We start from the raw sequence: 144,179 nt of genomic DNA, 5'->3' as shown, positions 1-144,179 counted from the left end.
GACAATGTAAACCCCCTCCTTCCCCCCAAACTATTATAATTTTGAAATTAAGGAGCTCTGAGGCTAAGATATGAGGATAGGAATAACCGTTGTTTACTAGTATGTAGAAGAAGGTAAACAAACAACAACAACTGTGGAATTAATAACAAATAGAAACAGGGGCCCCGTGACAGCCTTCTGGGCCGAGATGGGAAAGGATGGAGGAGAGGCTTTGCTCCACAATCCCCTCTGGGGCAGTTGATCCTGGTGCCCCAGCAGGACTCCACGGAGCACCAAGCTGAAACATCAGGAATGAGGAGAAATCCCAGAGCAGTGTACACGATGTATCAGAAGCTCCTTAGTGGTAGCTGGAACTGCAGGAAGTCCCAGCAGGGCAGGGGGTGCAGGGCCCAGCAGCAGAAGAAAGGCAGCTCCTGCCTGGATTCCTGCAGTGGTAGCAGAATTCCTTTTGCCAAGCTGTAGCTTGACGGTCTTCCTCCAAAGCCCTGGGAGAGTGAGAGAGGCAGCAGCTGCCCCCAGTCCTGTCCTTTCCCTGCAACCCACCATCCCCCCAAAATTTCCCAGCATCTCCTCCCTCGGAGAGAAACTCCCAGAGAAAAAAGATGGGAAATCAGATGGTACAATTGTCTCTCTCACCTTGGCCACTCTTTTGTTTTCCTTAAGTACCAGTAGTTAGTTTGCTAGCAACATGTGGGAAGAAATTCTGTAAGTAAGGGGAAAAAAAGCCAGCCCCCACAAACCATATTCTGGGATGGGCAAGAAGGGGAAATGTGCTCCAGTTGCAGCAGGTGAGATTTAGTCCACCTAGAGGGTAGTTGAGTGGTCAGAGCAGGAAGATCCAGCTCCAGTCCCCAAGTTCCTTTCAGTGATGGTCTATGGCTGTCTGCAGCCTGGATCCGGAGTGCCCTGGCTGGGCGGCTCCTGTGGCTGGCTTTGCACTCAGGGTGAGGATGCCCAGGAGCTGCTGAGGCCAGCAGTGGGGATGAAGGCTAGGCCTTGTGGGCTGGGAGGTGGCTCTGGGGACTGTGACACGCCAGGTCATGTGTCACAGTAGGAGCTGTGAGCAGGGGCACAGACAGCTCGGCAGCTGAGTGACACGATTCTGCTGGCTGTGACATCACAGAGAACAGTTCACGCTGGCACCTGTGTGCAGGGCAGTAGTGGGCAGTTGGGTTCCAGCAGCCAGTGAGTGCAATCAACCAGGGAATGCTAGACTGGATGGGACCTGGGAAAGATGTGTTGAAAGGCAGAGTGAGAGCTGGGACCCTCAGGACAGGGCGCTTGTCCCCAGGGCTGGGGGAGGAGAGGCCTGAGGCTGTCATTGTGGCAGATGCCCAAAGAGGCTCTGGGGACATTCCAGGTGCCTCCAGCCCCCTGCTCTTTTCCAGCCAGATGTGCTGAGCCCCCTTTCTCCCTCCAGGCCATGTCTCCAATGCTGACCTTCATCCTTTCCCTGTTAGCCACCCACGCTGGGCTGAAAGTGAATCTAAATATTGAGAAGGATGAAGTAAAACGGATGCTGGAACGTGAGGAATATCTCCATCAGGAGATGACTCGGCTCCTGAAGGAGATGCAGGGCAGCAGTGGCACCATGGAAGCTCTGCTCTCATTGGCACTGCAACAGCAGTGGCTGCTTTGGGCCAGTGCAGCAACCCTGCTTCTGGGCCTGCTGGGTATGGGCTGCTGTCTGGTCAGGAGGAAGAAGCGTGGTTCTGCCAGCTGCAGGGAGCAGAGGGGAGCCAAGAGAAGGAAGGCTGTCAGCAGCGAGGAGAAGGTGAGCAGTGAGAAGTTTGGCTTATGAGAAGGTCAAAAACAAGTAGAAGGAGAAGGTTAGTAGCCAGGTGAAGGCTGGCAGCAAGGAGAAGCGTGGCAGCAGTGAGAACACTGGCAGTGAGGAGAAAGTTGGGAGTAGGGAGAAAGTCGGTGAGCTCGAGAAACTCAAGGGTGCAGACTAGTCGTGGCAGCACTTTGGCTGTGCCCACCCCATCACCAATGGGCATATCCAGGATAAGGCTGCAGTGGGCTGTTAGCAACCTGGTCTAGTTGAGAATGTCCCTGCTCATTGCTGCAGGCTGACACTGGATGGCCTTTCAAGGTCACTGCCAAGCCCAACTGTTCCATGTTCCAGCAGGGCCTGCCCAGCACAAAGGTACTGAAGGAGTTGGTGGACGAGCTCCTTGGTGTCTGCCGAGTGCTTTCCCGCAGGAGCTTCATGCCGGAGTTGCACCCAGGCCCTGGGTGCAGCTGTGACACCTGCTCTGAATGCTGCAGCATCCAGGAGAGCAACAGCACCTACCGCCCGCTGGTCATCCTGCGGCCACCCCCTGGCCACTCCTTCAGCCTGGAGAGCACAGAGCGGCCACCAGCCAGGCGCATCCGTGTGGCGCTGGAGTGCCTGTGCACCGGGGAGCAGCTGCTGGGGCAGACGTGCTTCCTGCATGCCTCTGGTGGCCTGCTGCCCCAGGATCAGGACTGGTACCTGCTGGACACCCTCTGCACGGGCTCATGCTTAGATCCAAAGAAAGTCACCCAGTGGGTCCAGATGTTGGTGGCATCAGCCTGGCGCTGTTTACCACAGTCGCGTTACTACCATCTCACAGCACTGCCCTCCAGCAAGTCCTGCATCTGGCAGCTGAGCAGCACCTGTGGGCTGCACTGCAGGATTGAGCTGGCTTTGGCTGTGCAGCAAGACGGCTCAGGTGCTTTCCTGAGCCTTGAGTAGGCAGCAACCAGCAAACAGCAGCACCATGTAGGCCAGAGAGCTGCCACCTCTCAGACTCACTGCCAAGTGACCACCACTGCGGAGGTGACATCATTGTTTCCAAAGGAGGCTGTTCAGGTCTTGACAGGTTAAAATTTCAAGAAATCTTTACAAACCACCACAGGACCATAATAGACCCTTGCTCTGTAAGCCCACCAGCCTGCACAACTCCCTCTTATTAATTTAATAAAAAACCATCCTCTAAAGATTGTAAAATGAACTTTTTAAAATAACTTAATAAACACAAAACAATAAAACAATCAAACAAACTTCACTCCTGGAACCAGTCTTAAAGATGCAGAATTCAGTATTCAACACCAACAGACAATTTCGGGATACAAGCATCATTAAGTCATCCCAAGACAGTAATTTTCTGGCCATCCACTGAAGGTGTCAACTAATACCAGTATCTACGGGTATCCCTTTTTGTGTGGTACCTCTGCGAAATCTAATTTCCAGGACACCTGAAACACCATGCATGACAGCAAGGGCTGGTGGCCTTTCCTTGTCACCCATGTGGACAGAGCCCACGGACATCATAAATCCAGCAAGTTCCATTTTTCCAAAGGCTGCCTGACCTTATTTCCCAACATATTTTCCAAAGAGAACTGGTGTTCACCAGTCTCCCTCTTGCTCCCATGTATTTCACTTCACATACCTATGGGTTAATACGATGAAGATTCTAATGAAAGATGGGAATTTCTTTGATATATGTTTACTTTGTTTTTCATTTGCCTACGGAGTATCTTGAAAGCTGAAAAATGAGGTTGAGAAAAAACAATTCTGGTTTGATTGTGAGGTGCTTGGATTGTGTCAGGTGGAAGGTGTGAGTGTGCAGTGGAGCAAAAGGAAGAGAAAAGGAAGGCAAAGGGAATAATGAATTTGATGGAAAAGGGGAAGTTGTTCTGCCAGGTTCACATATTCCAGGCATCTGTCCATGGCAGTAGCTAGGTAATTACTGGCTTTCGTCTTCCATTTGTGCTTGGACAGAATGGTTAGATTCTTTCCAGTCTTGCGTTGCTGGGATTTTTCATATCTCATCATTGCTACCCAAGGGTTTTCTCTGCCCTGCTCAGGCCCAAGCATTTCCTCTGTTCCACATGGAATCTCTGCTCAACATGGACCCTCCACTCCACAGAGATCCTCCGGCTCCACGCGGACCCTCCGCCTACCAAGGCTCGCTGCCATGGCCCAAAGCCATGCAGCCGCTCGCTCCAGGCCATGCCCCAAGCGATGCGACTGAAGGCAGATGCAGGGTTTGAAGCCGTGGCCTCGGGGCTGCTGCAGCACCCCTAACTCACTGAGCCAAACATTCCATCTGCCTGACCTTCCTGCACTGGGGTGGTGATTCCTGCCGACCTGCGTCTCTCTGGGTCCTGCCTTGGTGGGGTGTTTCCTGGCGTCCCCAGCCATTCCCCACAGCTCTGCTGTAAGTCTGACTTTGGTGGGATGTTCCCCAGTGTCCTGTCTGTGCTGTGATTCCCACTATGGTGGGATGTTCCCCAGTGTCCTGTCTGTGCTGTGATTCCCACTTTGGTGGGATGTTCCCCCGTGTCCCAGCTCTCCAGGTGGAACAGCCATGCCAGGCTGGCTGTGCTCCAGCTGCGGGACCCCCATTCCCTTCTCCTAGTAGCACTGGGGGAGGAGGCAGAGGGATGGGGGAGGGGTGGGAGGACAGGCTTTTAAGGTCTGCTTTTATTTCTCGTTTTCCTGCTCTGATTTTGTAGGCAATAAATTAAATTACTATCCCCAAGCTGAGCCTGTTTCACCCATGATTCTGTTTAGTGAGTGGTCTCTCTCTGCCCATCACTCATGGGCACCGTATTTCCTTTCCCATGAGCGGAAAGCGACGGAGTGGCTTTGGTGGGTGCCTGGCATCCAGATGATGAAAGGCTGACCTGGAACAAAGACCAGACAGAGTTAAATGGACAAAATGGGTATTTATTTAAAGGCCTTAAAAGGATCCACCTTGGGCAGCACAAGACTCTGGCCAGGGTTACATGCAGGACGAATCCAAGATGGATCCCAGACACAAATTTCTACACTTTTATAAGTTTTGACATACCAGGTTAATTGTCCAATTACAGCTTCAGGTTATAAAGTCTGAACTCCCTGGCTTGCCCCCTTCCCTTGGCCATTATTTCTGCTTTTTCGGCACCTGGTGTCTTTGATTCTCCAGCTGGGAAGGGATTGTTTTGTCTAACTCCCCTGTGAAGAGAACTTGCTAACACCTAATATGAAGTTTCAGAGTTACATACCAGGCAGCAGAGAATATGAACAATAGAAAAGCTAAACCCCAAGGCTCAACCTAGAAGATGCCAAAACACAAGTGAAGTACCCTGATGAAGAAAAGTCATGTAGAACAAGGTGATTTGGTTAACCATGAGGAAATCTTCTGCAGGTCAGAGCAGAGGTTTGTGCTTTGAGCAAGATTTCCAGGGATGAAGTCTGTGGTTATAAACACAAAAGATTTCCTGATTGCCACAAGTGAGAGAAGAAAGACACAAAACCTGAAAAGGGTAGAAATTAAAGAACTCTGGAAGCAAATTCAGTAACCACTGTGAGCCATTTTAATTTTGCCAAAGAGACATGAAACAAACCAGCCAGCCAAATAAACAAATGAACAAGCTCACAGATTTGTTTAACAAGTGTAATATTCAATGGACTGAATTTAATTTATGCCAGGTTTTCAGCTGAGAATCTGGCAGCAACAGCAGGAGTGACTGCATTGGCTACAGCAGTACTTGGGTGCTGCAATGGGAAATGTAAACTCTGGAGAAGAGTTTTGTAAGCTTCTGCCTTCTGGCTTATGTTTCTGTTATCATCCTTTGTCAGTACTAGATTAAAGGCCCTGATTTTTTGGATTTTGTATTTTTTAATTTCTATTATTTAATATTCATTTAATTCACACTGTTCAGATGCTTAGCCTGAACTAAAGTTATGGCTTTATTCAGAAGATAATTATGACATGAGAGTGAGCAAATGATCCTGAAGGTCACTGTCTTGTCAAACTGCCTGAATGCTTGGACTGACCTGTTCATTTTGGATTTACTTCATTCTGGCAATAACAACTTGCAATGTTAAAAATTCCATTGCTATGGACTAGGAATGATGCTGTGTGGGTTGGAAAAACAACTCAAATTTTCTCCTGATTTCCCCTGTCTCTGACCTGGAGGGGGAAGGAGAATGTTTTTTCCCATGAACACTTTCTCAGGCTTCTGAAAAAATAGTGTAGAGAAAAATCTTAGGGCTAAGATAGGAGAGGAGATTAACTAAATATATTATATATATATATATATATATATATATATATATATATATATATATATAAAATATATAATGAAAACTTCTTTTTCTTTCCAAATACCCTTTGTCTTGGGCTACAAGGAATTGCACAACATTATGCTACTTACCTTTCACTTGATGGCTGGACTTCACTGGTATAAGGAGGACTACTCAAATGTTAAATATTGCTTTTCTAGGGGTATCTAAGATGCCCTTGCAAAGCCTCTCAGGTGTCTTGCTGCACTGCAGAAAGGTGTTTATACCTATCCATTCCGTCTGATCCTCAGGCCATTAGAGCTGGGTGAAGAGAGATTAAACCACTGGATTAGACAGCATCACAACTTCCATTTGGCTGAGGTGTCATTTCTATTCTGCAGAGGGACCAAGACAAATACAGCTTTTGGCTGAATGCACAGCACCTCAAGTTTAGTATTGAATGTGTAGTTTTCCAAATCAGTTTTCCAGTTATAACACATTGGTGGCTTTTTTTCGTTCTCTGGCTCCTTTCCTCGAACTTTGCAGTGCAGTGTGGGATTCAAGGCTTGCACTATGAAAACAGCAGGTTCTCCATCTGAGGACACACACACTGATCATCCACAAGTTCAAGACAGCCTGGGACAGAGACAAGGCTGTCCATGCTGGCACTGATGAGGTTGAAAAGAGGAGAACCAGGGTAACTAAAAAGGACTTCAAGGCTGCGGTTGATGGGTTGATGGGGCAGGAGCTCTGGTGCTGTTCTGCTCAGTTCCTTCAGTATGAGGGATGAGTGATGAAATTAGAGAGGCAAAAGCCCAGGTAGAACTTACTGGTGTCTACTGTGAAGGATAATAAAAAATAGTTATATAAATACCTTAATGGGAAAAGGATGGGAAAGGACAATCTCCATTCTATAATGTATGTGGGAGGGAATTAGGTGACCAAACTTGGAGAAAAGGCAAAGGTGCTTTAAAACCTTGTTTGTGTCAGTTTTCAGGACTAAGACTGGTCATGCTCTTCACACGCTCTTCCCCCTGGGCTGGGAGATGGGGACAGGGAGCAGAACAGTCCACTGTAATCCAGGATGAATCAGCTGGTGACCTCCTGAGCCACTCAGATGCTCACAGGTGTCTCTTGGAGCAGATGGGATCCATCCTAGGGGGAGGTGGGAGCTGCTGGATGAACTCCCCAAGCTGCTCTCCATCATTTATCATCAATCCTGGCTTACCAGGGAGGTCCCAGAGGACTGGGGGTGCCAATGTGAGCCCATCCCCAAGAAGGGCTGGAAGGAGGATCTAGGGAACTCCAGGCCCATCGGCCTGACTTCGGTGCCTGGCAAGGTGATGGAACAGACCACCTTGAGTGGCATCACAGGCCACCTAGGGGATGGCCGAGGGAGCAGAGCCAGCCAGCGTGGATTTCGGAGTGGCAGGTTCTGTTTGACCAATCTGATCTCCTTGTATGACCAGGTGACCAGCCTGGTGGATTTTGGAGAGGCTGTGGAAGCCCATGGCTTAGAAAGGTGCACTCTTCTCTGGATCAAGAACTGGCTGGAGGTTGGGCCAAGAGAGTGGTAGGGAGTAAGTAGTGCCACATCCAGCTAGGAGCCAGTCACCAGTGGTGTCTCCAGGGGTCAGTGCTGGGACCAGTCCTGTTTAGTATCTTTATTGACGTTTCCTGTTTAACATCTTGAGTGATATTTCCTGTTTAGTATCTTTACTGATGATCCAGATGAGGGGATTGGGTCTTCCATCAGCAAATTTGTAGATGACACCAAGCTGGGTGTGAGTGTAGATCTGCTGGAGGGTAGGAGAGCTCAGCAGAGGGATGGATCCAGGGCACAAATCCAACAAGGTGAGGTTTAACAAGACTAAGTGCTGGGTCCTGCACTTTGGCCACAACAACCCCTGCAGCACTCCAGATTAGGGACAGAGTGGCTGGACAGTGGCCAAACAGAAAAGGACCTGAAATCACTGATGGACATCAGGCTGGACATGAGCCAGTCTGTGCCCAGGTGGTCAAGAAGGCCAACGGCTCCTGGCCTGTATCAGGAATGGTGTGGCCAGCAGGAGCAGGGCAGGGATTCTTCCCCTGTACTCAGCACTGGTGAAGCCACAGCTCAAGTGCTTTGTCCAGTTCTGAGCCCCCCAGTTGAGGATAAGGATAATTTAGTTGCTAAGGTGGTGTTAGATCACAGCTGGGACTTGAGGATCTCCATGGTCTTTCCCAACCTGATTCTATGATTCTGGGAAATCTCTAAGCTTTTTTTAATTTTTTTTTTTTTTTTTTTTTTTTTTTTTTTTTTAAGTGGAAACAAGACTGTGGAGATATTGGGGTTGGTTCCTTCTTCCCTTTCTCTCTGTGGAATTTTTCTCATTGTAATGCTAAGGACTTGTTGACTACACCCTAGCACGGATGGGGGCAGGCAGGTAAAGCAAGTGGGGGGAGCGGCATTCCCTTTTGTGCTCACTCACTCGCCTGGCTCAGAGGAGAAAGGTCGCTGGAAAAAACCCGCTCTGCCACACCGACCCCGGGAGCTGCTTTCCTTGGCTGGGGAACAACCCCCCTGCCCCGACACCCTCCCACCTCCACCTCCACACATCCTGTTGGAGCACCGGGACCGACACTGCCCCAAGATCCGTGAGCAGCGTCTCTCCTCCACCCTTCCCATCCGGGACACAGCTGCCATCACCCCAGCGCCCCTCCAGCCACAGGGGATCACCGGGAGCTGGCCAGTGCTGCCTGCCAGCTGTGATGGTAACTGCACCGCAGGGAAAAGGTGCCCACAGCTGGAAGAACTGTTACTGGGTTCCTGTTCTGTTTGTTAATTTCCTAGCTGTTGTTATTTTGTTTGCCTTGATATATATATATATATATGCGCCAGTAAAGAACTGTGATTCTTACCCCCATATCTATGCCTGAGAGTCCCTGATTTCAAAATTATAATAATTTGAGGGAAAGGAGTCTGCACTCTCCATCTCAGGGATGTTGTAAATAAAATCGCAGGGCCAAGGCCTTTATTAAGAAGCAGCTCTTTTATTGGAATGGGGGTCACAGGGATGCTGACACCTGCTGCTGCTGCTCAGCCAGTTCAACGTGGAGAGGAGGTCCCAAGTGCAGTCCCGTCTGAAAGCAGGAATGGGAGTTCCAACCTCACGAGCATGTCAAGAACTCTCCAGGTGTGTCAAGTTAGGGGGGGGTCATTTTGTTACACCGCTTATCAGGTGATGGCAAGTTGAATGAGGGCTTCGTCTGGTAGCTGAGGGTTTGCCTGCTGGACCGTATCAGTTGCGTTCCTATAGCTGGTGTTGTTCTGTTGCTTTTAGGGATTTTTGGTCTGGATGGAACTTCTGCTGCGGAGGTGTCTCTTGGGAGTTTTGCATATTGGGCAGAGTTCTCAGTTTGATGGACTGGCACGGGGGTGCAGCAGCAGGGCCAGAAGTGAGATGATGGGACAGGGCGGAAGGAGGAAGTAATTGGGAACTCAACAAACTCGGAACTGAGATTAAACTGGGAAGTATATACTATGAGAACAACTTTTTTAACTGGGGATACAACTTATTGTAACAAATTAACATAGTTGTTTTTGTACAACTCTAATAAGGATTAACAGTAACTGTTTGTAACTCTTGGTTCATTGCCACTGAATTCCTCTGTTTACTTCAATCCCCACTCTTTCTCTTTGATCGGGTCTCTGACCCGCATCAGTTAGCGGTTTCGGGTTCTTCAGGATATAACTTTCAAATTTTTTGGAATTGTCTGTAGATATTTCGGGCTGTGATCACTTCCTTTTTTTCTACTTCTTTTTGAGATTTTAACTTTAATATAGTTGACTGCCTTTGACTTATAATTGGGGAAACTTGCTAATTTGCTTGTACTGTGGATGTAATTAGCCGAATTAAACAGGGGAGCAAGCACGGGAGGATTAGAAAGCCAGCAAGGGAACTTAGGACTATGAAAGCTACCTTCTTCCACCACTCTCCTTTAAATGACCAGAAACTGTCCCACCAGTCGTGTTAGTAAGGGGTTTCCACTCTTGTGTACCTATGTAAGCGATTTTACGGATTTCTTTAGAGATATTTCGGATGACATGGCTTTTGTCATCGATCTCGAGGCAGCACTCAGAAGTGTTGAATTTTCCGCATATACCTCCTTCATTTGCTAATAAGTAGTCTACCGCTAGCCTGATTTGGTATACTACTGTTCCTTGTTTGAGCTAGCTGTTCACTTATGTAATCTAATGCCAAAGCTGTTTTATTGGAGATGATTTCAAGGACTGCTTGTAAGCGTATGATCCTATTTAGCATGTATATTGGGGTTCTATATCCCCACAAACCATCTTGCGCCCAAGTGGAAGGCCCATACGTTTTTACAATTTCCTCTGGGGTCCAAATCTTTCCTTTCCACTTCTGAGTACTGCCGAGATCGATGAGGGTTCTGCGTCTCCTGGTGTTTCTTTGTAACTGGTCATATAAAGGTATTCCTAGGTGTTTCCCTGAGTCTTTCTGGAGTAAAAAGAATGCTGGCTTTATGATCCCCACCGTGCAAATCCCAGTCCAATCCCCGGGTAACTGGGTGTAAGCCTTATTTCTGCATATCCAGAACAGGTATGGCGGGGCCCTCCAAGTAGTGGCTTGTGTATTGTGTGGGTGTTCCCAGTACTTTGAGATCGATTTTATTCCCCAGAAGGGATTCTTTCCTCTATTTGCACACTCATACAAATTATAGATTTCGTGATGGATACAATCTGTTTCTTTTTTTTCTATGGCCCAATAGGTTTTTGATTCGTTGGGGATCCACTCTTTTTCTCCCTTTTTGAGTATTAATGTTCTTTTGCATGGCATTGTCCCTACATAGGTTTTATATCTTCTTCCCTTTCTTTGTATACATTCTTCCCCTATTATCTTTGATTTTAATTCCCACTGTTCTACTCTTCGTTCCCCTTCCTCTGAAAGTTTCTGATTCATCTGCTTCCACCTTAATATTTCTAAAGGAGTAAGACTCATTCCTTCCCAGGGCCACACATCAGCCATTTGGGTGCTTCCACATACATAGCAATTAGTTATATTCAATTCATGACTGATTTTTTCTATTAATTCAATAAAAAGATTTCTATTGGGGGGTTCACTGGTTTCCATTCTTGTCCGTGTTAAAGGTTTTTCTTTTACTAAGTCAGCAGCTCCTTCAAGATTTTCTATGTGTTCTATACAAAACCATTCCCTGATAGGACATTCTCCGGTCAGGCGTTGCCTAAAGGTGGCAGTATTTTTTGCTAGCCAATATGTTTTTCCACCTTCCTGACAGGTGGTTAGCTGTTCTTTGTTAAAACAAGTAGGATTTATGTGAGTATGAATCTGGAGGAGGGCTTGCAGATCTTCTCCTTCATATACTGGGTTATAGCATCTAGGGCATGCCCCTTTTACAACCTTGCTGGTTACCAGGACTATTAATAGTCCTTCCAAGAGTCCAGTGCGAATCATGTCTCTTTCTTTGATCTCGCCTGGCCTTGCCTCTTGGATCTCGGGCTCTGCTCAGTTGATGGAGTGCCTGCTTTCACCTTTTTCTCACGCTTGTATATTTTTTTTTTTTTTTTTTTTTTATGCCTTACTGGGAGTATGTCCTATAAGCGAATTTATCTTTTTAACCTTTGGTGTTCTGGATCCAGGTTTTTAAGCTCTTACTGACTACTTTAATGTAATTCCTTAAGGTGTAACTTTAACAATAACTTTCAATAAACACTGTAACTTGTAACAACCACTTCAATACCTTTGCGTGAGTGATTAATGTGCAACTTTACATGAACTTTTTGTAGCAACTTACTGTAACCTGTAACAATTACTTATGACAACTTTTAACAATTTTATCTATTAACTTCTTAACAACTTCGACACCACAGTCAGCCTTTTCTGGTCTTATGCAACCTTTGATGACTTCTTTAAGGTGACTTTAAGGGTTCCGGGGTCTCGGGTGGCAGTCCACTTCGGAGATGTTGCTGCGGAGTCTGGCGAGGAATGAGGGGGTGGCAGGGGTCCTTTTACTCTGGATATGTGTGTCTATCCTTTTTCGAGAGTCTTTATGGCAGCGTGTGAGGTAAGCAGGACTTGGAAGGGACCTTCAAATTTAGGGGTTAAAGGAGCGTTATTCCAGGACTTTATGTGGACCCAATCTCCAGGTGTTATGCTATGCATGTTAGTATCCAAGGGAGAGGCTTGAGGAAGATACCCCTTTTTTCGTAAATTTTCTAATGTAGTTCCAATTGTTTCTAAATATTTTTGGGCGGCTGCCTCCCCTTCCAAATATTGCCCCGTGCTATAGGGGGATAAAAGGAAGGGGAGTCCAAACATTATCTCATAAGGGGAGGCCCCTATATCTGATCTTGGTCTTGTTCTGATTCTAAGTAGGGCCAATGGAAGACATTTCAGCCAATTCATTCCAGTCTCCATGATTAATTTAGTTAAAATATTTTTGAGGGATTTATTCATCCTTTTGACTCTCCCAGAACTTTGGGGATGCCACGGGGTATGCAAACGCCACTTTATACCTAATGCCTTTGTTATATCTTATAGAATTTTTGCAGTGAAATGAGAGCCTCTATCCGAATCAATGTTGTTTATAATTCCATACCGGGGAATAATTTGCTCTAATAATATTTTCGTTACTACTTCAGCAGTTTCTTTCTTGGTAGGGAACGCTTCTACCCAGTGGGTAAGATGATCGACTATCACCAGCAAGTACTTACACCCCTGAACTGAGGGCATCTCAGTAAAGTCTACTTGCACATTTTGGAAGGGTCTTAGGGCTAATTCTCTTCCTCCAGGTGTTGACTTACGCATTTGTTTCTGATTTGCTTTTTGACAAATCAAGCACCCATCGGTAACGGTTTTTGCTAAACTATGTACCCCAATACATAGATAATCTTTCAAGAAATGATCGCATATTGCTTGGGTTCCCCAATGGGTCAAATTGTGTATTTTGGCCAACATTTCTCGAGCCAAGGGCTTATTTAGGTATTTTCTCCCATCCGGTGTTAACCATTCACCTTGCTTCCCTTGATGTAACCCTAATTTCTTCATCTCTTCTATTTCCTGCTTACTATATACTGGCTTTTGCCTTCTCTCCTCACCTGGTGATACACTACCCATGTTAAAGATCTTTATTGACCCTCCTGTCATCTTGGCAGCTAATTTTGCTGCTTGGTCTACTGCTCGATTCCCTCGCTGTTCTAACGTGCTCCCTTTCTGATGTCCTCTGACGTGTACAACTGCGATTTCCCTCGGTTTCATGAGAGACTCCAGCACAGATTTAATCAAGTCCTTATGAATCAGTTCTTTCCCTTTTGAATTTAAGTAGTCTCTTTCTTCCCAAATTTTCCCTAACATGTGTACTATTCCGAAGGCATATTTGGAATCTGTATATATAGTTCCTTCCTCCCGCTCTAATAGGTCTAACCCCCTCTTTAGGGCATGCATTTCACAACACTGTGCTGACCGATGTGAAGGTAATTTTCCTTGTTCTACGACTTCTAGCTTGGTCCCTTCCACTTTTTCCACTATCGCATATCCTGACATTCTTCTTCCATCTACTACTCTAGATGACCCATCTGTAAACAATACTCTTCCATACAATAATGGTTGGTCCTCTAAATCCTCTCTTATTTTTGTTTGCAGTTCTATGATCTCTATACAATTATGTTCGAGATTTTCTAACGGTTCTCCCATGAGAAACTGTGCAGGATTAAGACTTCTTGAGATTATCAATTCTAAATCCCTGGTAGATATTAGCATGGCTTCGGAATACTTCAGATTCGGATACTTCAGTATCCTCGAATCTGTTAACCATTGTTGTGCTTTATGACTCAATATTGTTCTGAGATCATAGGGTGTACGAACTATGATTTTTCCTTGGAGCGTTAACTTTTGAGCCTCTTCTATTAAGATAGCCACAGCGGCTATAGTCTGGAGGCACGTAGGCCACCCCCTGGCTACTGGATCTAAAAGCTTTGAGAGGTATGCAATGGGTTTCCGGTGCCCCCCCCCACTTTTGTGTTAGCACTCCATAAGCTACTTCTCTGTTGGCATTGATGAATAGTTCAAACTCCTTCTTTAGGTCCGTAAGGCTTAAAACTGGGGCAGACAATAATTTTGTTTTTAGATTTTTTAATTGTTTTTCATCTTCTTCTGTCCAATCTACGGGTTCTGATTGCACTAATTTCTCATATAAAAATTTAACGTGTTGGGAATACTGGTCTATCCATAACTTACAATATCCAAACAATCATAGCAATTTCCTGATATCTCTCTTTGCTTTTGGTGATGGGATGGCTAATATTCCAGATATTCTCTCAGGACTTAGTTTTTTTGATCCTTCTTCTATCATATGTCCTAAGTATGTAACTTTAGGCTCTACAAATTGTAATTTAGTCTTTGAAACTTTTAAGCCTTCTTTACCTAAAAAGTTGAGGAGTTTGATACTCGTCTCTTTTACTTGGTCTCGCTCCTTCCCAGATATCAGTAAGTCATCTACATATTGCAAGATTTGTACATCCTCTTCTGGTGTAAATTGCTCCAATAACTTCTCTAGTGCTTGCCCAAATAGATTGGGGGATTCTGTAAACCCCTGAGGTAGCCTAGTCCACCTTAACTGTTGCTTCCTTCTACTCTCTGGATCTTCCCATTCAAAGGCGAACCAATTCCTGCTTTCTTCAGCAAGTGGACAGGTCCAGAAGGCATCTTTTAAATCAACTGCTGTGAACCATACATGTTCCCTTGGTACTTGGCTTAGTAACGTATAGGGATTTGTCACTACTGAGTGTCTTGGCTTTGTTCTTTTGTTTACTTCTCTTAAATCTTGCACTAACCTATATTTATTTTCTGCTTTCTTTACGGCCAATATGGGTGTGTTATGAGGGGACATGCATGGTTCCAGTATTCCTTCTGCCAATAGGTGAGTTATAATTGGAGCTAACCCTTGTTTGCTTTCTATCGACATAGAATATTGCTGTATTCTTATGGAGGGGCCCTCTTCTTGCATCTCTATTTTTATTGGTATTATATCTTGACAACCGTACTTTCCTTCTTCCGCCCAGACTTCTGGTTCTATCATACCCAAATCTCCAGTGGTTAGAACTATCATTTGGGCTACCATTTTCCCTTCTTTAGGAACCACTCCTATTCCAAACTGGATTTGCAGATCTCTTCCCAGCAAATTGCCTTCTAACCAGGGTAGATATATAAAATTGGCAACACTTTGGCAAAAATTTCCTCTCACTTCCACTTTGTCAATCAAGCTAGCCTTAAAAGGTTTTCCCCCCGCCCCCAAGACTTCACAGGTCCTATTTCCTATGGTGGTACCTAAAGGAAGTTGACTAAGGCTAGATCAGTCAGCCCCGGTGTCTACTACAAATTTTATTTCCTCATGATAGGGACCAACTTCTGGGTTTACAATGGGCTCCTCTTGATGTTTTATTGGGTCCCCTATTAAATAGAGCCCATGACCCCCCTGTTCTTCACTCCCTTCTCCTCTTAACAACTTTTCCAAAGCTTCCTGCTCTTTAACAATGGCTTCATCAAACGTTATTTTCTTGCAAAACCGCCTTATGTGTCCCTCCTCCCCACAGTAGTAACACTTCAATGGCCCTCCAGATGTCCGTGGAGGATTTCCGGCTGGTGTGGTTCTCCTTTCCCCTTCCCCAGGGACAGGCCCAGATCTTTCTCCTCTTGGTGTTTTTGGCGGGTCTAGATTGTCCTTACCCTTGACACTTTCTCTGGCCACTGCCACCATAATTCGTGCCTTCGACCTATTCTCCTCTTCCCTTCTTAGATAAACCCTCAAGGCTTCTCTTAAAAGTTCATTGGTACTCCTATTCTGCCAATCTTCTAATTTTTCCAGTTTCCTCCTTATATCGGGCCAGGATTTTGTTACAAACTGCATCTTAAGGAATATCTGCCCCTCTGGACTATCAGGATCTAAACTGGAGTATTGTTGGAAATTTTTCCTGAGCCTGTTCAACCAGGACGCTGAGGTCTCGTCTCTTTCTTGGGCCGCATCAAACGCTAACTTAGCATTACTACTACGGGGGACTGACCCCTTTATTCCTTTAATTATTAAGCTTCAATAATCCTCCATACTACGCCTGTCCCCCTCTTGATTTGGCTGCCAACCAGGATCTGTTATGGGTAATTTGTAGTCTCCCGGGGGACCACCTCGATTTTCTCTTTCCCATATCTTTATTCCCGCCGTTCGACCCATGCGGACTTCTTCTGGAGTAAACAGTATGTTCAAAATGGAGTTTAGTTCTTTCCAAGTATAAATGCTTGGCCCCAGGAATTGATTGATGTGATTGGCAATGCCAATTGGGTCTTCTACTAAATTTCCTAATTCTTTCTTATAACCTTGGACCTCCGAAGCCGTGAGTGGCGCATCCAAGAATCCTACTCCCCCATCCATGCCTCCCATGGGAACCTCCCATAAGGGAAAAAGCTTGGCCTTCGACCTGGTATTATACGGGTGTCCCTCAGAGGCTCCTATAACTTGGGATTTACTAAAGGAGTGGTTTGAACATTTTTTTGTGAAGAATCGATGTTGAGGGTTGCAAGACCTGTCCCCAGCGGTGCTGGTACTGCTGATGGCAAGGAGGAAGGTAACAACTCTGGAGTGTGTGTTAGAGGAGATGTATTCTGGGAGTAGAAAGGGTTGGTTTTTGAAAAGGGAAGTTGTGAAGATGGGGAAGGAGTCACCGGTGTAGAGGAAACTACAAGAGTTGGAAGAGTACTTAGGGAGATTGAAGGTGGGGCCTGGGGTGTAAGAGAACTAATGACTGGTGAGCCTGGAAGAGTCGGAGTGGTAATTTTTGGAGTGGGTGTAGGGATGGAAGGTGTTACTGGGAGAGCTGGAGAGGGAATTTGCGGAACTGGGGGAGGGGTGACAGGTGGGACTGGAAGAGTTGGAGGGGGATTCTGTGGGGTAGGTGAAGGGGTAGCAGGTGAAACTGGAAGAGTTGAAAGAGGAGTTTGTGGCGTAGGTGTAGGGATTACAGGTATTGTAGGGATTACAGGGGGATCCGGGGAAATCGGAAGGGGAGTTGGTGATGTAGGGGAAGGGGTGGCTAGTGGGTATGCAGGAGGGGGAGGAGGCAGATGGTCTAGGGGGTCCCAGCCACGTCTATTATTCTGTTCCCTTTCTCTCTCCCCATCCTTATCTCTCTTTTCCCGAAGGTTATGGATCATAACTTTCTCACCCCCTAGTCCCTGCCTCTCCCAGCACACTGCATATTGGAGTTGTTCTATACCAGGATCCCCTCGGGCTCTCAGATACTGGGTTAGTTGAGCGCACATCTAGGGATCCCTGGTTCCCCATCTCAGCCATATTTCTGGAAGATCTAGAGTGGGCCAGATCTCTACACAGAAGTGTATCATTTGTATTTTGTCTAATTCCTTGGTGCCATCATCACGTTCCCACTTCTGCAATAACTGCCCTAACGGGCTATCAAGGGGAATGTTGTTATGTCTCTCCTTAGCTCTTCCTCTCTTACTTAGACACTTTCCCATGGTTGCTCTCGTTACTAGGCCTCTAACTAACTTTAACTTGCCTCTACCCAAACGGAAAAAAAACCACGGACAGGCAACACAACCTTTGAACTAACGGAAGCTACCTTCGGCCTCTCTTAAATTATAATTACAATTTCTCAAATTAACACTAGAAGATACTTCGAACAAAATACCGCTAGACAACTGAACTCCTTTAAAATATGCGCTATCTTTGGGTTAGGTCCCAGCAGGGCTCCCCACCCCGGCCTACCCCAGTGTTACGGGTTAGGTCTCAGCAGGGCACGCTGCCCTGGCCTACCCTTAATTTGGTTTTGAAGTAAGAGGGGGGGCCCACTTCACCCTCTCCCGGAGGCACTTCTTCCACTCTTTAGGCCTTAGTAGGTCTCACTCGCTTCCCCCTTTTCCCGGCCAGCTCCCTTGCGGGAGTCCAGAACCGCGGTACTCAGGGGCCCACTCTTGCTTCGGCGGTCCGAGCTGCCAGCCCCTGTCTCATTCACTCCCACACTCGCTCGCCTCCCGTGCCCACTGCCAGTCTTCTTACCGGCTCTCTCCGCATTGTTCTGGTCCCGCGATGTCCGGGTCCGGGGGCAGCCAGCTGTCCTAGAGGCCCTCTTCTGGGTGGTGCTGAGGTCCTCTTGTGGGCATGGCCTATCCCAGACGAGCCCCCAGTTTGTTGTAAATAAAATCGCAGGGCCAAGGCCTTTATTAAGAAGCAGCTCTTTTATTGGAATGGGGGTCACAGGGATGCCGACACCTGCTGCTGCTGCTCAGCCAGTTCAACGTGGAGAGGAGGTCCCAAGTGCAGTCCCGTCCGAAGGCAGGAATGGGAGTTCCAACCTCACAAGCACGTCAAGAACTCTCCAGGTGTGTCAAGTTGGGGGGGGTCATTTTGTTACACCGCTTATCAGGTGATGGCAAGTTGAACGAGGGCTTCCTCTGGTAGCTGAGGGTTTGCCTGCTGGACCGTATCAGTTGCGTTCCTATAGCTGGTGTTGTTCTGTTGCTTTTAGGGATTTTTGGTCTGGATGGAACTTCTGCTGCGGAGGTGTCTCTTGGGAGTTTTGCATATTGGGCAGAGTTCTCAGTTTGATGGACTGGCACGGGGGTGCAGCAGCAGGGCCGGAAGTGAGATGATGGGACAGGGCAGAAGGAGGAAGTAATTGGGAACTCAACAAACTCGGAACTGAGATTAAACTGGGAAGTATATACTATGAGAACAACTTTTTTAACTGGGGATACAACTTATTGTAACAAATTAACATAGTTGTTTTTGTACAACTCTAATAAGGATTAACAGTAACTGTAATTCTTGGTTCATTGCTGCTGAATTCCTCTGTTTACTTCAGGGAGGAGCTCCTGCCTTTATTGGCAGGTACCTGTCCTCCAAACCTGGACAGATTTTGACACCCAGATGGTGGGGTCTGAGGGCATTGAGAGAAGGGTGAAAAAAGGAGTAACATTTCTTGAGTTACCTAAGGTTTTTTGTCAGGTGGCACCATATTGTCCAGCTTAACTTGGTTTGGGCTCCACGTGATCACAGATATCTCTCTCCCATTTGCAAGCCTGTATTTGACCATGGGTCCCATCACTAAGATTACTGTGGCTATTACCCAGTTCATTTTGTGGGTTGATCAGGTGGAGAACTCATGGATTTTTAACTTCCTGTGACAGGTGGCCAGTGAGTCCAGAGTTATTGCACTCTAACTGGGTGTTTTTGGGGTTACTTCAATAATGGTACTTACTGTGAGGAAGCAGGGGAAATTTTCTCCCAACCCATCACCGAGTTTTTTAAGTCCACCCCACAGTTTTCAAGGAGTTCAGATTCGCTCTGAATGCTAATGATATACAGTGGCTGGTGTTGCTGATATACTTGTTCTATTTAGCATTCAGAGATAAGGGGGGATTGACATGGATAACCACCCTGATACCTACCCAAGGAAATAGGGATGCTGCCCCAGAGCCTGACCCTTCTCCACAGCCCACTGCAGAAAGAAACCATCTGGAGTGGGTGAGGGTTCTACTGAGGGACATGCGTGAAATGCTAAAAGAATACTTTTCCCCAGCTAGTAAAAAATCCTCCCCCTGCCTTAAAAAGGGGAAGTCTGATAGTGCTGCAGTGGAACCCATAGATGTTACATCTGTCCAGGTTCCAGCTGAATCACAAAGGCAGCCATAGCCAGCAGCAGTCGCCCCTGTAAAAACCAGAAAGTCTAAAAAAAAACCAAGGCACCTAGATAACAAGGATCAAAAAGGAGAACCCTCCCAACTAGCAAGAGAACCAGAGGTTAAAATCATCACCAAGTCCCTCTTGCACGAAAGTCTCCGTAATCTGCGAGCAGACATTGTACAACGGGGCCATAAGGCTTTTACAACTTGGTTACTCTGGGTCTGGGACCTTATGGGTACGGGTGTGCAACTGAATGGTACTGAGGCAAGGAATTTGGGATCCTTGACCCAATACTCAGGTGTGGACCAAGCATTCATAAGGAAGCCAGGCATCCTTTCCCTCTGGGAGCGGCTTTTAATGAGTATAAGAGAACAGTTTGTCTACAGAGAGCGAATGCAGAAGCACCACCATAAAATGGGCTAGAAGACCCTTGAGAAAAGGATCCATCAGCTGTGAGAAGTATTTGAGGTATTCTTTGGGAGGGATGGACAGCATGACAATGACCCTAACAAGGTCAGGTGCCCAGGCAAACCTAGGGCCATCTCAATATACTCAATATACTCAATATACTCAATATACTACCTTTATTGCAACAATTAATCCTGATGACAACTGAGAAATAATGGAGGCTCTGTTGCTAACAAGCCTAAAATTTTTGACAGTATGATGAATGGCCTGATGCAGGTCCATATCTCTGCTGCAATTAAGAGCCTCCAAGAAAAGGTGAGAAAAGTTTTGAGAAAGATCGATGCAGCACCAGTTTGAGTCCCAGGCCCCAGATTTAGAACCCAACACTCCCCAGCTAGGGAGAGAGGGTACACCCCATGAGCTGACCTGTGATTCTTCCTGCATGGAAAAGATGTGGGAAAATGAGATAGGAAACCCACTTCTGTCCTAGCAGCACAAGTATGTCAACTCAGGAAAAAAACACTAAACAAAAAAGCTACACTAAAAAGAAGGTAGCCTCAACCTCCCATGACCAAGGTACTCGGTATTACAGAAGGGAGGATGATCTGTCGCATCCCTTAAAGGAACCTCCCATATGTAGGCCCAGGAAAAAAATAATAACCACGGCTAGAGGGCCCCTGCCTCTAGCCAGGGAAAGGCATGGGAAAACCAGGTATTTTAGACAGTGTGGGTCTGATGGGCTGGCAAATCAGAGCCACAGAAATATGAGACATTAGTTGATACTGGTTCACAGTGTACCCTAATACTATCATGTAATGGAAAATGTGTTTCCATTGCTGGGGTGAGAGAAGGATCACAGGAATTGACTTTGCTGGAGGCTGAGATTAACCTGACAGAGAAGGGGTGGCAAAAACATCCTATTGTAACTGGCCCAGGGGCACCACGTATTCTAGGCATAGACTTCCTCAGGAATGGCTACTACAAAGACCCAAAGGGGTTCAGGTGGGCTTTTGGAATAGCTGCTATAGCGGCAGAGAGCATTAAGCAATTGAACACCTTGCCTGGACTATCAGAAAACCCATCTGCAGTGGGGCTCCTGAAAGTGACAGAGCAACAGGTACCAATTGCCACCATGACAGTGCACCGCCGGCAGTACTGGACTAATCAAGATGCTGTGATCCCCATCCACAAGATGATCCGTGAGCTGGAGAGCCAAGGGGTGGTCAGCAAAGCCCACTCACCCTTCAACAGCCCCATCTGGCCTGTGTGCAAATCTGATGGAGAATGGAGACTGACTGTGGACTATCGTGCCTTGAATGAAGTGACTCCACCGCTGAGCGCTGCCGTGCCGGACATGCTGGAGCTGCAGTACGAGCTGGAGTCCAAGGCAGCAAGGTGGTATGTCACCATTGACATCGCCAATGCGTTTTTCTCCATTCCTTTGGCAGCAGAGTGCAGACCTCAGTTTGCTTTCACCTGGAGGGGCGTGCAGTACACCTGGAACCGACTGCCCCAGGGGTGGAAACACAGCCCCACCATCTGCCATGGACTGATCCAGGCTGCACTGGAAAAGGGTAAAGCTCCAGAACATGTACAGTACATCAATGACATCATTGTGTGTGGGAAAACAGCAATGGAAGTATCTGAGAAAAGAGAAATGATTATCCAAATTCTGCTGGGAATTTCACCCTCAAGAAAATCAAAATCAAAGAACCTGCCCAAGAGATCCAGTTCCTAAGGACAAAAAAGCAAAACAGATGGCGTCAAATCCCCAATGAGGTCATCAATAAGATCACTGCAATGTCTCCACCAACAAGCAAGAAGGAGACACAAGCTTTCCTAGGTGCCATAGGCTTTTGGAGAATGCACATCCCTGAGTACAGCCAGATTGTGAGCCCTCTCTACCTGGTCACCCGCAAGAAGAATGATTTCCACTGGGGCCCTGAGCAGCAGCAAGCCTTCGCCCAGATCAAGCAGGAGATCGCTCATGCAGTGGCCCTTGGCCCAGTCAGGATGGGACCAGAGGTAAAGAATGTGCTCTACTCTGCAGCTGGGAACCATGGTCTGTCCTGGAGCCTTTGGCAGAAGGTGCCTGGTGAGACCCGAGGCCGACCCCTGGGATTCTGGAGCCGAAGTTACAAAGGGTTTAAAGCCAATTACACTCCCACAGAGAAGGAAATCCTGGCTGCCTATGAAGGAGTTCAAGCTGCCTCAGAGGTGATTGGCACAGAAGCACAGCTTCTCCTGGCACCCTGACTGCCAGTGCTGGGGTGGGTGTTCAAAGGAAAGATTCCCTCTACCCACCACGCCACCAACGCCACATGGAGCAAGTGGATTGCCCTCATCACGCAGCGCGCCCGTATTGGCAACCCGAATCGCCCTGGGATTTTGGAGATAATTACAAACTGGCCAGAAAGTAAAAATTTTTATCTTGCTGACAAAAAAGAGCAAGAACAAGTGACCTGAGCTGACAAAGCCCCACCATACAACCAACTGCCAGCAGATGAAAAATGCTACGCCCTTTTCACCGACGGTTCCTGTCGCATTGTGGGGATGAACCGGAAGTGGAAAGCAGCCGTATGGAGCCCCACACGACAGGTTGCAAAAGCTACTGAAGGAGAAGGTGGATCAAATCAACTTGCTGAGCTCAAAGCTGTTCAGCTGGCCTTGGACATTGCTGAGAGAGAGAGAAATGGCCAAAGCTCTACCTTTACACTGACTCCTGGATGGTAGCCAATGCTCTGTGGGACTGGCTGGAGAGGTGGAAAAAGGCTGACTGGCAACGTAGAGGAAAACCAATCTGGGCTGCTGATGAGTGGAAAGACATTGCCACTCGGGTAGAGAAGCTACCCGTGAAAGTCCGTCATGTGGATGCCCATGTTCCCAAGAGTCGGGCTAATGAAGAACACGGCATAACGAGCAGGTAGATCAGGCTGCACAGATAGAGGTCTCAAAGACAGACTTAGATTGGGAACACAAGGGAGAATTGTTCCTAGCTCGATGGGCCCACGATGCCTCAGGTCATCAGGGCAGAGATGCCACCTACAAGTGGGCACGAGACCAAGGGGTGGATCTAACCATGGACAGCATCTCCTAGGTTATCCACGACTGCGACACGTGCGCTGCCATCAAACAGGCCAAGCGGGTGAAGCCCCTCTGGTATGGGGGGCGGTGGTCCAAGTACAAGTACGGAGAGGCCTGGCAGATTGACTATATCACACTGCCTCAGACCCGCCAAGGCAAGTGCTACATCCTGACCATGGTGGAAGCCACCACCGGGTGGTTGGAGACCCACCCTGTGCCTCATGCCACGGCTGAAAACACCATCCTGGGCCTTGAGAAATAAGTCCTTTGGAGGCATGGTACCCCTGAGAGAACTGAGTCAGACAATGGGACTTGTTTCAAGAAAAGCCTTATAAGCACCTGGGCTAGAGAACATGTCATTGAGTGGGTGCATCATATTCCCTACCATGCACCAGCAGCTGGGAAAGTCGAATGGTGCAATGGCCTGCTTAAAACCTTTCGAGTGGAGGAGTTTCAAGAACTGGGAGATTAATCTACCAAAAGCCACATGGTTAGTGAACACCTGAGGTTCCACTAACCGAGCAGGCCCTGCCCAATCTGAGCCCTTTGGAACACCAGCTGGAGATAAAGTTCCAATAGTACACATGAAAAGTATGCTTGAAAAAACTGTTTGGGTGAACTCTGCCTCCAGCAAAGACAATCCTATCCTTGGAGTTTGTCTCGTTCAAGGACCAGGTTGCACCTGGTGGGTGATGCAAAAGGATGGAGAGACCCAATGCATACCCCAAGGAGACCTTGTTCTAGGGTGATCTATCATACTGTGCCTGTACCTGTAACTGCGTGTATGTATATAATTTAAAGGTTTTAATTTGATGTAGCATGTTGGTATGGGAAAAACTCAGAGTGAATAATATTGAGGGTTGCTTACTTTTTCCTTTTCTCTCTGTGGAATTTTTCTCATTGTAATGCTAAGGACTTGTTGACTACACCCTAGCACGGATGGGGGCAGGCAGGTAAAGCAAGTGAGGGGAGCGGCATTCCCTTTTGTGCTCACTCACTCGCCTGGCTCAGAGGAGAAGGGTCGCTGGAAAAAACCTGCTCTGCCACACCGATACCCGGGAGCTGCTTTCCTTGGCTGGGGGACCCGGAACCCCCCTGCCCCGACACCCTCCCACCTCCACCTCCACACATCCTGTTGGAGCACCGGGACCGACACTGCCCCAAGATCCGTGAGCAGCGTCTCTCCTCCACCCTTCCCATCCGGGACACAGCTGCCATCACCCCAGCGCCCCTCCAGCCACAGGGGATCACCGGGAGCTGGCCAGTGCTGCCTGCCAGCTGTGATGGTAACTGCACCGCAGGGAAAAGGTGCCCACAGCTGGAAGAACTGTTATACATATATACATATATACATATATACATATATACATATATACATATATACATATATACATATATACATATATATATATATACATATATACATATACACATATATACATATATACATATATACATATATACATATATATACACATATATACATATATACCAGTAAAGAACTGTTATTCCTACCTCCATATCTCTGCCTGAGAGCCCCCGATTCCAAAATTATAGCAATTTGGAGGGAAAGGAGTCTGCACTCTCCATCTCAGGGAGAAGCTCCTGCATTTCTTAGCAAATACCTGTCTTTCAAACCAAAACAGGAAAATATTAATTTTTAGCCAATGCTTACTTACCCTATGCAGTTAACCAGGATCACTCTTTGTTACTTTTCTGTTAATAACATGGTTGTTAGAATATAAAACAAGTCAATTCCTTGGGATTATGCCCCTGTTTCAACAGGATTGAAGGAATACTGAGTTTCTCAGCTTCGCACAGAAAAGCCTGGAAAGTAGAACTATACCTTTACAATACTGGATTGTAGCTTTTAAAATCTGAAACATTAGATCTTTATGATGGATTTTTCTGTTTTAGTATTACAATTAGTAGTAGTAATTTATTTTATCTTTTCCTATTATTTAACTGTTCTTATTTGAATCCATTGAGTTTCCTTTCCTCTTCTCCCTGAAGGAGTAACTGCCTGCATGGCATCAGTTGCTAGCTGGGGTTAAACCATGAGAGCAAAAATGACATTTTGTACATTTCCCATGCTATTTCAAGATCCTCCGTAGGCAAATGAAAAGCCAATTAAATAAAAAAAAAGTCAAATCACTTCCCATCTTTCATTAGAAACTTTATTGTATTAACCTACAGGTATGTGAAGTGAAGTAAAATATATGGTAGTGAGAGGGAGAATGATGAACATCAGTCATCTTTGGAAAATATATATATGTTCTCACAACTAAGCACTTTTCTTGTTACATCTAAGAAAAAAAAGCCAGGCATACTTGATAGGTTCTCTTTAAAAATATAATACAGTTCAATCATATCAAAGGGAAGTCTTGTGGGCAAAAGAACTGAAAAGTTATGTTCAGTGTTCTAGCACTAGTATGAGTGTATCAAAAGACAAGGTTTTCTCTACAGTAATTAATGAATATACACTCATTTGTTTTCAGTAATTTCAGATACTGTATATACAATCTTTATTATAAAGCATTTTTTGTCAAAACTAGCTCTGTGTTCTTCAGTCTGGGCTTTGGAGCTTCAGTGCAAGAATTATTATTTGGACAAATACTGGATAAAAAGTTGTTGTGTGTACATGAAAATCCAATCTCCTTAGAGTAACACATTCCTCACTTTTGATTTTATCCTAACTTCATTTCAATATGAACTTGAAGATTGTCTCAGCAGAATGTGTGAGCACAATGAAATCTTCCTTCCCATAACCTGTATGTGCATCTCCAACTAAAGTTAATGGAAGTTCTCTGGGTAAATCAAGGTAAGGAGAGCGTTGATGTGTAACAGCATGTTGTGATTAAAATCTTGCATATAGTAGAAATCTGTGAGGTTTGTTATGCTTCTAAGTGGCCTGAATTAATAATGCCTACAGTATTTAAAGCCTAAAGTTTATACTGACTACTTTGAATCCAGCTACTTGGTGCACCCTTTTATTGAATTGGCGACACATTGCTAGGCAAGAGCTACCGCCATTTTCAAGGCTGTATTTTGTCACTATTGTATTGTGAATATATAGAGGCAAGGCATCCCTTTCCCTTCCTGTCTGTGGCGAGGCCAACTCTCTGAGTGCTTGCTAAAATTGTTCCATCAACTGAGGCATTCAGCCTCCTCCACCCTACAGAATGCACCTGCAGAAGTATTTAAATTATGTGAAGGCCACAGTGGGATCTACAAGAAAAGTTGTCTGGCAGCCACAAGGATTGAGCTAGGGATCTGTGAAGCTGAGAGCAGAATGCACTCCAGGAAATAAATGTTCTGAGCGCCTCACCAGGAATCATTCTCTCAAGTTAATTCACAGGCCATTTGCTTGCCCTGCATATACTCAACATTGTTGTAGCTGACTACACAACAGGAGTTTTACCCTCATGCAGGGAAGGCAGACCTCACTCATGTGTACATTTAGAACACATAAAATAAGCAAATATTTTACAAATAAAGAAACTAATCTATTTTCATGAATATTTGTCTGAATATATCACTCGAGGATATGTGACATCCTGGAAATTTAAAAAAAACCCCAACATTTATTCAGCTCTTTTTTCCATGTTCAAAGAATTGTTTATATAATGAAATAATTTACTTAGTGGTCTTCAAAAAGACCAAGAAGTTTTTGTGAGCTCCCTATTGTTAAATGCAGCATTTTCTATTCATGGCTTTAGAGATTAAAGGTTTTATTTTAAAGTCTGTTTCACACAATACAAAAAAAGTACAGTACCAGTAGCTCTACATTTTATCTAGATGCATAGAAACTCAATCAGTACTTCATCTTAGACAGGGATTAAATGGCAACCAGCCTCAGAAATCTTCTAGCTAATATTGGTATTTTCCAAATCCAAAGATAATGGAATTCTTTATGCCAAGGATGTTACAGAAATGCCCAGGGAACTGCAAAACAGCCAATGTCCTTTTCCCCATCCATCAGTGACACACCAACCCTCAGGACAAGGTGCTACAGAGCACTGCCAGGACATGTTAAATGCTGGCACCTCACTCTTAGGTTCCTAAAAATATATTTTCACTGAAAGAGATGTCTAGTCTATAACAACAATGCTATTTTTAGATTTTGGACATGTTTGGGGAAAATTCTGTCCAGGATAGATACCTTGGTGAATTTAATTTCCACTGAATGGTGCAGCTCAAAATAGACCTTTTGGAAGGACTGAAAACCTCTTTTGGGAAAAAGGGGCTGTTTTGGGAAGATGGTCTCCATCCCCATGGTCAACAGAATAAATTAAACTTTAAGGAGAAATTTTTTTTTACTTTTCTTCTGTGTTCTTGTTGTCAACATTCTCAACAAAAAACACCTTGATTTTCTTCCCCTGAATGAATGAATTAATTAATTAATCTGAACTGTTACATATTTTGTAATCACCTCTGATAAACATCACTGTGAATTCTTACTTTGATCCTCTTGCTCTGCCTAGAGGTCCCTTGAACCAGACAAAATAAAGGCCAGTTGGCAAAAATGCAAAAAAAATGGATGCACATACTAGAATATTTTTGCAGTTACAACCTAGTTCACTAAAAACACAGACACACAGCATAAGAATGGAGACAGAAGTTCATGAAGGTAGGGGGTACATGTGTCACATTATTAGCAATGCAAAAGACCAGCTTAAGCATGTGTTTCCCTACATCAACTATAAAAAAGAAAAGGTGCCTTTTTAGCAAGTATGCACAGAGTTTTCTTAGTTACTTCAAAGAAAACAAAAGTCAGAACACTTTACTATCTTTATCCTATATTACAGTCATTATTACTACCTTTTTTATAAAATGTAAACCCTTCCTTGCAGTTAAGATTTACAGAAGTCATCACCTTTGTCCACTCCTTACATAATCAGTCCCTGGTGACAAAAATAAACTGATACAATTGACATATTAATTGAAGTAATAACTGATATGTTGTGGACCATTAGTTTGTGTGTGGCTGAAAAAGTGGTCAGAACTGCAACAAATGAAGCTGAACTGTAGCAAAATACTTGTTGAAGACTGGTGCTGGGTCTGCAGTACTGAGAGATCTTGAAGCATCCTGTAAATATTGATGTATGCAATTATTTTATCTCCAGAACTATTTAAGCCAAGTACATCCATCACCTGCAATGGACGGCAATGCCTGATGATGGATTTCCCGAACAACTGCAACACTATGCTTCCTTATCCCCATCACATCTTGTTTCTTATAATACGTCTTGACTAAAGATAAGAATGGAAGGTAAAATTTGGCAAGGCAGATTTCCTTATCCCAGTGGGTAAGTGGTGAATCAGATCACCTGTACAAAGTGGTATTTGGTAAATTGCACTGTCCTGGGAGTATTATTACTCTGGAACATGACAGACATGAAGCCTATACTTGAAGTCACTAAAATGTGATGTTATCAAGACTTATCTGCAAACTACTCTTTCTTAAGCCAGTATATTACAGTATAAATGTGTTGCATACCTGTTTCTAGAAAATGTACTGCTGTGAAAAAAAAAAAAAAAGAAGAATCAGGATCCCCAGAGTGTGGCATTTGTCCATCTGTCACTTGTAGGTGCAATACAGACCTCTTGGTGAGATTCTGCTGAAGGTACAGCAATTATCTCCCAGACAGATGAGGAGCCAAGAGAGATGGTAAACTAGAGAGGAAGGAGCACGACCATGCCGCTCTGCCCCTTGAGTGTCCCAGGGTTGTAGGCATCAGCTTCTTGCGGGGTCATTTGCTGCTGACCCCCTTTGTGGAGGGCGTGGGGCTCCCTCGGACAGGAAGCAGGTCATAGTGGCACGGAATGTGGCTATTTTTTGGGAGGTCGTAGGGATCCTGGCCAAAGCGCCCACTGCCACTTCCGAACGCACCCTGGACAATGCTCACCGTAGGCTCTGTGAGGAGAAAGAGCATATACTCAGCTTCAGGGAAAACACTGATACTTTATTTCAGTTTCTGCTGCACGAGGAAGATTCCTCATCATGCTGAGTCCTCAAATGTAGCTGTAGAAACTGTAGCTGTTTTTGCTTAGTGCTTGCAGCACGGTCCTGCCATGAATATCTTTACTGACAGAAATGAGACAGCATCTCTTCTTTCTGTGTCTTTAATTTCAGCAAATTAAATAAAACAAAACAACAACTTGAATTTGAGGGTTTTAATCAAGACTTGATAACAGTTCTTAAAAGAAGAATGGGTATGTTGATGGATTTCAGTGATCTCTGCTTGCACACAGGAAAGGAAAATATATCCTGTGACAGTGGACAGAATTTATTACAGCCCAGAGATGACCTGGATAGTTACCACTCCACAGGACCCAGAAGTTTTCTGTAACCACAGAAATACGGTAACTAGGTGGGACCCATATTAGTGGAATACTATGTCTGAGGGTGAAGATGTCATTTTTTTTCTGATCAACAGAAGGAAACAGAACTTTAACTCTGCCCTACATAACTCCAGCTGCATTTAGTCTCACCTAGTGCAGAACTCCACTGCAATCAAATGCTAAGCTTATCTCACACTATTGATTAAAGGAAAGCTTTCACACCAGGGAAATTCAGAGGTACCTGAACAGAGCTGAAGGTACTTCAAAACCCTGTTTGTGTGCATTACAGCAGAAGTGTAAATAATGCTGTTGTAACAGCTTTTGAGCAGAACACAGAATCTGAACATGTAATTCTGTTTTTCCAGTAATTTTCAGGTGTTTTGATGAAACTGAATCAAAGAATAAAAACCCCGGTACTCTTTGTTCTTAACCCCCAGCATGCAGAGGTAGATTTTGTACCTACCAACTTCATACACGTTCTTGCTGGCTGTGGCAGAGCCAGCGATCTCAGCATAGGGGGAGTCGCGACGTGCTGGGGACTTCATTTCCACGTAGCCACATTCTGAACTCTTTGGCACCAGAGCTGGTGGGTCTTTGATAGTAGCATAGGGGTTCTCAGAGCTGCTCAGCGAGCAATTACTTAAATTGTACTCTGAGTTCTTCACCAGATCTATAGAAAGAAAAACATGTTACTGTCTTGAGCACGCTGCATATTATGGACATTGCTATTAAAAAAAAGAAAAGGGTTTTCTTTCATGAGCTCTAAAAAGTCATTCAGAAGTGAATATTTAAATGGAAACCAGTCATAACACTTCAAAATTATTTACAGCAATCAATGAAAGCATCTCAACTCCTACTCTCCTTAATGGGCTTGATCTTGCCACCAGCAAATTACTGTGGCAAAATCCAAGCATCTTCAATTCTGGTTAAAAGTAGTTCCTAGCATTATATAGAGATAAGCTGTAGAATCAGTTTTTAACAAGCACTTCAGAACACTTTCTGCCCCTCTAGGTGCTGAACTCAGGACACTTGAAATAACTGATCTGCGACTGTTCCAAGAGCAATGTCTGGAAAAATGGCAGCATGATTTCTAGGGATGGCTTGGGTAGTGCAAAGTTTGAGTATTTGAGAACACTAAAAGCATAACGAGCAGCTTCTAAGTTTCTGTAAGGCAGGAGAAGTGGAAAGGAAACATCAGGTGGCTTGTGATGTCAGGATTTAACTGATGGATGAATAACTGATTTCAGACATGTAGCTGCTCATGCTGGGAAGCGATTTTGTGGTCTTTGTGGTACTTTGTTCTCTGTGTTTCTGTGTGACATATTGTGTTATTTAGCATGAGACTTCCTTAGCTCATTCCTGACTCCATATCCAACATGAGACTGACCTGGTGGACCTGTCAATGGATAGGTGCTCATGATTTTATGACTCATTTGAACTGGGTTTTCTTACATTTATGTAAGACTGCCAAATCCATCACTTAACCATGTTCCGAAGTGCCAAATATTCACATCTTTTAAATCCCCTCGGGGATGGTGACTCCCCCACTTCCCTGGGGAAACCTGGGCCATTGCTTGACAACCCTTTCAGGAAGGAATTCTTCCTGATATGCAACATCTAAATGTCTGTCTTGTTCTGAAGGGCCCAGAGCTGCCCCCAGGATTCGAAGTGTGGCCTCAGCAGTGCCAGCACAGTCCCTGCCCTGCTCCTGCTGCCACACCACAGCTGGGACAGCCCAGGGGCCACTGGCCTCTGGGCAACCTGGGTACCCCTGGGCTCGTGTCCAGCTGCTGTCACAGCACCTCCAGGGCCTGTCCCAGCTTTCCAGCCACTTCTCCCCTAGCCTGGAACTGCAGGAGTTTGCTGTGACCCGAGGGCAGGAAAACAACAGGTGCAAGAAATCACTCTGTCAGTTTAACTGTGCCCTATTATACACAAGGGTACAAACCAGCTGTCTTCTGTCTGTGTGTTTAACTCAACAGTCATATGGACTTTGCTACACCTTTTCCACTGTTTGGCTACCCAGGCTCCCTTGGCATGCCCTGATCAGGTACCACAAACAGTGACACACATCGGGGGGGTCTTATATAAATATACAAAGTCTTGTGAGACTTATATAAATATATAAATATAAAGTCTTGTGAGACTTCTGCATAATTCAGAAGATCAAAGTATCAGACCACTAGCCTGAATTTTGGAAGCTTTTCCTTTTTGTCTGTGTCTCTGTATTTTGATACTTTTTCCAAGGGCCTGCAGTGCATGTGGTGAAGGTTTGTGGTCATGCAGTTGGAACTGTCTCTGTTTTAAAGCCTTTCAGCAGAGGCAACATGTGTTCTGCAATCTAGAACTGAGCTGTGCTGTGACTCAAGCATGACAGAAAACATTTGATTCCCGTGACACACAGGGGACTTGGCTTGGTTTGTGGTTTTGTTTTTCAGTAAAAAAAAAAAAAAAAAACCAACAACTTCCCTTCAAAAAAGATAAAAAACCCACACCAGCAAACAAACCAACCATGCATTGATTTAGTGTCTCTGAAAAATTAAATCTAGAATTATTTTTATATTCTCTTCACCTAGAAACCATGAGTAATTCAGAAAAATAAAAGGCATGTTTATGTAATTTCATCTAAATATGTGGGGGTTAAATTGTTGGTTGGATGGTCACTGGACAGACTCAGAAGCTTTCTGTTCTTCAGGTTTGTCGTTTATTATAAGAGCGTGGGTGTAAGAGAAAGTGTAGAACATGGAGAGTAAGAAATAAGAGCAAAGGGGTAAGAGAGAGAGGTTATAGCAAAAAGGGTAAGAGCGTAATTTCCCGTTTACAATACAATAAGTATTCTTCTATGATGAAATTCTAATTTCCAATAACCAATCTAATACAATATACTAATTTCCTAATATTTGCATACAACCTATAGGAACTACTAAATTACCATGTTTTATGGCTTTCTCATCTGTAACCCTTATCTTCAGACCTTTCCTGCCTGGCTTGGGACAGGATGTCTGTTGGTTCTTTGGTATTTGTGGCATTTGGTATCATCTAAAGAATGGAAGAGGCCTCAAACCTTCAAATGACTGTTTTCAGTCTCTATGTCAAAATATGCTAACATCTCTATTTCATCTATTGTTTCAGAACTACTTGCTAGGCACTCATAAGGTTTCTTTATTTCCTTCCCAACATAAATACATCAGGAAAAACCTCACCTTTCAGGGACTTCCCCACATATCCCCTATCAAGTCCAAAAGCACCTGAGGAGAAAATGATACAAAAACCAGAGTAGCTTTAAAATCAAAGAAAACAAAAGTAATTAGACATCAGCTTGTAAATGTTTAGGAATTGCCTTGGTACTCATTTCTTCCCTTGCTGAATAATTCTTTCATAAGGAATGCGGAACTGCCTAGGATGGGGGTATAGAAGCACTTGTAATCTTGGCTTGCACATTTTCCAACAGGAACAGGGGAGGTGGGTTATAGGGGACAACTAAATTATAAGGTTTGACCTCGCATAACACCAGTTACTCACCCTTGAATAATCCTAGTAAGTGTTGTTGGCCTACAGCTTTTTGTTTTTTGTTTTTGTTTTTTTTTCCTGGATAAACCCTCCCTACCAGAATGGCATCCCACCTTGACCTGAAAATCTCAAGGTGTGCAGAGTTCACCCTAATTCCCAATGCTCTGCTTCCAAATTTAATTCCTCCCAAATCAGTGTCACCCTGTTCCAGCCCCAGTGGCCTGAACACCTTGCACCTGAATTTACAATTCTGCAATTACCTGTTACACAGATTTCTCTCAATAAATGTAAACAGCAGTGTGTAACAGCTGTCCTCAGAGACCTTGCACTTTCCTGATTACTGAGCTATTCAAATAGCTTTGATTGATATTGTGGAGAGCTAATTTTTAAATTAGACTTATTGTGGTACTATGCTAGAAGCATTATAAAAGCCAAAAATTATTTTATCTATGCACTATCTAAACCAATTTAGTACTTTTCAAGAGGGAAGTGATATTATTTAAGGAGAATTAAACGTAATTAATTTTATTCCTATCCCATCTTTATTTATTAGATCCCATGTCACCTGTCCTTTTGTTTTCACAAGTTTGATGCTCAAGTCTCCAAGTAACTCTATTTGATTTTCTAGGAAACAGACACAGTATCATCATTCATCCAAGTCCTCTGGAATTTCCCTGTTGCTCAAGATGTCCTGCCTTGGGCTAACCACAGCACATGTCTCTGAGGAGCATTTAGTATGAGTTCAAATACTCTTAAGAAAACACAAAACTGAATATTGAGCATGATGACTGAAATCCTTTCCTGAAAAAAAAATACCAACCCAAACAAAACCCAAACCAAACACAGCAGATCTGAGCCTGAACTGTGGTTTCACCAAGGCTGGGGAAGAGTAGGGAAAAAAACAACAGTGCTGCATACTGTTGTTCTGAAACCCAGAGTTTGATATGTGTAAGTACCAGAAATTAAGGTAATTAAATTTCCTTAATTGTACTGCCACTGAACTTCCTTTTAAAGGCTTTCACTGGTCAGTGCAATCCAGCCTATCTAGAATGCATGAGAGTGGAAAATGATGAAAAGACAGAATAAAGCAGCATACAGCAACTCTCACCGCCTCCTGGTAATTTCTCTTCTTAAAGACAGTGTTCTGTCTTTTAGCAAACAGGAGGCTTATCTGGAAGATGCACTATTTATACCTGAAGTGGCTCAGGTAATGGAAAAATACTTTTTAAACCACTGATCGCATTTTGTAGTGATTTAAAAAAAGAAAAATAATATATGCAACCTTTCATTTATTTGGTAAGAATTTGTAATTTTGTTCAAACAGACACTGTAAAAAGCCCGTTTTTTGGTGAAACTAATTAATAAGCAAATCTTTCAATAAAGATGAGATATTTTTCAAATCATGTCTGCACTGGGCATCAAAAACTGTTCCACCATTCCTCACAAGGAGTCACATTTTTACCTCTTCCCGCCTTAACGGATGCATCCCACATACAATGAATAACATTCATATTCTCCTCCTTGTTTTTCCTTTTTTTTTTTTTTTTAATTACCAAGCTCATTGAGGTAGCCACCATGTTTCCAGTCTGCTGGTAGTGTTCCTGTGTAGTCCATGACAGCACTTCTTTTTCCAGGCTCTATATTCTTCAGGTTCACAAACAGCTGGCTGGTTTTTGCCTATTTCAAAGAAAAGGGAGGTAATAAAACTGAAATTGCAAGGAAGACGCTGAATTTCCAGGTGATAATCAGGAAGAACAAAAATAAGAGCCAGATAGGAGGAGAGATTAGGGAACAATGTAAAAGAAACTAAAGCCCGTCAGAGAAGTTTCCATGTTCTCCTGCTTTACCTTTGCCAAGGTCAGTCTCTCCACGTTGGTGACATGAGGTGGGCTCGCGCACTGAGTTAGAGTATGGTAACTGGGGTTAGAGAAATAGTGGCTGTTGACATTTCCACCATTGGTGTGAGGGATGGTTTCTGAAGAGGAAAAAGAAAGGAAAATGCACAAAAGAAAATAACATGGAATTTCTTTCTTAAGGTATGTTTTTGAGAGTCCTGCATTGATTTCTGAATCTAACCTAGAGTTTCTAAAAAAAAAAAACCCAACAAACACAAAACCAAATATCTTTTATTCATTCCAAGGAATTAGGGATACAGGGCAGGAAGTTACAAGTTCATGTCCTCGCTTGCAGCAAGGAGCATTCTCAAGTGTAACCTGCTAACTTAACTCCTCTCTCCTGTGGTCCCTTGCTCTGTTTATCCTTTCTAGCCATCATTACAGTCACTTGTACCATCAAGTCTGTATCAACATTTTCTAGTGCTTTAAGAACACCAAGACCTTCGCTGATTTGCTTTTTCTTAACTCTGACAAGTCCTCCTGCTGCCTTCTTCAGCTGCTGCTTTCCTTAACAGTGGTGTTCAGAAGGCACAATTGCCTAAAGCTTCATGTACCCACTGAATCCCAACTCACAGGCACTTTAATAGATCAAAAATTCCTGTTGGTTTCATTGCTCCTTCCCTTAATTAGTTTCAAAGGTTTTGCTGTTTGTTTCTCTGCAGAATCTTGCCACTGATAGTGCAAAATCCTGATTTTTTACACTCTTTCTCTATTCAAGCTGTTGGCATTGAATTTAAAGTCCCCTGTAGAAACCAGATTTTGCCACACTCCAACTGTATATAAAAGCAGGCACAGAGGATAGAAATTACCATGTTTAATGCAGAAAAAAAAGTTTGGGGGTGCAAAATGTTGTACAGGAAAGCGAGGTACATGGTCACTTTTCTTTACAATTAACACATTTTGCCAGGGTGCACCACCTCCATGGTGTTCAAAAGCAGAATATGTGAATTCAAGCACTGTTAGAGGCAGATCTGAGCATCAAGAGATGGAGGAAAAAACCCAAGTGTTCTGAACATCACAAACCTGAGATGGAGTAATCTGCATTGATGACCCTCATAGCAGGGGTGTAGGTCACGGTGGGCATGTGCGTCTCCTTCCCTTTCTGCTTCTGCCTGTAAATGATGAACAGCACCAGCAGGAAAAGCACAACCAAGACAAGAATGATGATGCCAGCTATGGCTCCTATCTGGTAGGTGTCAGCAGGGAGGGCAGTGCTGGTGCGGCTCAGGCTGTTCAGGTTTCCTACTATAATTACACCAGCTGGAATAGAAGAGGAAAGGAAAATCAGTGGCATAAACCCAGAGGGTTCATGTGTTAGTAGCAGGAGAAAAAATTTCACTTCTAAATCTAATGTATACAGTAATAATGCCAGAATAGAACTCTGCCAGAAACCAATTGTAAATTTAAGGAAAAACACTTAGAATCTTCACAGAAAGGAAAAACACTCAGAATCTTCACAGGAAAGAGATGTTGAAAAGTTAGAACATTCTTTGGACAAAAGTACAGGGCAGGTAAAGCCGATGCACCATCAGCACCTTTGAGCAGCACAGCCCTGTAACTTCATGCAAATCTACACTCCAGTTACTTTGCTCCAGTTAATTATCACTGAGGCATCTAATTTCAAGCCTCCAAAACTTACATGAATTAAGAGCATGGGCTACCCAAATACACCTATCCGATTCATTTAGTGAACGATACAGAGATGGTGTTTAATAGGTGAATCCAGTTTCTGTGTGAAAAGATGACATTAAATCTATTAAAAAAGATTTAAAAAATAAATCATTAAATCTTTGGGCTTTACCTTGATCACACCTCGCCCCTTTCCAGCCTGGGCTGCAGTAGCAGGTCCCTGTGATGTGGTCACAGGTGGAGTTGTTCAGGCAGTCACAGATCTGGCGGCATCCATACCCGTATGTGCCCTGGGGACATTCTGCACAGAACAAAAGCAAGAAGAAACTCATTAAAGGCTTTGGAGTTACAGGCCTGCAGCACCACAGAGTCCAACCCTGAACGTTCCTGTCTGTGGTCAGCAGGTGGCAATGTGTCATCAGCATCGGATCTCCCCTGGAAATGCTCCTAAGAGGAGTGTGCAGGAGATAGAGAAATTGTATTTAGATGTGTATTCATCCTTCACCTGCAATATCACTAAGGCAGTTCAGGGCGGAATGAAGGGAAAAAAGGATAAAAAGGATAGAAGAAAGCAGTGAAGAAATGGGCAAGGTGTGAATAAAGAAATAGCAGACACCTAGTGCCTGAAAAATCTTGTTATCATACAGGTGAGGCCAGACACCTGGACGGTGTCCTGTGGTGTGGTAGATGTGCTGATGTAAAACAGCAGAAAAGGCCCTAATAGTTAGTCTAAAATGCACCAGACATTTACAGAGAAATAAAACTACTGCCCTTAGCAGAGTCGGCAAATGAAAAATGCTAAATTATGGAGAATAAGGTAACTGGGAAAGTTGTACTTAATAATTTGTATTACTTGGATACAATACTTAATTACTGATCAAAGTGTCTCCTACCCCATGTAAGTATCTTGGTAGAGAGCAATCCTATACTGATAAATTATTTTATACTGTCACCTCTTGGTACTATATGGCCTGTCACATTATAGTGGTTCTGATGGTTTGAGCAAGTGTAGTATTTCTTCACTCTTTCTGAAATTTCTCAGGAGTCCTGAAACTACATTTACTTCTTTTTTCTTTTTCAAAAGAATCTAGCTCATCTTTCATGCATTCCTAATTTGGAATAATTTAAAAAATAAAGTAACACAATGGTGCCAGAGAATGGTCTTGTAGTCTTGAGAAATTCCAACTCAAGTGAAAAACTTCATGTTTATGTTACATCTTCCTTCTCTTGATTACACTCAATAAAACAAGTTTGTAAGTACTGAGGTAAATGGGTGGGCAAAACCCATTATGTCATAATGTATTTTGGCATTTCAAGATCTGAATTAGAATGAATACCAAAACATTTAGCTTAACATTGTAGATCATTATTATCAACTTGTAGGATAAGACACAAAATCCACAAAATCTAGAGTTAGATTAGCCAAATTATTCAATGTGATGTTTTGACATCAAGAGACCATCTTAAAAAGTTATCTTTTCCTGAGCATTAGTGATGTTTTGAGGAGAAACACAGATGTCATCAGAATGCACAAATTTGGGAGCACAGCTCTGTAAAGTCATCAAAGGTTGGACAAACAGTCCTCTGCTCAAGAGCCTGAGGACAATGTACAACATTCTTTTAACGTTGTACAACATTACAGATAAAATAATGCACCAGTGATGTCAGTGGTGTTATCCCTGATCTTCCTGAGGAGAGAGCCACACACATGTGCAAACAAAATGCCACCTACAATGCTTTTACAAACCAGCTGCGATGTAAATCCACACTGCCAAGATTAATTTCATCCACGAACACTGATGCGTTAGTTCTTATCTCCAGTTTTTCAACTATTAGCTGTCACTGTGGTTTGTACTAATGGATAAATTTTGTTGCTTTCACAGAATGATAATGACAATTCCTTGGATTAATTTTGCTGTTTTTACATGATGGAGTAATTCGGTGTTCCTTTAGCATTATGCCTGAAGCAACTAAAACACAGTGCAAAGAAACAGACACCGCAATCCTAACAACTTAATCCTGTTGGGTTTTAAACTGTTTGGGAAAGCCTGTGACCAGCTCTGTGCTCATCAGAACCGCTCCTGGAGGCCAGTGGCTGTGTTCCAAGGCAGGGAAAGGGGTGTGCTCACTGTGCTCGCAGTGCCGCCCCATGAAGCCCGTCCGGCAGGTGCACTGCCCGCTGATGTGGTCGCAGTCAGCTCCATTCTGGCACTGGCAGATCAAGGCACAGTCCTTCCCAAAATATCCCAGGGGACATCCTGCAACACAAGCAGAGGGAGGGGGGAGGGGTGAAACAGCTGCTCTGGGAGTGGAAGACAAACACTCTCGTTCAGTCTGTTACTGAGGGCTCGCTCCTGCAGCTCCAGAAATGGAGAGTTCTGTCAGCACAAGGGACCAAGACCTGCCTTGTCTGAAGTGGTTTAAAACACACATCAGGCAAAAATGAGGTTGGGAAATGGTGCTGGCAAAGGTTTTATCAGAGATTCTGAAAACAGGAGGGAAAGCTCCTTGAAGAAATGAGCTTCAATAGAGATTTGTGGGAGGAGGAAGAGGACACTTTGGGAGACTGCCCATTAGTCAGTGAACCTCTGGACGTGTTTCCTTCATAGTTTATACTGAAGGATTAAAAAAGTCAAAAACACAACACATTGTACCTGAGCTACTCACAAAGAAACCATTTAACTATGAAGAAGACACACCACTGCAAAGAGATCATTATTCACCAGCAGGAAGCAAAAAAAAACCCTGATAGCTGACAGCTGAACCAGCATAGTGAATATCTCCCAGAACTGCATCCATATGGTCCTGCAATGTATGTGTTATTTCTTGCCACTATGATATTACTCATCTGAAACAGCAAAGTTCTGATTTTATGAAAAACATGTATTTGAACACTGAATGTAAAACAGCAGTCTTATTCTTCTTGAGGTCAAACACAGGGGTTTTGGCCAGGATCACAGCCAGTGAGGCAACTTGAATTGAAGGTAAAGCAAACTGAAAGCGTAATACAAAAAAGATTAGAAGTCAACTTTACCCATATTTATTTCTAACAAATGTTTATTTCTCAAACTTTGTATGAACTTTTAACAAGCATGTGATGAATGCCACATACCTACGCTCAGTCACTGCACAGCTATTTTACTTTAATAAAAAGTTCTTGGGGGGGAAAATATCAGTATTAATGTATTATTAAATGAAGGAAACTCCAAAAGGAATGATGATGTTATAGTCTAGTGAAATCATCTTTCAAGGTTCTAAATAAAAACAGCTTCTGTATCAGTACTTGAATTTCAGCTTCAAACTGTTCTGGAGGGTAATTCTGTCACTAATGTTCAGATTAAGAATGAACACAAAATTCACTTACTCTGTGTGCAGTAAAGGCCAGTCCAGCCTGGGGTGCACTTGCACTCCCCATCATAGGCACTGCAGAAAGCTCCATTGTGGCAGTTGCACGTGTGGATACAGTTTGGTCCCCAGTGGGAAGGTGGGCAAGCTGCAACAACCCAGAGCAATTAATTAACCTCAAATGACAAAGGTTCCTTGATGCACATGAATAGAGCTGCTTCCATTCACACATGAGCACTGCTTTGTTTGGTGTTCACTGTTTTTCTCTCAAGTTCATGTTTTGGGCTGCTCTGTTCTGAGCTAACAGCCACAGATTTATTCATTCATTTCAGATAAGGCATCATTTTGCTTCAGGTAAAAAGTGCTGAAAAATATTAAATGTGTGAAAAATTCATACTTGATAGTCAGTAAATAGGACATTCATAGCAGCTTTCTCATAGAGAAAGCCATTAAGTTTCCTTTCTTCACTTATTTTTTACTCTGCAAACAGTCAAGGTGATACAGCTTTTAAAGCTCAAAAAGTGAAGGAAGAGAAAGTTGAAACTCCTATATAGCCTAGAACTTTAGAGCCAATACCAAGCCTGCTTCTTGTGCTTCCATTGTTAAATTTCATGTATTTGCCTAAATATAATAATAGATAATAATAAACAGAATAATGATATAACCAGGTCTGTACCTTAATCTGGTCAACTCAGATGCTTCCATGGGTTCAATCATCAATATATTGTTTCTAAACACCAAGTAATTATCCCCAGAAAGGAGATTATTTTGTTCATAATGATGTCGACTCATTATGAGACAGAATTTACTGGTTGCTTTGGAAATGTCATGATGGATGAATATGATGCTACACGCTGCCACTACAACTGTGAAGTGGTTCCAAAATACTAATTACTATACAGAGACAGCAAAAGATAATTTTCTTCATGGTAGAATATCACTAAGTGAAGAGGGTACTCTAAGAATAGATCCTTTCTGTTGAGTAGGATTCTCATATTTTCCCTTTAATAAAGAAAGCAGTACTTTAAATAGTATTTGGTATTTTAAAAATAAATAGTAAAATAAATAATTATTTAGTACTTTAAAAACAGTTTTATGGAAGTGTCAGTTTTACATAAGAGAGAAGAAACAGGTCAGACACTGAAGCCTTGGTTTTATTCCTGTGTAAATTTAAAAGTATTGTTTTGCACTGATCTGGTTGACTGAGACCAATAAAATTCTTGAATCCTTTACAGATTTGTGTATAAGTGGGCTGTACTTTTCCAAAGTATTGCCTTTTTTCCCAAATTTCAGTTCATTAAAAATTATATTACGACAAATTGAAAAAACAGCACTAAGTTTATTTTTTTATTACTTTCACTTCAGTTGTGCCTTGTAATTATTTTTTATTGTTGTTTTGTGTTTGAAATTAGTTGTCAGCTAAGAAGGAATGTAAATCACATACAGGCAAAAGGTTAGAAGTTTAAAAAAGGTCACTGGTTCTGAAAGAAATTAATGGAATCATTATTTTCCATGTGAACGAAAGGCCTTTATACAAAGCAAATAAACTTCCTCTGTTATGGTCTGTGAGCACAGCCTCAATAAACACTTCCATTCATATTGCTGGCACCATTTTCTTGATATTGATTCAGTAAGTAACTCCCTCCTCCTCCTAAATACCCCTATTCTGCTACTCTCCCAGCTACCTACTTATTTTACTGTAAAAATAGGGACCTTTGTAGCCACTGGCTTCCACAGGAATGGGCCCAAGATTTATTTTAGTATCATACTGGGCTGTGCATGCTAATCACTTCACAGAATTTATCCAGGAAAGTTGTTTTTCAGGTTCTTTTCCCAAACTGGCTAGATGGTACCCTGCACTTGTGCAGAGCCTGTTAACCTAAACCAGTCAAACCGTAAATCATATAAACCAATGAGCCATGCTATTAAAAAATGCACCTCCCTGAAAACCCCAGCACTATGTCTGGTGTTTCAGGGCATGGAGCTTTTATTCACATAAGTGGGTTGACTGAAATTCTGGCATGTGTATGTTTCAGACCGTGTGGATTTTAGCACCTTATGGGATTGGATATGCTTCTTGGGAGAGTTTTCCTTAAAACAATTGTTTCCTCTGATTAATAAATTGCATAGACCCATCCAGGCATATGGGGAGTGACTACTTACTAAAGTAACTTCACAAAAAATAGTAAAATTAGGATCTTCCCTTCTCCTTTTTAAATCAGTAACGAAGAGTCCAATGAGTTCAGCACACGAAGACAATACTCACTGAATGAGGCTGAATGACACTAAACATGTCTATCTGTGAAAACACTTTTAAGAGGAAGAAAGAGGAAAATCCATCACAGGGTTACAAGCACTTAAAAAAAGAAGGCATAGTGAAAAAATTTTTAACAAAATATTCAAATGCTTAGTGAGGACAAGGATGGTTGTGCAGCCAGAGCACTAACCTGTGCCTGAGAAAATTTCAGCTTTGTTTTTGGCCTGGCCAGAGAAGTTTAGGGTCTCTCCATTATTTATCATAAAGTCCTAATTTCTGACTTAAGACAGTGTTTCTTTACAGGGGAAAAAAAAAAAAAAAAAAGGTATTTTAAATAACTAGACTCTGATAATTTGTTCTAAAATTAAAGGGGAAAAAAAAACCCTGGTACTTACGCTGAGAGCAGTCACTACCAATCCACCCAGGGTAGCACTGACAGGATCTATCAATAGGATTACAAGTCCCATTATTGGTGCAGGTGCATATTCCAGCACAGTTCTTCCCAAATCTGCCACTGGGACATACTGAAAAGGCATTGTCAGAATTAGAATTCCTTAGTGATCCAAACAAGATTTAATTTTCTTCATTTCAGGTGAACACAACCAGTATTTGGATCAAGAGAGGTATTTCTTGGTATAAGGATAAAGTGAGGAATTATAAATTATGGTGAGCACAATATCCATATTCACTACACAAATAATGCAATGGAGAGTACAGAGGGTTTCATACTGAAGGATGAAAAGATTCCTGATTTATAAACTGAACATTCCACAACAGAAAGTATCTTCGGTTTTACAGCTCCCAAGTGATGGAATGGAAATCATTCCAGAACTTGGTGAGTGCATCCCATAGCGCCTTTCTGGCCAGCTGTACCTTCATTGCAGAGGGCTCCAGTGAATCCAGGCAGGCAGTCACACAGGCCAGTGATGTGGTGGCAGGGGCCACTGCTGTGCACGCACTGGGGGCAGGTCTGGCTGCAGCGGTGTCCGTAGAATCCCGGTGAGCAGACTGGAACCAGAGAGAACAAACTGTCACTGCTGTTGTTCTGCCATCAGCTACCCTGCAGGGCACCTCCTCCTGGCTTAGAACTGGCTCTGCTTTCCGGCCCTGGTGGTGGTCGTTGTCATTTGTGCAGCTCAGTGATTTACACTCCCAAACCAAGATCTGCTCCCACTCCTCAAGGATTTGGTGAATTCTGGCTCATCACGACTTTGCTTACATTCCATTACATGTCAAGCCACCCTGAACTTGGATAATGTTTGGAATGCATACATACTTTATTTGGCTTAACAAGGACATCTTTTGAAGCACATCTGAAGTAACAGAGAGAATAGTTTTATCTCTAGATGAATAAGGTCATCTTAGACCTTAATTCCTGACGTGTTTCCTAACTTGGAATTCAACTAGCCATAACTTCATTGGAAAAAAAGCACAGATGTTTTCCAATCAACCTTTCACATGGTACAGACTCACTCTAACTTTCAGAGAACCTGAGACAAGAAATACAGAGCTATCCAGTTAATTGTGATGCTAAAAGCACAAGTTTCTCAAAAAGAAAGAAAGGGGAGAAAAAAAGGCTGCTTCTCCTTCTTTGTTCATCTAATCGCTTTTGGCATTTACTTCCTGATAAACTAGAATATTAGGTAACAGATCAAGAGAAATACCTGAACTGCTGCAATTAGCATGACAAAACTACCTTGAAATTTTTTCAATATTTCAATTTCATTCAAGATTTAGTCTTTTAATTACACATTTGATATAAGTTATATGGCCAGGATCTCTCCAGAGAGATTAACTTCTCCAAGTGAAATAGTGCCAAAAGGTCTTCCTGTTTACTGAAAAGGCAGTTTCTGACCAGGATCCAAACTATTTGTATGACCTTTGTCTTCCCAGCCTGCAGATCCTGCCTCAGAGGGGCACTGGACTGGGAGCCTCTTGTCCAGGTTATAGGCACAGTTCCAAAACACAAGAGAATATTTTTACATGGCAATGTTACACTTTGGATGCACTGATTGACTGTAGGGTCCTTTAGAGATTAGATAGTGAGAATAATTACTGCTCACAGTCAGATATGCCCAAGGAATACTAATGCCACACTGAGGTGTTATTTAGCAGTGCCATGTCACAGCCTTCAGCTTGAAATTTTTGCCATTCCTGAACTGATAGAACTTCACCTTCCTCTGGTTCTCCTACTCCCTGACAGTGACCATTTGAGGTCATCTCCTGCCTTCTAAGCTTCTTTTGGAAGAGCCAGAAGCATCATTGATGCTTAACCCATTGATTGTCCTTAACCCACCTGCTCCTGGATCCTGTTTCTGGGAGACCTACTCTGGAAACTGGGCTCCTCTGCAGTTCCAGACAACTCATATTTCTCTCCCCTGAATACCTTTCCCCCACAGCTTCAGTGATTCATCCTGAATACAGCTGGACTGCTGGCAAACTGTGACAAATCTTGGGAGGGCAGACTTATTATTTACCTCCCTGATTCTGGCATGATTTTCCTTAGTTCATCTGTATCTCTCTTTGTTCAAGTTGTATTTTTTGAGACAAGTTTTTCAAAAGGAACCATGGGTACATTTGACATCTCTACTTACTGTGGGGTCTGATCCCACTGACTACTCTTACAAAACAAGTGTTAAAACTCCAAATATTAACTAAGCTATTGGTCCCTAGCAGACTCAACGGGAAGGCTTTTAGTTTCTGAAACTCAAGCTTGTTTTATATATCTATATTACAAACTTAACACTCATCAATCACGTTTGAAAATTACTTAGAGTAGTATCCCCTAAGAGATTTCTTGGAAAGTCATATTCATAACAGTGCCACAGAATAGACAGTGAATAAAAGAAAAGCTGTACTATAACAAAAAGAGCACTTCTAGGTGGAAACATTCATTCATTTAGGTAACCCTTTATTTTCCTGAATATTCATGTATTTTGACAAAATGTCCAATCAAGGGGTGTTTCTTAGTCTTTCACTCTACAATTAGGAAAGCATTATAATGTTGTATGTTATGTTTTCCAAGCATCCGAGGGAGAAACAGATTTTTCAAGCATTTCTGTTATCCTTACTTCTCTGGCAAGTGGTGCCTCTGTATCCTGGTGCACATTCACAGATCCCATCATCTGGAGAGCAGGATGCTCCATTTTTGCAGTAACAAGGCAAGGAGCAATTTGGACCCCACTGTCCCTCAGCACACACACTGTCACAGTGAATACCTGCAACCATGAACAAACAAAACATCTGTGAAGACCTCTTGCACACAATTAGGTTAAATCTTTGCTTCTCAAAGGGCTAAACTTGAAAACACAGCTCTCACAACCTGTTTATCAAAACATCACTAACATCATGAAAGTACAACAAGATAAACTCGCATCTCTGTTCCTGCCTTCTCCAGAACAGTGAATTTTCCCCAAATTACAGTTTTCATGGGAGGTACATAAATGGCTTTTGCTTCCTCCATAATAGCTGTTTCAAAACAACAGATTTTTGGTTTCAGATTTTATGTCTGGGAAATGCGTCACTGAAGGTATTGCAGGAACTTTTCCTTCTGAGAATTCTTTGTGTCTGACATAATTTGTGTATAATAATGGGGTGCAGGACATGGAATGATTTCTAATTAGTGTGAGCTGATTACTGCTCAGCCTCGTACAGAACAGAAAAATGCAGTGCACAAAAGGGTTTCCAAACACACCATGTGAGCATTCCAAAATGCTCAGCTGCCACAACGTTAAGGATGCTGGTCAGTCAGTGCTTTGTTTAACCTGCTTTGGTGTAAAATTGATTGTAAAATAGCCACAACCTGAGTCTCTACACATAGATCATTATACAAACCCCCCATTACAATCATCCAATCACAGTTTGTTTGCTGTCTTCTTTTGTTTGTTTGTTTGTCATTTTCTTCACAATGCACCAACATTAAATATAGTTTTCCTGCTTTTTAAGAAGCACTGTGCACGTCAAATGCCAGCAGGCACCACTGTGGAACTCAGACCGTATTGTGTCTGCAGCACTTTGCATCAGCAATTAAGTTTTATTGTAATGCCTCTACTGAATGAACCCTCCAGTAAGGGAAAAGTGGACTGGATCCAACCATAAGCATGTCTTGCTTTGTAAGAATTTCCAGCAAAATATGCCACAGGTTCAATGACTGCCAGAGTCCTAAAAAAAGCAAAACAGTTTTACATGTTATAAGGAAAAAAAAAAGAATATTTTAACTTTGAAAGCCAAGACCTACTGCTTGTAAAAATCCTGAAAAATAACTACATGGTTTACTGATAGATCAGACTAAGAGCTGATTCCTCAACACCCCCAGCATGTGCCTTGCAAAGCTGCCCATATCAGAAGACCGACTCTCTAATTAGAGAAAAGGAGGAACTCCTTTGAACTGTTTTTCTCTGCAGGACAATCAACAGACTGAAGAATCAAATACATGTTTCAACAGACTGCACCAACCTGTGCCAGCAAGACAGAACACTTGACTTTAAAAATCCAGATACTGACAATACACAGGCCACCTCAAAACTCTGACTGCACAATAATCATTAGTACGCACCTAAAACAAACCTACTGTCAGAAAATAAAAGGCTGGTTACATTACTCCTTTTTCACTTTCTGCCTGCCTAGACAATATCATTCTCCTGTCTCCATATACATTTGAGAGGCAGTGCTGACTTGTTTCTCAGCAGTCTGGTTCAATCTTTTAATTAACTTATTTATGGATAAGCAAATTAAAGAGAGAGGTCTGATTTTAAGAAATGCTGGTGCACAGGAGTAGTATGACATCACTGCATTTTAATTCATTTTTATGAATTAAACAAGAAACAAGACCACTTCTTCCAGCTGCTGCTTTGCTTGGTGTTCCCAAACTTGAGAATTTGGGTTTCTAAGTCTGTGAAAACACAGGCAGAGCATCTCAGGGCTGAACCCTGTGTCCATGTGAGGGTTATCTGCCATATCACACATAGCTGCACTCGGTGCACCCTGCTGCAGAAAAGACATTTTTCACAGCCTCAATGGGTGTCAGCGGTGCCCAGTGTATAATGGTCACTATTAACAAGCCAGTGGTTGCCAAGAGCTACCAAAGTGCATTATCTGAGATTATGTAGACCAGTGACATACAATAACACCAGGCTCAATTATACTGCCTTGATCAGTGCACAGAGGATGCTTTATGACAGCAGAGTGTCCGAGGGTGATGCGGGCATGCTAGGATGGGGAAGACAATGGGTCCCATGCTGCACAGAGCCACAGGGCTTAAAACAGCCAGCAACTACCATTAAAAATGAGAAAATGGGGGGAAAGGCTCCTTCATTACACATCAGGGAAACTGAAAAACATCCCTTAAGGAAACTGAAAAAAACCTGCCCTTTAACTCCCACTTCCACCCCTTACACAGAGGTGAAGAATGGCATCACTCTACCTAGCAAATAAACTGTGGACACCAAATGCCACTGAGTAACAATGATAACAATATAAGACACTGCAAGACTTCTGAACATGATTCTGTTTCACTGTATGTATTCACTCTTGATCACTAGGAAAATCCATTTAACTTCTCTGAGTGTAGCAAGGCAGAAATCATTCAGTCATTTACTGCATCTCTACATATTAAAACAGTTTTCAGTCTCACTATTTATTTATTTAGGTAAGTTCACAAGGCACTTAAAAATAACTAGTTGAGTTTTGCATCTTACAGTTGCAAAAACCAAATGCATATTTTTGAGAAAGAACAGGTTAGAAATATTAAAGAGATATAAAAAGATTTTAAAAAATAATTTCTAGAGTGATGCTTTTTATGAAACTTCAGTGAAGAAAGCTACACTTTGATAGAAAAGCCAGAAATTATTCAGGAAAAAGACGCATTTTTACTAGAACTTGCAAAGCAAGATTAGCTTTTACAACAGTGTTACCAGCTGGTTGATGATTGCCACAGTTTTGTGCAAGTATTAATCTCTTACACAATAAAATTGTTTTTATTAAGTTTTCATGTTGGTTCTGATACTGATAAGGGTATCTGCGAGAAAATGTTTTTGCCAGAGCTATGGACAAAGAGCTCTTTGATGGCCTTCACAAGTTGCTAGGCAATAGCTGAATGGTCACGATAAACTTCAGCTAAGCTGCTCTGAAGAAATGCTCGTGCATTTAATGCCCAGTGCTTTATGCTGGGGGCCTCACATCCAAATCAGCATTCCCCCGGCATTCGTAATTGCATGAATGAAGTGAAGAATTCTTTAGGGATACCACTCCTTCTGTCCAAGCTAGCAGAGTATTTGCATACTCCCTATGCTGTATTTTTAAGTTGAGACTCAGTGATCCACCCAAGTCAGATCAACAAAGAGCTAATTTGTTTCAGCATTTGAAGGGCGGAGGGTGGGGGGGGTATTACCAATTCTTTCTTACTATCTTCCCTGGCAAATTTACTATTGGAAAAGGTGTTGTTTTCCAGCTTATTGTGTTGCCATTAGTCTGACAAAAGGTTATCCAAACTTCAATAAGAATTGTTTTTTCTTCATAAAGAACATGTACTTGCTGTGCAATTTATGTTAACACACAAGGAACTTCCCAGTATAATCCCTCAGCATTAAAACCTATTTATATACTGGTGTACTTCCCATGTGTCAGTGTAAAATTGGCATGGTGCAGCCCAAACTAAAGAAGGAACAAGACCTTCAAAGGCTGGAGGAATCTTGGTGTCATTAAAGCTAATGATGCTTTCCCCTTATGGTCCAAGAGCTCACCCTTCATATTTGAGAAAAACTAACACTTCTGTTCAAGGCAGTTGCAACTGCTGAAGGTGAGAATTACCTTCCTAATTCTGTCAAATAATGGATGTGCAGCCCGAAGAAGGGGAGTTGGTGGAAAGTGTCACAGGCACTATCTATAAGTACGTACCCTACTATCTTTGAGGGAGGGAGATACCTTGCTCCACTGCTGAAGGTAGCCAAAGGAATTAATTAAAATTTGTCCCAAACTGAAGAGCTAATGAGAGGATCACAGATTTTTCTGTAGAAGTTCAGATTTCAGCTGCTTCACTGCAGCAGCAGGAGAGTCTGTGGCTGCAAGTTTTGGTAGGAAGTTAGCTAGAAAAGACCATCAACAAGAACATCTGAGTTTGAAGGCAAACATCCTTATCTGCAAATTTTAGTGGCAGAATACCTTTTGAGGTATTTCTAGTACCCTCCTGAAGGCCACACTTTCACTACATACTGCTATCTACTCCAGAGCTTCTTTTCATCTATCAATCTCTAGGTAGCCACCATGAAATAACACTTCTCCATTTTTTAACTTCTTTGTAGGCAGAAAACAGATACACTTAATCACTGATTTAAAGCTAATTTTTTAAAGGGTGGTATTTCTTCCACATAAAGGTCCACCACAGCACACAGAGAACAGACATAGAACAGACATAGTGAAGTCCAGATGTAGGGTAGCACCAAACCTCCTACTTGAGAATTCCTCTCTCCAAGTTTGAAAAGCAAATTTGCCATTTATCATGAGAAAGTGCTAAGAGTGCAGCTCACTGAGTATTTCTCCCACGGAAGTCTCGTACCTCAGGAGGCATGGGGAAACTGGTGGCAGTGGAGGGAAAACCATGTTTTTACAAGACAATCTTGACTTGAGTGCACTGGTGCTACAGCAGCAGCTCATCTTTGCTCCAAAGGTGAGCAAGACCCACGACAGAACTCTTCCAATTCTATTTTTTTTTTTTTTTTTTTTTTTTTTTTTTTTTTTTTGCTTTTTTGCTTTGTAGGAGGAGGAAACATGCATACTCATGGAAAGCTGAGGGTCAAGGCAGAGATGCAGCCACCCAGCAGACCTGGGTGTTTCCACCAGGGGAGTGAGGTGTCATGTGGCAGATCTCCCCTTTATATTCCACCAACAAATGTGCCTCTCAGAAATACAGTCAGAGGCACATGGAAAGACACAGAAACAACACATCTGGTGATGGGTGAGCTGAGTGGTGCCAGCAGGTGTCCACACAGAAAAAGTCACTGACATCCCTCCTGCTGCAGCCAAAGGGTCAATGCTATGCCTGCTGGTGAAATGTGGGCTGGTATTACTGCATCTGTCTTTTCCACAAACCACTGTCATTGTTTTGGTACAGATAGCAGACTAATGGTATTTCATAACCCCTGTAATCACATAGCCTTTAAATCGATTTTGAGAGTAACAAATGTCGCGCCATCCTGACGTGACATCTCATGGCAAATGCAAAGGTGGAGCTGCACCAGTGGAGGCAGAGCAGTGATGTGTGATCAGGACACCCACTGCAATTACACTCATAAACTGGAGGGAAAAAAAGCTTTTGTCATTTTAATTAATTAATCAGACTGCTTTAACTAATTTAATTGATTAATGCTTTAATGCAAAACCTCAGTTTTGCAAGAATGTGAATTCCCTAATCTTTCACGAAGTTTGGGAGAAATTAATTTTGACAGCTGCTTGCAGAACAGATAAGATTAAGAGATGAAACATTCATGGTGCTTGCTGGTTTGCTTGTTCAGGGAAGTGTTAGATGTACATTTTTAATGAAAGCTAACCCAAAGCTTTGGTATAATTTAATAGGAGAATTATCATTATCTATCAGGAGAGTATATTTTCTGTGTGTTTCTTCTGTTTTCTATTTTAATAGTTCTCACTCTTTTCCACTTACTAGCTACTGAGAAATTAAACAGAATTTTCCCTCTAAGTTAAAAAGAAGTTATTTTTAAGATACAGTGAAAATGTCAAGGGGTGAGAGAGTCTGGGGCAGACATCATCCTCTGTGTGGGCGGATGTTTCTCATTTGTGCCATCCTGTCATGTGGCTCCTGGATCTTGACGGAATGGTCAGACTGCCAGGAAAAAAACATCACTCTTAACTCTTCCTTTCCTACACAGAATTACTCTGCTGCACAGGGAAAATAAGATCAAACTACAAAAGAACATAGGACTTCTAACAGGACTCCTGTAAACTTAATTCTCTTTTGTTTAGGATGAAACAGAACCCAAATGAAAACCAGCAACTCCAAATAAAAACAGAGATCTAATGAAAGCCAATTTTAACTATTTCCTGAGTCTTTTAACACAATAGTCAAAAACTGAACTTACTCCTAAGCAGAACCCAAGAAAGAAAAGAGAACATCCTGGACATACTCAGAAACAAACTTAACAAAGCTAAAACCTACAGCATCTCATTTTTGAACCAGTGGGGAGCTGCAGCTGTGCCTCGAGGCTGAGGCCAAACCTTCATGCCCATGTCAGCAGCTCAGAGCTCCCTCACACCCCGTGGTCACTGATGCACCCTCCCCCTGAAGCCTTTCCTGCTCCCCAGCCCTGTGGGACAGCTATGTCACGCCTTCATCTGCCTCTGAAAGTTACATAAGCTATTCGCTCTGATGAAATTCCCTGGGGCAAGTGCAGATAGCTGTTCACAGGGCTGAGGAAAATGCTGCATTTATAGTACCTTCTTGGACAGTCTGTTAAATAAAGTTACTTTGACAACATCAAAATATTTTGGGAAATTCACCTTAGTGTCACAGATTTATTTGTGCTTAAAATCAAAAAATACTCACAAGTTCACATTTTTAAGCTTCCTCAAAATGTATTTATTTTTAACACTAGCTTTCCAGTGGTTTTAAACTACTAAATCAATTTGGATTAGATAAGCATTAAACTGATCCAAAATCTGTTTTACCTTCTTTTTGATTTTCAACTAGGTAGGTAACATTACCCACGCAAAACTAGTATGTCTGAGGGTTACTTTCACAAACGAAACATAAAAAAAACTAACTAATCCACTCTAACATAATTCCTTTCATTTTAGAAGCTCCTGTATTTTCCACATATCCTCCACCTGCTTCTCCACACAGCTCTGTGCACAACCTCCCTCCTTAATCCTACAATCTTCTGCTATTTCTGCAATGCACTTTTACAGCACAGCTATTTGAGAGCCTTTTCCTGAAGTATTCTCTCTTTTTTTTTAAAAAAATTCCAAATATAAGCACCTGCACAAAGCCTGGATTCCTTGCTGGGTATTGCTCTGACATGTGAAGTGTGGGAGGAGGACTTTTCCAGACACTGAGTATAAAGTGAGCTATGCTGTGGATGTTGTAAAAGTGTGTCTAGACATCACCAACATGTCAAAACTAGTCTGTCACACACATGCTGTTCTGATGACATCATCCAGGGATGGGGGGCTCCATTTTACCAATAATGAGGCCTGAAGTCTCTTTCTTGTTAAGTCTTTTTCCTTTTAAAGAATGAAGTAAGATTTCACTACAAAATATTACAATATTATGTCTTTATCTTATTATATATTATATAATATATATTATTGATGTATTATCCTTTCACATACCTGAATGCAAGCTCAGTCAAGGTTTGTGCTGCACTTGAAGCCTCTGTCATGTCCTGAGTTACTTATATCACACTGGCCAGATAATTTTTATAACCTGTTATACATAACGCTGCTAGGTTTTTATTCTGGCCTTTCAAAGCTGCCTGTTTTAATCTGGATCCATTCATTAACACACCTTCTAACCCTGATTGTCTGTCTCAATTTTAGAAGACTGTTGGGAGTTGAGTGTTTTTCTATTACTGTGTCAATTTAAAGAATTTTTCTCATTATCATGCCTATGGAGCTGGCCTGGTTACACCCAGGACCTTTGACGACTCCAGACAAAAGGGGTAGGTGGAGCGACTTCTGAAGGGGTCACTCGTGTTCCCGGTGAGCTCGGAGGAGGATTCCCCGTCTGCAGCCACGTGGCCGAAGGCAGGAGAGCCAGACCCTCTGCGATCACCTGCCCTGCATCTGCCCCGTTCCAGCCTCCTGCCTCTGCAGACACAGCGAATCACCCGGACACCAACGGTGAGCGAGGAGCTGCCCGCTCCAGCCGCTCCCACCCGAGACCGGCGCGGCCGCAGACGCCCCCTCCCACCTCCGCTCCTGCCTGCTCTCTGCATCTGCCAGGCTTTGCTGTCTGCAGCACTGGGACCGAGTGCAGAGAGAGCGTGCCTGCAGCTAAAGAAAGGACTGGAACCGAGTTATCTGTTTCTGTTTTGTTGGTAATTTTAACAACTGCTGTTGTTTCTGCTTGTACGGTTAGATATATTAGTAAAAGGGCTGTTATTCCTACCCCCTTATCTCTGCCTCAGAGTCCTTGATTCAAACTATTATAATACTTGGGGGGAGTGAAATTAAAGTCTCTATTTCAAAGGAAAACTTCTGCCTTTATCCGCAGACACCTGTTCTTCAAATCAGGACAAAGACTCACAGTATGCCCTTCAAGCCGTGCCTTTAGGACTTGTGAACAGCTCTACCTACCTGCAGCGTTAAGATCAGCAACTGTTCACATGTTTTTATGATAGGTATTCTTTGATGAACACTTTTAAGTAATTTATGAGACCACGTTTTGAGCAGATTCAAATGTAAGTTTGTGAAAATGTGTCCAAACACACACACAATTACCTGAAAATTACATGAAAATTAAGGATATTAATATCATAACAAAATAAACACAAAACAGTGTCAGGAAAAATAGCAATGGCTGGCATAAGGCCAATAGTATTTTTTCGTAATGCACTAAGGTAGCTTCTACCATTTTTTGCACTCCTGAGGCATCTGAGTGGCTAATGGCAAGTCACAGTGCAGCTTGTGGGAAGAGAATTGAACAAAAAAAGTCCTGCCTCAGTTAGGTGAGTGCTGGCTCTTGAACTTCCTCTCACTCACAATGGTGAGACAAGCCTTCTCAAAGAGCTAATAAACAGAAAAAAAATCAGTAAATAATAGATAGGTTTCATCTCCTAGAGCAAAGCAGGAGCTCTTCCTGCCTGTGTATCTGTATCCCCTAGAGATTCCCACTTCCTACCCCCAGTAATCATAGAAGTCATGTTCATCTGAACAGAAAGTAGAAAAAACAGCAGGTAGGCTGTAATCAGCTACAGTTAATCAACCTGAATTGTAGACACTGAGTATTATGTACTTCAAGCAAGATGGCAATCCATCCACAGAGCTAGGAAGAAAGAGCATAGAAAAATAAAGGTTTGGGAAAAAAACAACAGTAAGACTGTATTTATCTGAGGAAATTATAAGCCCACCTCCACCTACTTTGTCTAAAAGCACCATAGAAAAAAAAGAAAACAATTCTATCATGAACTTGCAAGTCACTTAGACTAAACATTAATTTATAGAGGAGAGGATTATGTCTGAAATCACAAATAAAATACAAATCACTGATTTTTAGAGCATAAACATACTTTGCTCATTTAAGGTTTGTTTTTCATGCTGACTCCTCATTATTAAATGGAAGAACCCACACAGACAGGTGATGTGAGATCTGACCCTTGCAACATTGCAGCATTACAGTGAGGCAGCAAGTCTGGAATGCTCACAGAGGGGCAAACTTACAGCATTAACTAAACCTTACTGAAGATCAAAGAGCTCTTCCAAATTTAAAGATTAGAAATCCTTGTGAGACTTAAAACTCAGAGATAAAAGAGATAAAGGGAATATTTCATGATAGCTGCTTTTCTACCATGTTTTAAAAAAATCTTGCTCTCCACCGACAAGAGGGTGCAACAACAATACCAAACACAAATTTTGGTGAGTGGTTTGACTGATACAGTTCTTAAAATCGACATGTAAAAAAGAAAAAAAAAAATTGTGAGAAAATTTTCATACAGGACAAAATACATGCAGAGACATTGAAATGGCAGCACAGTTTCTGTATGGTTGTCTTGGTTTGAGACAAGTTAAGAGGTTGACAGGTTAGGACAATGGTTGCCTGAATGAAGCTTCTTGGCTGCCTGAATGAAGCTTCCTGAAATCCTGGACCATCATGATGCTTTACCTCAAAGCTGCCAGAACAACCTTGGATATTTACAGTTGATCACCACTTCTGTAGGGAATTGTGTAGTGGAGGTGGCCAGGCTTTAAAGTTTCCCTTTCCATTCCCAGTTTTCTGCAGATCTCACACTGCACAAAGCTTCCCCAACTGTGAGTCACAGGAGGGACACAGCGGCCCTTTCCCCTTCCAACCTCACAAACTCTTCCTTTGCCCACAAAAGAAAGTTCCACTGGTGGGGAAGGTCTGGTTGTGCTTCCCAAGGGTGTCTCCTGTACCTGACCATCCTGGGAGGCAGCGGCAGTAGCCCGTGGTGGGGTGGCACCCGTCTGCGTGGCTGCAGTCACAGCGCTCAGCGCAGTCCAGGCCATAGGTACCGTCCTGTGGCAACAAAAAGCAGAACAACCCACAGATGATGGCAGTCTGGAGGTAGAGGAGATGCAAGTTATGGTCAGCTCAGACTCAAAAAGCAACCACAGATCTCTCCCAAATATCTAGGCTGATGTTAATGCAAAATACTTGTGGTGTTTGGGACATGTCAGCATCCTACACTTTCGTTATTTCATTTAAGAGGGGGAGATAAAGAATGAATTATGCTCTCTTGAAAAATCCCAGACTAAGGCAATTAACTCTCCTTTCTGCATCAGACCCTGAGATCTCTTCTTATGGGTCAAAATGGGTACCACAGAGAGACATAATTTTTAGAAAAATTAATGAAAATCATTAAATTACAAGATACCTTCAGTGTGAGGTTCACTGCACAAATAACATAAGCTATCACTTTCTTTTGATTAGAAACATTTCTCTTTTGATTCAAAACATTTCTCTCTGCACTACAATATATACTCCATCAAAAAGAGATAATCTTTGGCTATGGGACAGTGCACAAAACAAAACTTTTATTTTTACCTATGCAACATTTTTTGAACCAACAAGAGATTAAAGCTACAAGTTGAATTACCCCATTCATGTATTTCTTTTTTTCATGTAAAACATCTGAACATTTGAATTTGCTTTTCCTGCTTATTCCATAGAAGCTGGCACACAGATTTGTGGATAATTTCACACAAAATCAACCAAAGAAACTGAGAAAAGAAAAAGAGCAGATTCTTTACAATCCCCAAACAAGGCAAAATATAACAGTCAACTGATCTCAAATAAAAAGTGTCAGAACCAAATTAAAAAAAAAAAAAAAAAAAAAAAGCATTTTAAAAAGGCCAGTATAATTTATAGTAATACTCCAGGGTTACCCACACCAAAGGCAAAAAAGGGCAAAAAAAAACATGTCAGGTTTAAATCCCTATCATTTACATACAAAGCTAAGAATTGGTGTCAGTTACATTAAAAATCAGACTGAAACCTATATGAAAATTAATCTCCTGTTCTTTGATGTTCACACATACATTCTAACCAAGTGCCACAGGATTTAGCTATTCAACTGCCAGTCTTTCAAGTCTAAAGTACAGCAAAATCTTAAATTACTTCAGTGTAAGGAGCCTTTCACTCATCTCAACAATACATTTTTATACACAGGAAAAGAAAAGATTCAGCATTTCCTTTGCATATAATCAGACTTGGAATGAAAGAAAATACTCATATATGCTGTTGAAATGCAGTATTTTTAGCCTGCTATGTACTTGTACTGAAGTCCAAACTGTAGTTCAAATATTGAACAACAATCTGAGCAGCGATAATAATGTTTTGAAGTTACTGAAACAAATTGAGATCCACTGATTAAAATAAAGTCTCTGCTCAGACATGAAAAAAATTTCAGACAGCTGGAATTATTTGAACTATTTTTTATAAATTATTGTATTTATTATCAATTTCTGTTTATTCCCTTGCTCTGGAATTTTGAAGTAGAACTTGCATTTGAAATAGGTAAATGCTTATGGACATTGTTTGGTGCAGATGGAGAGACGGAAAGGAAGACAATGAGCTTGGGCATGCTGAATTATCTGATACAGAAATGCTTTTAAGCTTTATTTTACTAAGTTTGGGATAGTGATGCCACTGTTCTGCAATGATGCATGTCTTTTTTAAATGAGTTTTGGAAGAGCTAATGCAGCTTGGGAGGTCTCATCATCTTTCAGAATCAGGCACAAAGCTGCTTGAGGAAACAGAAAAATCAGTCTTCTGATGGACATGCATTGTTGGAAACATTGCACGGGTGGTACTGCCATCAGCTTTCCAGAACATATTTAATTTTCTTTGTCACTTTACTCACTACAGGAGTGCTTCATCTTAAAACCAAAAGTTAAACCCCAAAAAATCACTCCTGAGTGTTCCTAGTGCACTTCAGGAGAACCAAACTGAAAACAAGTTGATTTCCAGTTCATGTAGAGATTGTCCAAACCGAAAGAAGCTTAAATGTAAAATGGGAGGGGAATTTACAGGGTGTGTGTTCACTTCAAGTGATTCCTTTGCAGTTATATCAAACCAACAACCTGCTCTGCAGATATATTGCAAAAGTTAGCGATTGACAGGGGAAGGGAAAAGCGTAGAGCAGTATATTTTAAAAATTAGTTTTGTTAGCGTGAAATTTTGTTAAAAATTTTCCAGAAAATTGAAGTCCATCATTGAAAACAGTGGACCCTGGAAAAAGCCCATTTTTAATAAAATATTTATCTTTTTTTTAGTGTATGAAATATAATTGAAACTGAACTGTTACACAATAAAGCAAATGCACTTGGAATTCTACTATTTAAAAACTTCTGAAATTATGTATTTGAATTTATATATTTTATTTCTCCAAAGCTGCAGATTAGAAGGTGGAACACAACTGATAAGTAGCATGCCATTGTCCTCACAATGATCTCTGATTTTCCAAAATCTGTGAGAGAGCAGAAGTCAAAGACCCAGTAGAAAAGCAACCACCTGTCATTGAACTGGGTGGTAAGAGTACTTTCTCACTTTGACTGAGAAGGAAAGAAATTCTTTATGAATAATGTAACACAGATGTAAGAAAAAAAGTAATTAGAATGACATTATTTGATTTGGGGTATATTTTTGCTATTTTTATCTCATTATTTGTAGCTAAAAGTAGATGAACAGTAGCAGTTTGATAACATTTGATGATGAAATGCTAGAAGAATTGTTAGTCCCTGCTCCTGCCTCCACTCTGTGTGCTCTGAGGAGACTCATCCCCATGGAGACAGAGAATGAGAGATGCCCCTCCCTGCCCAATATTTTCCTACAAAAACTCAAAATTCAGTGGAATTATTAAACTACCTGGCAAGGGAGCTCACATTTCTCTCCCCTCCATCCTGGGGCACAGGTACAGGTTCCATCCAGAGCATTACAAGCCCCTCCATTAAGACACTGGCAGGTCAGGTTACAGCCCAGTCCCCATGTGCCACTGGGGCAATTTATGGAGCAATCCACACCATGCCAACCTGCCAAAAAAAAAAAAAAAAAAAGGATGAAAGTCAGAAATTAATCACGTTTTCCCCCATTCCTCTCACAGGATGCTTGCCTCTGCCTGCCATGGGGCATGTCTGAGGCAATACTGAGGTAACATTCACTGCAGGATTTATCAGCAGCTTCAGCTGAGGGCTTGTCCGGTTGGAACAAAGATGTTCAAGGGCACTTTGTAACATCTGTGCACAGCACACATCTGCAGATGGGTGCCAACAAGCAAAAGAGACTGATGGAAGATCTGAAATGGAAATAGGGACACCTTGACATTTCACTAATAAGCTCTAAACTACACTGAGAGTGTTAAGGTGTAGCTTGAAAATAATTAGGAATATTTTCCCTAGGCTCAAGCTGCTGCTTTCATAATGTTCCACCAGCATTCAACTCAGACAGTCCTGTAATATGTTTTAAAAGGTATCTAAAAAAACAAAAAACAAAAAAACAAAACAAAACAAAACAAACCCCAACAAAAACCAAAAAAACCCCCAACAAAAAAAACCCCACAAAAAAACCAAAAAACAAAAACAACAACAACAAAAAAAAAACCAAACAAAAAACCCAAGAGCAAAAAGAGAGAAAACCTAAAAGTATTGCATAAATTGGATTCTCCAGCGAAACAGAAAAGACCTTTTAGATGATTTCTGTACTTCTTTCCAAATACAGAAAGAAATGTGATGAAAAATAGCTCTAAAATGCAGCATTCACCTCTGATCATGCCTGATAGCAATGGTTTGCAGACTGGATAGACTGTGATGTAAATAGATTTTTTAAAATGTGATCATGCATTGGATCCAAAGAGGAACAGTGTGAGGCAGTCAGTCACATATTACTACCACCAGTGACACAGGCCAAGTTTCTAATTTTGTACATTGTTTACAGTAAGTGGAGGGAAAATTCTGCACTGAGACTGATCAATAGGCTGTGCAAAACACATGCACAGAAATCAGGCTGCCTCGTGCTTCATTGATAACTTCAAATTTAGGGGTCACTTCAGGAAAAAATGTATTTTTAGTAATATGGCAGGGAAATTGAGACACTTTCCCTCAACCGTCTTCCCAGGATTTATAATCTTCCTTTGTTTACGTGACAGGTGCTTAGGTTCTGTGTTATTTTACTTTTTGCTGTCTTTTATCACTGTAGTACAATTAAAACTGAATGGGGTATAGGAAGACAGGATTCTGCGCTGCCCAAGGAGCATTTTTCTCTTCACGACCTAGCTGCTTTGCAATATCTACCTAAACAGGGTTAAATCAGCCCCACTATTTCTGGTAAAAGTAGAAGTTCCACATTTGCTGTGCAACTGATAACAGTGTCAGTCCCTGAAAAATTTAGAGGCTATTTGTCCAGCAAACTCTATTTAGATGGTATGTTGGGAAGGTGGGCAGGCCTTGGCACAGGGTGCCCAGAGAAGCTGTGGCTGCCCCCGGATCCCTGGAAATGCTCAAGGTCAGGCTGGACACCGGGGCTTGGAGCAGCCTGGGACAGTAGAAGGTGTCCCTGCCATGCAGGGGGTAGGACAAAATGATCTTTAAGGTCCCTTCCAACCCAAACTGTTACCAAATCCTCCAAAATCCTTAGTATGAATAAACCCCTCTAACACTGTCTTTTCTGTGTCTGCAAGTCAGGCATAAGTTTTTTCCTGGTCAGGGTCTGTGTGTGTGGCTGACAAAATTCTGGCCTCCACACAGATGCAGACACAAAACATTTTCAGCTACTTATACATTTTTAACAAACAAAGAAATTATTATTAATTGGTTCTAAATTACATAATTCTCTTTCATTACATAGCATTCTATCTTCTACTGGTAATTGATTCCTCACTTCTCAGGCTAATTAGTCTGTATTTTTCACTCTCTTTATTATCTTTTCACCAGTGTCCAACATGAGGAGAGGAGAGGAGAGGAGAGGAGAGGAGAGGAGAGGAGAGGAGAGGAGAGGAGAGGAGAGGAGAGGAGAGGAGAGGAGAGGAGAGGAGAGGAGAGGAGAGGAGAGGAGAGGAGAGGAGAGGAGAGGAGAGGAGAGGAGAGGAGAGGAGAGGAGAGGAGAGGAGAGGAGAGGAGAGGAGAGGAGAGGAGAGGAGAGGAGAGGAGAGGAGAGGAGAGGAGAGGAGAGGAGAGGAGAGGAGAGGAGAGGATTTTCTTCCCTGAGAACATGTTTTCCTTGTTTTTACCTCCCAGAGCAGCAGAAGCATCAAGCCTCTTCTTCTCATTAAGTTTCCTCTTCTCTACTTCAAAATTCCAATTTCATTTTGAGGTTACAGACAAATAAAATCCAACTGAGGAGATACTTACCTGCTTTGCAGGCACAAGAGCCATCCACAGATGAACAGGCCCCATTTTTGCAGCTGCACATGGAGGAGCAATTCACTCCATATGTTCCAGGGAGACAAGGGATACCACAAGATGCACCCTGAATTATAAAAAAAAGTAAGAGTCTAAAAACCATCTCAGGAGGCTCACATAATACAACTGACTCAAGTAATACAAAAGCCAGGCAAAATACAGCCCATGCATTTCCTAGGCTGTCACTAAATTGTCTTTGATTTAGAGGAGAGGGACACCTTCATGCTTTCAAAGTATTTTTAAGTCTTTTTAAGTAGGTATTAATTTTCTGCGATTTGCTGTGAGAGCTCAGGTCACATAGCACCTGGTTAGATCAATGGACAGTAATAAAGAAGCTCTTTATGAAACTAAAACACAGTAAGAAAGCAGTTTAATGGCAAATTATGTGGGTATGTAAAATATTTTTAAGCGCTAATTTGGCTGATGTTTTCAGTTACTACTTTTGCAAGAACACTCGTACTGTAAAATGTTAGATTAGCATCCAAGGCACATGTAACAGCAAATGTGTGTAAAAGTTGCAGAATAATCTGTCCCGAAGTTTAAAAAGAAATGCTTTTGGCTGGAGTTTCTGTGGATGGAGCATGAGGAGCTCATGACTGAAAGACATCATTCCTCCCTTTACTTACACCTTAACAACACGCCCTCATTTTTACCAACATCTTATAAAGCAAATAACCTCTCCTTGTAAAAATGCCTTCATTTCAACACTGAGAACCCATGAGAAATGTTGAGTTTCATCGTGGTTCTACAGCACAAGCAGTGCTACCCAAACACCCTCACTTCTCTTTTACCGTGGTACAGAAAGGACAACGTGGCACCCTGAGGCATTTGTTGCACAACTGTGGCTGAAAACTGTGAAACTGTGAAAGTGAGACCTCTTTTACCTTAAATCCAGGGGCACAGGTGCACTTCCCAGTGACGCTGTCGCAGTCAGCCCCGTTCTGGCAGCTGCAGATCTGCTGACACGACTCCCCGTAGAAGCCCGGGGAACACGTCTCGTTGCAGTACAGCCCAGACCAGCCTGGCTTGCAGGAGCATTCCCCAGACATGGGGTGACAGCTGCCATGGGAGGGGAATGAAAGATTAACTTGGTAATTCAGGACTAAATGTGGCATAAATACTATTTTCTTTCCACAGGACAAAAAAAAAAAACCAAAACAACCTGTTGTAGATGGGTTGCGCAAAGGGCCTTGCGTGAGATGATTTTACGTCCCAGAACACAATTTGGTGTGTTTTATATAAAAATATGTGCAAATTAAGATAGGAAATGTAACATTACACAACATATAGGCATTTTAGAAATAAATGAAGAGGTATCATTTTTCTGTCTCTATTTGAACTGCAACCTTGTTGAAACACCGTTTTTTACCATAAGACAGATATCCACAGATACAAATATTAAGAGGATGAACCATTAAATACCCCAACATTTCTTGTTACATTCCCACTCTAACAGGATCATTTTTGTAACCCTGCAGAAGCTCAGCAGCATATTGTCTGAGAAACACAGTCAAGAAAAATAGCATGGCATCCAATACAGAATAACAACACAACACCCTATCAGCAAATCAAGAACATTCCTTTAATTGAATTAGCTTGAAGAAGGACAACTGGAATCTTTCAGGGAATGGTACAAAATCATCAGCACGAGGCAGGAGCCAGCTACGGGATGAAAGCAGTGACCTTTGGGGGAGTATCTCCCCTCTCTGCTGGCCATACCTGGTGGCAGAGCAGCTGCCTTTATACCTGGAACAGCAGTTTCATTGAAGGGCCACGCAGGCAGCTGCTGCCTTGTAACAAATGGACATCATCAGCTGTGCAAAGACATATAGGCTGTGAGAGGAGACACAATGGAGTGCTCTGTAAGCACTCTGGCAGACAAAGCATTTGCTTAATTCTCACCAAAGGAAAGCCTTAGTATCCAAATCCAACATATTTACAATGGGAAGACTGTTTGGAGATACTTGCCTCCCAATGATTGAAGTGAAGCTCCTTTAAGAATGCTGGAAGGGCAAAAAAAGAAAAAAACAAACAAACAAACAAACAAAAAAAAACCCTTCCTCCACACAATTAAGTGACCCATGACAAGAGCCTGGTTTTGCAAGCCTTGTTGACTTTGTGTGTGAGGGTGTATTGGAAACCGAGTATTTTTCTGACCATTTGAAAGTCTGAAAAAATACTGGCTGCACTTTTAGGTGCTGTAACATTACAACAGCAATCTTTGAAATAGCTGCAGTGTTACATGGGAACACAACATTAGTTGCAACTGCTCTTGGACTTGAGGGCTGCTCTTGTCCAAGTAAGAGTTTAAAATTGCTGAAAACAACCACTGCTAATCAGGGAAGGAATGGATTGTGAAGGTTGGAACATCACTACATATTCTGCTTTCTGCATTTTTAATGCACATGCTATGGAACCATAAGAACTCGTGGGTCTTCAAGACATTAACCTCTGACAGTGCTGACATAAAGTGAGAGGAAAGGCCTTGTCAAGCAGAAATGGTTCAAAACTTATGGTGTTCATACTGAACAGCCCTGATTATTTGTTAGTTATGTGCATACTGCCATGAAACAAGATGAAATGAAACTATTCTCACATAAAACATGCAAAATTATGAAGACACATGATGCAGCAAGAGAATCAGGTTTGTCTCCTGCCCTAAATTCCTAAAGGACCCTAAGTTCTCATCAGTGGAAGAATACAGAGCAGGGACAATTAAAAAATTCAATGCATAACCAAATATTTGTTAGGATAAGAATCAGAATATATTCATAACATAAATTCAGTATCACTGGCACTTTAAGACATAAAATCACAGTGTTAACAGAATCCCACAAACTCCTGACTGGAAGCATGGTTTGTTGTTGGAGTTGGTTTGTTTGTTTGTTTGTTTTTTTGCCCCTTCCAGGAGAGGGGGAGCCACATGCATGAAGAAGCACTATTTATGAGGCAGAGGCATTGATACTCTGCACCCCCCAGTGAGTGTCACTGAGGCGTCCTTGCCCATGTATTGATTGACACCAAAATTTGTATTCCATGATTTATAATTAGATGTAGAAAGCCAAAGCACTTCTGGATGTTTTTGATACGTTCTCAGCAGTTATCTTAATTGGCAATAATGTTTAAATATTAAGGTAGGGAAATAAAGAGATGCTGAGAGATACTGACAGTATATCCTCTTTTATTCCTGGTTGCATGTTCAAATTTACTGGAAATTTAACCCCCACTATGTGCAGAGACAAAAAAAATTATTTGTGGGTAGTTCATATTATATACTTGAAGGACTTAGGTTAAAAGAATGATTTTTATATGCTTAATTTATGTGTTTTGCTTTTAAAATATCAAGCCAAATTGTGTAGCACCCTAAAAATAAACAAAAATATGAATAAACACAAAATTTCCATGTAAAGCTTTTGCACCTGTACATACAGGCCCCTTAGAAAAATGGAAAATTAAAAGCCCCTAATCTTTTCTTTAAAAACAGAGCTAAACTACATGAAGCAAACATGAATTTCACCAATAAAACTGCAATCAATCCTACATAGGTATCTCAGAAAGGGCATGAGACAAGTAAAAAACCCCACTAGTGCTCATGTTATGAATAAATCTTAATTGCAGGCTGAACTGCACTAAGGGTGTTGGTACAAGAAGGTTCTTTACCTGTTGCTGTCCTCTGGGCCACTCAGATTAAAATCTCTCAGTATAGCTATTTTTATGCTATACAAAGCATTTAATAAAGGCTGCTGGTACAACCAAGAGCAAGGAAAGGCTTTCCTTTCAGCTCCACAAGCTGCCATCAACCAACAGTGGCAGCAAAATTCCTACAGCTTAGCCTACCCCAAATGCAAATAATGAATTATTGTCAGAGCTGTTTTGATGCCATTTTTGTCAATCATAAAACAGTAATAAAAAAACATAAAATGTGCAGTTTTCAACCATGTATGTGGAGAAGTAGGTGAAGAAAATTACTAAAAACATAGTTGTATTCTGGAATTTATGTATGCTTTCTTCAGAGCAGTGGTTTTTGGTGCTAAGCATTTGTTTCTTAAATTAACCTTTAGTTCATTTCTGTATTGATTAATACCAATAATCTAGAGATCTAAGTCTACCAATAGCTTCTCTTAGAGGATATCTAAACCAGTGATCACACCCAGATGAAAAAAGCTTTTATGGTATCAAGGGCCCCCAAAACAGAATGCCAGACTCACAGACACACAAAGTTTATTCGCAGAAGAAATTCCACCCCCTTTTTTTTTTGTGTCCTGGGATTACTTTGCTGCTAAATGGATTAGTGCTAGGAAGATCCTCAGGCTACAGCCAGGCCAAGCAGTGCTTGTGGCAGGCAAGAGAGGGTTGAGGGTATTCCCTGACACGATTAAAAAGTTGCCTCTTGGCTGTCTGACATCAAGAGGTGAGGACAACCAGACACAACCGGCTTCTAAGAAGGTTCTCAAAAGCCTCAAGTGCCCATAGGAGTTTTGTCTTCTACATCATTACCCTGATTCCTGCTATTTGTGGTGCTGGTCACTTCCTCACCCAAGAGGAAGGAACTTATATATATATGTAAAATGCACTTGTGAAGCAATGAAAATATTTGTTTTTCTCACATCATGATGCTCTGGCAAATATGCTCCAGCACCTTCAGGGCTGTTAAGTGCCTTTGGATTTGTCATTTGTGGGGGAGCAATGTCCAAAAAAAAGACCAGCCAAATGCTGTTGTTTACTTGTGAACATTTGTAATCTGATTTGACCACAAGCTGTCTCTTCCAGTGGTATAAATGAGGGAACAGCTGTGTGGAACATGAATCAGAAGTAATCCCTGTAATATTAGAAATAGTATACAGTGCAATGCATTCCTGCCAAACCAGGCTACTGCACCAGTCTGCAGACAGATTTTCAGGGAAGTAGCTAACTGTAATTCATAACATAGTAGTATTTGGTGTGCTATCCTAATTTGAGAGCTGGAGGACCCTGCATTATTGTGCCATTTATTCCGGAACACATTGCCCAAATAACAAATTGCTTGATTTTACATCAGAACAACTGTGCATTTTTCTGTAGGTATTTAAGGGAAATGGGATGAGCAGAAGCACAAGTACACAATTGTAAAAGTATATGACTGGAAGGGGAAAATGATTCAGTTTGTTGTCACAGAGCTTCGTCAACAAAAGGTGTATTGGACAATTGTGACAAACCACAAAATAATTTTTCACAGAGAATTAACAGAGTAGGTACTTCCATGCGTGGATTTAACATCACTGCTAAATTCTGACTAAAGGTTTTTATTTTGTATATGAGAAAAAGTGCATCTTATATTAATGTACAGCAACATTCTATGTGATACTCAGCAGTTCCTGTAAATTCCCCTCACAGCTACTTTCAACAGCAAAATCTTAGATTGTGCTCACAAAACTTCTCCAAGGTACTGTTATCTGTACTGCAATTAAGTGTAAGTGATTGCACAATGATCACAGTATCTAATCAGAAGAACTGTTTAGTAACAAGAGAAAGCTGTCCACAATTGTTCAATAAATACACTGGCTTGCCTCAACTGACATCTGACATCCCTCCCTCACAGCTGCAACTCTGTTTCCAAATAACTAGTGTTTATATTTTCATAACAATATGCTCAAAGGCTGTCAAAATCCACAAAAACAAAAAATAGGGCTCACCCTTTCCTGAATAAGGAGAGATGTGTAAAAGCTAAGCTAATAGAGAAACTATTTTCATTTCATTTCCAGAGATTGGATTTTACCCTCTCAAAGAAGCACTTAAATGACAAAAAATGTACTTTTCAAACCCAGATTTACAATAGGTAAGGATTTTGAAATTTTGTACTAAAATAGTTACCGACAGCAATTCTTATAAACAGAGATAGACTGAGGGAGAGAAACATCCAAGCTTCACATGTACAACTCAGAAGACTTTACATATCCATTGATTTTAATTCAGTTATTTTTCACCTGCAGTAAACCGGAGTATTGTGGGAGACAGCCCATGTGCACTGACTTTATGCAGTGAACAATATAATGATTTTTTCAGGTGGCAAACATACATAACAGGTCACGCTTTGTCTTAATATTTATTTCATGGGTAAGAGACCAAACACAGCAGTAAATATTATAATCAAATATGCTTGTAAGTAAAAATTCAAAGCATCTTTTGGGTTGGTGTTTCCTTTCTCATTGTGGTCAGGGAATACCAAATACTTATGAGTCTTCAGCTACTTCAGTTTGCATGGAAGTATTCAAACAACGTGGAAATACCTGAACCTTTTCAGGTTATATTTGGATTTCTGCATTCTGTTTAGGAAAAACAAAGCAGGGTAGAGGGTGCAAAGCCTACCTCCAGGTGTTGGGCATGTGGCAGGGACACTTTTTATCACACTTGAGGCCATAAATTCCCTCGGGGCAGAGCCTGGTTTCACAGTGCAGGCCGGTGTACCCTGGCTCACAGAGGCAGGCACCACTGATGTGGTAGCACTTCCCACCATTCACACACTGGCAGGTCTCTGCACAATGCAGCCCGTAGCTCCCCACTGGGCACTCATCCTGGCACCTGTAAGGTAAAAAGCCAACCAAACAAACAAACAAACCAATAAGCAAACAAAATTATATATTTTCCATGAATGACAGCTTCTGGAAGTTTCAAGGAAATGTGGTTTATGAAGAATGTCTTCTACTGGTCAAAAACACCACTTAAATAAGAGCAAAAATCTGTGTAAGTTGGAAAAACCTTCAGGAGATCATTCTTTTGATCTGATTTTCCTGACAGATGAAAATGAAAATCAGTAAAGATTTGAGTTTAACCCACATGGAGAAGTAGTGATGATTTTTATTGCTGCTGAAGCAAAACATATCTTAAAAAAGAGACTTCTTCACCAAACCTGTCCTCTCTCATTCAAAGTTTTGAGAAGATAGGCAGTTTAGGCAACAGATTTATTTCCTTAATTTTTTTATAGATGGAACACATTGTTTAACCTGAAGATCATTCTGTATCTTTACCCTGACTACTAGAAAATAAAATTTCAGTACCCTGCTTCTCAAATTTGCAGCTCATCAACTAGTGATTTTCTGGATAGCAATTTCATTTAGCTACGAGTTATGAATTTGTCTTTCCTGTGTTCTGTTAAATTCTGAATGCCACCCAAGTTATAGATTGCAAAAAAACATACTACTTGACAATAATACACATTATAAATGGTTTTGTTTATATTTTTTCTTTTTCTGTTTTTCTCATATATTTGGCTTTTTTGTTTTGGTAAGGCACTGCGAAATGTAACAGTCAGAGCTCTCTGACTTAAGTAAAATAGGTAGGCATGTTCGTTTCATGCTTTTGCAGTATTTTACTCCATCCATTGCTGACATCCAGAAGTTTCAAGGTATAAAATCTTCTTTTTCCTGAGGCGTAGCATAGTAATAGAGCTAATAGCATAACAGTAGAGCTAATTACCCTGTATCAGTGTTTCCTGATGAAGTTATACAAATAAAGCTGTGAAAGAATTCTCTTCAAATGGCAACCAGGATTCCCAGCCAAGCTAGACAAAATTTAACTTTGATTTTTTTTATTTTAGTTTTTAAATTTTACTTGCAAAACCATCTCTTTGGAGGTGGTGTGCATGGGCTACCTCAGACAGTGCCTACACAGTTCTCTGAAATTAATTAAGGACCAGGTCTACAACCTTGCCATTGAGTCCTTCCTACCCTTGGAACAATCTCTAAAAATGAAATAATTGAAAATACAGCCCCTTTTGCAGGATAAGAGGGAGGCTCAGATTTGCAAAAATGATTAAAAAACTGCAAACTGTAAGGCATTTCAGATGAAAGTCAGATTTAAATTTTACAATATGAAAAATTTAATTACTTTTAGAAACACCAGTGCAGAGCAGTGTCTGTACACAGTGTGTAGTGTGTGGTTACTCCTCTGATTTTCCCTGGATTTCCTGTCTATGTCTGCCTAAATGCATCTACCACCTTCTGCACTCTTTCTTCACAGATACAAATATAATTTTGGAATGCAAATATCTCAGGACTAATCATTTCTCTTCTTCTTGAGGTCTTTTTCCACATTATGCCTAGCAGAGCACTTCCCATGTCCTGTGAAAACTGGTGTGGGGAGTGCATATGGTTACAATACCCACAGCTGCTGGCAGAGAACCCCTGGATTGACCCAGTGATCAGGCTGCTGCTGATTCCTGCAAATAAGTTGTGTGCTGCTTAAAATACATGCAGGAAAACGTTCCTTCATCACTTTCCACTGCCTTCAAAAGTGATGTCTCACTCTTTATCCTTCCAATCTGCCAAAGCTGACTTACAGCCACTGGGAAATGAAATGTTTCATTTCATTTGAGAGGAGCATTTTCAGGAGACAACTTTCCAGCCTGCAGCCTTTGAAGAGGGATTGAACGAGCCTCCCCCGCTGCTGAGAGTGCCAGAAACCTGCACAAACTCACAAGCCTCCCTTCTCACCCCTTCACTCCAGCCAAGGCTGAACTATTCTGCAAGACACTCCAAGAGAGGGAGACTCACAAGAAGTGGTAGAGCACAGCAGGAAAACAGTGAAACCTAGCAGTTCCTTCAAGGAAGTGTTCTTTGACATGGACTTCCAACTTGCAATCTGGCATCAGCTGAGTGACACGGCAAACATTTCATCATTGAAATCAGCACTTTTGATCATATCTGAGATACTTTCATGGTTCTTTCTACCAGCTTCTGAAGTTCTCCTGTTGTAGCAGAGCCATCCAGGCTCAGCAGCCTGGCAGGAATGGGTTTTCCTTACCGTTCCCCTGTGTAGCCTGGGCTGCAGTGGCAATGACCCGTTGCCAAGTCGCAGGTGCCTCCGTTGTGGCACTGGCACTCCTGGGAGCAGTTCTTCCCGTAACGACCCTCAGGACAAGGCTGACCACAGACCATGCCCTATGAGTGCAGAAGAGAAATCTTAGAGCTGGGACTACAGCTTGAATGCACAAGGAAGAAATGAGGGAAGGTCAAGGAGATCCCATATTAGTCTCCCAGAGCTGATCTTAGATATGTCAGACCCTTCTCCAGCTTTCAACATGGGACATGTTCCAGCACTAAAGGAATAATCTTCTGGGATTTCTAATTTGGGAGGCTCATGAAAAACACTCTCTCTAAGCATCTCTGAAAACACTTACACATGTAAGACTAACTGATGTCAAGCTCTTCACAATTTATTTACCAGGAGTACAATACATCAATATACTCTAGAATGCCCTCCAGTGAATAGAGGTGTAAGAATCAGCAGCTGCTCTAATGCCCCAATTATTCTGCTTTATGGTAAGTTGGGTTTTTTTTCTGATGAATGAAAAAGTTGTCTGCCATTTCACTTAAAGCAGGATATCCTAAAAGCTTAAGTAGCATGATTGCTCCTTTCAATGGGTTTTGAATTTCTGCACTGCCTTTTACATCCTTGGAATTAATCACACCTGGGTGGTGAGGGAAACATCAGAACCTAAGACTTTTAAGAAGCCATTTCAAGAAATAGGTATTTACAGGCATTTCACGAGACAAAAGACATCCAGTTATTTAATCTAATATAAGACACTGCAGATATTTCACCTGGCTACCTTAAACTTCCCTTACAGGAAAAGCAAAAAAAAAAAAAAAAAAAAAGGTTACACTAATGAAATAGTGTTTCATGGAACTGAAAATTCCATGAAAGTTATAAAGTTAAAACTTAAATAATTACTTGGAATGTAAAGGTAGTTAAAGGTCTAAAGAGTCATGTATGAGTTAACACACATATTAGTATAAAATTTTCCTCATTGCTTCATGTGCTATATCTCATTTTTAGTAGCTGTGTTTAGGCAGACAAAGGGAGTCAAGAATTTATTCAAACGTTTGTATTCTATGACCAATAATTTTGCTCACAACCAGAGATTGTATTTTATAGCGTGCTCTCTAGTTGGTGAAAAACTGGCCTACGCCACATGTTATTCTCAGTATAATAAAATAGAATCACAAGGTAATTCAATAATCAGTAAATGTGAATTTTCACACAAAATAAACATTTAAATGGAAAATATTCATGATCAATATTATCAGCAAATGTATTTAAAGAATTATTATTTGGGCCTTGATCACCTTCCAACTGCACTGTTTGCCAGCTCAGAGCAGGCTGATAGCAAGGGAAGGCAATTTGCAGCTCCAAGGTCAGGTCTTCCTTCCCTACTCTCTGATAAAAGGAAGGGAAGCCTAAAGATAATATCAAAGATCTGACGTCCCATCTCCTCCCCAACAGTGAACACACTTTCCAAAGGTTTGGGATTTTTTCCATGAATACTGGACATTACAAAAATGGGCACAAACCCCATGATTAATAAACACAATGGTGTCATCTCCCTATAACATCAATCTACATGGAGCAACCAATGACTTCCAGGCAAGATATAAAGGATATTGCCTTGTCTGAGCACCACTCATGTCTTTTGCTTCCCAGAATTTGATGCAGTTAAAAAGGAAGTGCAAAAATGGAGCATTTTTCAGTAACAGATGGTTTCGCAAGCATTTTATTTCAGTCCCTTATGCTAAAATATGTTTCTCATTACTCCTGGCTACAAGCAGATCGCATTTGATATCCTCATTTGCTACCGCTTTTTTTTTTTGCTGTCAAGATGTACAAATATGGAAGTTTTGGGGGTTTGTGGGGGTTTCAGAGTGAATTTTTTACCATCCATCCTGGCGGGCAGGAGCACTCCCCTGTGATGTGGTGACAGACGCCTCCGTTCTGGCACGGGCACCTCTCCTCGCACTGTGGGCCATGCTTCCCGGGGGGACACAGGTCCTCACAGCTGTGCACAGGGTGGGAACAGCACAGACACCTGTTATCACAGGCCCCAGCTTTGTTTTCAGTGCTATCATCATCAGCTCTTCCAGCATGGAGCACAGAGCAGTGTGACATAAAGAGATGCGCACTGCATGTTGTGCAGCATCCACACAATGGATATAAGGAAACAGACTTAGCATTCTAGGAATTACTCCTTCCCAAGGCATCTCTTTGTAACAGCTGCTGACACACCTTTGGAATGACCATGGCCAAACAACTCCATGTTTCAATGCCATTTCCCAAACCTGTGGCGAGACTATGACGGCCACGAAGAACCCTCTGCTGCTCCTTTTTTTGTGTTTTTTACCCATCTGGGTCAAGGCTTTTTCTTTTCTTTGCCACACATTTGAATGCACCCTACAATATGGGTTTGCCCAAACCCGCTTGCTCAGAATGGAAGTTCATCTAAACTCTCCAAAACTCACATCCCTCCCACCACCCTGCAAAACGACACAGTGCTTACAAGGCGCCAGTGTATCCGGGGGGACACCTGCACTCGCCAGTGATGTGGTCGCAGGTGGCTCTGTTCTGGCACTGGCACTTCTGGTGGCAGTCATTGCCGTAGGAGCCGGGGTCACAGCGCTCCTCACAACGCCAGCCCTTGAAGCCTGCGGAGCAGTGGCAGGCCCCGGTGATGGGGTTGCACAGGGCCCCATTCTTGCACTGGCAGCGGCTGCTGCAGTGGGGTCCCCAGTGGTCGCTGTCACACGCTGGATGGGCAGAGGGAGAAAAGTGTTTTAGAGCAAATTTTATGGTTATAGCATTGGAGGTGCTGTGAGTCAGCTGTGCAGCAACAAGAAAAAAGTTATGGAATGGGAATAGTGATTCCTCCTTGGTCCTTAGGGACCGTGGCAGGCAGATCAGACTTAAGCGATTCGTGCAATTGATTCTCTTGGAGAAAAGCCAGCATTATAAAACACAAGGCTGAGAACTAAATTCAAGTTTGAATCTCTTAATTCTCCAAACTCTTCATTATGACTTTCCACCATCAAACCATGAGCTTCACTTTACAGAAGGAAGCCTGTCTAACTTAAATGTAGCTTAAATCCACCACCAACTCTCTGAATCATACAAGGTAGATGCAAAGCGGGCTGATTTTGGGCAAATCAAAAAATTCCTACTTGTTCACATAATTGCAAATACTTCCTTTTCAATTGTGCAATATCATGATACGACAAAAGAAAACACAAGAAGCACTTCACCAAGCAATAGGAAATTAAAAATTACACGGCAAAACTTCATCTGGATGTTACAAATTTAGTTATCCAATGTGTCTTTACAATTACTCAAACCCAGCTTTTCTTCTCTGCCCCAATATATCCCATTAAAGCCCTATAAGCAAACCATTCAAAGGATATTTCAGCATCCAAAGAAGAACTTAAGGAAGAAATTTTATCCTTAGAAACACAGGAGTTCTGTAAAGAGCCAGAAGATTAGGGTCACCTGGAGTTCAACAGGAATGCGTTAATTGTATGGTCAAATGATCTGATTTCATTTTTATGTTCTGTTGATAACAACAGCACAATGGGAAAGCCTCAGTTGCAGCGACTGTAAGTCCAGGCTCTTCACTTGGAGACTGACAACCATTGTTCTCCCAGTCTTCTCCTGGGGCAAAAAAAGGCAGGCAGAGAACAGGCACACTTTCCTAGACTAATGCAAAGTAATTCAAGAATGCTCCTCAGGGTAGGAATTATTCAGCTGTAAGAGCTGTTCACCCAGGCTACACAAATAAAAAGGAATTAGGGTCTTTTCAAGAATCTACTCCTTAAGGTTGTTTTGTTGTTTTGGTTTTTTTCCCAGGATAGGTCACTAGAGCATGCATCCATGAATGGAGATATTATGAGCACTTACACACAATAAAATATAGAGCAACAGAAAGTAGTGTTATGTATTATAAACACCCAGCAACGCTGCTGGGCTGTGAGAACAACTGCCCATCTTATTATTGGCCTGTCTCTTTAAAATCTGTGGGTTTTGTCTTGACCAATAGGTCTACGACAGTTGTAACACACTGCTGCCTACAGCACACTGCATCTCTCAAATTGCCATTTGCCATGATAACTTTCAACATTTTTAACGTGCCTGCATAAAGTAGAATGTGTAATCCTCCTGCTCAACTGGTCAGGAAACTAGCTATTTTGGGATATAAAACATACATGTATGGCTGTCAAGATTCCTCAGACAGTCATGTGTTTTGTCATGATAGAGCATAAACCCCTAATTATTAAAATTTTCTTTTTAACTAACACATTAGTCTGCACTGAGATGAAAGTCTTCTTCCTTTCAGACGAATGTTCAGTTTATTCCATGGAAATATTAATTAATAAATCAAACAATTAATAATAATTTTAAAAAAACCCAAAAAAACAAAAAACCCTGTCCTGATATGCCTGATAAAGAGATTTCAGACTTATTGCCACACCACTGCTCCAGAGCAGAGCTCAGGCAAGGATGGAGGCAGTCAGAATATGCCCTTGCTACAAAATGGGACTGGCAAGAGAAGATTTATTCTTGGCTGGTAAGTGAAAGGTTGTGTTCTCTTACCAGCAGCTGGGAACAGGGTATTTGGTGCAGCCAGGAACATTCCTGCAGCTTCCTGAAGACCCAGTGCAACAAGTCAGAGAGCCACAGAGACCAAAAACTTCTCCTACCAAGCATCTGCCTCTGCATCCAGCACCCAGCCTCACTTGGGAAGGATGCACTGCCCAGTGCATAACCATTAATTAGTTCCCTGGCATGACTTTCTCATTATGTTCTCAGAAAATCATTGAAATAAAAGCACATCCAAAGGCTGGTAATAGGATTCCCAGCCTCAGGACCATTCTCCTGCCAATGACCAGGTGAATGACAGCTACTGATTTTGCAATCTTTCTTATATTCCATGGTGGCCCCAGCACAGTGCAGTTCTGCCAAACCCTTAACACAAAGTCTGTAGCCAGCCTTCCATCCACCTGTAAGTTATGGGCAGAACCATGGAGAAATGTGCAGAGTTAAGGGGAATAAATAAAAATACTGAATCAGATGGATAAATCATGTATTTTAGCTCTATGTCCCCTGACTGATCATCAGTAATATTCTTCATAGGAAAATTGAGTGATTTGTCAGAAACTGATGCTCAGTTTACTACTAGAAAAGAAGGCAAAGGGTAGAAATGTTTTCTGTGGCAAGTTTGGAGCTTAAATTTACCAGTTATCACATCAGACTGTTTCGGGCTGGAAGTCACACACATCTGCTAATTTGGTGGAATGGGATAGCCTTGGAGTTAATGACTACTGCCAGTTGCAGTGTCAGCTGGAGTTTAATGAGAAGTGCTGTGCTGGCGGCACCCAGGTCACAGGCACAGGCACACATGCACAAGGCACACATCAAAATCAGGCACCTGCAAAATCTTCACACATCAATTTTCTGAACAGATCTAGAGCTGTAATACCATTGCTCTCAGCACAAGCGGAAAGCAGAGCAACGCTTGGAGACAAGAGAATGTTCAGAATAGTTTCACCAAGGATGGTGCACCTCAGCCCAATCACTCCTCCAAAGTCTGAAGCACTCAGAGGTGCAAATCCCAGCAGCATTAATTTTCTGTATTGACCTTAGAGAATTGGCCTATTATTCTTTATTACACTCTTCACAAAACGCCCTCTTTGCTTTTCACACATTATATTCAACCTCAGGTTTTTATGTTTCAAACAGAATTAGTCTCCTGTCAGCTTTTGTGTAAAGTTCATAGGGTCATTTCTGGCTTCATCTTATGCTGTAGAGGGAAAAAAATGCATATAAACACCAGTTTTAACACTGTTGTATTAATGTCACATCTTCTTATAATCTTTTCCTTTTATTATTCATCTGAGAATATATTTTTTTGTCACCACAGTATGCACCATGCACATAACACAATGCCACAGACACAAGAAGGAGAACTTTGCTCCCTACTTTTCTTTGCTGAGCAACAGGAATGCACCTTTGGAATAAGAGCACTGCATTGCAGAAATTCTATTTAACATGAGCACCATGGTAAGACTCTCTAGGTTATGCAGGTCCACCATGATAAAAATTCCTGCTGACACTGAGGGCCAAGTGACTTAAGAAACAGGGAGAAGCTTAAGGATTCAATGGTAAAAAAGAATCTTCAAGAAGAAACTGAAACCTGTGATGGAAACTGCTACCAATTCAGGGCCTTTTGTAGCATCTTTGAAGATGTAAAGTTCTCCTTTATAGCATACAATTTCCTTGTAAAATAACTGTAATGAACATTATTTTTGGATTAAATGTGGTTTTATGCAAATGGTTTTTGTGATTTACAAACTGGGGTGGTGGGAACCCTGATGTTTTAATTTAATATTTTTTTTCTAACAATCTGGAACATGTGTAGAATTTGGGAACTACTTTATTGCTCTTTATAAACAAAAACCACCTTTAAATATATACGGGCACACATTTGTAAGGTGTTCCCCCCTTTTTAAAAATGTTGATTTCATTAAAGGGCAACAAAAAAAGTGCAAACAAGTCCCAGTTTACTCCTGATCAACCCACCTTGATATCCTAAAATTCTGCACTTCTCTAAAGATTGGTATATAATAAGAAACAAATAAGGCTATCAGATCAAGCCAAAGAACAGTTCAGAAGAAAAACCTCCTTAGAAACTCTAAATTTTAACTATGCCACAATTTCCTTTATAACTTCATAGTCAAGCCAGACAATGTTTATTGCAATGCTATTTTTAAAGATCACGTCTTTTTGTGCCATTGGGGAGGGAGAAGGACTACAGCAAAACTAAGATTTACAGTCCTTGCTGTCTGTTTCTTGCAGGTGTCTCATATGTAGCACCAAGACAACTGAACAAGATTTTACTCTGTCTTACCCATCTTTCTGCAAGATACACTGCAGTGTATTCCTGGAAATACATACCACTGTTTGAAAACAGAGGAGATTCCTATCACTTCATTAGGCTTATGTGTTTTTATGTTCTTTTAGAAAAACTGAAAGCAAAATTCCCTACCACAGACAGCAGGGAGTGAATACTCCCTCCCTTGGAATGCAATATTGTGAAGTATAAATTTAAAATAACCTAAAACTGGCAAATATACATATTCCTATCTCTCTGCCCTCAAAACTCCCAACATAGTTTCTTCAAAAAGTTTAAAGCAACTACGGTCTTCACTAAGTGAAAAGTGATTTCCCTTGTTTCAGAATGTAAAACAAACTGAAGCTGCCCATAGCTTCATCTTCCGCTCCCCTTCACCTTCCCAATAGCCAACCATAGGCAGTGTGAGTAAAAAAAAGGACAATACTGAGAAAATTTTGATTTATCCAAAGGAGTATTCCACTAACAGTCTTGTTTCTACAAACAAGATTGCTAAAACCTGGACACACCTCAAGTGGCTTCCAAGAGTAAACAGAAGGGAAAGCCACTGATTTTCTAAGCAAAAAAATTACTAAAATATGGATGTTCTCACTAACCTACACTTACATCACCCCTACTGGAAAGTTTAGAGAGTGTTCTTGCTATTTACATCTGCAGATCTAAATGGATTGCACTTGTTTCCCTTAGGATAATCCGCAGGATAAAAACAGAAAATAATTCTCCCAATTGGAATTTAAGCCACGTTAAAAGTAAATTCTTGCTGATTTTGAAAGCTATAAATACTCAAAAGTGTGTTTTAAATTTGACAACGTGCATTAAGCCCAAAGTGACAACAGGCTGTCTGTCAGCCTGGGCAGCAAATGCGGAATATGGAAAACAGAAACTTCGGAGATGAGTCAAAAAAGACAGGAAACAAAGACTTTCAGCTACTCTGAAAACTAGAATAAAAACATCCTGTAGAAAATCTCCAAAGCATTATTGCATAAAACCATGGATTATTCTCCATGCAATTTTTTTTTTAATTTTGCTCTGTTCTAGTCATCTCAAAATGCTATGAAAATGGCACACGTGTATTTAAAAAAAAAAATCCTTTGGAGAATCACTCATAATAATTATAAAATACCAATGTCTTCTAGTAAAAGACCTACTTTACCTACATCCCAGACACAAAAATGCATGGAATTTTTTTTTTCAGAATGCCATTTCTATTGAATCTGGAATTTTCTTTTAGTCTTTTGTTTCTATCTGATTGCATTTGTTATACTGTAGGCCTTTTACCCTGTGGCAAATTTTTCATTGTTACTTTTTGTTTTGTGTATAAGAAAGGATTTTTATTCAAAATGCTAAGCTTAAACTAAATTCAGGGTTTTTTCTTGTTTACTTTATAAAAGCCTTTTGAGCCATGAAGTGGAAGAACAATGCAAATGTGTTTTTCAGATCTTATGAAAGACTGGAACTATATGCCTTTCACATGCCATAAATTTCCAAGACTCTTTAAAGTGCTTTGGACAACAGAACACAAAGATGGATAACTGATAAAGAAAATGCACACAGATGGCTGTTGGTGTTGATTTTATCACGTTACTGAGATAAAACCTGTTAAAAATAATTATTATTATAGCTCAATTTTTAAGAACCTGCTTGTACTACATCCTGTGTGTGACCCTGATTTTGCACAGATGTCCTTGTAGAACCCTAAGTTAGCTTTTTTGTCTTTTTGTTTGTTTTTTTTTTTGCAATGACTTGTTTTTTTTAATTAGTCACAAATGGTATCCTTCACATCCTTAAAAACGTATTAAGTGAGCCACTGAAAATATATAAGCCTGCCAATATATAAGGTAGATTTAAATGAAATCAGCACTAGAAATACTTATGCCCTGTTACTAGGAAAAAAAACACAACCAAACCCACAGACCTTAGTCAAAATTCAGCTGAGGCAAACAGTACAAATTACTGGGTTTCCAAAATGGTGAAAAGCAGAAATGAAAAGTTTCTCTGGTCCAGAAAATATTTACAAAGCAATAAAACTATCACCATTTACTGGAATGCCTTCCTTTACGTAAATCTCAATGTAAGTACATTTACTAACTCTGTTTTGTAGAAAGCAATTTTTTTGTTTCTACTTTTGCTTAAAGACTGATGCCATAACTAAGCGAAAGTCTGAAACATGGCCATAAAATCTATTCATTTTCCTAGGACTTCGAAACCAAAATGGCTCATAGCACCAAAAATATACTAAACATAAGAATATTATTATTTCAAATGCATAGTTGTACTGAACCTCTAGACAAGCAGAGTGCTACGTAGCCTTGGAAATTTTGATGCCACCTACCACAGTGACACTGTAGCGACTGGTAAAAGTGAAGGTGATGGCAATTTCCATTAATATCTGTTTTTTCCTATTTGCACCTCATCTGACATGCTGGTGGATTAGTTTCTCAACTCAAATATATTCAGACTCGTTAGAGGGGAAAATTAAGTGTTCAGCCAGAAAAACTGAGGAGAAGTCACTCAGGGAAGTTACAGCAGCAATAATTACAGAAGAATTATGGTAGTGAACATAGGGAAGACACATTAGATATGAACAGGTTAAATTTAAGATTGTTTATGACCTGCTGGCACTTTTGTTTGGGAGCTGGGCTGGGGTCAGTTCTGCATGTCATGAATAAGCTATTTCTCTGCATTTTCCATACAAGTAAGTATCTCTCTGCCAGGATACTCTGCAGTTTTGCCTGTGTGTTTACCAGCTCCCCCGTTCTGGAAACCAAGCCTTCCTAATGCAAGGATGTGGTTAAAACCAGAACTTATTTCTGCAGCCTGCTGGATGGTTTGGAAAACTCAAGGATGAGCTAACTCCCTAAGCATATCTTGCAAACTGCACTAGTCAAAAATGTTCTCGACAAAGAAAAAAGGAAAACAATGCCCTGGCCCCAAAAAACCCCTCAATTTAGGACTCTGTGCCATCAAAGTGTGCAAGGGGGTTCCAGACAGGTAGCACTGGGGCTGTCTCACTGTGGTGCAGTGGAAAAATCATACATCCACCTCTGCAGAGTTAAAGGAAATCAAGGGCTGTGCTGGGAAACTGGCACTGCCTGTGGCTTACGTGAGTGTCTCACACACATCCAAGGGATGCCAAGAGATCCAGCCTCTGCCACGGCCTGCATCTGCCAAGTCCCATGAAGAAAACAGTAAGATTTTCACGGAATTTGCGAACTTTACAAAACACCCACAGCTGCGGAGGAAATCTGATAGTAGCAGAGCTACTGTAGTTCAGAAGTTACTTTAATAAGCCCATTTAAAGGTAGATGTTTCTCTGAGGTGCCAGCATTAAACCTGCAGCTTAATGTATGAAAAATCCAATCTTCTTCTCATGTTTTACAAAACCTTGGAGACAAATTATGTGTTCATGCCACTTTTTCTACTCCCATGACTTCAGACTATAGTTCCAATAAAGCTCTACTAATCACCAAGAGAATCAAATTACAAATTAAAACCCAGTGATTCCAACAAATTTCAAGATTACTTCAGCACAATAAAAATGGAAGAATCCTATTCCCATTTTCACAAACAATCCTAACCATGCCTTGGTCATAAACCAAAGACATGGCATTCCCTTTTTTGCTTTACCACTCATTCCAGCTGGGGGGGATCACAAGGCTATAACCATTTCAGACGAGTCAGTGTAATATTGATCTTTGACTCTGCTCCAGCTTATCCAGAAAGTGTCCTATTGATTTTGAAGGAATTATCGGCGGACTGCTAGGCATGAGAAGAAAAACAAAGTGGATGTCCTGATTGTGGATCTCAACTGCACACCCACTCAAAATTTACAATCAGGTTCATATATTATCTATTATAAATATAAATATGATTTTACATATATATATGTATATATAATAAAAATAAATAAAATTCATAAATAAATATAAAATAGTGCTACAGAAATGCGAGCAGAAAGCAGGCAGAAAATGTAAATTACAAATGTACAACACAGTTTGATAATCTCCACACCTACACAGAAAACTATTAGCACATACAGCAATTTCTACAGAAGACTATTCTATTCTCAACCTGTAGTCTAAAGCACTCTTAAAAACAACCCAATCTGACATATGCCAGTCAAAAATTTGATAAAACACTGATTTAGTTTGTGAGGGAAAGGTTGTCAGTTTGTTTGTTCTTCAATAAAATAGATTTGTTTAACCTATATTTAGCACTCTGCCCACTTCTGTTAATATTGTGCTTGTCCCCAGCCCAGAATTGCCCAACTTATACTCCTGGAATTCACAAGTATTTCTTCAAAGGAGAGCTGACAACTGATGGATTGAGTTGATTCACTTGCTTCTCCCACTCCACACATCTGTCCACTCCCTTGCCCTGATTATTGTGTTCAGCCAAAAAATCTTGTTAGACTAAATTATTTTACATGACTATCATCTCTCCTGCTAGAATAAAAGTATTCTGCAAAGGAGTGATTTCTTGGTCCAAGTGGTGTTTCCTCTCAGATATATCTACATTATCATCACCTTCTTGATCCACTACACACTGACTTTCACTGCAAGCAAACACTGCCTAATATATTCTTTTTTCTTTATATAAAGAGAAAACACCTGAAGAAAAATTACAGCTTGTGCAGAAAATCCTCCCCAGGGAAACATTATTTAATTAACAAAACCCCTATGCCACTACGCAGGTTTTCCTTGCTGAAGAACAGATCCAAACCTGTTTTCTGCTCAGCTGAGATGTGATTTTTTCAGAAAGGCAGAGATGAGGTGGGAAGCAGAGCTATGGTCTGGATTAGAATTGAGCATTTGAAAAAGACAGGCTCAGCACTCTGGTCAAATCTTAGGCCTCCCGTCCTTGAACTGAGAGAAGCTACTGACCTAAACAATTCAGGAACTGGCAAAGAGTCATGGCAATAAGGAAGCAATATTTGCTACAAAAGGAAATGGCAGTGGCCCAAAAAATTTATTCCCTCCTGAGAAACAACAGATAAAAATCAGTCTGGGGGGTTGGCAGATGGACAGATGCTGCAAAAGGACTAAATCTGTTCTCAGATACTTCCAGATAAAATTCCTCTGTAAGGAAAATAAACAATTCCAATAGAGATAAGACAGCAATTTGGAAGAAAATGTTTAGTTCTGCAGTTTTGCAAAATGTTTTGTCCCTAGGTAGAACAGTTCCTTCCAATACGTGTGGGTCCATGAAAATGAACAGATGACTACATCTGGAAGTTGGCCTAACACCTCACCCTTTGAGGATAATATCTCCTTTTCAATCAGGGCCTTTTATCTGGTCATCAGCAGCCATAAAATCCCTGAACCTTTGCCTTACAAAAACACTGGTCTGTCTTTCAAATATGGTTCCACCATTCAGTTAAGTAATGAAAATGTTTATTTGATTGACATTATTACATTAGGGCAATATGCATATATTCCTACTGAATTAGTAACTTGCTAAATTAAAAAAAAAATATTTAAAAAACACATTTTTTACTCTGTACCTTTCTGTCACTAAAACCAAGTTGGGGTTCATGCAAAATACAACTAAAGGCAGAATATCAAAATCTTTTACACAGTGCAAGCAACAAGAAAGCTCAGAAAGCCAAAACCCTCTCACTTACTTAATTTAGTTTGACCTGTCCTGTAGCTGTTTGATGAGGAAATCACAGACAGATAGCAGCAAATGTCAACTTTCAAACTCAGAAGACAATTGAGTGAAACTTTCCTAGGTTTGTCCATACACAAGTGGATAAATCCCAAAACAAATGTTCCTGTAGCACATGAACAAAAATATCCCCTTCCTCAGCCTACCCCCCTTCTCTTATGGCTACACCAATGATCCCAAATTAAGTCTGGCAGTTTGAGGTAGCCCTACTATCACACAGCAGCCTTTAGAGGATCACCAGCCTCTCCAGAGATCACTTCAACAGTACACAAAAGGCAGCCAGGTGAGGAAGAAGCACAGGGAAAGATGCACATGTACGCAGAGTTAATCATACCAGACAGGTAAGAAATGGACACCAGAAACCCTGTGAGAATAAGGGTTATATCCAAAGGCAATTTTAGAGGTTCCTGTCTCATTAAAAGCACACTTTCAAACTCGAAAATCTCAGTAAATAACAGTATTTTTGCAATCTGTGCTGTCTAATGATTCACATTTCTTCTGCATGTTTGATTAGTTACAGAAGAGCTCAATACATAAGGTTTTCAGAAAGAAAGATAGCATGTTTTGACAATTTATTTTGACATTTCAGTACATTAGATAAAGACCAGTCTTAAAGCAACACTATGTTGTGGAAGAACAATGGCTCTTTCAGCTTTATGCTTTATTCAAAACTTGGCTATTTCCCTGGAGGTATATATGAATCCCATGTAAACTACAAATGTAGTAATTAATTTTAAAATGGTTAAATTCTTCCTCATCCCAACAAATATGCTGCTGTAACAACAGATCAGTTCGAGATGAACTGAGTTAAGATAGCTACATGTTTGAAAACTGAAGAACATTTCCCTTTTTTTAAAGAAAAATAAATGACAGTTGCTAATTTTATAATTTACTAATTAAACTAGTAGAGTGGTATCTTTGAAATCTGTTTGTTAGAAATTTATAAGGTCTACGGAATTTAACTTGTACATACTGTTGTTTTTATCATTGTCTAAAATACAGCCCTTTAAACTGGACAGTCACCAGCAGAGACCCACTTTGAACTTGATTGTGACAAAATATGTGGTTTTATGTTAGGCTCAAAAACACATTTTTAAAGACCTTAAAAAGGGGCCACAAGGCTGGAATAAATGAAGAATTATAATGAATTGAAAAATTACTTTATTTCAAGAAACTGTATTTCAGCCAAAGGGAAGAAAAGACAATGATTTGTGCTCTGTGCAATTCTGCTCCCCTCATCTCCTGCACATGCTCTTATGGCAAAGGGAAAGGAGAAGAAACTGGGAGAAATGTGAGCAGAATACAATGGAAAGACATTGAGAGTTTAGGGAGTGACAACTGAAGGGAAAAATGGTTGAGCCAGTGGCAGAATGAAAAAGGAGGACAGAGTTGCTAGGAAGGCTTTCTTCATAGCTTTTAAATATGACCTGGCACCATCAGACTTCACACATAAGTAAAATAAAAACTGTCAGATTTTCTTACATGTAAAATAAAATTGTGTCTTTACTCTAGATACTGTGCTATCTGCATGTTTCTGAGCACAAAAAGAAAAAGCAAAAAAAAAAAAAAAAAGCTCATTAGTGCTGCTACATGGGAACACTGTTTGCAAGTAAATGAAGAAAAATCAGGTTATACAGAGTAACCTGATAACTCAGAAAAAAAGCCCTGATCAGAGAGCAGAAGTGCAAGCACAGAACTGATGATTATCTGTCCAAAAGAGAGGAAAACACCATGGAAACAGTACAAGATAGACAGAAGCAGGTGAAAACTCACCACTGGAGCAGTTGGGTCCTCCCCAGCCAGGCTCACACTGACAGGTGTTGGGAGCAATACAACGGCCATGGACACACTTATCAGCACAGTGAGCTATCAGAGAAGGGAATTAAAAAAAAAAAACCAAAACTATTAGAGAACTCTTGCCAGTAGGAAAAATAATATTTAAAATATTCTACAATAGTCCTAACCCAGTTCTTCTGCATCTCAAGCACCTCTTAGAAGCAAAATAAATACCAGTATATTAATGTTTGGTGGTATCACTTAAAATATATTTCACTTCAGTCTCTTCTATTTCTCCTAAGTTTGAAGACTCCAGCGAAAAAATGTTGTTAGTATTATTCAAATTCTTCTGAGGAAATGGTCCAAATTTAATGAAAAAAGAGTCAAAGTATGATCCAGGCTGGAAACCTGTCTGACCATGGTTCTGGGTAAGAGGCTCTGGTTGGCCCTGCCTGAAACTTGGATGGGATGAGTTCCACTGGTCCCTTCCAACCTCAACCACCCTGTGACTCTCTGAAACGAACACTCATGCCAAGAAAAAGAGGGGAACTTCAGCAGGCATCCAGAGAAATACTCTCTTGCAACAGCATGGATAAAATATGATTTGCAACACACCAGTGTTTTAATATCAACTTTTCCAAATGATTGTTCAGTTCACACAATGAACAGTTCAGTTGAAGGATAAACAAACAGTGACAGTGATTAAAGTAAAGCATGACGTAAAACGTTATGCATCACTGCAACCTTTACTCTAAGTGCTACACAGGGATACCTGAAATTTATCATTTTTTATTTTTTTAATGATTTGCAAGCACATTTCTAAGTTAAGTCTTTCTTTGAAATAGACCTTTTGTTTGAAACATCTAAGAAAAAACTGAAATGGCTTTGATAGCCAGCATTATCAATGACAGAATATTGTATTTTCCAAGAGGAAAAAACCCTGACCAGCAATGATTTGCTGGCATCACATTAATCACCAAACATCCCTAGCTTTCCAAAACACATACACTGTAATAAACTTCCTTCTACTCTGAACAACAATAAAACTTAGAAAATGTGCACAGGATAAGATTTTTCTTTGTACCAACATTTTCAGAGAAATTAAAGTAGAAATCTGACTGCTATACCAATGAACACAAAGTTATCAAGGGAAAAAAGACAAAGTGGATATTAAAAAGAAGTTTAATGGGGCTTCATGCAAGTCACTGTGGTTCTGAATGGATTGAAAATGTTCTAAAGTAATTAGGTAAAATACTTGAAAATGTTCTGAGTTTTTCTCTAATTAAAGATGATGAAGCACATTGGTCATCTTCACATCTAGTGTGTCCAAGAAAAAGGAAAACCACATGAAGATCAATCATATATAAAATAGAAAAACTTAAATTATATGGGATCCCAGCCATTAACTGCTTATTTTTACAGTCTTTAGTTTTCATTCTCAACTATTTCTAACAAGCTACTTTTCAGACATGCATTAAAATGATCTTCATTAGAAATCAACAGGGAGAATAATAATTTTCAAACAGATGATGAATATTAATACAAAGCGTTGTTGCCTATTTATGTATTATGAAAGACTGTGTTTAAATAATGCATCACAATTTTCCATTAGTCTTGTAACTTGATGTGAATCACTTGTATCTTTGAAAATACTTTCCCAGTTAGTGCCACCTTGGGCACTGAGGCTCTCTCCAAACCAAATGTGTGAAAAACCTTGCCAGCAAGCCATGAGGCAACAGAAGGTCTTGTATGAGGAGCACTTGTATGAATAACCCAGGGAATGCAAACATTCTCAGCCCAAATTTTTGTGTTCCGAGCCTTAAATACAATATGGCAACGCTCCACCACCTTCTCTGTGAGACAGCTGGGACAGAACAGAAAAATAAAGAAGTTGCAAGGAACCAGACCTATCTCCTTGCACTGCTCCTCATGCCATGCTGAGCACAAAGACCACATCCTGGATATACATAAAAATCTATTCTCTAACCAGAAGAAATTATTCTCCAGGCGCCTTGTGGGCTGATTCTTGGCAACTGAATCCCTACATCAGTAAGGGACAGCACATTTTAAAAAACAATATTGCAGAGGATATGGTGATGATAGAATTTACTACACAGAGATATAAAGAGGTGAGGACAACATGAAAAGCACCCAGAAGAAGCTGAAAGACATGAATGACACCAGGAACAAATAAAACTTTCTCTTGGTTTACTACTGAATTCTTGGGCACGGTAATAAAAAAAAATACTTATATGCAGGTGCTGGTGGAAAACTTAACATGAAGGTTTCTTTTTTTTTACTTACAAATGTGAAGAGGCACCAAAAACTACCTGGCACCAATTGCCATGTCTTCTTTTTTTGCAAGGGAAAGCTCAATTATTGTATGAAAAGCAATCTAGGCTTACTCTTGCACATTTGCCTTTACATCTTATTTGCCCTTTTGTGCTTATTATTTTTTCAAGATCTTTTCTACACCCTTGCCTTCATTATCTGATTTTAAAATAAAACTTGACAAAATGTATTTTTATCTTTGATGTTGTATTTTAGATCTGTTGCTTTTTCACTTTGAAAAGCCAGCCATAAACCAGTTAACATAAAATTGAAACACTTCAGCTGTAATAATGCACATAAAGTAAATGATGGCACAGTTTAACTCCAACTTCCTTTGAATTAATTGAAACGAGCATTTGTCATGGGAAAAAATCAATTGTCTATTAAACTACATTATAAACATGTTTTTTCAAATAAATCCTTCACTTCTATACTGTATACTACAACACACTCCTTGTTTAATCCTTTTTTCTGGTGCTTGATGGCTATTTGCTAGTATAGTGAGGGATATCCAGCTATATAAGATGGATGATTCATTTTCTATTTCATGTTTTGAGGAAATTCAAAAGGCATAGCTCTCCACTGAAGTTTTTAGAAATGTACTACAATTTAAAAACTATGCGAGATTAATGTTCAAGCTGCCAGGTACAATCAACCTTTGCTTGCGTATCCATATACAAGAAAGCCACTGGAAAATGTCTTAAATCTTCTGAAATCTTTCTTTCCAGGAATGTGCTAAAAAAAAAAAAAACCACTTTTTGAAAAAGTTTCAAGTCTGTAGCTAAACCTAGCATCCGTATGCCAAATCTCCTAGGGATTGCCACAGAGAGTAGTAGATAAGTGGCAGGAAATTCTTCGTAATAAATAAGAAATTTAGTCAATCAGAGCCTGGGGTAGAGTTGCTAAGGCCAGGAGTAAGCTCCTTCATAGAAGTTCACAGATTTATTGTTCTGCCTTTGTATCTGCATAAAAACTGCATTTAGATAATCTCAGAAAGTGCATTAGGTCTAAACATTGCTACATGCACCAAAATAACAACCTGAGGTCCAGTTAACCTGCTGTTCTACAGCAATAATGAAGACAGAGGTGAGAAATTTATACATTATTTATATCCTCTATAAACACAAGTTTCATGAGAACAGCCCAAAGCACTCTTTGTTAGTGAAAGTTAATAAGTACTTACTAATAAGATATCTACACTCTTATAAAACAGTGCAAGTACTGACTCCATATAATGTTGGATTCAAAATTAAAATACAATTTCTTGTCAACCCACCTGAAGACAAAATGAAATGGCACAACTAATAAAACACATATTCCTACTGTTTCTGAGAAGAAGCAATGAAATTTCAATTCATGTAATGTGGAGTCACTTTTCTAATTTACCTTTCTAAACTGAGAAGTCAAACAAAGGAACAAACAAACAAAATATCAACAGCAGCACAAAGATTTTAGCCTTCTAGAGATATCTTATATCCTTCAACTAGGTAACAAAATAATCCACACTACACAGAAAATAAAACTGCAGTGATTGAGACGCTCCAGCTGGAGATCATGAAGACTGAAGGTCTCTCTCTTCCAAGGTCAAATAAATGCAAACTCAGCTACACTGGAAGATCTTTATTTTTACTTTATTTAAAGTCTGAGGCATTCCACAATCACCCCAGAAGTCAGGTCAGATATATACTGAGTATCATTATCAGGCATATTTTTATGTAATAACAGGAAAAAGCAGTATGTCCAATGGTATTTGAATTTTTCAGGCTCTGAATATTATTTTGTTAACACAATGAATTTACTACATATGCTATTAGCTATGTGAAAGCTGTAGTCACATAAGAGAGACACCATCACACTTGACAAACTGTAACACATTTCAAAAAGTATTCTACCTAATAAAAAATTTAAAAATCAATATTCATACATGGTGCATAATAACCAAATGTAGTCAGGAATTGTTCTTGTAAGTCTAAGATATATATATTACAAACAAAAAGGCTAAAATCATTGCCAATGTGATATCAGATAAATAATTTTTTTAAACTGTTTTGACCTTGCTTTTGCAAATGCAGAAAATGTTTTGAATCAAAGGGTTTTTTTCAGATTCCAGGATGTAAAACACATTCTTAACAAATATAAGTTTTAAGACCTCCCTAGGCCTGTGCAAGACCACACAGGAGAAAGAACTGAGCCAAAGTTGCCATCAGACTCCCCAGACACAAATTGTCCCAATTTTGGGTTAGATGAGGAGACAGGGGTGTGTGCCACCCAAAAAAGGTGCTGAGACGTCCAAATAGCTGTTACAAATCTCTGTATCTCCAAGAGAGGTTCAGCATGAGGATCTACTGGGGTCAGTTCCAAGGAGCAAAGACTTCCACTTCCCTTGTGGTTTTAAACCTTGTGTTTATTTACTATGTTGGAAAACACACTGATGCTTGCACTGTGCATTTTCCACATGATCATTAGTTAGAACCACATCAAGGCTGGCTGGCTACTTAGACATCTGAAATCCAATCAACCTGTCATTGGCATCTGCACAAACCCAACTGGCTTCAATGAGAGCTGCACATGCATCACTGATGAGTAATTGAGCTCTTGCAACTCAGCCTTTACGAGTCACCCATCAGAGGGGAGTCACACCAGCACATTAATGGCTGCATGGAATTTCAAAGCCAAGAAATATAAAAAAAGCTGAACTTACGGACACACATTTCCCTGCTTTCAAAGAATCCAGGGCAACACTGGGATTTGCGCCTGTACATCGTTTTCTCACCATGTCTGTAGGCAGTACGGTAACTGATCCTAAAGAAAGGGATGAGCGTTTGTCACATATCTTGGTTCAGAAAAAAGAGAGGAAATATTCTTACGAATTTTAAAAAACATTCAGGTATCATAAAAAGAGGGGAAAAATGCTCCAAGTGGTCTTGATTTATCTTTTATTCAAGAGTCCAGGGGGTTCCCTGACTACCCATGTCTTAGGTTCATGTGTAGTCAGAAAGCAGGAAAAGAACGGGGACTTTCTCACTTGTGATGATTCATATTTATGGGCATATTCCTCTGAGGAAAATGCTCTTTCCAGATATCACCAGTTTTTAATAATTCAATTCTTCCTTTCTGCTTGCACAGGTAGTTTCCTTTTTCCTTTTCTTTCAAGAAGTATATACTTACTTCCCTCAGAACACAATACTGCAAGCAGCAAGGGGTCCCTGTGATACTTCTGAACAAATACACCTTGCAGAGACTGGAGAACTTAGTTTCCCCTAAGCAATTTGTTTTCTGTTAGCACTCTGTGGGATGGTACACCCCAACCTGCTAATAAAATGTATGTCACACTGTTTGGACAGGCATTTTCCAGTTGATCACAGATCACAATTAGACAGGCTGGACACTACAGCTAAAAAATCCTACATTTCATGCTTGATTTTGAAACGATAATCTTAAAAACATCAGCAAATTGACAACATTAGGATTTATACATCACCTGTGTCGCGTACACTTGAACCAGTTTAGGATGTCAGTACAACTGGTGTAGTAAATCTGATCAAAAGGATGTGGATATGACTCTTGCACTGTAACTGAGTAACTGGGGAGAGACAGAGAGAAAAAACGGAGATCATCAAGCAAGTCTTTTTTAGTACAGTCCCATTTAATTAGGTCTTTTACAGAATGGAATAAATACAACAAAATAATCATATCTTGAAGTGAGACAGAAAGCATGCAAAGAAAAAGAAGTATGCAGAGAGTCATCATGTTTCTACTGTGCAACACGTTTGAAGAAATTCCGATTACTTGACATTTAAAGAACACTAATGTTTGCCTAAATTTTTTTAAAACCAGAAAAACCGTATCTCAAATATGCAGCAAATGGAAGTAACGTGTGTGTTCTCCTGCTGAAACTTTTATTAATGCAACTGAATAACTTGACAACTAGTTAAGGAGCCAGAAAATGAGGTTTCTTCTGTTATCACTCAAAATAGAAAAATAGGACTTTCTGAGAAATTTCTTGTAAAAACTGTATCTGAGCCTATAGGAAGACATCCAGTGCATTTAGATACTAAGCAAGTGTTAATACAGAAAACACCTGAGTAGTAATTACAGAAAAATTATATTGCAAGCATACCACCAAACATTCTATTCAGCAATCAGAAATTAATGAATATGAAGACCATACTTTCTTTTGCTTACTGGATAATTCTTAACAGAGAACCACCCACACCACACCCCCAGAAATACTATACGAAATCCTACTCTCATTTTTGTGCTGAATTACACAATTATACAGTGTTCTAGAAACAAATCCACACTGACAGCCTCCAAAGCTGTCAGTAGGGCAAGAGGAGCAGAGCCCTGTCGCAAAAGGGGAAAATATTGAATCATCCTAGAAAACTCTTCAAGAGGCTGTTTGTGCTGGCAGGCAGTCTTGGATTGCACAAGGAAGCTTGAAAATAGAGGAATGCGTGGCAAGCTCCTGCTGCAGGACTGATTCCCAGGATCAGCCAAAACACTAAATAGCCTGCTCAGCTCTCTCTCACTTCCACTCACACCCTCTCTGACCCCTGAACCCCCAATGCTGGGTGACAGCCACAGTCTCCTCATCCTGCTATCACCATCTACAAAGGGAAGCACATCCAGAGCAACTCACCCCTAATTGCACACACCCTACTCCCTGTTTTCCTGCATGAAGGCAAGCAGCCCTAATCCACCCAGCTGTCCCAGCCCAACAAAATATCACCGGGATGCTGGCACTTGCCTGAAGCTCAGTGCTCTTACCCTGAGACAGGGCACGCTCTACCCCTTCTCACAGTTCATTTGTAAAGTTTTGTTCATTTTAGTACTGAGTGAGGCTTATTTTTTATTTAAAGCACACAACAGTGCCAGTGGCAGTCGAGAGCTTCTGTCTGGGGCTTTGCCCTTTCATACTTCTGTCCCTTTGTCACCTGCTTTGGGCAGCAGCATGAATGTTTCACTTAGTTTATTTGGAGCTCTGCTCTATTTTGGAGACACAACACAAGAAGGAAAAAAAGTTCATGCAACAAAGTGAGCATGCTTGCTAGATGCATTTTTCGGCATATTTTTCCTTCTGCAGACTTTGATTAGCTTGTTTTAAGTTATATTATGCAGTGTAAATAGTTGTATTTGGGGTTTCTTTCTCATTTTGCTTTCACTACGTTGTAGCTTCCTCTCAAAACACTTTTACCTACAAAAACTGTAAACAAAGCACACATAATATTGGACAGTATCCACTAACATTGTAGACAAATGCCTGACTACTATGAACAGATATTTAATATAGTGACAACTTCATATACACATTGTTGTATGAACTCTACATAGCAGCTGAGGCACAGGTGCCAAATGCTTCACATGAAGCTCAGGCAAATTCCCAAGCAAAGTCCTAAAGTGCTGTGTTTGGTTTTTTTAATAGAGAGACTACATAAAACACGTAAATATAAATTTCAATTTCCTTAGTAAAGATTCAGCTAACAATCACAAATAAATGTACAGTGGCTTAGCTGCACTCCCCATGATGAAGCGTAAAACACAGTTTTACACTAAGTACAGGAAATACTGATGTCCTTAAGTGAACTGTGAAAATTAAGACTTTCTGGTGGACCAGCTGATCAATTACAGCATAACAATTCTAATGAGACCAGAAGTCTTGTTTTCACTATCACAACCTTTACACAAGGAAAGAAGTTCAGCATATGCTTGAGGCTCAACCTCTCCAACCCATTGTGGCATTTTGCAATTCACATGAAATTGGATGAACAAGCAGACCAACTACATTGATGATGAATTTCATTTTGCATGTTATAAATTTTTGAACCTCATCAAAATAATTAAACAACAAATCTTAATTCAGATCCTGTGAGTGCTGAATAGGAGAGAATCAGCATAATCAAATTTGGCCAAATTCCAATATGATTAATTATATTTTGCATATGTAAAACTTCTGTTTTTACTCACTTCTTGTACCCAGATAGTTGTGTAAGATTGCTAGTACCACTGTAGTGCTTTTTTGCATCCTAACACCCAATGCAATGATGCATTTCAGCCCAGTGTTAAATAATCTTTTAATCACCTGCCCATACAGTAAAGTGATTTTTCCCTCATTTTCAAATTCAACTAAAAGCCTTCAATAATTTGAAGCATGCCAAGTAAAGTAAAGCAAAATCATTACACTGGAATTTACGCCACCTATTCTTCCTAAACGCATGTCTTACCTTTCCCAGTGGCTACACACATTGGGATCTTCCAGATTCAAAGACACAGCTGAACCCATCCAGTGGTACAGGAGTATGACAGGGAAGCCAAAAAAGGAGTTGAAATGAAGAACCATCTTTCCAAAGATATGACTGTGAGGAAAAAAATTAATACTTTAATAATATTATACATAATATAAAGTAGCTAATAATGTTGACCCATCCTGTAGTCAACATAAGGCAAGGAGCAGTTAAAAGAACACACATTGCTTGCCCAGCAGCAGCAATACCATGCCCATTTTTGAAGAAGAACCCAAATAGAGCATTTTCACATGAGGTCAGCTGGTGGACAAACTGCATCTCAGAGGTCCTGCTGTTCTCTCCAGCTGCCCACCAGACTGGGTGTGCTCAGCCAGGCTCTGCCCACTCTGACAGCCAGAGCTGAGGTTTGGAATAAAGGCTGGTACTTGCTCAAGACCTCAAGAATGGGGAGGCTCAGCTGTGTCACAGCACCAAGCACGTCCCTCATTTTCAGGAAGGGTTTGTGCCTCTCCTCATGCTCCCCCATGGCCAACACAGCATCTCATGTCACCCTGCACAGTCACTGCGCTTTAAACTTGAATCCCCTATATTTAATTCCCCGTCCTCAGCTGGCTGTACAGTTTCCAAACAAAATAAACATTCATTAAAGAAAGCTGTTGTAGTAACACGAAGGTCTAAGAAGATTACCCTAACACTTTTACTGAGCAAATTATTTTAATTTGCATGCTGAAACATTCTTAATCCAACTGGTCATTAATCCAGAAATGCCTGAATGAATGCTATTAATATGTAATTTATTTGTAATGACTTAGGCTACGTTTCTGTTTCAGTGAACATTTGACCTTATTTCCTCACTTACACATCATTTCTAACATTATGCAGAGAACAAAAAAAATTAGGTCCTTGAGTCTAATCTATAGTATAATGAGAAAATAATTTCTAATAAATATGTTTGATTTAATAAAAATCTTTTAACAAAGTAAATTAACCCAGAATTAGCAATTTCTTACTTTAGATATTATGGAATAGATGAGAAAAAACATCACAGGGCCATGGAATAAAAAAGAGTCAAAATAATCTTACTTAACTTTTACTTCAAAAGTCAACATAAAAAAACTCACAACAAGAAACTATGATATTTAAGCATCTGAAGATACAGAGATGATCACATTTTGCTAAATTGTTCTTGGAAAGTCAGGCTACTGAAAGATATTCCATGGTCTCTAGCTATTTCTCTGCGTGAAGTAGTCAGTGTGCATTTATTTAAAGAGCAGCTGTATTTTCAGCTAATAACTGCAGTCAAGTGGTGATTTCATTGAAAATACTCTGATTAAGCAGACTGTAAATGGTATTTCCTTTTTTTTTCTTTTATTCTCAACTTCAGCAACTTTCCTTTTGCAGGATACATTTAACAAAATTTAAAATAAAAAAAAAATAAATTGTGTGAACTCCCCAGAGTAAAACTTGATTGCATTCCAGATCTTTTGCCTAATTATTAAGGAAAATCAAAACAGAAAATCAGTACAGCTGATTAGCATTGCTAAAGTGTTGATATTAGCAATAAAAGATGTAGATGACTCATTTTAGTCTTGCTGCCTATGGTTTGCACCAAGAAAAACCATCAGAGATTTAATTTTTCATACCATATATCGCTTAAATTATCTCACCCAATAACACAAGAGTATTTTCATTATCTACACGTACACAGAACCTGTAGTTTAAGTACTGAAAATGCTCCTTTTGAGGAATGCTTTCCCTCTAATGCAAATTAGTACATATATGAGAAAAAACCCAACAAATTTAAGCTCATCCTTGGTGTTTCACCACCAGGACTTCCACAACAGAGCACTAAAATCTTATTGTCTGTCAACTTTTTCTACAGCATTTGAGGCAAAATTTCTTGTTGAAAAAGCTGTATCTTTATTCCTACTTTGGGCAAGAACTTTAGGCAGGTCCAGTGTCTGTTCAGGTCAGACTTCTATTTCCCTAAACTTTAATCTAGGCCTATGATCTAAAAAATTTAACAGAAAAGCAGTGCAGCTCCATGAAACAACTGTAGAGTACTTCCCTAAATCTCTATAAACTAATTAAGGAAATTTAATTTGTTATATATCTATTATATAAAAATCAGATAATCAATAACAGTCACATTAAAAAATTAACCTGATCACCTCAAGGTTTATTATAATTACTAACAAGCTCATATTTAAATGGTGTAGTAGGTGTACAAAATATAGTCCATTTAAATTACAGTACTCCCCTAAATTACATTTAAACTTGAGCAGCTACATGAGTTGCATTTGTCTCACCAGTACACTGATGAAAAATCTTGTAGATGCACTATAGAAATACTGACAGTTAACCATTAACACCCAATATCTGAGATTTTTAGGCACTTTTTCTGCCACTATCAACTGTGTTGACAGTTTTTATTTGGTTTGGGTTTTTTTCCCCATGTAGAGTTGAGCATCAAAACCAGAGAAAGAACAGATAACTAAACTAGGAAAAAAAAAAAAATAGAACCAAACAAAAAAAACCACACAAACAAAAAAACAAAACAAAACAAAACAAAAAGCCAAAAACCCCCTTTTTCTTTATAAGGTGAAAACTACGACATGCTTACAAATTAATCTCTTCATCTACCCAGAGCAGAGCCACAGGCAAAACTGAGGGCACATATCTCCCTCAGACTTGTTGAAATAATAATTTGTTGTAAATAATTACAGGTGGAACTGGGGGGTGGGGCAGCAGGAGAAAGTATGATGGATACCATAAAACAAGTGAAGATTGCTCAAGGCTGCAAACAAATTTTTTAGTCAGCATTATCAAATGCTGCCAGAGAATTAACCAGGATTTGAACTGCATGAGCAACAGAGAACAACACGACACAGTTGCTAACATGACATAATGGACGCAAGACCAAGGGAAATGCTGATGCAGCTTTCCCATTACTGTTGCAAAAGCATTTTTACCAATGAAACATGAAAAACGCAGCAGGAACGAGCCATTTAGAAGACTAACTCCAGAGTAGTGAGAGCCTTTCCTACTCTGTGGTGGCATCTCAAAGGTTTTATAGCACTCAGTCCTGCCTTTCTGCAAGGATAGGGCACAGGGACATCAAAACATTTTCTGAGCTGCAAGCCCATGGGCTATTCTTAATTGCACTGACATGGCACCAACCTGGAAGCGCTACTTAAAAAAAAAAAAAAAAACCAAAATCTTCTCTGTCCATCATAGTTTTCTTCAAATTTCAGACTGAACTGCAAACCAGTCCTCGAGGTGTCCTCGCTTTCACTCTCTCCAGAGCACCTCACACAGACTTGGTGACTGCAACTGGAAATTACAGCTCCATGTGAGATAAAAGAGTTTTTGTAAACGTTTTTGGGTGAAGAATTGTTTGGACTCCTACAGAGTCTTTTCCATAACAGTCTTCACTAGTGAGGCACAGCTCCTCTACAAGGGACACAATTTGCTTATAAAAACATCTCTCATGACTGATGTCATGCAGAGCAAAATTTGAATCTGACCTAATCTTGTCAATGATGATTAATCCTGTGTTACCTTCCGTGAAAAAAAAAACACCCATGACTGATTGCTTTTATTGATTACATTAGAGAATTAATGGATGTAGAGCAGAAGGCATTTTCCCTTTGGAAATCAGTAAATCACTTTGACACTTTGTCACGAGAAATCTCACTTATAAAGCAAATACAAAATAACCTGAATTTGGACCATTATCCCAGAGACCCTAGGCTGGCTGAAGATGTACAGTCACAGCAAATGGACCCTGACTGATCTTTTCCCAAATTCTCCAAGCATGTCACTTCAAAGGTAGCACTGACTGTCACTGTCATGGGGAGCTCAGGAAAGACCAAGCTGGTGGGGCTGAGACTCTGCCTGACAGAAAACGTGTGGGATCTGCCCACAGCCACCATGAGAGTTTGCTAAAGCATAACCCAATAGTGCCCTAAACTGAAGTGCCCTAAATTTTCACACCCTCCATGATTAGAGATTATAAGAGCTCTTCTTAATGCAGCTTAACCAGATCTGACCCTCCTCACTTGTGCTGCTTTACTTTCACACCTCACTGTGAAACAGACTGATACAGCTGGAGAGTCCAAAAGTGTTGAAGATGTGCTAAGCATGTGATATGGGAAAAACAACTCATTTAGACTGGTGTCTGAAGAATAACCAAATCAGAGGCTGAGTGTGCTGGAACAGGTCTCCTTGATGGAGACAGATACTGCTACTTTTCTGAAGTTACATTGCTAAGAAAAATAAATCAGCAATCAATTATCATTTTTCTTTATTTATTAGACTAGATAGTTTTTATTTTACAGTCTCTCTTTAGTTATCAGAGGCTTCTAAGAAAATGAGGTTTATGTTATCACAGTGTTTGTCTGCGTGTTTTGGCCTCATGCCCAATAACTTGTAAATTTATTGGTCATTTAAACTGGAAGCAAGAGAGGGGAAGAAGTCTTGAATTGTGGAGTTCCAGAGAATCAAGTGATAATACACAAGTCTGGAGGAGACCAGGCTTTATTTTCCCCTAAGTGATGGAATTACTAGTTTTGAAAGCTACAGCATCACAGTCATTTAATTAATACTATTTCACAAAGTGCGTCTCTCTACCATTCCTACTACATGTAAATGCAGTAATACATGACTTGATCTTAAATAACAGAGAGCACCCTTCAAACTAGTATTAAAATTGTAAAGTGGAGTAAATTTTGAAGTAAATTTTGGAGTTAAACTGTATTTTTTGTTGGTTTTTTTTTTCTACTTAAACACAAACATTTTCTGGTGGAAACCTGGAGAGGTTGGGAGCAACCTCTTGGATTGTAATTACAAGCACAGAATGAAATAAGGTAAATGCAAACATGGGAGGAAACATAAAACTTTACCACTCAGCAAATATGTGGATTTGCACTAATGCCACACAGTTTGAGATGTGCCAGATAGCATGGATCATGCTGCAGCAAAGACCCAAAAGCTTGGGAATATCGCAACAAGGTCCTCAAGGACTCTGTCCTTCCCTGCAGAACAGTCTGCAGTATCTTTTACAAGACCTGTTCTTACTGCAGAAGATCACACGAGAGTTTCCTCTAGGAGCTGTCCTCTTGAAAAGCAAGATTCTCTTTGACCCACTGACTTCACTTTCTGCCACTGAGTGAGAGTTCCTGAAGCTGGTAAGCTGGCAGGGACCAAATATCCACTTACCAGCCCTCCCTCAAATTAGCACTAAAAGGGCAGGAAAAGACAGCCTACACAAGGCAAGGAGGCACGGTAAAGACAATACCAGCATGCCAGATATTTTGCAGATGGAGTCATCATTATTCCTCAGAGGAAGGCTGCCAAACATCACAAACATGGGGTTACTTCACTGTAGCTGTCATTGTCTGCTAAATTAGGCCCTTTCACCTAAAAGCATTTTGTTTTTTTCCAGACAGATAGCAAGTATGTTGAACCATTAAAGCTACCTATAGCCCATGGTATTGTATGTTTAAAGATTAATTCCATGGGACGTCAGCAGGACAAGCTGTCAAAAAAACTTTGGTTAAATGGGCCCCCCTTTCTCCCCACACACAGATGAAAATTTACCAAATAAAAACAGTTTAAGCTGTAGAATCCAAACCAAAGTTTCTGAAAAAGCACACTTTGAGAAGATGAACTAGCACCTTGAACATAAATCCTGATATGCTTCTTTTACACAAGACATTTCAGGTGAAACATAAAAAACTATGCCAGGTCCATGCACAGATAGCACCTCTCAGCCTTAGGCATCTTTCCCAGGGCGGATGTTGAGAGTTAACAGTTAGCTGTCAGCAGAAAAGGCAAATAACATATAATTCAATAAAGTCTATACAGTACAGGCTTGAGACAGAAATCATATCCCCCCTCTGCTTTTCCCTCCTCCTCTTTCTTTTTTTTTTAAATCAATATATTTAAAAATATTTTTTCAAATAATGTGTTTCTTACTGAAACATCTCTTTATATTAACCCCAGGTCTATTTTAATAGTATAGGTGAAGACTATAAGATTAAGTAAAAATGGCTGAATGCATGTGTTTAAGGAGAATTATTTCTGAAATTAGGTATTACTAGCATGCATGAAAACTTTATAATAGAGTAACATGACAAAGATATCAAACATATCAAACTTTTGTTGTAGTCCCTCAGCTATATACCATATAGATTTCTATTAGTTGTTTTTTTTTCCCTAATTGGAATCACAAAAAAAGGACATTGCACTCATGGATGTAACTGTGAAAACTTTGTGGTTGCTGACAAGTTGCCTGGGACAATCCTGTGGTTGCCTAAATACACCAATGCCCTGGTTCCACTGCAATGGAAATTATCATTCATGGTTTTACCCTCTCTTGAATTTTTTGTGACTCCCTCTTTTCCTATAACCAGCTTTCCAGACACCTTGTCACTTCCAGTTTACTGCCAGGATATAAAAGAGAACAATCAAAAGCCTCAGATAATTACTTCAGCTTCCTTTGCAATTTAGGATCAATTTCAAATGTGCCCACCTTCCTTAAAAGTCTTCTGCTTTTCAGCCCTCTTTGAAGACAGCTTGTTTCCTTCCCTCCTCCATCACATGCATGCTCTCTTTTCCACATACATTTTCATCATACATTAGATTCTTCTCTTTCCTAGACACAGCCTCTGTTATCACTCGCAAAATTCTTCAGTCTGCAGATCCCTGCACTTGTCACAGCCTTTCACTGCACTCTTCTATTATGAAAATCAGACATATGAACTCCTGCATTTATTTATAACTTCTACCTGTTAGTAAGATGCTATAATTTGTGAAAAAATTTCCTGGAAAGACTGCTTCAGTACCTTTGCCTCTGTAAATCATTGATTGAAAAACCATTTTGCATGTAACACCCAGCAGAAAATAAAGTTGTCTTTCCAGCTAGCTCCTGAGTTCCGGAGTTCTGATTTACACCAAGCATTACACTCCTGTAAATCTTTATCACAGCTTACAAACATCACTTTCCAAATGATCTGCTTTAAAAACCAAAATTAATTAATTCTGATGCCATTTCCCCTTAATAGCTTCTGAAACATTTCAATGCATTACGGATCAGTTTTTCCACCTCCAGCAATTAAAGTATCTGTAATTCACTGCACAAAGCCTCACATGCTACCACCACCCTACAAAGAAAATTCAAAACATTTTAGCAGAAGAATGGGGAACATAAAAGGGTTTCCTTTGACAGTTTGTTCACTCACTTCTGTCTTTTATTTTGGTTATTTGCAGAGGTTGGAATGGATGTAGTACTACTGCACTCAGAGCGGAAAACAGAAGAACACAATTCACAACTCAAAGTGACTGGTTAATTCTATTTTTTTAACAAACCACAATTAAAGGGATAAATCCTATCTTCATTTAAGTCTTGAAGAACTTCTGCCTTGAAGAACTTTCACAGGGTTTACAGCACAATCTCAAGAGCCTATAGAGTGAGCAACATGCAAAAAATGTTTGCACAGTAAACTGGCTTAAACACATTACATCCTCTATAAATAAATTTAAAACCATGTTTGCAGTTGTGCAATTCTATTATTTAGTCTCCCTATCTGACAACAGAGAAAAAAAAAATTCCTGGGGTGAAATGAAACTTTGCCAGGTACCAGTGGTGTTTGCAAGTTTTCTGCAACTGAGGATGTATAAACAGGCAAGTGAACATACACAGGTATAAACTGGTTCAATACACTCCAAGAGTATCAGCTGAAACTGTAGGACAAGATGCTGTGCTTGAATGAATAAATAAAACCTCCAAGAAATAAAACTGCTACCAACACTTGCGGCAAGCAGTAAATGAGAAGATTCTTTCTAAGAATGACCAAGTAAACAACTTCGTATTTTATGCAACAGAGTAATTTCATAGCAAAGCTTCCTGTTCTGATTTTTATCAGTTTCTCATACCATAAATTTTAGGGCACCTCAAATCATTAAATTAATTTTGTCTAATGATGACTCAGAGGCCTTTGAAAAAAGTGCCCAATAAATCAGCAGAAGAAATTAATGACGGCAAATGCCTTAGAAGCTCCAACAATCAGAAAACTTTTTTAGGTTGCAATTATTACTGTTTTTCAAGAAAGTTTCTCTTAATTTAATGTGTTAATTTATCTGGGTTACAGATTATCTGAAACATTTTTAAATGCCTGCTGCTGATTTCATTTGAGGGCAATTTGAACCCAGTAGAATCAAGATCACGTTTTTATCAACTTGAACACAAAGCCCTAAATCCCACAAAATATTATCCTTCATGACACATGTTGACTTCTTTAAGCCTGTACCTCTTTGCAGTGTGCAAAAAGACAGCAGTAGCACAAGCACCTATTTGTCACACAAAAATGGTCTGTTCATATCATTGTCTGACAAAGCACCTTTAGTAACAAGGCACCCTATTCAGAGATCTAATTTCTGCAGACATTTGTATGCCAAATTAAAAAAAAAAAATCTCTATGATGGTGGGTTTAATGAGGTACTCTGTTATTCTCTGTAATAAAAATTAAACGAGAGAGACAGAATTCTTCAGCTCAATTGCCACATCTGTTATTAAGCACTTTACTTTGATTGACTGGAGTGTATGTGTCAGAGACTGTGCCAGAAAACAGACAAACTTTGTAAAGCAGACTTATAACTTATAGCCCAACTGGCACTAGCACCGTCTCTGTTACAGCTTCTGCTGCCTCTCAGTTAAAACTACAGGAACGTTGGCCTCAGTTCAGTCATTTATTAAAAATTAAAGTAAGTAAGTATTGCAAATTGTGCTTCCTTTTAATTTTTTTTTTTCCTTTCTTAAGGTAAATTAAAAGCAGTCCCTATTTTCAGAAGGAAGAGCAGTGATTACCTGAATGCATGAATGTGTCATCTCTCATTAATGGATGAGAAAGATATAGCAACCCAGAATCTAGAAATTACACAATTACACCACATGAAATGTCACATTCAGTGGTGCATCTGCTGCCTTATTTTGCCAGCAGATGAGCAAAGGACTGGGGAGACTGTGACAAATGGCACATCATTTGCAGAGGAACTGGACAATCACAGTGAGGGAGCTCCTAGGAAGACCAAAAATGGAATGGGCACTCTCCTCTGATCTGTATGGAAACTTGTCACGAAATCTGAACTCGGGAACTGCCTTTCTCTGAAATCCATATATCGTGACACCTGGTGAAAACCCCAGGTATCTTGAGCTGGCCAATAACTGGTTTTATGACCAGCTGATTTTCTTTCGGCTCTAGAACCCAAATTCTTAGCATCTATTGTCCTGACACAGCAAAATGACACTTTCTCCCTCAACTAACTTATTTTTCCCAATTTCACACAGGCTTTCTACCAAGAGCACAGCAATGTATGTTGCTATAGTAAGCATGAAGACAGACAGGCCAGATGTAATATTGCTGAAAACTACATTTCATCCACTTCACCCAGTAAGGAGCAAGAGAGTATTTGACCTTCCTTACACATTCTCTCTGCTGCTCCAGAGAACACAAAGAAAGTTAAAAACATGTGTGGAAGAGGAATAAAAACTGCACCAATACCCATTGCCTTCTCTCCTGAAAGGCAGAAGGATGTTTCTGTGCTGGAAGCTGAAACAAAGCTGTTCACCATGAGCTGGGCAAGCCTGACCAACCTGTCAGCTGTCCGCTGAACTAATCCATGTATAAATCTTTCTTCTCTCTGAAGGGCAGACTGGGACATTCTAAGTCTCCCCCTCCAGGAGAGCAAGTGACTGTTTTTTGGAAGGAGTCTGCCCCAGTGGGTGAGACAAGCCAGGGCAGATGCTCTTTGTCACTGTCTGAAGGTTTTTGTTGTGCTCTCAGGAGTTCAAGGTTGCTCCACACTATAAGGACGTCCAGGAAGTCTCCACACAGCTCTCTACTTTGAGATCTCTTTTCTTTTGCAAATATATGTTTTCCCTCAATATAGTGAGTCCAGCAAACTATAGCACTCATTTAAGCACATTTATTAGATACACATTATGTAATAATCTCACATACAGTATTTTAATTGACGTAACTCCCTACAAGATCTACAACACTTCTTCTAACACTGCCTTTTGTTCTTGAGGCTACTCTTAATAACCACTCTGTACATGGAAAGTATTTGGCTCCAGTCTAAGTGTTTCATCTTGTTTCACAAAACAAGTCAACAGGAGAGCTAAGAACAGAATTTAGGTCTGCTAGTCTCCATTTTCAACACACTCTCAGAACCCATGCCTCCAGTCTGATATTCTGCCGCAGTGGCAATGACATGACCATTGTGCTTATGGTAATAACTGGGTGTAGCAAATCATGAAATACAGACTTCTGGTTCCTAAATATTTACAAACGAACCACCACACCCAATGTCATGACTGAGAATTTTTTTTACGGATTTGGGTCACCTCTGCAGAGGCCGATAATGCCCTCTTGTCAGTCTGCTTTTTGGCTTGTTTTTCCCACTGGTGCTCTTGTTGGAAACAGCAATGAAGAAAAACACACACATTTGCTTAAGAGAAAACATCAGTGTACTAAAGCTTTGCTATTTCCCTGGGGATGGGCCAGATGCAACAGAAAGCAGGGTAATTTTCAAAAGTCTATTGAGAGATTCCCACAAGAGAAGAAGATAAAGTTTAAAGTGTTTATCTAGAAAGCAGGCTCCAGAAATGTTACTCAGTGGCACTAGATATCTTTGGAGTGAATGCCACGGATTTCTATTTAATTCCAAAAAAACCCCTTATGCAGACCAAGAGGTAGTAGCAGCAACCTCAGGCTTTCTCCACAACTTGTCTCATTGCTAGATGAGAAAGGGCATTTCCTCCCTGCATCCCAGCACTACTGTAGCAAAAAAGCCAAACAAAAAATCTCTGAAGATTGTCAAAATATGCACAGAAAGGTTGGCAATCTGCAAAAGCACAAAAAAATCTTCTCCTGCATACTGGTGGTGTAGACCAGAACCCCAAACTACTGCATCCTTTGAGGCTCACTCATCATGAATGCATATCCTGTCATCATTATTCATACATAATGCAAATTGGCATAAACTAGCGTTCAGCAAAAAAGAATGAAGCATATCTAAAAAGTGCATTAGAGTTGCAGAGGAATCATATTGTTCCAGAGAAGAGATTAAGTCTCACAGCTCTCTGAAATGGGTTATGGAGATGGAAAAATCTACTGACAAGAAGTGAGGATAACTAAAACAAGGAAATTTCTCTCTCGCTATGTCTTTGTTTTACTCTTTCAACAGCTACTCACCCAATCTTCTTATTCAATAATTAAAAATGCAGTCTTTTGTGGATTCAGAGTTTAAACAAGTTCCCTGGAAGTAGTGATTTTTTTTCTTCAGCACCATCTCTCTTTTAAAGTGATGGAGGCCTGTAGCATACCTGCACAGCAGAATCTGCAGTGTGTGGTGACTTTAATCCAAACTAACACTTAAGCACAAAGAGCACTCTCAGAAGAGTCCATCACACGGCAATTCTGCTTTTGTCTAAAAGAAAATTTAATTACATATTAAATGAGGCCAGTTGCTCTGGCTTTGGTGCAGACAGCTTTGGTATATTTGGATGACAGAGATGTGCATTTCTTCACAGATCCTGAAATGCATGAACAATGGGCCTGGCATCATGAACTTTAACTCAGTTACTCTGGAAGTTCAGTGATCTCACTTGAGTCATTCCTGGTTTACTCAATGCAAGTAAGAAAACTGGACCCTCAGCCTCTTTTAAAATAAAAGGTATACAGTTGAAAGAAATGAAACTAGCTAAAACTAATCTATTAAAAAAAAATAAACAGAAATTACATTCTTTGCAGACTCATAAAATCTTCATGAACTCTACCCCTGAATTTAAAATACACATTTCAATCTTATTGGCAGGTACTCTTCACAAACAGTTGTTATCTGCAATATCGGTCTGGGCAGGGGAGAAAAAAAAAGGAAGACGAAAGAAAAAAAATAATTTAAAATATCAAGTTACTTTTCACTTCCAAACAAGCCCGGCCACAGCTGTACATCAGCTTCCGAGCAACTGCTCTACAAACACACAACAGGCCTTCTGTCTTCCCACAGGGTTTGCTCGGGTCACCCGCAAGTGGTGTGGATTAAAAAGGCAGGAAAGCTCCATTACGGAGCAAGCAGAGGCACGAGTTGAATGGGGGAGTTGGTGGTGCTGCTGGTAAATATCCTGTCCAGTGCTCCGTCCCGAGGGGGCTCCCCCAGATATGGAGGAGCCCACACACAGCTCCAGAAAAAGGGGCCTAAATCATCATTCTGCTTTCATCCTTTCACTGTCTAGAAGGAGGAACTTAGGAGGGAAGGAGACCAGAGAGTTAGGTGGGCTTTTAATAGGCAAAAAGAGGATAATGAAAGAGGCAGCCTCTGATTTTCAGTGGTGACAGAGTGATGGATTCAGGCAGCTGGGTAGATTGCGAAATTTTTCTTATCGTAGGAAAACAGTGAAAAGGAGAAGTGACATACTGCAGTAGTTAGGGAGTAAGGCCAAACCTCCCTGCAGGGTGTGATCACCAGTAACTCTGGCCATCATCAGGTGCCACCTCCCATGTGCTGGAGAAGTCAATCCAGCCCTCAAGGCTGCAAAGGCAAACTAGTTGTTTTTAAACACCCTTCTAATTGAAGAGCTGTGCACTCCAGCTGCTGCATCTTATTTACTCAGTAGATTTCCGGCCCTGCTCCCTTTGGGACCAAGACTGCCACAGCTCACCTGTCAGGAACATTTCTTGGTGTATCAAGTGTTCTAGAACCCTTTGAAGAGGTTTATAAATCACCAAACAGATGCTTCCCACAAACACACATTGCCATTACTTGTGCTTAAGTTCCAGTGATCATGAGATATGTGTATTGACAGGCCAACGTGGTCCAAAATTCACTTTAGAGGAAACTAAAACATGCTCAAAAGCACACAGAAGGAAGCAATGGAGCGAAGAAGCAAAGCAAGTGGAAGATCCACTTGGCCCGTTGGCACACTCCATCTTATTCCCACTATGTCTGCTCTCAACGCTATCTTAGATGTTTTTTGCTGACTCTTGACAGCAGCTTCCAAAAAAACATAAACAAATCAATTATGTAATTTTGTACTTAAAACTTAACCAGACCTTGGTGTGCATACACAACAAACACACGTCTTTTTTCTCTTTTTTTAACATGAAAGTGTTTCCAGTGTGTTCACATTCTCAGGGTGATCAAGCTTGGTCTGACTACTGGCTTTTGGAGGATCTGATGCCAGTCAACCGTGCATAATGGCCTCTTTGTCTCACTGTCACATGAGCAGCATTGTGTTACAATCATTGTCACTCCGGGCTCAAACTGCAAGGCATGCTTTCACACAAAACACTCACTTTGGGGGCTCCTTTTGGCAGAGCCCTACGATCGAAACTCTTTTGCTGCTCCTTAGTTAATCAGCACCACAACGCTGAAACTTTAAAAGTCAGAATTCAAAAGCTCTCATCCAAATCAACCGATTATGAAACTTCTCTATGGGCCACATGAAGAGAGGGACAAGTAATGTAACACAGCCATCATTTATTTAAATCACTTTTTCTAAGCCCTATGACAGCAGAGAATTGTGCTCCAAAAAACAGTGGGGGATGGAAAAAAAAAAACCCTAGTCAAAGTTATCTGCACCTTGAACATTTTTCTCCAGTACTTCAGAAAAACGTCTGCAAGATTAAATCAAAACAACTCCACAGGACAAAGACAAGTGACTTGCCAGGTGACAATGTTATTTTACTGCTTGCTCTGTAAATCCTTTAAATTCACCCAACCCTTCCCATGCCAAAAAAAAAAAAAAAAAAAAAAAAAAAAAATAGATATGTTCAAGACTTCCACACATGAGAAACTACTAAAGTTGCTTTAAACATGCTGAACTCATTGAAACCATTTACAGATGTCTCTGTTTTCATTAATGGAAAGTATTCTCACAGGGCTGAGACCAAACCATGTTAATAACAACATCCTTCTGCCAGTACTGTCTCTTGAATAATTTTCTACTGGAAATTTTTGTCTTGTACAGCTACTCTTGAAATACAGTACTACTCACTCTGAAGAGGACTTACAGGACCTATCCCTGAAGGAAACAGGCACTGTGTGGGAAGAATTCATGACATAATGCCTGTGATGTGTGGAAAACTTTGAGAAGCAGTGGCTTCTTCCTGAAAGAAATGGGGTTGTGCACGGAACAATGAACTACGAGCTCATGCATCTTCTGTCAGGCTCATTTCTCTTTCCTTTGCAGTCCATCAAAGTAACATAACTTCTTCTGAGCCCTAGTTTGGTGTTCCGCCCTGGTACTGCCCACACATGTGCCAGGTGCTCTAAACACACATTACCCTCCTCTGGATAATATTTCTTTATTAAGCAGCCTGAGCCAGCCTTCCTCCCTCTCTACACCCTCCACTGCTGCTTTGAGCAGATCCTTTCAGATGAGTACTTTCCCAGAGAAACACCACCATGATGGATCAGGACCATCCTGGACAATTCTACCTAGACCACAAATCCCTACTGATCTCATCTTGTCCAGCCCGACAAATTCACCTTCTGCGTCATCCTAAGGTCATGACTTCTCTGAGATGCCTCTCGCCTTTCATGGTCTCTTCCCATGCCCAGCATTTCCAGTACTTTACAAGATGTTGGCCCTTTGTTTTGCAAGGCCAAAACAAATCAGCCATCATCAGCAGTACACTGGTATTACAAAAAATAGTTCTACTAAAAAAAGACCTACTATTGATCCCTTTAAATGTATGAATTTTCATTGACTTCTGATGAAAAATAACATGACTTCAGCTTGATCTGTCTTCATTATTTAATCGTCTCTCCTTATTTCCTCTTGCCTTTTGTCTTGGGGTTTAGATTATAAAAGGCAAGATCATTTTTTGCTATTGCTCTTGTGCTGTTGTACATCTCCTGTGGCTGCAGTGCTGGACACTAGAGCCATACAAGCTGCAGCTCTTTGTGCCAGTGATCCTAATTCAAAAATGACACACCTAATATGAAGTCTTTAAATTTCTTTGAGAAAATAATTTTGCACACACTTGCACCTCGGTGTGTTCAACAAGAACGATCTGGTAGGGTGAAAAGGGTGTTATTTTACAGCAACAGAAAAACAATTAAATTTCTTTCCTGAAGTTACACAGCAAGTCAATGTCAAAGTTAAAATTATGTTTTCTGCTGTATCTTTTCATTGTCTTTCACATCAGCTCAGAATTAGTTTCTCACTGCTGACTATGGGCTAACTTCTCTAACAATCAGATACAAAGCACTGATAAAACTGGAAGAGGAGGCTGTCCATATTTTAATATAAACCTAATGTGTACATCCAAAGGCATGAACCACAAATCCTTACACAGGCAAAACATCAATTAAAGACCAGTTTGAATGGGTTAATTAACATGAATGCTGATACAATCAATAAAGCTATTTCAGTAAAGCAAATCCCACCTCAGAATGTTTCTCCTAGTCTTCTGACAGATGGCTTCAGATGATACATACTCTTTTCATAAGTTAAAAAAAAAATTTGGAATATCAAGACACAGATTCTTCTCACAGACGAAAAAATACTGCAGTTATATCTACGTTTATGCTAGGCTGACTGGAGCATATGAAGTCAGTACTAATTACTGACAAACTAATCTGTTAATATTAAAAATCAAGATCAAATTCCTGGCAGTGAATCAGCAATATAATTACTATATACTGAAATCTGATTCCACTGGCATCATTCATCAAGGAAGACATCACTTAACAGGAGTAAGGATGTAAGATCTACATCACTCCTGTCAATACCTAAAGAAACACTAGTCACCTACACTAAAAAACTATTAAAAAAAAGGATCACACCCATCTTACAGTACTATCTACATAACTTTGGGGTTTTAAAACCAACATATCTTTGGTTAGACTAAAACTGTGGCATATACACAAAATATCTGGTTTTTATCTTCCTCAAAAGCCACTTGCTTCCCCTGATAAAAAGTGAAAATGCCTAGATAAGAAAAAGCAATGTAGAGAAACCATGCAAAACTCTTGCCAAGTAATCTGAATATAAATTCAAGGGATCTTTACCAGCTGCAGTCAAAAGCCCACTCCAAACTGTGCTAGATGTTAATCAAACTTAAGTATGTTAATGCACAGTTCTTGTGTTCTTTGCATAGATGAGTTAATTGCTTTTGTTAACTGCACTTGCTTCCTTAGGGGGGTGTGTGTACCCATACAGCTGAACAGCTGATTGTGGAAAACATGGTTATGCAAGTCACTAAAGAATTGTTCACTTGGTTAAACCCTTCTGCTCACCTCAAGACAGCTCATTTAACTGTAACCCTCGGACAGGTCCTCCAGGTGCCCACTCCCACCCTACCAGTCACACTTAAAACGATATCCAACTTTCAGATAGACATTTAAATGGTGAAATTTATATACAAAGGGCTAAGGCCTCCCCCCTCCTCAATGACAAGGTAGTACAGTTTCTGTCTGTGGGGACTCAAATCTGGCATGCACAGCCCTTCCCCTAGAGAACTGGGCCACTACTGGACCATTTTACCACCTGATACACCAAAAAAGGGGAACTCTATTTCCAGAGAAATTAAGTAGACACAGCCAGTTGACTTTAAACAGGTCACTGAGCTGCCCACGGTTTCGAATTTTTTTTTGCCAGATGAACTATAATCAATGAGAGCAAACCAACAAATTTCATAGCCAGTCATGAGAACTGCTCTTTTCTGTCAGAGACTTGTAATGCACACTAAAGAGCCTAGACAAAGCCATGGCACCTCCACAGTTAATTAGCAGTCAATACTAAAATGGTGCTACTGATTCACCCCCTGCGGGAGCACCACACACTTGATTGTATGATAAGGTCACATGGTTGGCTGTGTAAAAAAAATTAAATGAAGTCTCTTCCATAAGGTGCCATATGCTGATGCTATGCAGGTGCATGAGTTACATAGGTAAACAAGTAGAAACCTTGTCCTTAAATTACAGTTTGTCCAGCTTATTAAAAAATTGGAGCACACTTGCCCAGACAGTTTTTCTGATTTGAGGTGGGTAATCAAACTAGACACGCTAACACTATTTCATTTGCAGGGCCACTAAGTAGCAAGCAGTATAGTTATTTGGTTATCCAGCCTGTTGTTTTCCTAAATTCTGTCTCCAGCTCAGATATTTGCACCCCTCACTGGCTCCACTTCAAGAAGAACACACATACCTAATTACATATGCTTTCCTCCAAGTATTGTGCTACTGGGCATAAATACCATTAAAGGATGTTGACAAGGCAACTGAAGCCAGCTTTCAGTTTCAGTCTCACATCAGACATGCTGCTCAATCAAAGAATCTAAGACTTTTCAGCAAAGGACTGCAGCTTATCTGCTGGGAAACAAACTCTCCAGACTTGTCTTTTGGGGCTTTTATTCTTTGCTCTTCAAGACGGTAGATGAAAATATTTTTCCTATATAGAGTCATTATGTTAATCACCTTTCTAAAGCACTGCTGCCAAAGCTGAGTTACCAACTTGTTAAAATACACTATGAAGCATCATCTATACAGATGACAGTTTCCAAGTGGGGTTTTAAACTCACAGTGAGAAGTTGGTACTTACGAAGAACTTCAGTGCTGTATGTGATTCTAGGAAACGCATATTGTCTTTGACTGGCAGCAACATTTAAGTAATTAATAAGATTGCTGAAAGCTCTCAATTCCCAGCTCATTCGAGGAAAAGCAGCTGCGTATTTTTCCTAATTGATTTGTGCCTACATTTCCAGATTGAACCTACTCCTTGGCTGAAAGACAAAATAGGAAATGTTTACGCTACTCTTACTGTCGCCAAAAGAAAATCTGTGCAGGATACCACACAACTGAGAATTTCTCTAGTCAGCTTCTGCTGAGGGACATATGCTGGAACGAAATCAAGGTATTAAACAGATGTGCATTTTCATGTGTAGGTCACGCTAATTTACATCTATACACAAGTATCCCTCTAGTCCAGTGTGTGCACTCGCTCCAGTTTCTGCTCAGGACTGCCAAAAGCCTTCCATGAAAACCAAGGGTAAGCTTTAAAAACAGACACTTAGCGGGGGGGGGGTGGGGGGAAACAAAAAAAACAAAGTGCTCTGAGGAGAACCTGAACCGACTCGTCCGGGCTCGGGACCGCAGGAGCGCTCCCGCATCCCGCCCCACCACCCACACGAACGCGGGGACACACGCCTGGATGCTCTGCAGAGGCGGAGGCATCGCGGGCAGTCCTGCATCCCATCCGCTCCCCGAAGGATGCTTCTGCCCAGTGCAAACCCAGCTCCGGGAGCGATGCTGTCTCGCCCCCGCTTCCTCCCCGAGGCTGCCGCGCCCGGCACCTGCGGGACGGGACGGGACGGGACGGGACGGGACGGGACGGGACGGGACGAGACGGGACGGGACGGGTCGGGTCGGGTCCGGTCAGTACCTACCTGTCCCGCGGGCACCCTTCCCGTCCGACCGGCCACCGGGAGCCGCCGCCGGGAGCCGCCGCCGCCGGCACTTGAGCGAGGGGCGGTGTGAGCGGCGGGGCCGGCGGGAATCAGCCCCTCCTCTGCCTGTCCCGGACCGCCCCCGGCCAGACCCACAGACATTTTTAACCACTTACCGCTTTCCCAGCGCCAGCCTTGCTGGGGCGCGGTGCCGGGCGGGGTATGTGTTCTGTCAGTGCCAGAACCGCTGTCCTCCCCTCACTTTTAGGCGAAGTGCGAGCTACATAGGGACCTCAGAGGTCATTTTATTCGGCCTAGTGAAAGAAAGGTACCTACCCAGCAGGTGGTGGAGGAGTGAAGTCGTCTTTTCAAACGACTAAATGCTTAGGTCCTGCCATGAGGGGCTGATCCGTAGCCCCGTCAGGAGCATATTTACAGAGAAACAAACGTCATGTGCTGCTCTCCAGAACTGCTACGGAAAGGAAGAGCAGGGTGACTTCTGCACTTAAATACATTCTAGTATATTTTAGATACTCCGTAAGAAGTGCTGCTTCTTTTTTTGATTTATTTTTTCCCTATTCAAACGTGCTGTCGCTGTTTTTACGGTCGCTGCTTGGCTCGGTCTTTGCCAGCGGCGGGCCCGTCCTTGGGCCGGAACGGTGAGGAACGTTGCAGCACCTTCTGAGAGAAGCCACATTTGTGGCTACTCAAGCCCGCTCGTGTCACCCCATACAGCTTGTCCCCATGCCCATGAGGTGTGGGGGTGCTGTCCCCAGGCAGGCACTGTGGGGTTGCTGTGGGCCGAGTGTGCCCCAGCCCGGGCTGTGGGGCGAGCCGAGTGCCCGCACGTGTGGGTGCTGCCGGGGGGTCTGTGGGTGCTGCCGCAGGATCTGTGGGTGTCCGGTGTGTGGGTGGGAGCTGCCCGGACCGGCACGGGGCGGCAGGAGGAGCAGCAGCGGCGCTGCCGCCTCAGGGGCGCAGGCGGGAATCGGAGATGGGCCCTGAGCTCCAGGCGGGCCTGCACAAGGGGGACTCCGGCAGTGGGAGCTCAGTGCCCGTGGCGGGAGCTCACAGGGTGTGGGGGTGTCTGAGGGGAGCTGGGGCTGTCCATAGCTGGTGCTGGGGGTGAGTTGCTCCTTCCTGGTGCATCAACAAGCTGATACAGCAGTTCTCGGGAGCTTATCCCAGACAAGCGATGTGGTGCCGAGGGAGGTTATGGCAGCTGCACTTCAGAGATCTAGGGACACCAAGTGGCCAGAGGGACTGCATGGGTTTGGGATGGCTATGGGGTGTTTGCATTGAAGTCCTGCGTTGAGGGGATTGCAGTGACACAGAGTTGTTGAGGAAGGTTAAAAGCAGGTTGTGGGTCTTCTGCTGGGATAAAACAGGTCGGAATCCCCAAGATTTCTTGCAGGGTTGGGAAGCTGTTCGCAGGACAGGTGTCACTGGGGACCGTGAGTCCTGGTGCAACCTGGTGAGCCCAGTGCCCTGAGATGGAGACCTGGCCACAGAGCCCCCATTGGGAGATCAAGTGCCAACTGCTGCATCCCCAGGAAGTGATACCAGCAGGTGCCAGAGCTCGTCTCTCACCTCCAGGTGGGAGGGGATGTGTGCTTGCTGATGGCCTGGATGGGCAGAGTCGTCATTAAGATGCAGACGTAGCAGAAACTAAAGTACGTAGCAGAAACTAAAGTACAGCTGGAGATTGAGACTGGATGTACATAGCAGAGACTCGGGAGCCAAAGGTTTGGTATAACCATAGTACGAGTGTAGGTCTGAAAGGGAATGGAATGCATTTATTGTGGAAGGCTGGAACACCTTTGTGTCTTCTGTTGGCTTGCCCTACCCCCATTTTAGAGATCTTCCCTACTTTGAGGTCCTCCACATCCATTTGCTGCGTCAATGGCCAGATTGTAACTGGAAGTTCTTCCATATTTGAATGACCCCATTGTGCTCCCCAGGCCTGTTTTGGGTTCAGCATGAGAGCAGCCTGCAGCAAAGCTCTGACCAGCTTTTTGCAGGTTTGCCTCTGGGCTTGGGGTTGTTTCTGTTTCGGGGATCTATTATAGGGTTTCTTTCAGGAAATGGGGGGCTGTTGGATGTCAGGTATGGTTCTGGAGGTGGCTGACAAATTGTGTTTACTCCTGCTGTGTTCTGGGAAGATGTCGGGGTTTCTGGGTGTTTCTTTGTTTGTCAGGTGTAAAGTGCTTCAAGTAAGGTCTGTGTGCCTCCTGTGTGGGGCCACTAGGGCCAGGTTCAGCTGTGGGCACCTGCAGGAGCATCTGTGGCTGCCTTGCTGTGCCCTTGAGCCAGTGAACCAGGAATGGAGCAGGGCCTTGGTGTGATCCTGCATGGACACTTGCCTGACCCTGCAGAGGGTCTCATGCTTGTGGCTCTCTTTCTCCCCAGCGTGTGTGCTGTGTTATCAGTGATAGATGGATCTGGACATTGTGGGTACACAGCCATGAGGAACGAGCTCTGTGTCCACACCTCCCCACTGCTGAGTTGTCGTGGTGCTCCCTGCAACTTTGTTCCAAGGGTGAGCCATTGCTCATTGACCTGAGGCCTTCACAGTAGTTTTAGTGTAGTATGAGTGTGGTGGATAAGAACTTGAACAGCTTTTAGGTGTGGGATAGCAAGTGCACAATGCTGAACGCAGCCAGGAAGGGTGGGCAGGACACAGCAAGAGTGGGAGCTTTGCTGTAGGAGAGGCTGTTGGGAGGTGCTCCTGGAGTCCAGGAGAGAAAGGCCAGCCGTGGCAGCAGCTCTGGGCCAAAGGGCAGCGCCAGGGGCTGCCATGCCCAGAGGCTGTGGCACAGGCAAGCCTTGGGGTGCCTGGGGTTTGGGGCTGTGCTGTGGCAGTGCCACATCTCTGCCCCAGCGCAGAGCCATGGGGTGGCCACGCAGCCCTGACCATGGTGCTGGGGGGCTGCCATGGTCTGTGCAGCGCTGCTTCGTTTGCTGCAAGATGGGAGCTGCCATCACCTGCTGGATGAGCAGGTGGGGCAGCAGCTTCCATGCACCCTGCAGGGGCAGGCTCTGGGTCCCCTGCTGGGGTAAAATGGCTGGGAGTTTCTGGGATTTCTTGCAGGGCTGAGGAGTTCTTGTCAGAACAGATGGTCACTAGGGACCATGGGACACAGTGTAGCCTGGTGAGCCCAATGGCCTTGAGATGGAGACCTGGCCTCAGAGCCCCCATTTGGAGATCAAATGCCAACTGCTGCATCCCCAGGAAGTGACACCAGCTGGTGCCAGAGCTCATCTGTCCTCTGCAGCTGGAAGGGGATTTGTCCTTGCTTAGGCCCTCGAATTGCAGAGTCATACTTGAGATGCAGATGTAGCAGAAATGGAAATGCAGCTGGAGAGCGAGACTGCATGCACATAATGGAGACTCAGAGGAGCCAAATATTTGGTGCAGCCATAGTGTGAATGTAGGTCTGGAAGACAGTGGAATATTATTTTCTTATATGCACCTTCAAATTGTTGGGTTGTTGCTCTTTTTTTCAAAGAGCCAAGTAGTTTATTGCAAAAGCACATCAGTCTCGAAAGGCAAAGAGTCATAAGTGTTGGAAGTCCATGCCAAAAGTTTTTGGTATAGAGTCCTAAATAGCAGTTAAGTCCCAATTAGAAGTATAAGCTGCTCCTGTCGAGGTCCTTGCAAGGCCGATGTTGCTGTTGGAGCTCCTGTCTTCTTCAGATTGTGATGATGGTGGTGAGGAGAGAAGAAAAGTGAGAGAGCAGATACAAAAGCAAAATCGAATCTCTCCCTAATGCATAGATTTTTGTATACAAATTACCCAACAAGCTAAAAACACAAACTTGAACCATTTCTTCTTAACGCACTAGAATTGTAGTTTCTTAGCCCACCAGGTGATGTATAAACTACTTATATGGTCTATCTTGTTCTATCTGAAAAATGTAAGCAATGTTCTTACTATGGTTTTATTACGTGTAAAACTATGTTCCTGGAGCCTCTACGGAAATTTATTTTCAACACTAGTATCTAGGATTGTGTCTTTCAACGTTCATTAGAACTCACGCTTCTACGCTGGTATCGAAGACCTTTACTCTCTAAAGCACTTAAAACTTACTCTTCCTTGCTTGGTTGCTTACTTACTTGCTTGCTTATTCTAAAACCTAATCTTACACCCCTACTTTATGTATAAGTGGCTTAATATACTTAAATCCATCCAAAGGTTTTAATTCAATCCGTGTAATCTGATTTCTTTATGAAGAATTCAGATAGACCCTTGATTTACAGACTCCAACATCAGGTATTAGCAATGACACTAAAAGCGGTTGATGCCTAGAGGAGCTGTAACAGAGACTATACAGAGTTAAATGGAATGAAATGGGTGTTTATTGAGAGGCCTTCAAAGACCACACCCTGGCAGTACCAGTTGCCACAGTGTGGCCCCTGCCTGGATGGCTCCAAGATGGAAGCAAAAGAGGGCTTGGTCACATGATCTCACATCTTTTTAGACTTTAGTCTATTTGTATACAGGAGTCAACCATCCAGTTAATAGTCTCAAATTATAAGGTTTCATCCTCCTTGCTTGCTTGCTTGCTGGCCCGCCCTCCTCTTCTCATGTTGTTTATGCTTAGGGCCTGGAGTTTGAAGAAATTGTCCTTGAGTCAGTAGCTGAAATCAGACTATTTTGTCTTCATCACCCTAAGCACAACGGAAAAGCATACCCAAGCAGAACAGAAAACTCAGAACTTAAGGAATCAGTATTAGTTTTTATAGACAGTCATGAGAGGTCTGGACTGTGCTACTTTTTGTTCGTTTTTCCAGCTGTTGTCTGTGATTCTGAATCACCTGATGAGAGGACTACTTTAAGGAAACAAATTACATTTATTCCAAGGGTAAAATAAAGGGACTAAAGTCCTTCCATCTCAATTGCGTTGATTGGTTAATTTAAATTTTTTTTTCTTAAGCTTATGGAATTTCTTTCTCAAATATTCAAGTGTCCATTTCTGATGGATTTCTACTCTTGTTTACCATTACTGTTATAAATGACTCAGACGCCAAGCAAGAATGAGTTATATAAGTTGTAGTGAGAATTCATAGAAAGTCCACAAAGCAAAAAGCCAGTGCTGGGAGCTTGGCTGACCGCCAGAGGCTCATCCACAAAATGGCTGCTCTACTCTTTATACCCCTGTTGTTGCATTGGCTTTTAAGGCTTTAGTTAAATTTCACTGGTTTGTATGGCAGTCAGAATTAAAGAAATGTGTTTCTTCCAGCTCTCCTATTAAATATCTAACAACTTAAAAATCATCATAGAAACACCTACACATTAAAACTTACTCAGAGGAGAAACTAAGTATGCAACTGACTATTCGGCTTAACTTGTTTTGGGTGGGAGGGGGAACAAAGAAAACAAACCCAAAACTAAACCATACCATATGCAAATTATGTGACACCACAAGTGAATTATGCAAATGAAAGATGTATCTTAGAGCAATAAAACAGGTCACATAATATTATGTACTGGCAAAAAAGGCATCAGACACCTTTCTGAAATAGCATTTTATGCCCAGCTTCTGAACTCACAAAGCAGTTGGTGGAAACTTAAAAATACATCGCAGAAAGCCCTATTTTTTTTTCTTCGTACAGAACCAAAAAAATGCAAACCAACAAAAATCCCCCAGCCACCCAGTGACTTGTCCAAGGACAAGTAACTCCAAACAGGGTTGGGGGACTAGGGTTTATATAGGAAAGCTTAGGGGTTGGGTAGACCAATTAACTGAGGGTGCAGGGACAGAACAAAGAGGGAAGGGCCAATGAGATACAAACAATTTGCTTAGAGTAGGGAAGCATTATGGGAGGAATTTTTCTCTCTACTCTGAAGGAGGTTGATGCTTAGGAACCTTCTCTCCAGGTGAGAGTGCTAGGATCTATGTTGGCCCATCAGAGTCCTCAGCCTACTTAAACATTTTTCAAATAAAATAGAAAGTAGCCTTAAGAATTTCTGTTTCTGTGATACTTTCTTTAATGGTCACAGCATGGCCAGCAAATGCAGTCCTTTTTGAAAGCTTGTACTACTGCTTGGAGATTTTTCCTTTCATCTTCATGTAACAACCAGAAGTGCTACAACCATAAAGTTCTCAGAAGATTCAGTTAAAGACAAAATCACACAAAGTCCCTGGAAAGTTTCAAAGCATGCACAATTTGCAGTCTACCAAAATTCAGAGAATGTTTTAGACTTCCATTTTTTTATACTACTAGTTCATCAACCCTTGGTTTTGAACTAAAATATTTTTTTTATGAACTACAGACAAGACACCAACTTGAAGAATCATCAAAAAAGCATATGAGCAGGTGAAGTAGGTCTGGATTTGTGTATTGTAGAAGGTAGTTTGTAGCTCTAAACCGAAATTCTCAGTGTTCACGTCACAAGTCCTTTGGTTGCAGTCAGCATTGACCATTGCAGAAAATCAGATTCTCACTAGCTCCAACTCCACCGCTGGCAGAAAATGCGGAGTAATTTTGCAGCAGAGAGAAATGTTCTTTCACTTACTACCTAGCAGTGTAATTTTGCTAAACTTCTGCAACTGAAGGAGCAGACTGCAGTCTGATTTTCTAACCAAAGTCTGAATTTGTTGAATTCTGCTGTTCCTATGTAACTGCTAGTTTTGTACAGACTAAAGAGACAAATAGTTTGTGCCAAAGATTGAAGTTTGAGAAATTATAAAACACAGGGGTTATGGTGAGTCTTGAAGTCAAGTTCTACCACCTCAGTTAATGTGGAAAATCCTCCTGTGCCTCCTGGGCAGTATTCCTACATTCTCTCTCTACCTCCTGATGACTCTATGACAGCTTGCATGTCTCACACCATATCTGGATTCTTCCTCAGCCTGAATTGCATAATTTCGGTCATCCAGAAAGTTAACAAGCCATGAAAGCAGGAATTAAACTGCTAGACTTAAAAATACAGAACTGGACCTTGCTGATTAGCTTCCCTAAAAGAGAGGTTGGATGAGGAGTGCAGACTTCTGGAGGCCAAAAGGTTATTTTTTAAGTCTATAAACCATGGTGAATTAAGAACATATATATATATATATATATACGCGCATACATATATACTTTTACTTGATGAGCTTCAAAGATTGGTCTCTTCTATATCATAAAACTATTAAGGTCTCTAGCAGAGACATGCTTTACTTCATTTGTCAGCCTACTAAAAATATTAATTTTTTAGCCACTCATGAATAGTTATACAACTTACAAGTTGCAACACATTACAGTCCAGCTATGGATGCAGCAAATGGAGGTGGAGGGCGTCAAAGCAGAGGGACGATCTCTAAAACTGGTGCGGGGGCATGTCAACTAAAGATACAAAGGTGTTCCAGCCTTCCACAATGAAAGCACTCTGTTGCCTTTTAGACCTACATTCATACTATGGTTGCACCACATCTTTGGCTCCCTTGAGTCTCTGGCACCAGGTGGTGCCACTTCCTGAGTTGGCACTTGATCTCCCTAGTGCCAGCTGGGGGCTCTGTGGCCAGATCTCCATCTCAGGGCCATTGGGCTCACCAGGCTGCACTGGGACTGTCACCCAAGTGACACCTGTCCTGAGTACAGCTCCCCAACCCTGCAAGAAATCTTGGGGACCCTGAGACATTTTACCCCAGCAGAGGACCCACAGCCTGCTTTTCCTTCCTCAACAACTTTGTGTCCCTGCTATCCCCTCAACGCAGGACTTCAGTGCCAACTCCACATAGCCATCCCAAACCCATGCAGTCCCTCTGGCCATTTGGTGTTCCCAGATCTCTGAGGTGTAGCAGCCATGATCTCTCTCAGCAGCACATCAGCTTACTCTGTCGGGGACAAGGTCCTGAGAACTGCTGCAGGCTCAGCTCATTGATGCACTACAAAGGAGCACCATCCAGAACCTCACCCCCAGCACCAGCTATGGACGGCCCCAGCTCCCCTCAGGCACCCTGCTCACCCATGTCAGCAGCTCAAGGCATTTATGTACATCCACAAGAGATTCTGAACATTCATAAGTTACACTGGGTAGCAGTAAAGCTTCAGAAGGAAGAGCACAATTCCTGAAAAGCAGTATTGAACACTACCTACTGAGGAAAAGTCTTATTTAAGTAAAAAAATATACATGTTATGCAAACAGCTCAGAGTATCACCTACTTATGTAGCTTTTCAATATTTTTCACTTTTACTTTTCCAGTAATGCTAAATTATTTGATGTAAAAATGATTAGATATGAAAATATGCAAGCCTTCCCATCTAGGTGGTTGACTGGGCTGCTAAATGACCAGAAAAAGTATGCAAAAAATTGCCCCTCTGTGGCAGCTTGTTTTCTTACCACTGCCCATTGATCATGCAGATGGTGTGGGAGGGAAGATCAGGCTCCCCTTCAGGATCACATGGATCAGGGCACCAGGGCCATCCTCTGGTTCTTGTCCCACAGCCTCGCCAAGCTTACAGCCTTAAGATGTAAGCCTTAAGATTAGAGCCTTTTGTCTGCTGAGTGACAGTGCAGAAGGGTAGTCAAGGTGGCACAAGATTTCTTTTTCAGATCTGTGGGTGTTGCATGTGCCTTGAGCACCTCAGATACTGTTTGCCACGGACACAAAAGGTCTGCCAGTGCTCTGCCGCCCCGCGTAGCTTGGTCCCAAAAAGCAACCCCTAAAGCATCCTGTGTCTGAGGGTCATTGGTACTAGTGAAAGTCAAATCACAGTGTTTAGCCCATAACTAGTCTTTTCAAACTGTAGGTTGAATTTTCCTGTTGCATTTTTCCAAAATCAGTTTCAACATCTCTTCAACGTCCTTTTGTTCCTGGGATATATTATTCCCCATCATTCTTGGCAGCTTACCTTCCGTCCTGTGGAAAGGTTGATTGGTGCACCACAGGCTTCATTTCACTCCCATAAAGTTCAGCTGAGTATTGCCACTAGTGCAACAGCTGTACTTGCCTATTTAGGTCCCTGTTCGGGTGCCTTTTGTGACAACTGATTGCATGGACTCAGGTCAGTGAAGATACTGAGGCATTTATTGCAAAAAGCATAACTTTTTGTTATGTCCATAAGTTATCATTTCTTCACCAAGTGAGCTATCACACATTGCCATGTCAGCACAACGTAGTTTAGTATCTTTATTTGGGGGTGATCATGTGCTGATCACTTGTTCAGCAAGCTCCTCCCAGAAGGATGTCTGCCACATCGCGTTTTCTCCCTCCGAGGTCAAGTGGAGACAAGCTTCTCTGTGCTGCCATGGCAGCCTGCAGTATTTTTCAGTGATGACTGGATTGCTGTTTGCTTTCAAACTGCAGTTGCAGGGGAAAAGGGTGATCGCTGGAACCAGAATGATCTTTAGAAGGCCTAGTTGAAATGAAGGGGTGGTTACAGCCTGGCCCTAGACTTTAAAGATAAAGATTCTGGGGTTTAGAGTCAGCAGATTGCAGAACAAAAGTGCAAAAAAGGGAAAGGAAGCAAGGTGCCAAATAAATGTAAATATAATAAGGAGTAAAAGCAAAAATAATAAACCAAATGAGGAATGAGAAAGGATTAAGTAAAATCGTATGAAAGAGGTGATGCAAGTATAGCATTTGATTTGTGAAGTTTTTCAAACACATCCATCCTGCATTTCAAGACAGACAGTATTTTTTAACCATTTATTAGTATTTTACAGCAAAAGCACTGTGGGCCTAATTCTGGACATGATCCTTGGTGGCAGTCTTGGTATGGTATGTAATATCTATGTGACATGAGAGACAAACAGGACAATTTGTACAAAACAGGCTTTCAAATTCTTAAGTGAAAAAAACAATGAAAGCTTTAGATATAAAATGGAATTATCTATGATTTGAAAACATCAGTAAAAAAAAGGACATTGTGTATTGGAATTACTAAGTTTTTCTGCTGTGTGAGAGTTAAAATGCTTCTATGTAGAAAGTCTTTCTTCACTTGACAGTAGCATTCAGGAACAATCAGGTGGAAAAAAACAGTTGCTAGGGTCTTGGGAGGGCTACTTAAACTTGGCGTCTTCAGTCTTCTCAACAGGCACACATTTTGTTGGAAGAACCATTACAGCACCCTGATGGCAGTGCATTTTCTTCTCCAAACCCACGTTTTTTCTGTGGCATTCCAGTGTGCCATAATCTTAATTCCCTGAGAGGGCATAAACAATTTCTAGCTTATGTAACTAGTTGTGTGCCTTGGAGCCATTGGACCATAAATAGCACACAATCACTGACATAAACAATCAGATGTGCTTTACCACATTTGTTTGTACTGTTGAATATCAAGCTATCATATGGCCTTTATTTAATAGCTGGTATTAGGTTTGAAGTAACAGGAACCACTGTCTATAAGGTCCAAACTTTTATTGGTTTTAAGTCATAGTAAGATTTTATATATTACATATATATATATATATATATACATGTGTATATATATATATATATGTATGAATACGATTATATTATATATAAGTATATATCAGTGCTATTTCTTGTGTTATGTATTACTACATGCACAATATTGCTGCAAAGAATGCAGCTCCCATGGATTTCAAATACATTTCTGAATTCTGATTCCTGGTGCAGATAAGGAAAACAAACCAGTACAACAGAACAAACTTGCAATGAAACAGCTACTCAAACATGCAGGGGGAAAACTGACATAAACACAAAATTGTAATATTTTTGGTTTATTTTTTTGTAATCTCATGTTTTGAATCTGTGTTGATTGTTGTGGCTCTAAGGGTACTAAGTTAAAATTTGTTTTTTTAAGACAGTGTAATGTAAATTAGCAGGCTGGTGTAGAAATAAACAGAATAGATTATCACCATTGCAGAGAATAAGAAGACCTTTTTTTTCCTTTCACTGTTTTGCAATATCATCTCTTCAAAATAATTTGTTATTCCATTACAAGTGAACTTCTAGTGCATTGGAAAACATAGCTCAAAATATCTGATTGCATTAAGTTCTGACAACCTGCCACTTCAAATTCTTGAAGCTTGCTTTATAGAGTTTTATTTCTGGGAAAATGTTTGCTGTTCTGAAGCAGTAATTGTAGGTTTTCAGGCTGATACATTACACAGAATGGAGAAAGAACATATGCAAATGTCAACCATACCAAAGCACAACTTAGATCCAACAGAGTAATTTTCAGTTGTGTGGTGACAATGGACGAACCTCAGCTTTCTCTACTTAGAATAGTTTAAGTTGGAAAAGACCCTTAAAATCATTGAGTCCAACTTAATCAATTTGGAAGTAACTTTTTTCTGCCCCATTACCAACCAGGGAAGGTTTGCATGAGAGGCAGATGTGATAACCTCTACACTGCAGAAACACCCCTTGAGTACTTGCTCACATACTCTGGAAAAGTGCTTAAAGTCAGCACAATCATGGCATACAATTGTGTAAAACTAATTTTTCCTGTTCAAATACCAGACCCTATGTGTGTGAATGGTATATATTAGTGTATTTGTTTGAGGTGGCAGAAGTAACCTCCATAACTTTCAAAAAATTGCCTAATCTAATGATTTTTTTAAATATTAAAGTAATGTTGGCCAAAGTTGTACTTACATCCCACAATAAGTAAAAAACCCCATTCGCATAAATTAAGAACCTTATTTGAAGTTAGATCTGATTTGTCCAAGTAACATTTAGACATAGTTGGTGCAATATGTCCAAGACAAAGGGTTTCTTGGACCCACAAGAAGATGCAGGGCTTCTCTTATAAGAATCTAAAGTTAAATTTTGCAGTTCATTGGGGCCTCTTGATTGTGATTACATTTTCATATGGAAGCAAAGGAAACTGATTTGGTGGCATTCGTGCAAAATTCCCGAGGTACAACACTGCTACAAACCCTCTCAGGTTGAAGTGTTGAGTAATTTAACATTATAGGGAACTTAGACGAGAGAAAAATGAGGCAAACCGATGCATAAATTGGCAGTTAAGAATTTCTTCAGTTTAAGGGGTTGTTTTTTTCAAATCCAATCTGTTTTACAGAAAACTAAAAGCAAAACAATTAATAATACCCTCTTTGGCAAATTAATCCTCAAAGCAGAAAAATGAACATACTGAGAGCCTCATAAAACTGAATGCAGTGTAAATCCATCACATACCTCTTGTGTGAAGCAAGCAGAGGAAGAGCATCATTTGACTGGATCACAGTCTCTGGAGCACCATGAGCTACCTGGAACCAAATGCTGCCCTGCCAGCTGCATTGGGAATCATCAGAGATCCCTCATGTGTTTAGCTCACAGTTTAAATATAACATCCTTTAGCATTTAAAAGGGTGGAGGATTTAGTGCTTTCTTACTTAAGTTTTTCAAAAGATAATTGCGGTTTGGGATCACTTCTTTTGCATTTAGAATTAAGCTTAAACACTTCAGGGGATGTTCTTCCAATTTAACACAAGTGGTGTGTATTAGCAGCTACATTTTCTGGCAAAGCTGGAAGTCTGAAAGACTAGAAATGCCTGCCAGGTTAGAAGAGCAAAAGTAGGAAATACTGCCACATTCTTTCCAATGTAGTTCAGTAACCTGAAATTCAGTTAGGTGCCCCTGGTTATTGGCTATCACTGCTTTGCTTTATCTCAGAGCTTAAAAGCTCATGGAAATAGAATTGCATACAAAATGTGAAGATGCTGCCTGGAAATCTGAGGCATTGCCAGATGTGCCTGTGCTTAGCACAGATCTCCTCTGCTGCTGTTCACGTTGGTACCTACAGGGAGAAAAATCAATAAGGCAATTATATTTACAGCTACACATACTTGATAGCAAAATCACTGTGTTCTTGGGGCCAGTAGATCAGGTACAAAGACTTCAGTGTTTGTCTGTAGTCAAAAGGTATGTATAACTTCATTTATTACCCATAGGGGTTTTGTTTGTTTGTTTATTTATTTCACCCATTTTTTAAAATTATATAGTATGCTCACATCACTCTGAAAACTAGGCTATCACCTTTGCTTCCTCCCACGTAATGAAGCCGAAATGATTAATTATTTTTACACTTCAGCATCTGAAAGATGCAGAAGCTGATGTGGTGCCTTAGATATCCAGAAAAGATAAAATTAAACTGAATGGGAACACTTGCACAGGGCTTTCTTGTGTATTCACCATGCTGTCTCAGGAGTGACTGCAGCCACTCCAGGTGCTGTAATGCATTAAAGTACACACAACAACCAAAATTCATGGAAACCATTTAGAGGCAAGGGAGATTCTTTGGGTAGTTTATCCAAGTGAAAGGAGTCAAGGTTGTTATGTAGAAAATACCACTTCATCCCCAGTGCTGTGATAAACAAATCTAACAGGGGAAATACTGTGAGTGTGAACGCCTCTGTGTTGTTTTTTAGCTCTAGGTGTTGCACTGGCAGCCAGATTTTGGACTGAAACTGCTCTCCTTTGTGTTTGTGGTGCACAGTTCAGAGGGCTCTGGATGGAAGCAGGAATATGGCTTCCAAAATACACTCTAAATCAGACATTCCTGTCTCATGGAGAAATCTAGGTAATAAAAAAAAAGATATTTAAGAGAAAAACTTCTTGTTTTGAAAGATATTTCTTAGTGTTTTTATATCTACAGCAAAAGGATTATTTTACAGCTTCAGTCTTTGTTCTCTGGAAAAGCCTACTACTGTTAAATACATTAATTAGATATTATTAGATATTAATAACCACTGTTATGGTGAAGCACTGTAGAAAAAATCATGTGAAGTGTTTATTTATATTTATATTTAATATTTGTAATATTTCCATTTATTTATTTCTGAGGTGTAGTCTTCTATTGAGTAAAATTCTTGTGGAATCATTTTTCAAATTAAGACAAGAATTTTCCAAGCTGCCAGAGTTTAAGGAGTTTTATTCTCCTTCAGAAAAGAAGGAGAAAGAAAGTGTGTTTTATAGTGTCTAAAACTAAGAAGTGCTTTTGCCTAAAAAGTTTCTGTGCTTTACTTGACCTGAGTTTCTGATGAAAGATCCATATTTTTTATTCCATTCATTATTAGCATTCCTAAAACTGAATGTCCAGGCTTGAATGTGAGCTAGTCTCCACAGACTGCAATGAGGCTTCTTCCAATTATAAAGCATATAACCCCTAACAGCAGTATATATTTTTTACAACCAAGCTGATGAAGTTGTGGCACTTTACATATATGAATATTTTCTCCATGGATTAAGACATTAAAAAAAACATATTATGACGGAAGAAAAAACAACACTTCTTCAGTCTTATTGATCAGGAAATTTTCAGAGAGAACATACAAGTAAATTTAAAATTAGGGGGTTTTTTTTATTAAATACCTGATGGTTACAAAGCAGTTATTAGGTCTATGAGATTAATATAAATATCCATACATATATAAATCAGTTTATCTTTTCCAGAAAGAAGCTTTATGTGTTAGACAGTGTAAGAATCTTCATTTAAGTTTCCAGCAATAACCTAGCCAGCCTGTCTGCCAGTTACCTCTTATATGTTGCACAACACAGGAAACTCAACACGCTTGCTAAAGGTAAAATATATTTTAATGTGAAATATAACTTTTAACTTTGAAAAAGGCAAAAAACCATATATATTTGTACTGTATTTTGACTGTTTGGGTATTTTTTTGCTATTTCATTATCACCTTTGTATACATTTTACATTAAAGGCTAGCAGATTTGACCTAAAAATCATCTTCTACACCCTTTTCAGACTTTTGGTGTGTGTTCAGAGGACCTAAATACAGAGAGTTTTGAACTGCTAATGATCCATCCAACACGATCTACAGACAGGATGGAGCACAGTTACTGAAATGTCGTACTGGCAAATATCAGTGGAGCTTTCTTCTGATGTGTCAAATTCATTATTTCTGTTCTGCATTAGAACCTAAGTGGATAAATGGTTGCAAGTGTACTTATGGGACCTGATGTTAATTTAAAAATCATGTCTTTTATTCACAACCCCACTTGAAAATTCAGGATGTTAAATTTATTTTTCAGGATCTCTTCAGTAAATTTTCTGCCATGGAGTTGCTTCCTCAGCCTCGGATGGAATATCCAACTGCTCAAAAAAAAAAAAAAAAAAGTTTGACTATTGAAAATACCAGCCGGTGAGTAAACACCAGTAGCAACTTAGCAGCTGTTAGTATTTAAACATGCCAACTAACTTGTCATTAGGGCAAATTACTCACTGAGCTCTGCAATGTTGCATCTTGACTGCTAGAGATCCAGTGCAGTCATTTTAAACAAGTCAGGTATCTCCACTGTTTTGCTGTCATTTTTCTGCATAGAGGGTGTAAGGGTCAGTCTGACCTCACAACCATCATCAGAGACTGAGACCCCAAGACCCCACCACTTGCTCTGGACCTGAGTTCTGGCCTGGCCAAGGTGGATGCTTGCTAAGGAACTGTTTGTAGGTGTGCCTGGTGGTTGCCATGGTACTGCTCTTGAGCAGGGTACTGGTTATAGCACCCTGTTCCTGCACCTGTTTCTTTGAGCAACAATCTCCACATACAATAGTCCATAAATGTCTCCACCTTTTGGCCAGAGGCCACTCACTTTGGAAAAGGATTACAAAAAGTGACTTTCTTAAAGAGACTCTGACATTTCTTTCTCCCTGACAGATTGAAGATGCATCTATCGTTGGATGACCATGGGGATGTGTCCCATCTATTGGTAGCTATATCCCCATCCTTTCTCTCTCTCTCTTCCCTTTTACTTCGTTTCCTTTATCTTTCTCTCTCTCTCTCCCCCTCCCTCCCTCTCTCTCTCTCTCTCCCCCCCCCCTCTCTTCTATCTCAAAACTGAATTGTTGGCACACAATAAACTGCATTGCTATTTGCTGCTGAATAAAACTTGAGTCTCTTGCATTTTGTCTTTTGCACCGTGGGGTCGAACGAACGATCATGACTCCCACTCAGGTTGAATGGATCGTGACAGACGGGATAATCTGATAGGTACCTGTCAGAAAAGAAAAACAAAATAAGAGGGTTTTCTTTCTTCTCACTCAGGTAATTGTACACCCACCAACCACTCTCCCTGCTCTCTTCTTCCTTGTTTTGTTTTATTTGTTGTCAGGTTGCTCTGGGATTTCTTGCCTTAATAGTTTTGCCTCTGCCCCAACCCCAACTGGAGGGGTAATTGCTGCTCTGGAACTGTGATTTTCTTTTCAGTATATCTGAGAAAAAAATGTCAGTTAGCAGGGCCTGTTCAGCTGCTGCTTCAGTGTCTGAGACAAAACCCTGAAATACGGGTGCAAAATCAGGATGGGGCATATAAAATAAACTTATATAAACTTAACATAAACTTAACAACCTGCAGATAGAAGAGATTCACAGGCTGGTCTGGGTTCTGGGCAGCATGACCTTACTAAATCCCTGTTTTGACCTACACAACCAAAATTGCACCCAAAACTCAGTAGAAATCCTTTATACTTTCCTGTGTGTTTTAGTTAGAATTTGCTCTTCTATAAACACTGATTGTTGTTTTTATTGCATGGCCAAGGCACACGTCTGAGCTGCTAGAAAAAAAACCATCACCTGGGACTTCTGCTGAGCCCTGCTGAGTGTTGAAAATTTAATGTCCGGAAAAAAACCAGAAACACATCAACATTTTCACTTCTTTCCAAGTAGAACATTAACCTCTGCAGAGATTTATTTATAAAGAAATTTCATCACATATGCTGTGGAGCAAATGTAGTCATATTTCGGTTGGTTAACAGAGAATAAATTAAACAATAGAGGAATAAGAGTGCAAGCAGTGGCTTATTTTGTGTCACTGCCTCACTTTCTGTGACAGATGTCAGATAATATGTTAGGTTTCTAAACATCATTGGATCAGGTTCACAAAGCCCTACCCAAGGCACTACTTGAGGTTCATGTCAGTTTGACTAATTTTAGTCCATACTGTTGGACATATCGTTGCCTATAAATACATCAGAGGTGGCTTTGTGGCATTCTGTGAATAATGAAAATAATTATGCACAAAATTTCGTTTTAATACCATTTTGAAGGTGAAGTCATATTCTTGCCCCAACTCTTATCTCACGTGCAGAGCATCAAGGTCTATAAAAAGATATGTGCTACCTTACGTGGACTAAAATAACTTCTAACTCGTGCCATGATAATAACCAGCATGCACCAGAGGAAGTCGGATTTTAAATATTTCAAGGCGAAGTCAAGCATGAGCCACAGGGTGCCGCTATTCTGCCAATAAACGAACATTCCCTGTATTTCGCTTGCCCAGTGAATTTGGGACATCAGGAAAAAGTTGCGGTGCTACCTTGGAAGAGCTGAGGAATGGCTTCACATCCCAATGACTCCACTTGAGGAATTGCAGTATGGCTGCTTCACCGCAATCAGTGAAATGATTAAAATGAGGAGTGAAAATCCGCATGAACAGAATAACAGAAGGGAGCAAAACACAGAGGCAGAGCCAGAAAAGCTCTGAACAAACTCTTCCTTTTCCACTCTTACCACCACACAAAATTTGGATCAGATGTTTAGTCGGTAGTTTAATTAGCGTGTGCCGTATTTAGATAGGCTCCTAACATTTTCAAGTTGATTCCCCCAAGATCTTGATGCTCCACCTGTTCTGGTGTTATACACAGAGTTCTTAATTTAAAATCTGCCTCATTCCTGAGCTGCAAATGTCTTCTGGCAGCCTTGTCCTTCCGTACATGGGATAAAGACGAGGTTAAGTAGTAAAAGGCTCTTTCCAGCATTGCTGCAATAAAAACTGGTCTGCATTGAATGAATAAATCTGTATTGAAATGGCCTTAGCAGAGATTATCTTTCTTTGGTCATTAGAAATTATTTATTCAGTTGCTTTATAACCAAAGCTGCAAGTACCTTGTTAGGGAAATTGTAGTATCGCTTCTTGTAGTATCCCTGAAGTCATGAAGTGCTTCCTCATCTTTATACTGATTTTGTGGTACCTTGCAGTGATAATTTTCAAGAATAGCAGATTCTCCTGCTTTTTAATAGCTGCCATGTTGAGGGGAATGTAATTACTTTTCCATAACCTGCTGTAAAAACATAGCAAGATTGTGCTGCCTCAGCTCACTGCAGTGCCTAAAATTTTTGGATTTATTAATTTCTGTTGTTTACACTTCTCATCTTCATTCTTGGCTAAGAACTGGAACCTCCCTCCCATACCTTTTACTGGGGTTCTAAAATAGGAATGGAAACTAGGTCTCAGCTCCTCCTCATTGCAACTAGGCTAAAAAAATTTACATTTCAGGTAACTTTACTGTGGGTAGAACACTGCCATATTTACTTCCAAAAGAGCTACTAGGAAGAAGTCATGGAGCGCAAGAGAGTGGGATTAGCTTGGCTAAAATATACTAGAACCATCTATGCAGTATTTGGGATCTAAAACTTAAGGGGTGGCAAACACTAGAATAAGAATTGAAGCATAAACAGATAAAGTTATTTTAATCTTGTACTTATTCCTATTTAAATATATAATTATCTTCTTTATAAACTTCTCACTTGCACAATTAAATATAAATATCATTAAGAGAGATTTTATTTGTTTGTATTCAGTAACATACAGTGTTTCTAGTATAATTCCATAAAACTGCAAACTTCTTCACCCCTCCAAAACTATTAGGCAAATGTTAGAGTAGTACTACTAAAAATAGTGGATGTAGCAATAACAACCATTATAGATTCTATGGGCACACTATTTCAGCCACTGAAAGTAATCAGAGATTCAAAGACAGTGACAAAAATGTTATACCAGTTATTTAACTGATCAGTTTTTCAGACAATGTTAATTTTACAACCAAAGAAAATGTCTGCAAGCCTGATGTCATTCTGTACCCATGCTAGCACACCATGGATATGATTAAATGTACTTAAGATTAAAGATTAAAGGTACTTAAAACTGTACATGGTAATATGAAAACTCAACAAATGCAAGGAATATTTGGCAGCTCATTAGACTGAAGATCTGCTAATTAAAATTGCATATTACACCTGCAAAATGTGATTCCTTGATGGATTTATACTGTCTGGCTGAAGAATCCTAAGCACATTTTAAAAGAATTAGACCTAGTGGATAGAAACTTTGAATTGTGGTTATTGTTCTGTTCTGACAAATTGGAAGTCCTTGAACAGGTAATTACACACAATTTTTGAGCTTTAATTTTGCCTCCTGACCAGACACTACTTAGCTCAAACCAAAGGGGCATCACAGCACTGAAACTTGACTTCCATGAAATATAAGGAAAAACTTTCAAAAAGAGAACCAAAATACTGTATCTCAGTCATGTTAGTTTAATTTTGGTCTTCAGTTAAAAGAAAGAAATTACTACAACAAAATTACTAACACTGCACTTCATCATCAACATCAATCCAGATTTGTTACCTCATTTGTTATTTCATTGATTTGTAATATGGTTTTGACCAAATTCTTATGCACTTTTCTTAGCACCCAACTCTTAATTAAAAATCTGAAAAGCAACATGAACTCTTAACACTGGTTTCTCAAAATACTAGTTTTCTACTAGTTAACAGGAAGACCATAAAAAATAGGACTGTAGTTCTTCACCTTTTACCCAAGATTGCACCCTAAGGAATAACTTTTGCAGCATGTCAGAGATATCAATAAATCACATAAATCAGGGAAAGAAAATAATTTTTTACAAGGAAGCTGTGATGAAGCTCCTTTTCCATATAGGCTGACTCACCAAATTCCTGTCTACAAAGTCCCACTGTGGCCAAAATATGAGTTCATTTTTTTCTAAAACTTTCTGCTTGTACTGCTCAGATAAAAATTAGCTTATCCTTTGCACAGTAGTACTAACCCAGAGTTCACTAACTATTCTCGCCTATTTAGCTGTCTTTTTACCTTGTTCAGAACAACTGTTTCAATGTCTTTCACAAAAAAAACCAAAAAAAAACAAAACAAAAACATGCATCATACAACACTGATGCAAAACGTTGAAATGTAACTGCAAAAAAAAGCCTCTGCAGGTGTTCTCAAGTCAATTTTGTTGAATATCCACTGTATTCTTTTGATACCTGGGCAGCATGCCATCACATTCCAGATATGCTTCATGAACAAGAACTTTTCTTGAAGCTATAGGCTGCCAGACAGCAGGGTCCTTTTTCTCTCCTTGAATATGAAACAACAGCGGAAGTAAAAGAAACCACAGCAAATCATATAAATATATGTAGTGAACAGTAAAGGTACCAACTGACTACCTGTTTTGTGTCCTATTAGTTTCTGAAATACTGAAAATAGCTGCCTCCAACACAGATAGAAAGCAGCAGGAAGTCTTTCTAATGAGCTGAAGCATTGCAGACAAGAATCTTAAATGTGTAAGTAAATAGTCAATAAACTTTAAGTTATTCATATTTATTTATAAATAGTAAATAACATAAAAAATGGTTTAGACAAGTTGTATGACAAGATCTAGGTAGACCAGAGAAGAAACCAGTGAAAGAGAGGGGTGAGTTTACGGGTTTGCCCAGTTATCAGCCTGACAAGACACACTGTGGTGACATTCCACAGTGACAGAATAAAACAAGATGGCAATGGAGAACACAGAGGGAGGCAAATGATGTCTTAGATCTGCAGAACTGAAAACAAAACAAACAGGAGGAAAAAAGGAAATAATAATAAGAAAAAAAGTTGCTTAACTAGCCACATTTTCATTTTGATTTGGACAGTAGAGATGTCTAGAATAAAGAATTTTCAGTTTAAAACTTGTGTTTGGGGATTCATTCACTGACAGAGAAACCACTGAGAAAAAAAAAAAGAGGTGAATATTGTGAAATCCTCCCTCCTTTAGCTATTTTCAACCCAGTAAGCCACATACCTGCCCAGAGAGCTAGTCAGAGGACAAAGGCATCATTTGAAAACAATAAATTCTTTCTCCTTCATGCCTACTGAAACCTGCACAGTCTTGTTAAATGTTACTTCTGTATTAAAAATTGACTTTTGGGTAGAATGAACAAAATGGCTGCACGCTGTTTTTTTTAATTGTGGGAGCTCCATATAACCTCCCCAGGAAAGTGCTGGATCTCCAGTGAAGTACTGATGAAATACTCTGAAATTAAATCAAACAGAAAGAAGAGAGGGGGTGAATAGGATGATAGAGCTGAATTGATTAGGAATAAAGTAAGAGTTCATATCTTATAGCACCTGTGCACAAGTTGCAACAGGATTGCTTTAATTGGAATGCTGCTGCAACAGAGTTGCCATCCTTTCTGGCTGTTTTTTTTTATGGCGATCTCAGAGCAGTTGATAAAGTATGGTAAGAGACTTTATATTGTTGTCCCCATACAACTTTTCTGCTGTGAGATCATAATTAGAGCAACAGCCCAGGCAGAAGTTTTAGCCCTTCATGTGTCCCTCTGCACTATCAGGGGCAGTACTGCCCTGCAGGCTGAGAAAAAAATAGGTTAGAAGCTTAGCTCTGAATAGGGTTTGAGATTGGCCCCATTCAGTGATCTACACAACACACCAAAATTGATTTTTGCTGCTGTCAAACCAAGTTCATGGATGTTCAGACAAGGACAATTCATAGCTCAACACGTTTTTGGTAGCACAAGGTTTTACACAGGAAGTCAGAGCCCTCATCTGTGGAAAAAAAAAAACAAACCACAGTAACATCACATGCTAGATCACATTCTAACAGAAAAACAGCCCAGGTAAAGACCAAGCAGCAAATAAAGATTTTTTTCCATGACTTTAGGTTCTTGTTTAAGAAAAGTAAGTAAATCCACAAGGAATTCATTCCCATGCTTGGGGAAAGTTCTCTTCAGGAGACAGGCTCTGTATGAATTTTGAAGCTGCACCCATTTGCCTTTGTTCAACTTCCACTTCACTGATAAAAGAAAAAAATTTATCATAAAAATCACTTGCCACATCCCTAGACCTGGAAACTCTTCTGCAGCTGAACCAATATGAGCATTTTGCTATATCAGGGTCAAATGCACCTTTCAATTTTAACTTTGAAATATTTTTAGAATTGGTTTTAAATCAATACAAAATGCAACACTACTGCTGTTATAAACTTAGCAAAACATGAAACACTTACCTAAAAGCACCCATGGCATTAAAGGAAATGGGTATAACACAGATTATGCTTCTAGTCAGTCAATTATTTACTGGATAGCAAATGGGGAAACAGCAGAAAGAAACATAATAGCCCTGAAAAAAACCCCATACGCATAGAACTTTTGTGCCACATGCTGACTTTAATCAGATAGCTAAGTTTAAACAATTGTAATTTCAAATGTAAAGGCAAAGTTTTTTTATTTAGGTGGACTTCAAAATAGAATTCTAACGCTCTAACACTTCTCACTAACTTTTTAGCAAAGAGGCAGAGTATCACTTGTGTTTCACTGTAAAGTAATCAATTAGGAATAACACCAAAAATGAACTTTTGAATGATAGGAACTATATTTTGCATTAATTTGAAAAGAATGTTGAGAGTGTAAGGTATTAGAAGACCCATTATCTTTAAGAGCCCATACTATGTGGGAGAAAATAAAAGAAGCACATTTTATTAGTTAGTACTTCATTACTTAATACATCATTGCAAAGTACATTGTTGGCCTGAAAAAAAAATTGTTCTTAATTTGAAGACCATAGCAGAGCAGTCTTTTCCCTCATTTTCTTCCAAAGTGTAAATGTTTTTTTCAAGTGATGAGGCTTGCAGGATGTTACAAGAAGAGGCTGCTTTTGCCTTCAGAGAGCACAGGGAGATTCTTCTAGGAAGAAGGTGTGAATGTATAGGAGTAAAATGAAATTTCTGCTGTTACCTTTGCAATGCCAAATAAATGCTATTTGTTCACGTGTCACTTATGAGCAATCAAAGGCATATTGAGCATGTGATGGGAAAATTTTGGTTAGCAAAGTGACTGCTGAAACCCTCAAAAAATTTACATGGCCCAGTTATATCACTACTCTGTTATGTTTCAACTATATAATCTCAGACATGAGGGGAGTAGGACATCATTTACCAGAGCAGCCTTAATTTGTTTGAAAATAAGTGTTTATCCTAGATTCCATAAAAACTTCCATCTCCCTCAAATATTCTCCACTGAGGTGGAATTAATGGAAAGTAAATTTTATTATTAAAAAAGCTGCAAAAGACAACTCTGCCCTAGCACTCAGAACAAACACAGCACAAATTATTATCTGTGCAAAACAGTGGCCTGACCCAAAGATTTTTAAAGGGAATAGAAAGAATAGCACTGATTTCCAATGAGCTCTGGCTTAGCCTGGAACTGAGTGCTCTTTTGGTGCCCACTAAATTAATATTTGGATACCATGTGTCACCACGGCAATGGTCCAATAGAAAACATGAAATACAAAAATAAATTCAAAGTGCTGTCTAAATCTGTTATGCAATGTCTAAATTATGTATCACCATGTTTAATGCTCAGATAAACCCTGGGCTAGCAGACAGTGAAAATTTCACGGGCAGGCTGTCCCCCCCCTTCTGCAGGTCATTTAGGCAAATGAGAATGCTCCTCCAATGGCATTCATCATTTAAGGAACACGTTATGGGGGTTTTTAAAGCATATTCCTCAAGGTGCTTTTCCTCAGGCTAAAATCTTTAAAAGCTGCTCTTTTTAGAGCAGAAAGTTTTTCTCATATTACAATCAAATTCTCTAATACATTTTTCTGGCATTCCTCTGCTCCTTCTTGAAGCTACTGAATATGTGATGCTATGATTTGTCACCTTTTCTGTACTCAAGTTACTTTGAGCATTAAGAATTTCACCTTTCACTGGTACAAAATGATTCCTTTCCCCAGGCAGCCTGTTCCAATGCTTGATAATCCTTTCAGTGAAGAGTTTTTTAAACCTAATATCCTGAAGTTTCCCCTGGCCCAGCCCGACGCTGTTCCCTCTCCTCCTGTCTCTGTTCCCTGGGAGCAGAGCCTGACCTCCCAGCTGTCCCCTCCTGTCAGGGAGTTGTGCAGAGCCAGAAGGGCCCTCCTGAGCCTCCTTTTCTCCAGGCTGAGCCCCTTTCCCAGCTCCCTTAGCTCCTCCTGGGGCTCCAGACCTTTCCCCTGTTCCATTCCCTTCTCTGGACTCTCAATGTCCTTCTTGGAGTGAAGTGCTCAAAACTGAACCCAGGATTTGAGGTGTACAATGGCTTTAAGCTGAAAAAGGGTAGATTTAACCTGGTTATTAGGAACAAATATTTCCCTGTGAGGGTGAGCAGGCCCTGGCACAGGGTGCCCAGGACATCAGGGCTTGGAGCAGCCTGGGACAGTGGAAAGCGTCCCTGCCATGGCAGGGACTTCAAGGTCCCTTCAAACCTAAACCATTCTGTGATTCTCTAATTCTAAGTCAAAGTAACATAGAGAAATAAAACAGAAATGTGGAGGAGAACCAAATTGAATGTAATCCATCAGAGCATGAGTTCCTTTTAGTTCGGAGTGTGAAACTACATCCACACTTTATTTAAGGTACATATTTATAAAGAAAAAAAAATAAAAAAAGGAAGACTTGTGCACCATAGCATGATACCTATGGAGCAAATTTAACCATGAGTCATAACTGCCCTTGAAATTTAACGACATCCTAAGTGCCATAATGAATAATACCATGGGTTGCACTTCTTTCCAATCTCAGAACATGTTTTTAAATGTCAAACTTCACAGGATTCCAACTCGTTCCCAAGTACAGCGATAGTGAGACATCCTCTAAGTAGTAATTCTTTCTGCATCTGTCACTATGAACATTAAGAAGATTCATCTCATAAATACTGGATTAAATCCAAAGCTAATTTTTTGCTGAGGTATCTACAGTGGTGTATCAAAAAACCTGCCAAAACAAAACTGGTTAATTGCAAAGCAGATGTTTGTAGCATAAAGAAAAATATTTTTTTGGTTTTTTTCTGGGGTTTTTTTTTGTGGGTTTTTTTGTTTTGGTTTGGTTTTGTTTGTTTTTTTCTTTTTTTTCTGATCTTTTTTTCAACGTTTTTTTTTAAACATACATGACTTGGCAGGACCAGGCAGTGGTTTTGGTTAATTGAACTGTGTTAGGCAACATGACAATCCTACTGAAACCAGGAGAGGAACACCACCAGATCACTTCTGGTCTTAGTAGAAATTTTATTTAAATAAATGGACCAGGTTTTTTTTGTCCTCCAGGTTCCTCTGGGAATTTCAGACACATGTCCCAGAGAAGGCTAGACTTGTTTTGGGAGCGAGAGGGGTAAAATTAATCTGAGACCTGACATGTCAAGAGCATGCTGATCTCTTTACTTAAACCTGCTTTCTAACATTCTGCCCTCTTTCTGAATGTCCTCCCACCTTTTCTGAGAAAGTAAAAGCCAGGTGAGAGCCAGCTCAGCAATTCCTTTGTGTGAGACTTGTCAGGTCTGTCCTGTACCACTGCCAAATGCCAAAGCCTGACACTGGATTTTCTGATGCTGGGAAAAAAAAAGATCAGCCAGTCAATACAGCTGTCAGCTGCCAGCATACATCTCTTTTTCAACAGCATAGATTAAGAAAATCAGTCACCAGGATCCTGAGCTGACTCTCCCTCATGTTAATTTAAATGCTGGTAAATTACATGTGTCACATCAGCAGGGTAAGATTACATCCCTGGAGAGCCTTTCCCCTGTGTGCTGTTGTGCTTCTCAAAGCACAGATGAAGAGGGGAAGCTGACTTGAGCCTCCACCCAAAAGATTTGTCTCCAGTCTCAGCCTAGGGACAACTGACCAAAATACAGCCATTGTATGTAAACATGAGCCTGCAGTTTAGTTGCCCAGCCACTGGACAGTTGCTGTTTTTTACTTAAAACTTTACTGGAGAACAGAAAATGAACTTGACAAGTTAAACACCTCAGAGTAGTCAAACGGAGCATCAAGAGCATCCTCTTAGCACTTGCCTTGGAGAATATTTATATGAACTAGTAAGATCCCATCTCATTCACCTCTAGCCTAAGCAGGCCCAGCTCTTTCCCTTTGTGCTTTCATTGTTGTGACCCTTTGTGTTCTAATGATACCCTCCAATAATGTGGATTTTTTCCATTGTATAGTATACCCACCTGAGTGAGTGCCCAAAATCCATGTTGCAGGAGGATGGAGAAGATTTTGAGGCTGCTGCCCACTTTCTGATACATAACAGAGGGAAGTGGGGGTGCCAACCAGGATTGTGCTCTGGTGGCAGAACTGGAGCAGTACTGGTGCTGGTCATGGGGAGCCTGATGGCTGTGGAGCCAACCAGGGGTTGTTGCTGCCAACACACTGAGGAAAAGCAAGATGTGGCTGGAAAAGGGGCTTTCTGGGACAAACATCCTTGTTCTAGGACACAACAAATAAAAGGTAGCATCAGCACAGAAGTGGGTATGAAGTGATGGCTAAAGGTTGATTTATAGGAGGGATGAGACCACGGAAGACCCTCGAGGCCCTCAGGACATCTCATCATGTGGACTGACTCCCCCTTTCCCTTTCCCTTTCCCTTTCCCTTTCCCTTTCCCTTTCCCTCTCTCCTTTCTTCTTTTTCTCCCCTACCTTTCACCCCTACCCCTTTTATCTAAACCCCACCTACATGCAATCCCAGCAGTAGCTCAGGGACTAACACACCACATTTCCATGGCGACCCTGCAACTCACTTACAAAACCTTGTGATATACTATTATTATTATTACTACTACTACTACTGCTGCTATTATTGCTATTATGATAATTGATAAAAGATTCGTGTTAATCATAAAAGTGTTGGGGTTTGTATGAACCAGAATATTTAGGTCTGAAATGAAGCATGACACGAAAGAAAGGAAAATATATGATTAAATCATTCTGTTTTAAATCCCCATTTTATGAATATTGTATTTTCTAAATAAGTTGTATCTACTAACAGCTTGCAAAAAAAGGCTTTCACATAGCCCAAGAGATTCTGCAAACTCAGATTTCCTGCCTTTGTGAAATCAATTGCAGCCTATCCACTAAGACTAGACTTCCTGATTTCTGCCATTCCTTATCTACCAAGATCAGATGGTTATCTACTCGACAAATTGCCTAGAGAATCACGTCGTTCAGCGATCCCAGGGACCACCACTGCTTACCTGGGAAAATTATGACAGCAAAAAAATAACAGTTATTTTTTGAGACGAGAAAATCAGACTATAAAAGAAGCTGCAAAAAAAGGTTTGATGGAGCGTGGAGTAGGTTGTGACCCGTCACGTTTTCCCCAGCGCACTGCGTTGCTCGGTCTATATAAAATAAAGCAATCAAAATTTTGCTGAATATCGAGACTTTTGTTTCTCATTTATAACACTATTAATTACTGTTATTGCACTTACATTGCTATTGTTGCTGTTACTATTATTGTAATTGCTGTTGCATTAGCATCATTGCAGTTACATTACTTTCCCTGCTATTACCATAACCATCAGTATTTCACGTTCTCCTGCGGACCTCGGCCGCCCCTTCGCTCCCCGGGCGCTTCCCGAGCCCGCGTCTCTTCCTTCCCGTGGCGGTCACGTCACAACCGGCGCTGCCGGGCCCGGCCCCGCCCGCGCGTTCCGGCGGAGCCCTGCAGGTGGGTGCGGGCCGGGCCGGCTCCTCGGGCTTGGCTCCTTGGAATCTGGCTCCTCCCGGGGTTTGGCTTTTCAGGATGCAGCCCCCGCTCCCCGTCCCGCCCAGGGATTCGGCTGCCGCGGGATGCGGCTCCTTTTCCCTGCGGAGGGTCCGGTTACAGGTTTGCGAGTATTGGCACCGGTGGGGCTGGCTCGTTGCGGGGGATAATGAGGAGGCCTCTGGATACACTGCAGGGCTTATGTATGTATGTATGTATGTATGTATGTATGTATGTATGTATGTATCTATCTATCTATCTATCTATCTAATCTATCTATCTATATCTATATCTATATCTATATCTATATCTATATATATGTATGTATATTTATTTATTTTTATTTTTATATATTTATATATAATATATACAATATATTATATATAATATATATTATATATGTATATATTTAATATATACAATATATAATATATTTCTATTTCACATATATAAACACACAAATATATGCACACATACATATGTATATATATACACAAATGTGTATCTTATATACATATATGTATATATATATTTATATATTACATACATTATGTATATGTATATATGTATTATATGTATACATATATATAATCCATATTTGTACCATTCTATATATTTTCATGCGTATCTGTTTGTATGTATGTCTGTGTGCATACACATGTATGCTTATATGTATGTATATATAATGTATGCATATATTTATGTATATGTATAATCTAGACATGGTATGTATATATAACCTGTGCTAATATATGTGTGTATGTGTATGTCTATGTGTATGTGTAGACATGTATTTATATATGTGCATATATATATATTTTAAAATATATGTATCTATATGTATGCACACATAAAATATATACATATCGCATAATATACAATATCATCATATACATAATTATTATACAGTATCATTATATATGTAATATATATAATATACAGTGTCATTGATATAATTATCAATGCAGTACACCAGGGCAATACTTAAATACATTAGTAGATATTAATGATACATTAATACCACCTTCTGTTGCATCTATACAAATATTAATATGTATTAATATGAGCAATATCTGAATATTTTAATATTATTGATATATTTGTTAATAATATAATGTTATAGGATCTGTAGCATCTAAGACATTGATATAGTTTCATGAGATACGTGGTTTTATATAAAATATTACATGCTGTGTTCTATAATATATAGGACATATATTATACTCTATTATGCTATTATTACTATTTTCTTTTAAAATCCATTACAAACTTTACATTATGGTAGTAGTCTGTTGTTTTGTGCAAGAACAGGCCATTACAGCAAGCTGTTGGATGTTATTTAAATTATCTTAAATTTAGAGTGTGGCCCTGCACCAGATTCTAGGATGCATACTCTTGGAGGGATTACTCTGAACAAAATGTGTCACTCATCGGGGTGAAGTGATAGTTCCATACTTTCTGGGGAGGAATTCAGTGTGTTTGTGGCATTTCCCCCAGGTTACCTTGGAGGAGAAAATGCACGGAAACTTGCACTGATGGATGCCTAACATCACCCCACAGATACTGGAATTGCTGATGGTATCTTTGAATTTCTAGTTGTTGCAAGAACCTGATTCTTCGTGAAAGACTTCTGGTGTTAGGTGCATGTGCAAAAGATTTCCTTGTATTTTTCAGGCCTCCTCTGAATGTCTGGTGGGGTAAAAGCTGCGTGGAGATCTCCAGAGCTGCAGGATTTTCTGTCCCCACTCACGTGAGCTCCTTGGTCTGTAGCTGTGGCACCCATTTTCCTGTTCAGCATTTCCCTGGTAAATAATCAAATGCAGACTGCCAGAAAATTTCATTTCTTTGATGACCATAACTGATTTTGAATGAGGGACAGCAGGAGATAGGTGTTTTAAATGCCATCAACATGCATTCTGATATTTGCATCCACTTGCTCCCCCCATTCTCGTTCAGCTGTTACTTAAAAGGTAAATACTTCAAGAAAAAAGCCATCCGTGCTTGTCTTTCCTTCATTGATCCTGAGATTAAGTTTATACAGATAGTTATCTCATCTAAATAATGGGTGTTTTTAGTGTCACAACTTACTTTTCTTGCAGATGAGGATTTATTGGGTGATGGAAATTCTGTTAACAGGAATTGAGTCCATCTTGGCTTTGCAAAATAGACCGTGGGCCAAGTCCAGACTCAAAAGAACTATTTGTTAAATCTGTAGCATTGTGGTTTAGGGGAAAGTAAATTCTCAAGTTTGCAAGCTTCCTTCTCTGAATTTATGTATTAATTTTTTTCCCTCAAGCAAATCTTTATAATTGGGGGTAGTCTAGAAAGAGTTCCAGAATAATTTTATTGGAAGTTTTGTGCATTTTAGTGTCTTTGGTATTATTTTATTTAAGTGAATAAATAGACAGGATTTTGTTTTCTTTTGGGTATTTATAAAAACATCCAGCCAGTCTCATCCTAGTCCTGGAAACAGCAGAATCTTTCTTCAGTAGCAGTACTTGTCAGTGAAGATTTGCTGCTGGATTCTGAATGTAGAATTGTTTGTAATTATATAAAATTGGTAAGGAAGTTAAGGCACTGCTGGTTGATTATTTTTTGTGAGGTCTCAAAGCTGATATTGTTTTATTCATTCCCCTTCAGCTGATGATTTGTTATGAGTTGTCCTCAGATCAACAGAGCATGGAGGGATCAAAAAAGGGATATACAGGAGCTGTTTTATGCACATATGTGTGTGAAAGGGAGAATGTGGTCTGTGGAAATCTGAGCTTTAATCATTGTGCTAGCCACAGAACAATTTAGGAGCATCTTCTTCGTTAGGAAGGCTTGCTAGGTTGGCAACAAAAGCATGCTTAAAAAACTTGTCAGAAAGCAGACCTTTTTTATTTCCTCCCATTTTTTATCTTGCATGTGGACAGGCCAACTTTCTGTAAATACTGCATGCCAAAACTGCATCCATTCTGGACTCCTATTTATTGTGGGTTTAAATATTTTCCACATCTGACTGAGACTCTTCCTGTCATCCAGATCTGCATTTTTTCCAAAAGGTTCCAAGCTTTTTCTTACATTTAACATGCAAAATCCCAGGCGATTCTATTTCCGCCTGGCAAAGTGAAACAAAAGCAGTAGCTGCCAAGGGCTGTGACCTTTGGCAGTGTGTGCTGTGCCAGTCACTTTTACTGCTCTGCACCTTGCAGCTGACTCTTACTAATAACTGCTGTCTTTGGCTGTGAGTGAAGATTGGTGAGGCAGTGCCCTGTCACCCATTTGATTTTTCTTGTGGTTGTGGCTTAGAAATGCAGCATTAAAATTTAGAGTCCACTGCAGTTTTCTTCCTCAGTGGTTATTCTGGATAAACTGTTCTTTTAAAAAAACAAAGCTTTGTGATATTTGTACTGAGAGATCCAGTGAATCAAAAAAGCACTGGGCTCTCTTTTACTAAATGTTTTGAACTGTGCTTAGCAGTTGCAATGGGATTCTGCTCACTCTTAACCTGTTTAAAATTGTGAAATCACATTGTGTGTTTAACTTCAGATAATAGACTTACCATCATATGGCCTAAAACTGAGCAGAAGCAGTTTGGCTTTGGGTAAAAGGGATTTGATTTGGTTTTCCTAGTGTAAATTCTGATATCAGGTGTCATGTCTGCTGATAATCACCAAGCAGACTCTGTTTGACTTCTGAGATGTTTTTGCCCCTCAGTCCTAAAATGCCTTGGAAAGGTCACATAAAGACAAAAGTTTGGAGGAAGCAGTATTGTTGTTAATGACATTGTGAGCAGGTGACTGCAAGACTCCAGCATGGCACCCTTCAATAACACTTAACTTATTCAAACTCTCCCAAAGGAATTACAAACCCATCAATCAGTTTGCTGTCACAGGAAGGACTTGGGGAAGTGTGAATACTTTTAATATTACCGAGTTAAATCATCTTGGCTGCAGCTTTTTACTCACTGCAGAACGCATTATATTAATATTTTGATTAGGTACAGATTAGTTTTTTATGTAATAATTTGGGTAAGTAGACTGTGTCAAGCATGGCAGCAAGATTACAGAGGTTCAAAGCACAGCACTTTGCATTTTTAAATATCTGATTCCAGCTGGCATCTGTGAAGCTGGAACAGCATAATGCATTTATGTCAGCATTTGTGTTAGGGAATTTAGAAGAGTCATTTCATCAAGAAAATGTAGGTGCTCTGTTGTTCATTTTTCTATTTTTTTTAATGGAGTTGCTGGTTCTGAGTTCCACAGTGTTTCTGGCCTGCCACACCCCTGCTGAATGTGTTGATCCCATGAGCATAAAACCCCTGGGATAAATGTTTTGATTGTGTGTTGTTTGGAGCTGCCACAGAAGCACTGTTTTTATCCTGACTTTTAATTTCATGAGCTATAACTTGGCACAGAACAACTCAGAGTTTTATTTTTGCCTGAAACAGGATGATGGTGCTCTGTTTTCTGGGCAGAGCCCTGCCACGAGCAAGGCATTCACACAGCTCACTGGGGAGACAACTCTGCTCAGCCAGCACGAATAAGCCAGTGTTGACTTTATTCACCAAGGTAAGAGCTCTTAACACAATAAAGCTGGGCAAGACTGTGTGTTTATCAGCTTTGATACACAGGAATCACAGATTAAATAGCTTGTCCTTGCCTCTTTACCCTCCCCCCTTCAAAGTAGTATTGGGTATTTTGCTTAACGGGTTTCTGCACACCAGGCTTTGCAGCACAGTCGTGCTCTCATTGTAGCAAGCAAGAATTAGCAATCAACAAATATTTCAGGACAGTTTTGCATCAGTAACTCTATGGTTCATTTACCAGTTGAAGACTTGGCCCAGCTGCCAGTGTTTCGCTGGAATATGGAGAACAGAGATGAATTGTTATACACAGTCTGCCAACCACAAGCATCAGCAGTCGAAGCAGGCTCTTCAAAGTGCTTATGTTTAATTTCAGCACCACCTGTGAGACTGTAAAATGTATCCAGATAGTGTTGGGAGCACATGAGGGAAAAGTAGATTTTGTTTTACCCTCCTTTTTCTTTATTGGCAACAGATAAAATTTGTAGTATTCCTAGGTATATTTAGAAAAGGGATAAAATGAGCGGGTAGGATCATTTGTGGATTGACACATTCCGTGGATTGTTTTCAATTATTACCTGCATAGTTCTGCAGTTTTATAAAGGATGGCACAGAGTGGGTTATACTGAATTCATGTACTTGTTGCAGCTTTGAAGAGGAGAATAACTACAAATGCAAAGCACTGAGAGTGCTGGCATCAGTGTGGTGGCTTCAAATATGATCAAAATAATTTCCTCCTCCTCTACAATGTTTGTTCATTTCATCAGTACAGGAGTTTTTAAACTGTGTGACAAATTAATAGGTTAAAAACAATAGGTCAGCATCCATTTAATAATCAGAACTATAAAGTTACAGCTTTCTCTCCTCCTGCCCAGTTCAGCCTCAGCTCATTCATAATTCAAATTGGGTAAGGTGGGAAATAATGCTCTTACCTTTGGGTTAATAATTAGGAAAAAAAAAAAAAGCTCTTTGTGTCTTAAAAATTTTCTGGTAGCAGATTTCCAGCAGTTCTCTGAAATGGCCTTTTGTTGATGGGGTTGAATTTTTAACTCTAGATGTTTGCTGTTAACTTTAAATGTTCACTGGCAATTGCAAAGAAAAATGCAGGCTATAAAAAATTAATCTACACTA

At 40.8% G+C, this 144,179-nt stretch overlaps 3 protein-coding genes across 5 annotated transcripts in view; 2 read left to right on the top strand and 1 right to left on the bottom strand.

The window, feature by feature from the left end:
- The first annotated feature begins 1,168 nt into the window (after window positions 1-1,168).
- LOC130265353 (inositol 1,4,5-trisphosphate receptor-interacting protein-like 1) lies at window positions 1,169-5,625 on the top strand. The gene is made up of 3 exons (XM_056514394.1): window positions 1,169-1,185; window positions 1,421-1,774; window positions 2,129-5,625. Exons 2-3 carry the CDS (start codon window positions 1,424-1,426, stop codon window positions 2,720-2,722), a joined length of 945 nt encoding a protein of 314 aa, XP_056370369.1. The 5' UTR covers window positions 1,169-1,185; window positions 1,421-1,423; the 3' UTR covers window positions 2,723-5,625.
- A 19,173-nt stretch (window positions 5,626-24,798) lies between these two features.
- Window positions 24,799-111,036, bottom strand: MEGF10 (multiple EGF like domains 10). The gene is made up of 25 exons (XM_056514393.1): window positions 110,974-111,036; window positions 92,498-92,629; window positions 89,755-89,856; window positions 88,975-89,075; window positions 83,940-84,032; window positions 72,102-72,348; window positions 71,483-71,603; window positions 69,572-69,708; window positions 67,139-67,351; window positions 61,678-61,852; window positions 60,743-60,860; window positions 58,266-58,429; window positions 55,313-55,415; window positions 45,280-45,426; window positions 43,082-43,216; window positions 42,604-42,732; window positions 39,971-40,099; window positions 38,736-38,864; window positions 36,779-36,907; window positions 36,001-36,237; window positions 34,930-35,057; window positions 34,636-34,759; window positions 32,776-32,820; window positions 30,036-30,242; window positions 24,799-29,144 (listed from the first exon to the last, which is right to left on the bottom strand). Exons 2-25 carry the CDS (start codon window positions 92,611-92,613, stop codon window positions 28,981-28,983), a joined length of 3,393 nt encoding a protein of 1,130 aa, XP_056370368.1. The 5' UTR covers window positions 92,614-92,629; window positions 110,974-111,036; the 3' UTR covers window positions 24,799-28,980.
- A 27,360-nt stretch (window positions 111,037-138,396) lies between these two features.
- Window positions 138,397-144,179, top strand: part of CZH5orf63 (chromosome Z C5orf63 homolog) — a 10,192-nt gene continuing 4,409 nt past the window's right edge. The window contains exons 1-4 of one of the 3 annotated variants that reach the window (XM_056513467.1): window positions 138,431-138,684; window positions 139,979-140,059; window positions 140,156-140,286; window positions 142,914-143,034. In XM_056513467.1, the coding sequence (XP_056369442.1) occupies window positions 142,915-143,034 (120 nt within the window). In that variant the 5' untranslated portion in view covers window positions 138,431-138,684; window positions 139,979-140,059; window positions 140,156-140,286; window position 142,914. Of the gene's footprint in view, window positions 138,685-139,978; window positions 140,060-140,155; window positions 140,287-142,913; window positions 143,035-144,179 lie in introns of all 3 variants that reach the window. The other 2 variants (XM_056513466.1, XM_056513468.1) reach the window with 2 other exon arrangements.

This window comes from Oenanthe melanoleuca, chromosome Z, assembly GCF_029582105.1.
Source record: "Oenanthe melanoleuca isolate GR-GAL-2019-014 chromosome Z, OMel1.0, whole genome shotgun sequence".
Classification (NCBI taxonomy): domain Eukaryota; kingdom Metazoa; phylum Chordata; class Aves; order Passeriformes; family Muscicapidae; genus Oenanthe; species Oenanthe melanoleuca.
This window is presented reverse-complemented; position numbering and strand designations above follow the sequence as displayed.

What these genes read in the sequence shown, in the direction of transcription:
- LOC130265353 (XM_056514394.1), top strand. Translation starts at nt 1,424, where the DNA reads ATGTCTCCAATGCTGACCTTCATCCTTTCCCTGTTAGCCACCCACGCT. An exon ending in CTGTCAGCAGCGAGGAGAAG is followed by an intron (nt 1,775 to 2,128) that starts GTGAGCAGTGAG and finishes TCCATGTTCCAG; the next exon opens with CAGGGCCTGCCCAGCACAAA.
- MEGF10 (XM_056514393.1), bottom strand. Translation starts at nt 92,613, where the DNA reads ATGGTTCTTCATTTCAACTCCTTTTTTGGCTTCCCTGTCATACTCCTG. An exon ending in AAGCAGGGAAATGTGTGTCC is followed by an intron (nt 84,033 to 88,974) that starts GTAAGTTCAGCT and finishes CTTCTCTGATAG; the next exon opens with CTCACTGTGCTGATAAGTGT. An exon ending in TGCAGATTACTCCATCTCAG is followed by an intron (nt 35,058 to 36,000) that starts GTTTGTGATGTT and finishes TTTCCTCTTCAG; the next exon opens with AAACCATCCCTCACACCAAT.